At 45.9% G+C, this 144,179-nt stretch overlaps 1 protein-coding gene across 1 annotated transcript; it reads left to right on the top strand.

Moving 5' to 3' along the window:
* The first annotated feature begins 68,586 nt into the window (after nt 1-68,586).
* Nucleotides 68,587-138,693, top strand: LOC140686654 (serine/threonine-protein kinase Nek10-like). The gene is given in 16 exon segments (XM_072940857.1): nt 68,587-68,627; nt 70,383-70,510; nt 71,029-71,101; nt 79,804-80,017; nt 88,544-88,727; nt 88,820-88,906; nt 90,378-90,432; nt 106,492-106,529; nt 106,629-106,769; nt 114,470-114,499; nt 116,376-116,476; nt 124,044-124,154; nt 131,399-131,507; nt 134,372-134,424; nt 134,507-134,562; nt 138,645-138,693. Coding segments are annotated over 16 exon segments (1,470 nt in total).
* Nucleotides 138,694-144,179: the final 5,486 nt, after the last annotated feature.

The raw sequence follows: 144,179 nt of genomic DNA, 5'->3' as shown, positions 1-144,179 counted from the left end.
TGTGGAGGGTTCTCAACTCCCTGCCAAGCCGGGGTGGGCTGGAGCACCAGGATCATGAGTGGCTGGCCCACCCAGCCACCAGGGGGCGCACAAGGCACAAAGAAGCTGGGGGACAGAGGAGGGGCTGCCGCGGCAAGGGACCGGAAGCTGTCCAGTGGATCAGTTGGAGGCAAGTGATGAGCGCCGTGGTGGATGTTGGGCGGGGGCCGTTGGTCCGATGGGACAGTCGGGGCTGGTCTGGCATCGGGGTCTTCTGCCCGGGCCTTGGCAGGCGCCCCACTGCTCTGCTCCGGGTGCCGAGCTCTCCGGTTCTGAAACCATATCTAGGCAAGATGAGAGAAAGGGAGACAGGTTCATGAGAAGCAAGATCTTCCAAGTCGCCTTGCAACCGCCATGCCAGCACCCCTGGTCTAACAGGCTCCGGGCAAAAACACTGCCTTCGGCTAGGTTTTGACCCAGGGTCATGTGACCTTTGCCGGTCTCCAGGTCCTTGCAAAATGAGGGGCAAAGTCAGGGCCACACTGGAAGCCTGGCTTCCATGAGAGATCCCTCGCCGACTGGCTAGAATGTCGGGACCCCTCCCAGGCTGTCTGGCACCTCCTCTGACCCGCCCCCTTCAGGAAATGGATGCCTTCAGGTCAGGCACCTGAGTGAATGCCTATGGGGAAACTTACCCACCCCATCCCTCTCCCCAACCCCCCAATGACCCACCCACACATCCAAAACCATCTCAAGTGCCTACGGATATCCAGCACCAGCGCGGGAGGAAAACGGCCCTCCCACCTTGGGACAAACCGTCTTCCACCTGCTGAGACCTTACCTGGATCCGAGGTTCGGGAAGTCCCGTTTGACGAGCCAATTCTTCCCTGGTTGCAATGCCAGGAAAGCGGTCCCTCTCAAAGGCTTGCACGAGGATCCTTGTTTGAGAGGGTGAGATGAATGTGCGCTTTCTCCCGGCCTCTTTTGGGCGGCGATCTAAAGGAGCGCAAACAAAGAAGAGAGGACAATGAAGCCCACTTCACATTCAGTGCACACAAAATCTGCCGTATGTAGGAAATGGCACATCAGATAGATACGTAGGTAGATAGAGAGATAGAGGGATAGATAGATAGATAGATAGATAGATAGATTGATAGATAGATAGAAAGATAGAGAGATAGATAGATAGATCGATCGATCGATGATAGGTACAGAGAGAGACAGATAGATTGAGAGATAGGTAGGTATTGATTTTCATAGGTTGATAGATCGATAGATAGATTATAAATAGAGGGTTAGCTAGATTATCTATACACATATATATTTATATACATATAACTATCTCGATGTCTATAGTGTATTATCATGTGTATGTATAAGTATACACAGGCACAATGCATTCCCCCACCCACACAGACACATCCACACAGACACACCCACAGAGACACACCCATACACACACACACACACACACACACACACTCACGGTTTCCATTTTTCATTTTAATTATTCACTTTTAAAACTTTATTTATTGCTTGAATGTTTGTTTGCTTGTTTCTCTAGTTTGCTGTTTGGTTGTTTTCCCAGCATGTTTTCTGGAGTGCTCTGAAGCCCTGATGGGACAATGCTGGAACAAAGCTTGCTTAAGGACCAAAGGAGCCCGAGGGCAATCTTTGTGAGTTGATAAGAGAAGGGAATTCTGCACTTCGGACAGTTTCAGGACCAGAGGATTTAAAGCCTTCCTGGCCATGCAAGACCCCACCCTCCACACAGGGCCACGATGCTCATGGTCTGAGCACCAGCAGTGCAAGGGCCAGGAAGGCTCGTTTCCTCTCCTAAGGCTTCTCTGCTGACTCCTTGTCACCCACGTTCAGAGATGAATCTGTCTCCAGGAACCCTTCTGGGAAAATGCCTTTGGAAAGCCAGGGACTCACCTTGAGTCAGAGCCTGAGGCTCGTGCATTGGATGCGATTGCCCGTCTGGTAAGATGTTCTCCGATGGCGGACGGCTCTGCCTTAGGCTTCTTCTTCGTTGGTTTTGGAACCAAACCTAAGTAGAAGGAGAAAAACCCTTGTCACTCAAATGCTTAGGGATAGATCTCAAGAGCTATCACAGTGATTCACCACAGAACAAACAGACAAGCCAAGAATGGACAAACTGTAGACTCCATGTGCCCCCAGGGGAAGGATTTAGCCCCCAAAGGGACTGAACTTGCCACAGATTATGGCTTTCACCTCGGAAGAACTGCACAGGATTCCAGAAAACACAATCCGCACGGAAGAAAATCAGCATTTCCCCTGCCATCCTCCCTCTGGAATCCAGAGACGAAAACCCGTGAGGCAGGAGGCAATGTTTCCCTTCCCAAAGTCAGTCTGAAGGAGCTTGCTAATATTCTCTCTCTCTCTCCTCCTCTCACTTTCCCTCATTTCCTCCCCCGACCCACTCTCCCTGATCATCTCTCTCTCTCTCTCCGTTTCTTTCTCCCTCTGGTTAGCTCTCTGTCTCTCTTGACATTTTCCATTCTTGTCAAACCTGCCACGGTCCCTGTTGGCCTGGTAGCCTCACTCTCCGCTCCTATCAGTCTACCTGTTTATGCCTGTTTGTCTTTTCCTTTCTCTCAGTCCCTGTCTCTGACCCTGTGTCCATTTCTCTCTCTTGTTTCTCTCACTTGCTCCCTCTGAGTCTTTGTGCCTCCTTTTTGGCCATGCTCAGTGCCCGGGGAATGTTCCTCTGTTCTCCCTTCTAGCCCCATGGACAGCACCCTTTCCTAACACACCACGCATAGGTGAGTGCTCTTGTCCAAAATTCACTGAATGCGGGCGACCCCCTGAAAAGCCCATGCTGCCTGGAAATGACTCCTTGCCAGGGAGCTCTTAGGAGCACAAGGTCCTGCCACTTCCAGGTCTGGAGGCTCTTAGGTACCCGATCCCCACCTTTGAAATCTGTGTCACTGTCTTCAACTGTGAAGCCACTTGTTGCCTTCCTCGTTCCCCAAGAAACAAGTGCAGAGTTAGGTGTGGATGGAGTGGAGTGGAGTGGAGTGGCGTGGAGAAGGGTAGGGTGCAGCGGAGTGAGGTCGAGTGAGGTCGGGTGAGGCTTAGGGGAGGGCAGGGTGGCGGGGGTTGGGGTTGGGGTTGGTGAAGTTGTGGCCATTGGGGTGGGTATGGGTGTCGGTGAGGGTGTGGGCGTGTTTGTTTGCATTTTTAGGCATCTCTGATGGGGCTGGGTGGGCAGTTTGTTGAACCTGCCAGTCAGTTCAGTAAGGGAAGCCTGCGCGTGTTAGTGCCCCTTGAAATGTCGCAGGCACTGTGCTCCTGCTCCTGCGGTTCTCCCCTTTCAGGACTCCTCTCCCAGCTGACCAGACAGGACGCCTTGAGCAGCGGTAGTGCCTCGGGGGTGAGCCACAAAGGACCGAACTCCCTGGCACGAGCAGCCTCACGCACCCTCGTTCCCTGGGCTTGGATTCCTGCCCACCCGTTGGCATAGGACCCAGGGCCACTCAGCTCCCCCTGGCCCTGTTCTCCCAAGGGACAGCCATTCCTTCTCGGGAGCGGAGTCCAGGCTTGCCTCAAGCACCCAGACCAGGAGCACCAAGGGGAGGAGACGGGTCCTCTCCCTAGCGTGCCCTCCACCACCAAGTGTCTGTAGCCAATTGCATATTGGGCTCGGAAGCCACGTACAAACCCTGCAGCACAGACGCTCATTAGAGGACCCCCCTTTCCCTGATGCTGGCTGGCTTATCTTCGGGTCCCTCCCAACGCACGAGAGACAAAGCCAGGCTAAGCCTCGGCAGCCAGCTTCCCGACCTGGAAGTGGGACTCCACACGGCTTGGGCCGGGGTGGGGGGCGTCCGGACACGGACCCCGAGAGAGGAGGAATTCAGAGACTGAGATTTACCTGAATTCTGCTTTCGGGAATGCCCAGGTCTCGGGCCAGGCTTTCTCGGGCCTTGATGCCAGGGTAGGGGTTCTGTTGAAAGAGGGCTTGCAGAGCGTCCTTTTGACTGAGCTTCAGAACCAGCCTCCTTCTCCGCTGTCCACTTGGGCGTGGGCCTGCCAAAGACAAGAGGAGGAAACGTCTGAGAGGGAATCCGTTCAGCCGCACCAACGGTGGTGCCGGGTGGTTACGGGTGGGGCCACGCCAGCCTGCCTTTTGTGTCCGGGAGGCCGGGGGGAGTAGACCCAAGTGTACAGATGAACATCCCTTTCTATCTAACGGAAGCACACGCAAAGCCCTGCTGAAGGGGAGACCCTGGGCCTTCCATCTTTGCCAAGTAGCAAAGATGAGAAGGTGCATGCTCTTGGGATCTACCCCCACCCAGCGGCAGCCCACAGAGCTACAGAGCATGCAGCTGGGAAGGCCTAGGACAACAGGCTCACGTTCCAAATGCCGGCCGTGGAATGTGTGGATGGCCCCTGGCAGGATGGACCTCGAACTTTAGGCCAGCTAGAAGAGCCCGCCTTGCGGCTCCTCACACATCCATGGCACACCTGCTTGAACTACCTGAAAATCAAGCCAAGCACGGCCACATGTGGGTAGGTTGTGTCGGATACCCACATTGCGGCCCTCGTGCCCCGACCCTGATTCTGACGGTGCCCACGCTGGGACACCACAGAGGAGGAGCACCCCATCCTGGACGTCAACGTGTCATGTGGACTGGCTGCGTACATGCAATTCTTTCTCTGTGGAAAGCTTGGTGTGATGGAGCCCTGTCCTAGTGGACACTTGTTTTTGTGATGCAGAGGAATAGGACTGTGCTTGTTTCACACGTTCTGTGGAAAGCCCGACGTGGTATCGGGCACGTCCCGGGCTTCGGGACGACTTGGATTTCCTGAAGTGTATTCAAACTCTAGAACATCAGCCCTCCTGAGAAAGGAATTCCCTGCTAGCCGCTGTCAGATGCCAAACTAGGGTGTCAAGGTGTCTGCCTGGAAGGACGCAAGGCATGGCTTGCGCACCGCAAGCGACGCTTCCTTCACAAGCACCCTTTCTGCTTGCCTGCTCCAGTGAGATTTCTTCGGACAGAAGTCATGGAGCACACGGTAGCCTGGCCTTGGGGGCTTCCCCTTCAGAAAGCCCCACCCCCACAAGTGCCCCCAGCCGCCCCTGCCCCCAGGCCCCACTCCCTACTTTGGAGTGGAGTGGGAGGCAATTCAAGGGCTTCTGGGATCAGTGCCTCCCGAGCCCTAGTGTGGAGTTTGGTGGCAAGGGAACCTATGCTCCTGCCGTGCTTCTTGGGAATTCTGCGTGTGGACTATTTCCTGGGACAGCAGAGAAACGGACCCTTTCCCATGGAACTCAAGCCGAGAGAGAGCTGCTAAACCACCAAGAGAAAGAACCAGCGACACCAACTCAAATGTCCAAACGTGGTCCACTAGAAATGCGCTTCCTGCAGTCGGAAGCCTTGGACAACGGATGCAGCTTTCTGTGCAGCTGCACGTCAGGACTTGTGAGAGAGGAGCTGTGGGTGGGCCACAGGGCTACCGCTCCCATGTCCATTTCAACGGGGCCACAGAGATTAATGAAAGGAAAAACAAAACTACCTCAGCCACTCTCAATCATTTGGCCCAATGGCTTCCTTAAACACAGCCCAGCCAAAGCCTTCCCTGCAGTCTCAGGGGGCCATTTCTCCCCTCGTCCACACCCCTGAGAGGGCAGGAAAGCATTTCAGATGAGCCAGCAGGAGAGCCCAGGTGCTGATGTCTACTTACCGTTGGACGTGCGTGAGTCATCCATGGCCGGAGAGACACCCGTCCGGCACAGAGGCTGCTGGCCAAATGCTGAGTTCCCGGGAGCACGGGCCTTATCAAGGGATCGGGCACGCCCCGCCCCTATTTATGGAAATCGCTGCCTCGGGATCCCAGCCCCCCCTTCCACCTTGAGAACGTTGAAGTGTTCCCATTGCCCATGTTTCCCATGGACTAAAAGGCCAATCCAGAGGCCAGCAAGGACCTTTATTTGGAAGCCTGGCATCCTCCGTTCCCCGGGCTGAATGGACTCCAGGGCTCTCTGGTTTTCACACGTTTTCCCGTTCCACACAGTGTTTGCTCTCCCTGGCGTTCCCCGGCCCTGGCTTCGTGGTGACAAGGCTTGGCCCCACTCTTCTTTCCAGTGTGGAGGGACTAGCTTCCCGGTGCCTACTTCCCACTTCCCTCGGCATCTCCTGGACCTCATTGCATTCCAGGCCTGAGGCATTTCCTTGACTGGAGGCTGAGGTCCCGCTCATTCCAATAGGAAGGCTGAATGGGATTCGACACACGGGTCATGCTCTTTGGTCACAAACTTGGGAAACTTTTCCAGCTGTCATGTGAAGCCCGCCCCCTTCCTCACGGGCCAGGGAGTGCCAGAAGACAGGGGCAGACCCCACTACCACACAAGCTGGGCCACATGAGGTGGCTTCGACGTGCGAGGCTTGTCCTGGGCGAATCCAACATGGCTAGCTGCCCCTCCTGTCTGCCAGCATCTTCAAAGCCTTTCCAGGGAGGCCTGATGAGGGTCCGGTCCCCTAAAGTCCATCCAGGCCAAAACGTGGCAGCTACACCCGGCTACGTCCAAGCAGTTCTCTTGGCAAGCCTGTCTCCCAGGGAAGCCAGGCCCAGTGCACCTTCCAACAGTGGGTGGGGGAGGGGAGAAGAGGGGGAGCGGTGGGGGAAGAGCGGGAGGGGGAGGGGAGCGGGGAGCAGCCCTCAGTCGCCTGGGGCCATCTCCCAGGGCAACCCAGGTCACAAGCTCTCCAGCAGCCCCAAGGACGCATGCCCAACGGCATCGGGTGCTCCGCCGTCGGGAATCCGGCCCACGCAAACGGACGGAATGCATTCCTAAGCGAACTCCCCAGCCGAAGCCGCCAAAAGGGAAGCAAGGCCAAATCGTTTGATGGTGAAAAGACATGGAACCAGGCTACCTGCAGACCATCATTCCTTCTCTGGACGGCGCGAGTCCGGGAAAGTCAGGCAAGAAACCAGAGCTGAAAAGGAGGGCCCGGCACCAGCACTTGGGAGAAGAGACAGACAACTCAAATCCCTTTGGGGAGTGCAACGGTAGCCCCGCCTCAGCCAAGATGGACCCAGTAGGATAGAGATGGGAAGCGAGGGTGTGTTTTCAAAAATCGAATACCTGGGCAGGAGGAGAGGGAAGGGAGGGGAGGGCGAGGGGTGGTTGTGGGGGAGGGGAGCGGGAAGGGGGAGGGGAGGGGGAGTCGAGGACAAGCAGGAGGAGGAGGAGGAGGAGAAGGAGAAGGGGAATTCCAAAGCTTCCTTGAGAATGGTGGCAGAGCTGTGCTAGGAAGAAATATTTGGCTGCAACATACAAACCCATCTGACATTTGAGCTGAGCCTAGGCCCTAGATCCTTGAAACATGGAAACCCAAAACACATAATGGGCCATCTTTAGTGTACTGTTTTGCCACCCTTGTTCATGAGACTCATCCATGTGCACTGAGATGGAGACTGCAAGCTTCTTCAGCAACAATTGGGGATGAGTCGAATTCTACCAGCACTTGGTTCAAACGATGCTTGTGTGTTTGTGTGTGTGTGTGTGTGTGCGCGCTGTAAGTATTTGTGGCCAAGAGACCATAAGAAAGGGGGAGAGAGAGAGAGAGAGAGAGAGTGAGAACCAGAGAGAGGCAGAAGGAGACACGCAATTGAGGGAGGTAGGGTTGGAGGGCGTGAGCGAGAGAGAGAGATTGATTGCCTGCCTGATATCCCCAGCACCTTGGTTAATTGGAGCCCTGCTGAGAATAATCTGGCTATAATCTGGGAACCAAGAGAAGTGCTAGGAGTGTTGAGTAACGGTGCTCCCCTGTACTGGCCCTAATGGAAGCTCTCTTGCTCCCAGAATCCCAGTGACGGTGGTTCATTGTTGTAGGAATTCCAAGAGAATCTAGTTTGCAAGTAGAAGCTGGATTCTTATCAAGGGCCCCCGACCCCCTTCCCATTCATTCCCAGGCAACGGGGGACATGGTGAATCTCTGAGGAGTGGCATGGATGCTGGGGCCCAGACTACAAAGGGACCAAAACAGAGCCAAAGACTTTGCGTTGAGTTCAAAGCCAGGTTTATTGGATCAAGGAAATGTCAGAGAGAACCCGCAAATCAACCTCTAAGGCAAGAGGACTTGGGCCATCCTCTTGCTGGTTGGCATGCTAGCATCCCTTCCGACATCAGGGAGGATGCCCCTGCTAGTGCCCGTGCGTCCTGAGAGCGCCCGGGGAGCACGGCAGGGCTGAGGGAGGCCACGCAGTGGCGCCGGCAGTCTGGGCGCCTTGCCCTTGCTGCCGAGCCCTAGGAGTGTGGCTGGCTCCTCGTCCTTTGTTCTCAGCCGTGGCTCGGCATCCCAGGGAAAGAGGCCTGAATTGGGCTCGACCAAAGGCATTCCTGAGGCCCTGGTGAGCCTGGCAGCATGTCCAGGAGGGCCTGGAATTCGTCATCACTGAGGGGTTCTTCCACGGTTGGCCAGAGTCCCTCTTCCGGGGTGCCGTCGCTCAGGAAAGGTTGTGCCTTTTCCAGAAGGCTGGCGTCTGACAAGAGTTCATCTAAGAGGCTCCCTGAGCCTGTGGCGCCTGAGGGCTGGGGCTGCGGGTGGAGCGGAGGAGACGTGAGTTGATCCGATGGGGCCTGCTGCTGCCACAGGTGTGTCTCGGCCTGTTCGGGCTGCAGAATTGCCGCGTGGGGGCTGCGCGGCTGAGCCGGATGCTGCCCGGTCTGTGGAGGACCGCTGCGGGGGACAGGCTGAGGGGGTGCTGCCGCGCCAGGGTGCAGGCTGTGGTGCGGGCAGGGCCCTCCGTGGGCAGAGGGCGTGAGTGCCGCGTGCACGGGTGCGAGACCCCCTCCTGGACTCGGCCCTGCTGTGGTGCCGCTTGGGTCTGTTCCCGGATGTGGAGGGTTCTCAACTCCCTGCCAAGCCGGGGTGGGCTGGAGCACCAGGAGCATGAGTGGCTGGCCCACCCAGCCACCAGGGGGCGCACAAGGCACAAAGAAGCTGGGGGACAGAGGAGGGGCTGCCGCGGCAAGGGACCGGAAGCTGTCCAGTGGATCAGTTGGAGGCAAGTGATGAGCGCCGTGGTGGATGTTGGGCGGGGGCCGTTGGTCCGATGGGACAGTCGGGGCTGGTCTGGCATCGGGGTCTTCTGCCCGGGCCTTGGCAGGCGCCCCACTGCTCTGCTCCGGGTGCCGAGCTCTCCGGTTCTGAAACCATATCTAGGCAAGATGAGAGAAAGGGAGACAGGTTCATGAGAAGCAAGATCTTCCAAGTCGCCTTGCAACCGCCATGCCAGCACCCCTGGTCTAACAGGCTCCGGGCAAAAACACTGCCTTCGGCTAGGTTTTGACCCAGGGTCATGTGACCTTTGCCGGTCTCCAGGTCCTTGCAAAATGAGGGGCAAAGTCAGGGCCACACTGGAAGCCTGGCTTCCATGAGAGATCCCTCGCCGACTGGCTAGAATGTCGGGACCCCTCCCAGGCTGTCTGGCACCTCCTCTGACCCGCCCCCTTCAGGAAATGGATGCCTTCAGGTCAGGCACCTGAGTGAATGCCTATGGGGAAACTTACCCACCCCATCCCTCTCCCCAACCCCCCAATGACCCACCCACACATCCAAAACCATCTCAAGTGCCTACGGATATCCAGCACCAGCGCGGGAGGAAAACGGCCCTCCCACCTTGGGACAAACCGTCTTCCACCTGCTGAGACCTTACCTGGATCCGAGGTTCGGGAAGTCCCGTTTGACGAGCCAATTCTTCCCTGGTTGCAATGCCAGGAAAGCGGTCCCTCTCAAAGGCTTGCACGAGGATCCTTGTTTGAGAGGGTGAGATGAATGTGCGCTTTCTCCCGGCCTCTTTTGGGCGGCGATCTAAAGGAGAGCAAACAAAGAAGAGAGGACAATGAAGCCCACTTCACATTCAGTGCACACAAAATCTGCCGTATGTAGGAAATGGCACATCAGATAGATACGTAGGTAGATAGAGAGATAGAGGGATTGATAGATAGATAGATAGATAGATTGATAGATAGATAGAAAGATAGAGAGATAGATAGATAGATCGATCGATCGATGATAGGTACAGAGAGAGACAGATAGATTGAGAGATAGGTAGGTATTGATTTTCATAGGTTGATAGATCGATAGATAGATTATAAATAGAGGGTTAGCTAGATTATCTATACACATATATATTTATATACATATAACTATCTCGATGTCTATAGTGTATTATCATGTGTATGTATAAGTATACACAGGCACAATGCATTCCCCCACCCACACAGACACATCCACACAGACACACCCACAGAGACACACCCATACACACACATACACACACACACACACACACTCACGGTTTCCATTTTTCATTTTAATTATTCACTTTTAAAACTTTATTTATTGCTTGAATGTTTGTTTGCTTGTTTCTCTAGTTTGCTGTTTGGTTGTTTTCCCAGCATGTTTTCTGGAGTGCTCTGAAGCCCTGATGGGACAATGCTGGAACAAAGCTTGCTTAAGGACCAAAGGAGCCCGAGGGCAATCTTTGTGAGTTGATAAGAGAAGGGAATTCTGCACGTCGGACAGTTTCAGGACCAGAGGATTTAAAGCCTTCCTGGCCATGCAAGACCCCACCCTCCACACAGGGCCACGATGCTCATGGTCTGAGCACCAGCAGTGCAAGGGCCAGGAAGGCTCGTTTCCTCTCCTAAGGCTTCTCTGCTGACTCCTTGTCACCCACGTTCAGAGATGAATCTGTCTCCAGGAACCCTTCTGGGAAAATGCCTTTGGAAAGCCAGGGACTCACCTTGAGTCAGAGCCTGAGGCTCGTGCATTGGATGCGATTGCCCGTCTGGTAAGATGTTCTCCGATGGCGGACGGCTCTGCCTTAGGCTTCTTCTTCGTTGGTTTTGGAACCAAACCTAAGTAGAAGGAGAAAAACCCTTGTCACTCAAATGCTTAGGGATAGATCTCAAGAGCTATCACAGTGATTCACCACAGAACAAACAGACAAGCCAAGAATGGACAAACTGTAGACTCCATGTGCCCCCAGGGGAAGGATTTAGCCCCCAAAGGGACTGAACTTGCCACAGATTATGGCTTTCACCTCGGAAGAACTGCACAGGATTCCAGAAAACACAATCCGCACGGAAGAAAATCAGCATTTCCCCTGCCATCCTCCCTCTGGAATCCAGAGACGAAAACCCGTGAGGCAGGAGGCAATGTTTCCCTTCCCAAAGTCAGTCTGAAGGAGCTTGCTAATATTCTCTCTCTCTCTCCTCCTCTCACTTTCCCTCATTTCCTCCCCCGACCCACTCTCCCTGATCATCTCTCTCTCTCTCTCCGTTTCTTTCTCCCTCTGGTTAGCTCTCTGTCTCTCTTGACATTTTCCATTCTTGTCAAACCTGCCACGGTCCCTGTTGGCCTGGTAGCCTCACTCTCCGCTCCTATCAGTCTACCTGTTTATGCCTGTTTGTCTTTTCCTTTCTCTCAGTCCCTGTCTCTGACCCTGTGTCCATTTCTCTCTCTTGTTTCTCTCACTTGCTCCCTCTGAGTCTTTGTGCCTCCTTTTTGGCCATGCTCAGTGCCCGGGGAATGTTCCTCTGTTCTCCCTTCTAGCCCCATGGACAGCACCCTTTCCTAACACACCACGCATAGGTGAGTGCTCTTGTCCAAAATTCACTGAATGCGGGCGACCCCCTGAAAAGCCCATGCTGCCTGGAAATGACTCCTTGCCAGGGAGCTCTTAGGAGCACAAGGTCCTGCCACTTCCAGGTCTGGAGGCTCTTAGGTACCCGATCCCCACCTTTGAAATCTGTGTCACTGTCTTCAACTGTGAAGCCACTTGTTGCCTTCCTCGTTCCCCAAGAAACAAGTGCAGAGTTAGGTGTGGATGGAGTGGAGTGGAGTGGAGTGGCGTGGAGAAGGGTAGGGTGCAGCGGAGTGAGGTCGAGTGAGGTCGGGTGAGGCTTAGGGGAGGGCAGGGTGGCGGGGGTTGGGGTTGGGGTTGGTGAAGTTGTGGCCATTGGGGTGGGTATGGGTGTCGGTGAGGGTGTGGGCGTGTTTGTTTGCATTTTTAGGCATCTCTGATGGGGCTGGGTGGGCAGTTTGTTGAACCTGCCAGTCAGTTCAGTAAGGGAAGCCTGCGCGTGTTAGTGCCCCTTGAAATGTCGCAGGCACTGTGCTCCTGCTCCTGCGGTTCTCCCCTTTCAGGACTCCTCTCCCAGCTGACCAGACAGGACGCCTTGAGCAGCGGTAGTGCCTCGGGGGTGAGCCACAAAGGACCGAACTCCCTGGCACGAGCAGCCTCACGCACCCTCGTTCCCTGGGCTTGGATTCCTGCCCACCCGTTGGCATAGGACCCAGGGCCACTCAGCTCCCCCTGGCCCTGTTCTCCCAAGGGACAGCCATTCCTTCTCGGGAGCGGAGTCCAGGCTTGCCTCAAGCACCCAGACCAGGAGCACCAAGGGGAGGAGACGGGTCCTCTCCCTAGCGTGCCCTCCACCACCAAGTGTCTGTAGCCAATTGCATATTGGGCTCGGAAGCCACGTACAAACCCTGCAGCACAGACGCTCATTAGAGGACCCCCCTTTCCCTGATGCTGGCTGGCTTATCTTCGGGTCCCTCCCAACGCACGAGAGACAAAGCCAGGCTAAGCCTCGGCAGCCAGCTTCCCGACCTGGAAGTGGGACTCCACACGGCTTGGGCCGGGGTGGGGGGCGTCCGGACACGGACCCCGAGAGAGGAGGAATTCAGAGACTGAGATTTACCTGAATTCTGCTTTCGGGAATGCCCAGGTCTCGGGCCAGGCTTTCTCGGGCCTTGATGCCAGGGTAGGGGTTCTGTTGAAAGAGGGCTTGCAGAGCGTCCTTTTGACTGAGCTTCAGAACCAGCCTCCTTCTCCGCTGTCCACTTGGGCGTGGGCCTGCCAAAGACAAGAGGAGGAAACGTCTGAGAGGGAATCCGTTCAGCCGCACCAACGGTGGTGCCGGGTGGTTACGGGTGGGGCCACGCCAGCCTGCCTTTTGTGTCCGGGAGGCCGGGGGGAGTAGACCCAAGTGTACAGATGAACATCCCTTTCTATCTAACGGAAGCACACGCAAAGCCCTGCTGAAGGGGAGACCCTGGGCCTTCCATCTTTGCCAAGTAGCAAAGATGAGAAGGTGCATGCTCTTGGGATCTACCCCCACCCAGCGGCAGCCCACAGAGCTACAGAGCATGCAGCTGGGAAGGCCTAGGACAACAGGCTCACGTTCCAAATGCCGGCCGTGGAATGTGTGGATGGCCCCTGGCAGGATGGACCTCGAACTTTAGGCCAGCTAGAAGAGCCCGCCTTGCGGCTCCTCACACATCCATGGCACACCTGCTTGAACTACCTGAAAATCAAGCCAAGCACGGCCACATGTGGGTAGGTTGTGTCGGATACCCACATTGCGGCCCTCGTGCCCCGACCCTGATTCTGACGGTGCCCGCGCTGGGACACCACAGAGGAGGAGCACCCCATCCTGGACGTCAACGTGTCATGTGGACTGGCTGCGTACATGCAATTCTTTCTCTGTGGAAAGCTTGGTGTGATGGAGCCCTGTCCTAGTGGACACTTGTTTTTGTGATGCAGAGGAATAGGACTGTGCTTGTTTCACACGTTCTGTGGAAAGCCCGACGTGGTATCGGGCACGTCCCGGGCTTCGGGACGACTTGGATTTCCTGAAGTGTATTCAAACTCTAGAACATCAGCCCTCCTGAGAAAGGAATTCCCTGCTAGCCGCTGTCAGATGCCAAACTAGGGTGTCAAGGTGTCTGCCTGGAAGGACGCAAGGCATGGCTTGCGCACCGCAAGCGACGCTTCCTTCACAAGCACCCTTTCTGCTTGCCTGCTCCAGTGAGATTTCTTCGGACAGAAGTCATGGAGCACACGGTAGCCTGGCCTTGGGGGCTTCCCCTTCAGAAAGCCCCACCCCCACAAGTGCCCCCAGCCGCCCCTGCCCCCAGGCCCCACTCCCTACTTTGGAGTGGAGTGGGAGGCAATTCAAGGGCTTCTGGGATCAGTGCCTCCCGAGCCCTAGTGTGGAGTTTGGTGGCAAGGGAACCTATGCTCCTGCCGTGCTTCTTGGGAATTCTGCGTGTGGACTATTTCCTGGGACAGCAGAGAAACGGACCCTTTCCCATGGAACTCAAGCCGAGAGAGAGCTGCTAAACCACCAAGAGAAAGAACCAGCGACACCAACTCAAATGTCCAAACGTGGTCCACTAGAAATGCGCTTCCTGCAGTCGGAAGCCTTGGACAACGGATGCAGCTTTCTGTGCAGCTGCACGTCAGGACTTGTGAGAGAGGAGCTGTGGGTGGGCCACAGGGCTACCGCTCCCATGTCCATTTCAACGGGGCCACAGAGATTAATGAAAGGAAAAACAAAACTACCTCAGCCACTCTCAATCATTTGGCCCAATGGCTTCCTTAAACACAGCCCAGCCAAAGCCTTCCCTGCAGTCTCAGGGGGCCATTTCTCCCCTCGTCCACACCCCTGAGAGGGCAGGAAAGCATTTCAGATGAGCCAGCAGGAGAGCCCAGGTGCTGATGTCTACTTACCGTTGGACGTGCGTGAGTCATCCATGGCCGGAGAGACACCCGTCCGGCACAGAGGCTGCTGGCCAAATGCTGAGTTCCCGGGAGCACGGGCCTTATCAAGGGATCGGGCACGCCCCGCCCCTATTTATGGAAATCGCTGCCTCGGGATCCCAGCCCCCCCTTCCACCTTGAGAACGTTGAAGTGTTCCCATTGCCCATGTTTCCCATGGACTAAAAGGCCAATCCAGAGGCCAGCAAGGACCTTTATTTGGAAGCCTGGCATCCTCCGTTCCCCGGGCTGAATGGACTCCAGGGCTCTCTGGTTTTCACACGTTTTCCCGTTCCACACAGTGTTTGCTCTCCCTGGCGTTCCCCGGCCCTGGCTTCGTGGTGACAAGGCTTGGCCCCACTCTTCTTTCCAGTGTGGAGGGACTAGCTTCCCGGTGCCTACTTCCCACTTCCCTCGGCATCTCCTGGACCTCATTGCATTCCAGGCCTGAGGCATTTCCTTGACTGGAGGCTGAGGTCCCGCTCATTCCAATAGGAAGGCTGAATGGGATTCGACACACGGGTCATGCTCTTTGGTCACAAACTTGGGAAACTTTTCCAGCTGTCATGTGAAGCCCGCCCCCTTCCTCACGGGCCAGGGAGTGCCAGAAGACAGGGGCAGACCCCACTACCACACAAGCTGGGCCACATGAGGTGGCTTCGACGTGCGAGGCTTGTCCTGGGCGAATCCAACATGGCTAGCTGCCCCTCCTGTCTGCCAGCATCTTCAAAGCCTTTCCAGGGAGGCCTGATGAGGGTCCGGTCCCCTAAAGTCCATCCAGGCCAAAACGTGGCAGCTACACCCGGCTACGTCCAAGCAGTTCTCTTGGCAAGCCTGTCTCCCAGGGAAGCCAGGCCCAGTGCACCTTCCAACAGTGGGTGGGGGAGGGGAGAAGAGGGGGAGCGGTGGGGGAAGAGCGGGAGGGGGAGGGGAGCGGGGAGCAGCCCTCAGTCGCCTGGGGCCATCTCCCAGGGCAACCCAGGTCACAAGCTCTCCAGCAGCCCCAAGGACGCATGCCCAACGGCATCGGGTGCTCCGCCGTCGGGAATCCGGCCCACGCAAACGGACGGAATGCATTCCTAAGCGAACTCCCCAGCCGAAGCCGCCAAAAGGGAAGCAAGGCCAAATCGTTTGATGGTGAAAAGACATGGAACCAGGCTACCTGCAGACCATCATTCCTTCTCTGGACGGCGCGAGTCCGGGAAAGTCAGGCAAGAAACCAGAGCTGAAAAGGAGGGCCCGGCACCAGCACTTGGGAGAAGAGACAGACAACTCAAATCCCTTTGGGGAGTGCAACGGTAGCCCCGCCTCAGCCAAGATGGACCCAGTAGGATAGAGATGGGAAGCGAGGGTGTGTTTTCAAAAATCGAATACCTGGGCAGGAGGAGAGGGAAGGGAGGGGAGGGCGAGGGGTGGTTGTGGGGGAGGGGAGAGGGAAGGGGGAGGGGAGGGGGAGTCGAGGACAAGCAGGAGGAGGAGGAGGAAGAGAAGGAGAAGGGGAATTCCAAAGCTTCCTTGAGAATGGTGGCAGAGCTGTGCTAGGAAGAAATATTTGGCTGCAACATACAAACCCATCTGACATTTGAGCTGAGCCTAGGCCCTAGATCCTTGAAACATGGAAACCCAAAACACATAATGGGCCATCTTTAGTGTACTGTTTTGCCACCCTTGTTCATGAGACTCATCCATGTGCACTGAGATGGAGACTGCAAGCTTCTTCAGCAACAATTGGGGATGAGTCGAATTCTACCAGCACTTGGTTCAAACGATGCTTGTGTGTTTGTGTGTGTGTGTGTGTGTGCGCGCTGTAAGTATTTGTGGCCAAGAGACCATAAGAAAGGGGGAGAGAGAGAGAGAGAGTGAGAACCAGAGAGAGGCAGAAGGAGACACGCAATTGAGGGAGGTAGGGTTGGAGGGCGTGAGCGAGAGAGAGAGATTGATTACCTGCCTGATATCCCCAGCACCTTGGTTAATTGGAGCCCTGCTGAGAATAATCTGGCTCTAATCTGGGAACCAAGAGAAGTGCTAGGAGTGTTGAGTAACGGTGCTCCCCTGTACTGGCCCTAATGGAAGCTCTCTTGCTCCCAGAATCCCAGTGACGGTGGTTCATTGTTGTAGGAATTCCAAGAGAATCTAGTTTGCAAGTAGAAGCTGGATTCTTATCAAGGGCCCCCGACCCCCTTCCCATTCATTCCCAGGCAACGGGGGACATGGTGAATCTCTGAGGAGTGGCATGGATGCTGGGGCCCAGACTACAAAGGGACCAAAACAGAGCCAAAGACTTTGCGTTGAGTTCAAAGCCAGGTTTATTGGATCAAGGAAATGTCAGAGAGAACCCGCAAATCAACCTCTAAGGCAAGAGGACTTGGGCCATCCTCTTGCTGGTTGGCATGCTAGCATCCCTTCCGACATCAGGGAGGATGCCCCTGCTAGTGCCCGTGCGTCCTGAGAGCGCCCGGGGAGCACGGCAGGGCTGAGGGAGGCCACGCAGTGGCGCCCGCAGTCTGGGCGCCTTGCCCTTGCTGCCGAGCCCTAGGAGTGTGGCTGGCCCCTCGTCCTTTGTTCTCAGCCGTGGCTCGGCATCCCAGGGAAAGAGGCCTGAATTGGGCTCGACCAAAGGCATTCCTGAGGCCCTGGTGAGCCTGGCAGCATGTCCAGGAGGGCCTGGAATTCGTCATCACTGAGGGGTTCTTCCAGGGTTGGCCAGAGTCCCTCTTCCGGGGTGCCGTCGCTCAGGAAAGGTTGTGCCTTTTCCAGAAGGCTGGCGTCTGACAAGAGTTCATCTAAGAGGCTCCCTGAGCCTGTGGCGCCTGAGGGCTGGGGCTGCGGGTGGAGCGGAGGAGACGTGAGTTGATCCGATGGGGCCTGCTGCTGCCACAGGTGTGTCTCGGCCTGTTCGGGCTGCAGAATTGCCGCGTGGGGGCTGCGCGGCTGAGCCGGATGCTGCCCGGTCTGTGGAGGACCGCTGCGGGGGACAGGCTGAGGGGGTGCTGCCGCGCCAGGGTGCAGGCTGTGGTGCGGGCAGGGCCCTCCGTGGGCAGAGGGCGTGAGTGCCGCGTGCACGGGTGCGAGACCCCCTCCTGGGCTCGGCCCTGCTGTGGTGCCGCTTGGGTCTGTTCCCGGATGTGGAGGGTTCTCAACTCCCTGCCAAGCCGGGGTGGGCTGGAGCACCAGGAGCATGAGTGGCTGGCCCACCCAGCCACCAGGGGGCGCACAAGGCACAAAGAAGCTGGGGGACAGAGGAGGGGCTGCCGCGGCAAGGGACCGGAAGCTGTCCAGTGGATCAGTTGGAGGCAAGTGATGAGCGCCGTGGTGGATGTTGGGCGGGGGCCGTTGGTCCGATGGGACAGTCGGGGCTGGTCTGGCATCGGGGTCTTCTGCCCGGGCCTTGGCAGGCGCCCCACTGCTCTGCTCCGGGTGCCGAGCTCTCCGGTTCTGAAACCATATCTAGGCAAGATGAGAGAAAGGGAGACAGGTTCATGAGAAGCAAGATCTTCCAAGTCGCCTTGCAACCGCCATGCCAGCACCCCTGGTCTAACAGGCTCCGGGCAAAAACACTGCCTTCGGCTAGGTTTTGACCCAGGGTCATGTGACCTTTGCCGGTCTCCAGGTCCTTGCAAAATGAGGGGCAAAGTCAGGGCCACACTGGAAGCCTGGCTTCCATGAGAGATCCCTCGCCGACTGGCTAGAATGTCGGGACCCCTCCCAGGCTGTCTGGCACCTCCTCTGACCCGCCCCCTTCAGGAAATGGATGCCTTCAGGTCAGGCACCTGAGTGAATGCCTATGGGGAAACTTACCCACCCCATCCCTCTCCCCAACCCCCCAATGACCCACCCACACATCCAAAACCATCTCAAGTGCCTACGGATATCCAGCACCAGCGCGGGAGGAAAACGGCCCTCCCACCTTGGGACAAACCGTCTTCCACCTGCTGAGACCTTACCTGGATCCGAGGTTCGGGAAGTCCCGTTTGACGAGCCAATTCTTCCCTGGTTGCAATGCCAGGAAAGCGGTCCCTCTCAAAGGCTTGCACGAGGATCCTTGTTTGAGAGGGTGAGATGAATGTGCGCTTTCTCCCGGCCTCTTTTGGGCGGCGATCTAAAGGAGCGCAAACAAAGAAGAGAGGACAATGAAGCCCACTTCACATTCAGTGCACACAAAATCTGCCGTATGTAGGAAATGGCACATCAGATAGATACGTAGGTAGATAGAGAGATAGAGGGATTGATAGATAGATAGATAGATAGATTGATAGATAGATAGAAAGATAGAGAGATAGATAGATAGATCGATCGATCGATGATAGGTACAGAGAGAGACAGATAGATTGAGAGATAGGTAGGTATTGATTTTCATAGGTTGATAGATCGATAGATAGATTATAAATAGAGGGTTAGCTAGATTATCTATACACATATATATTTATATACATATAACTATCTCGATGTCTATAGTGTATTATCATGTGTATGTATAAGTATACACAGGCACAATGCATTCCCCCACCCACACAGACACATCCACACAGACACACCCACAGAGACACACCCATACACACACACACACACACACACACACACACACACACACACTCACGGTTTCCATTTTTCATTTTAATTATTCACTTTTAAAACTTTATTTATTGCTTGAATGTTTGTTTGCTTGTTTCTCTAGTTTGCTGTTTGGTTGTTTTCCCAGCATGTTTTCTGGAGTGCTCTGAAGCCCTGATGGGACAATGCTGGAACAAAGCTTGCTTAAGGACCAAAGGAGCCCGAGGGCAATCTTTGTGAGTTGATAAGAGAAGGGAATTCTGCACGTCGGACAGTTTCAGGACCAGAGGATTTAAAGCCTTCCTGGCCATGCAAGACCCCACCCTCCACACAGGGCCACGATGCTCATGGTCTGAGCACCAGCAGTGCAAGGGCCAGGAAGGCTCGTTTCCTCTCCTAAGGCTTCTCTGCTGACTCCTTGTCACCCACGTTCAGAGATGAATCTGTCTCCAGGAACCCTTCTGGGAAAATGCCTTTGGAAAGCCAGGGACTCACCTTGAGTCAGAGCCTGAGGCTCGTGCATTGGATGCGATTGCCCGTCTGGTAAGATGTTCTCCGATGGCGGACGGCTCTGCCTTAGGCTTCTTCTTCGTTGGTTTTGGAACCAAACCTAAGTAGAAGGAGAAAAACCCTTGTCACTCAAATGCTTAGGGATAGATCTCAAGAGCTATCACAGTGATTCACCACAGAACAAACAGACAAGCCAAGAATGGACAAACTGTAGACTCCATGTGCCCCCAGGGGAAGGATTTAGCCCCCAAAGGGACTGAACTTGCCACAGATTATGGCTTTCACCTCGGAAGAACTGCACAGGATTCCAGAAAACACAATCCGCACGGAAGAAAATCAGCATTTCCCCTGCCATCCTCCCTCTGGAATCCAGAGACGAAAACCCGTGAGGCAGGAGGCAATGTTTCCCTTCCCAAAGTCAGTCTGAAGGAGCTTGCTAATATTCTCTCTCTCTCTCCTCCTCTCACTTTCCCTCATTTCCTCCCCCGACCCACTCTCCCTGATCATCTCTCTCTCTCTCTCCGTTTCTTTCTCCCTCTGGTTAGCTCTCTGTCTCTCTTGGCATTTTCCATTCTTGTCAAACCTGCCACGGTCCCTGTTGGCCTGGTAGCCTCACTCTCCGCTCCTATCAGTCTACCTGTTTATGCCTGTTTGTCTTTTCCTTTCTCTCAGTCCCTGTCTCTGACCCTGTGTCCATTTCTCTCTCTTGTTTCTCTCACTTGCTCCCTCTGAGTCTTTGTGCCTCCTTTTTGGCCATGCTCAGTGCCCGAGGAATGTTCCTCTGTTCTCCCTTCTAGCCCCATGGACAGCACCCTTTCCTAACACACCACGCATAGGTGAGTGCTCTTGTCCAAAATTCACTGAATGCGGGCGACCCCCTGAAAAGCCCATGCTGCCTGGAAATGACTCCTTGCCAGGGAGCTCTTAGGAGCACAAGGTCCTGCCACTTCCAGGTCTGGAGGCTCTTAGGTCCCCGATCCCCACCTTTGAAATCTGTGTCACTGTCTTCAACTGTGAAGCCACATGTTGCATTCCTCGTTCCCCAAGAAACAAGTGCAGAGTTAGGTGTGGATGGAGTGGAGTGGAGTGGAGTGGCGTGGAGAAGGGTAGGGTGCAGCGGAGTGAGGGCGAGTGAGGTCGGGTGAGGCTTAGGGGAGGGCAGGGTGGCGGGGGTTGGGGTTGGGGTTGGTGAAGGTGTGGCCATTGGGGTGTGTATGGGTGTCGGTGAGGGTGTGGGTGTGTTTGTTTGCATTTTTAGGCATCTCTGATGGGGCTGGGTGGGCAGTTTGTTGAACCTGCCAGTCAGTTCAGTAAGGGAAGCCTGCGCGTGTTAGTGCCCCTTGAAATGTCGCAGGCACTGTGCTCCTGCTCCTGCGGTTCTCCCCTTTCAGGACTCCTCTCCCAGCTGACCAGACAGGACGCCTTGAGCAGCGGTAGTGCCTCGGGGGTGAGCCACAAAGGACCGAACTCCCTGGCACGAGCAGCCTCACGCACCCTCGTTCCCTGGGCTTGGATTCCTGCCCACCCGTTGGCATAGGAGCCAGGGCCACTCAGCTCCCCCTGGCCCTATTCTCCCAAGGGACAGCCATTCCTTCTCGGGAGCGGAGTCCAGGCTTGCCTCAAGCACCCAGACCAGGAGCACCAAGGGGAGGAGACGGGTCCTCTCCCTAGCGTGCCCTCCACCACCAAGTGTCTGTAGCCAATTGCATATTGGGCTCGGAAGCCACGTACAAACCCTGCAGCACAGACGCTCATTAGAGGACCCCCCTTTTCCTGATGCTGGCTGGCTTATCTTCGGGTCCCTCCCAACGCACGAGAGACAAAGCCAGGCTAAGCCTCGGCAGCCAGCTTCCCGACCTGGAAGTGGGACTCCACACGGCTCGGGCCGGGGTGGGGGGCGTCCGGACACGGACCCCGAGAGAGGAGGAATTCAGAGACTGAGATTTACCTGAATTCTGCTTTCGGGAATGCCCAGGTCTCGGGCCACGCTTTCTCGGGCCTTGATGCCAGTGTAGGTGTTCTGTTGAAAGAGGGCTTGCAGAGCGTCCTTTTGACTGAGCTTCAGAACCAGCCTCCTTCTCCGCTGTCCACTTGGGCGTGGGCCTGCCAAAGACAAGAGGAGGAAACGTCTGAGAGGGAATCCGTTCAGCCGCACCAACGGTGGTGCCGGGTGGTTACGGGTGGGGCCACGCCAGCCTGCCTTTTGTGTCCGGGAGGCCGGGGGGAGTAGACCCAAGTGTACAGATGAACATCCCTTTCTATCTAACGGAAGCACACGCAAAGCCCTGCTGAAGGGGAGACCCTGGGCCTTCCATCTTTGCCAAGTAGCAAAGATGAGAAGGTGCATGCTCTTGGGATCTACCCCCACCCAGCGGCAGCCCACAGAGCTACAAAGCATGCAGCTGGGAAGGCCTAGGACAACAGGCTCACGTTCCAAATGGGTGGAAGATATTCCCACCCAGGGGACGCGGCCGCCGTCTGCCGGCCGTGGAATGTGTGGATGGCCCCTGGCAGGATGGACCTCGAACTTTAGGCCAGCTAGAAGAGCCCGCCTTGCGGCTCCTCACACATCCATGGCACACCTGCTTGAACTACCTGAAAATCAAGCCAAGCACGGCCACATGTGGGTAGGTTGTGTCGGATACCCACATTGCGGCCCTCGTGCCCCGACCCTGATTCTGACGGTGCCCGCGCTGGGACACCACAGAGGAGGAGCACCCCATCCTGGACGTCAACGTGTCATGTGGACTGGCTGCGTACATGCAATTCTTTCTCTGTGGAAAGCTTGGTGTGATGGAGCCCTGTCCTAGTGGACACTTGTTTTTGTGATGCAGAGGAATAGGACTGTGCTTGTTTCACACGTTCTGTGGAAAGCCCGACGTGGTATCGGGCACGTCCCGGGCTTCGGGACGACTTGGATTTCCTGAAGTGTATTCAAACTCTAGAACATCAGCCCTCCTGAGAAAGGAATTCCCTGCTAGCCGCTGTCAGATGCCAAACTAGGGTGTCAAGGTGTCTGCCTGGAAGGACGCAAGGCATGGCTTGCGCACCGCAAGCGACGCTTCCTTCACAAGCACCCTTTCTGCTTGCCTGCTCCAGTGAGATTTCTTCGGACAGAAGTCATGGAGCACACGGTAGCCTGGCCTTGGGGGCTTCCCCTTCAGAAAGCCCCACCCCCACAAGTGCCCCCAGCCGCCCCTGCCCCCAGGCCCCACTCCCTACTTTGGAGTGGAGTGGGAGGCAATTCAAGGGCTTCTGGGATCAGTGCCTCCCGGCCCTAGTGTGGAGTTTGGTGGCAAGGGAACCTATGCTCCTGCCGTGCTTCTTGGGAATTCTGCGTGTGGACTATTTCCTGGGACAGCAGAGAAACGGACCCTTTCCCATGGAACTCAAGCCGAGAGAGAGCTGCTAAACCACCAAGAGAAAGAACCAGCGACACCAACTCAAATGTCCAAACGTGGTCCACTAGAAATGCGCTTCCTGCAGTCGGAAGCCTTGGACAACGGATGCAGCTTTCTGTGCAGCTGCACGTCAGGACTTGTGAGAGAGGAGCTGTGGGTGGGCCACAGGGCTACCGCTCCCATGTCCATTTCAACGGGGCCACAGAGATTAATGAAAGGAAAAACAAAACTACCTCAGCCACTCTCAATCATTTGGCCCAATGGCTTCCTTAAACACAGCCCAGCCAAAGCCTTCCCTGCAGTCTCAGGGGGCCATTTCTCCCCTCGTCCACACCCCTGAGAGGGCAGGAAAGCATTTCAGATGAGCCAGCAGGACAGCCCAGGTGCTGATGTCTACTTACCGTTGGACGTGCGTGACTCATCCATGGCCGGAGAGACACCCGTCCGGCACAGAGGCTGCTGGCCAAATGCTGAGTTCCCGGGAGCACGGGCCTTATCAAGGGATCGGGCACGCCCCGCCCCTATTTATGGAAATCGCTGCCTCGGGATCCCAGCCCCCCCTTCCACCTTGAGAACGTTGAAGTGTTCCCATTGCCCATGTTTCCCATGGACTAAAAGGCCAATCCAGAGGCCAGCAAGGACCTTTATTTGGAAGCCTGGCATCCTCCGTTCCCCGGGCTGAATGGACTCCAGGGCTCTCTGGTTTTCACACGTTTTCCCGTTCCACACAGTGTTTGCTCTCCCTGGCGTTCCCCGGCCCTGGCTTCGTGGTGACAAGGCTTGGCCCCACTCTTCTTTCCAGTGTGGAGGGACTAGCTTCCCGGTGCCTACTTCCCACTTCCCTCGGCATCTCCTGGACCTCATTGCATTCCAGGCCTGAGGCATTTCCTTGACTGGAGGCTGAGGTCCCGCTCATTCCAATAGGAAGGCTGAATGGGATTCGACACACGGGTCATGCTCTTTGGTCACAAACTTGGGAAACTTTTCCAGCTGTCATGTGAAGCCCGCCCCCTTCCTCACGGGCCAGGGAGTGCCAGAAGACAGGGGCAGACCCCACTACCACACAAGCTGGGCCACATGAGGTGGCTTCGACGTGCGAGGCTTGTCCTGGGCGAATCCAACATGGCTAGCTGCCCCTCCTGTCTGCCAGCATCTTCAAAGCCTTTCCAGGGAGGCCTGATGAGGGTCCGGTCCCCTAAAGTCCATCCAGGCCAAAACGTGGCAGCTACACCCGGCTACGTCCAAGCAGTTCTCTTGGCAAGCCTGTCTCCCAGGGAAGCCAGGCCCAGTGCATCTTCCAACAGTGGGTGGGGGAGGGGAGAAGAGGGGGAGCGGTGGGGGAAGAGCGGGAGGGGGAGGGGAGCGGGGAGCAGCCCTCAGTCGCCTGGGGCCATCTCCCAGGGCAACCCAGGTCACAAGCTCTCCAGCAGCCCCAAGGACGCATGCCCAACGGCATCGGGTGCTCCGCCGTCGGGAATCCGGCCCACGCAAACGGACGGAATGCATTCCTAAGCGAACTCCCCAGCCGAAGCCGCCAAAAGGGAAGCAAGGCCAAATCGTTTGATGGTGAAAAGACATGGAACCAGGCTACCTGCAGACCATCATTCCTTCTCTGGACGGCGCGAGTCCGGGAAAGTCAGGCAAGAAACCAGAGCTGAAAAGGAGGGCCCGGCACCAGCACTTGGGAGAAGAGACAGACAACTCAAATCCCTTTGGGGAGTGCAACGGTAGCCCCGCCTCAGCCAAGATGGACCCAGTAGGATAGAGATGGGAAGCGAGGGTGTGTTTTCAAAACTCGAATACCTGGGCAGGAGGAGAGGGAAGGGAGGGGAGGGCGAGGGTTGGTTGTGGGGGAGGGGAGCGGGAAGGGGGAGGGGAGGGGGAGTCGAGGACAAGCAGGAGGAGGAGGAGGAGGAAGAGAAGGAGAAGGGGAATTCCAAAGCTTCCTTGAGAATGGTGGCAGAGCTGTGCTAGGAAGAAATATTTGGCTGCAACATACAAACCCATCTGACATTTGAGCTGAGCCTAGGCCCTAGATCCTTGAAACATGGAAACCCAAAACACACAATGGGCCACCTTTAGTGTACTGTTTTGCCACCCTTGTTCATGAGACTCATCCATGTGCACTGAGATGGAGACTGCAAGCTTCTTCAGCAACAATTGGGGATGAGTCGAATTCTACCAGCACTTGGTTCAAACGATGCTTGTGTGTTTGTGTGTGTGTGTGTGTGTGTGCGCGCTGTAAGTATTTGTGGCCAAGAGACCATAAGAAAGGGGGAGAGAGAGAGAGAGAGAGAGAGAGTGAGAACCAGAGAGAGGCAGAAGGAGACACGCAATTGAGGGAGGTAGGGTTGGAGGGCGTGAGCGAGAGAGAGAGATTGATTGCCTGCCTGATATCCCCAGCACCTTGGTTAATTGGAGCCCTGCTGAGAATAATCTGGCTATAATCTGGGAACCAAGAGAAGTGCTAGGAGTGTTGAGTAACGGTGCTCCCCTGTACTGGCCCTAATGGAAGCTCTCTTGCTCCCAGAATCCCAGTGACGGTGGTTCATTGTTGTAGGAATTCCAAGAGAATCTAGTTTGCAAGTAGAAGCTGGATTCTTATCAAGGGCCCCCGACCCCCTTCCCATTCATTCCCAGGCAACGGGGGACATGGTGAATCTCTGAGGAGTGGCATGGATGCTGGGGCCCAGACTACAAAGGGACCAAAACAGAGCCAAAGACTTTGCGTTGAGTTCAAAGCCAGGTTTATTGGATCAAGGAAATGTCAGAGAGAACCCGCAAATCAACCTCTAAGGCAAGAGGACTTGGGCCATCCTCTTGCTGGTTGGCATGCTAGTATCCCTTCCGACATCAGGGAGGATGCCCCTGCTAGTGCCCGTGCGTCCTGAGAGCGCCCGGGGAGCACGGCAGGGCTGAGGGAGGCCACGCAGTGGCGCCCGCAGTCTGGGCGCCTTGCCCTTGCTGCCGAGCCCTAGGAGTGTGGCTGGCTCCTCGTCCTTTGTTCTCAGCCGTGGCTCGGCATCCCAGGGAAAGAGGCCTGAATTGGGCTCGACCAAAGGCATTCCTGAGGCCCTGGTGAGCCTGGCAGCATGTCCAGGAGGGCCTGGAATTCGTCATCACTGAGGGGTTCTTCCAGGGTTGGCCAGAGTCCCTCTTCCGGGGTGCCGTCGCTCAGGAAAGGTTGTGCCTTTTCCAGAAGGCTGGCGTCTGACAAGAGTTCATCTAAGAGGCTCCCTGAGCCTGTGGCGCCTGAGGGCTGGGGCTGCGGGTGGAGCGGAGGAGACGTGAGTTGATCCGATGGGGCCTGCTGCTGCCACAGGTGTGTCTCGGCCTGTTCGGGCTGCAGAATTGCCGCGTGGGGGCTGCGCGGCTGAGCCGGATGCTGCCCGGTCTGTGGAGGACCGCTGCGGGGGACAGGCTGAGGGGGTGCTGCCGCGCCAGGGTGCAGGCTGTGGTGCGGGCAGGGCCCTCCGTGGGCAGAGGGCGTGAGTGCCGCGTGCTCGGGTGCGAGACCCCCTCCTGGACTCGGCCCTGCTGTGGTGCCGCTTGGGTCTGTTCCCGGATGTGGAGGGTTCTCAACTCCCTGCCAAGCCGGGGTGGGCTGGAGCACCAGGAGCATGAGTGGCTGGCCCACCCAGCCACCAGGGGGCGCACAAGGCACAAAGAAGCTGGGGGACAGAGGAGGGGCTGCCGCGGCAAGGGACCGGAAGCTGTCCAGTGGATCAGTTGGAGGCAAGTGATGAGCGCCGTGGTGGATGTTGGGCGGGGGCCGTTGGTCCGATGGGACAGTCGGGGCTGGTCTGGCATCGGGGTCTTCTGCCCGGGCCTTGGCAGGCGCCCCACTGCTCTGCTCCGGGTGCCGAGCTCTCCGGTTCTGAAACCATATCTAGGCAAGATGAGAGAAAGGGAGACAGGTTCATGAGAAGCAAGATCTTCCAAGTCGCCTTGCAACCGCCATGCCAGCACCCCTGGTCTAACAGGCTCCGGGCAAAAACACTGCCTTCGGCTAGGTTTTGACCCAGGGTCATGTGACCTTTGCCGGTCTCCAGGTCCTTGCAAAATGAGGGGCAAAGTCAGGGCCACACTGGAAGCCTGGCTTCCATGAGAGATCCCTCGCCGACTGGCTAGAATGTCGGGACCCCTCCCAGGCTGTCTGGCACCTCCTCTGACCCGCCCCCTTCAGGAAATGGATGCCTTCAGGTCAGGCACCTGAGTGAATGCCTATGGGGAAACTTACCCACCCCATCCCTCTCCCCAACCCCCCAATGACCCACCCACACATCCAAAACCATCTCAAGTGCCTACGGATATCCAGCACCAGCGCGGGAGGGAAACGGCCCTCCCACCTTGGGACAAACCGTCTTCCACCTGCTGAGACCTTACCTGGATCCGAGGTTCGGGAAGTCCCGTTTGACGAGCCAATTCTTCCCTGGTTGCAATGCCAGGAAAGCGGTCCCTCTCAAAGGCTTGCACGAGGATCCTTGTTTGAGAGGGTGAGATGAATGTGCGCTTTCTCCCGGCCTCTTTTGGGCGGCGATCTAAAGGAGCGCAAACAAAGAAGAGAGGACAATGAAGCCCACTTCACATTCAGTGCACACAAAATCTGCCGTATGTAGGAAATGGCACATCAGATAGATACGTAGGTAGATAGAGAGATAGAGGGATTGATAGATAGATAGATAGATAGATTGATAGATAGATAGAAAGAGAGATAGATCGATCGATCGATCGATCGATGATAGGTACAGAGAGAGACAGATAGATTGAGAGATAGGTAGGTATTGATTTTCATAGGTTGATAGATCGATAGATAGATTATAAATAGAGGGTTAGATAGATTATCTATACACATATATATTTATATACATATAACTATCTCGATGTCTATAGTGTATTATCATGTGTATGTATAAGTATACACAGGCACAATGCATTCCCCCACCCACACAGACACATCCACACAGACACACCCACAGGGACACACCCACACACACACACACACACACACACACAATCACGGTTTCCATTTTTCATTTTAATTATTCACTTTTAAAACTTTATTTATTGCTTGAATGTTTGTTTGCTTGTTTCTCTAGTTTGCTGTTTGGTTGTTTTCCCAGCATGTTTTCTGGAGTGCTCTGAAGCCCTGATGGGACAATGCTGGAACAAAGCTTGCTTAAGGACCAAAGGAGCCCGAGGGCAATCTTTGTGAGTTGATAAGAGAAGGGAATTCTGCACTTCGGACAGTTTCAGGACCAGAGGATTTAAAGCCTTCCTGGCCATGCAAGACCCCACCCTCCACACAGGGCCACGATGCTCATGGTCTGAGCACCAGCAGTGCAAGGGCCAGGAAGGCTCGTTTCCTCTCCTAAGGCTTCTCTGCTGACTCCTTGTCACCCACGTTCAGAGATGAATCTGTCTCCAGGAACCCTTCTGGGAAAATGCCTTTGGAAAGCCAGGGACTCACCTTGAGTCAGAGCCTGAGGCTCGTGCATTGGATGCGATTGCCCGTCTGGTAAGATGTTCTCCGATGGCGGACGGCTCTGCCTTAGGCTTCTTCTTCGTTGGTTTTGGAACCAAACCTAAGTAGAAGGAGAAAAACCCTTGTCACTCAAATGCTTAGGGATAGATCTCAAGAGCTATAACAGTGATTCACAACAGAACAAACAGACAAGCCAAGAATGGACAAACTGTAGACTCCATGTGCCCCCAGGGGAAGGATTTAGCCCCCAAAGGGACTGAACTTGCCACAGATTATGGCTTTCACCTCGGAAGAACTGCACAGGATTCCAGAAAACACAATCCGCACGGAAGAAAATCAGCATTTCCCCTGCCATCCTCCCTCTGGAATCCAGAGACGAAAACCCGTGAGGCAGGAGGCAATGTTTCCCTTCCCAAAGTCAGTCTGAAGGAGCTTGCTAATATTCTCTCTCTCTCTCCTCCTCTCACTTTCCCTCATTTCCTCCCCCGACCCACTCTCCCTGATCATCTCTCTCTCTCTCTCCGTTTCTTTCTCCCTCTGGTTAGCTCTCTGTCTCTCTTGACATTTTCCATTCTTGTCAAACCTGCCACGGTCCCTGTTGGCCTGGTAGCCTCACTCTCCGCTCCTATCAGTCTACCTGTTTATGCCTGTTTGTCTTTTCCTTTCTCTCAGTCCCTGTCTCTGACCCTGTGTCCATTTCTCTCTCTTGTTTCTCTCACTTGCTCCCTCTGAGTCTTTGTGCCTCCTTTTTGGCCATGCTCAGTGCCCAGGGAATGTTCCTCTGTTCTCCCTTCTAGCCCCATGGACAGCACCCTTTCCTAACACACCACGCATAGGTGAGTGCTCTTGTCCAAAATTCACTGAATGCGGGCGACCCCCTGAAAAGCCCATGCTGCCTGGAAATGACTCCTTGCCAGGGAGCTCTTAGGAGCACAAGGTCCTGCCACTTCCAGGTCTGGAGGCTCTTAGGTACCCGATCCCCACCTTTGAAATCTGTGTCACTGGCTTCAACTGTGAAGCCACATGTTACCTTCCTCGTTCCCCAAGAAACAAGTGCAGAGTTAGGTGTGGATGGAGTGGAGTGGAGTGGAGTGGCGTGGAGAAGGGTAGGGTGCAGCGGAGTGAGGGCGAGTGAGGTCGGGTGAGGCTTAGGGGAGGGCAGGGTGGCGGGGGTTGGGGTTGGGGTTGGTGAAGGTGTGGCCATTGGGGTGGGTATGGGTGTCGGTGAGGGTGTGGGCGTGTTTGTTTGCATTTTTAGGCATCTCTGATGGGGCTGGGTGGGCAGTTTGTTGAACCTGCCAGTCAGTTCAGTAAGGGAAGCCTGCGCGTGTTAGTGCCCCTTGAAATGTCGCAGGCACTGTGCTCCTGCTCCTGCGGTTCTCCCCTTTCAGGACTCCTCTCCCAGCTGACCAGACAGGACGCCTTGAGCAGCGGTAGTGCCTCGGGGGTGAGCCACAAAGGACCGAACTCCCTGGCACGAGCAGCCTCACGCACCCTCGTTCCCTGGGCTTGGATTCCTGCCCACCCGTTGGCATAGGACCCAGGGCCACTCAGCTCCCCCTGGCCCTGTTCTCCCAAGGGACAGCCATTCCTTCTCGGGAGCGGAGTCCAGGCTTGCCTCAAGCACCCAGACCAGGAGCACCAAGGGGAGGAGACGGGTCCTCTCCCTAGCGTGCCCTCCACCACCAAGTGTCTGTAGCCAATTGCATATTGGGCTCGGAAGCCACGTACAAACCCTGCAGCACAGACGCTCATTAGAGGACCCCCCTTTTCCTGATGCTGGCTGGCTTATCTTCGGGTCCCTCCCAACGCACGAGAGACAAAGCCAGGCTAAGCCTCGGCAGCCAGCTTCCCGACCTGGAAGTGGGACTCCACACGGCTCGGGCCGGGGTGGGGGGCGTCCGGACACGGACCCCGAGAGAGGAGGAATTCAGAGACTGAGATTTACCTGAATTCTGCTTTCGGGAATGCCCAGGTCTCGGGCCAGGCTTTCTCGGGCCTTGATGCCAGGGTAGGGGTTCTGTTGAAAGAGGGCTTGCAGAGCGTCCTTTTGACTGAGCTTCAGAACCAGCCTCCTTCTCCGCTGTCCACTTGGGCGTGGGCCTGCCAAAGACAAGAGGAGGAAACGTCTGAGAGGGAATCCGTTCAGCCGCACCAACGGTGGTGCCGGGTGGTTACGGGTGGGGCCACGCCAGCCTGCCTTTTGTGTCCGGGAGGCCGGGGGGAGTAGACCCAAGTGTACAGATGAACATCCCTTTCTATCTAACGGAAGCACACGCAAAGCCCTGCTGAAGGGGAGACCCTGGGCCTTCCATCTTTGCCAAGTAGCAAAGATGAGAAGGTGCATGCTCTTGGGATCTACCCCCACCCAGCGGCAGCCCACAGAGCTACAAAGCATGCAGCTGGGAAGGCCTAGGACAACAGGCTCACGTTCCAAATGGGTGGAAGATATTCCCACCCAGGGGACGCGGCCGCCGTCTGCCGGCCGTGGAATGTGTGGATGGCCCCTGGCAGGATGGACCTCGAACTTTAGGCCAGCTAGAAGAGCCCGCCTTGCGGCTCCTCACACATCCATGGCACACCTGCTTGAACTACCTGAAAATCAAGCCAAGCACGGCCACATGTGGGTAGGTTGTGTCGGATACCCACATTGCGGCCCTCGTGCCCCGACCCTGATTCTGACGGTGCCCGCGCTGGGACACCACAGAGGAGGAGCACCCCATCCTGGACGTCAACGTGTCATGTGGACTGGCTGCGTACATGCAATTCCTTCTCTGTGGAAAGCTTGGTGTGATGGAGCCCTGTCCTAGTGGACACTTGTTTTTGTGATGCAGAGGAATAGGACTGTGCTTGTTTCACACGTTCTGTGGAAAGCCCGACGTGGTATCGGGCACGTCCCGGGCTTCGGGACGACTTGGATTTCCTGAAGTGTATTCAAACTCTAGAACATCAGCCCTCCTGAGAAAGGAATTCCCTGCTAGCCGCTGTCAGATGCCAAACTAGGGTGTCAAGGTGTCTGCCTGGAAGGACGCAAGGCATGGCTTGCGCACCGCAAGCGACGCTTCCTTCACAAGCACCCTTTCTGCTTGCCTGCTCCAGTGAGATTTCTTCGGACAGAAGTCATGGAGCACACGGTAGCCTGGCCTTGGGGGCTTCCCCTTCAGAAAGCCCCACCCCCACAAGTGCCCCCAGCCGCCCCTGCCCCCAGGCCCCACTCCCTACTTTGGAGTGGAGTGGGAGGCAATTCAAGGGCTTCTGGGATCAGTGCCTCCCGAGCCCTAGTGTGGAGTTTGGTGGCAAGGGAACCTATGCTCCTGCCGTGCTTCTTGGGAATTCTGCGTGTGGACTATTTCCTGGGACAGCAGAGAAACGGACCCTTTCCCATGGAACTCAAGCCGAGAGAGAGCTGCTAAACCACCATGAGAAAGAACCAGCCACACCAACTCAAATGTCCAAACGTGGTCCACTAGAAATGCGCTTCCTGCAGTCGGAAGCCTTGGACAACGGATGCAGCTTTCTGTGCAGCTGCACGTCAGGACTTGTGAGAGAGGAGCTGTGGGTGGGCCACAGGGCTACCGCACCCCTGTCCATTTCAACGGGGCCACAGAGATTAATGAAAGGAAAAACAAAACTACCTCAGCCACTCTCAATCATTTGGCCCAATGGCTTCCTTAAACACAGCCCAGCCAAAGCCTTCCCTGCAGTCTCAGGGGGCCATTTCTCCCCTCGTCCACACCCCTGAGAGGGCAGGAAAGCATTTCAGATGAGCCAGCAGGACAGCCCAGGTGCTGATGTCTACTTACCGTTGGACGTGCGTGACTCATCCATGGCCGGAGAGACACCCGTCCGGCACAGAGGCTGCTGGCCAAATGCTGAGTTCCCGGGAGCACGGGCCTTATCAAGGGATCGGGCACGCCCCGCCCCTATTTATGGAAATCGCTGCCTCGGGATCCCAGCCCCCCCTTCCACCTTGAGAACGTTGAAGTGTTCCCATTGCCCATGTTTCCCATGGACTAAAAGGCCAATCCAGAGGCCAGCAAGGACCTTTATTTGGAAGCCTGGCATCCTCCGTTCCCCGGGCTGAATGGACTCCAGGGCTCTCTGGTTTTCACACGTTTTCCCGTTCCACACAGTGTTTGCTCTCCCTGGCGTTCCCCGGCCCTGGCTTCGTGGTGACAAGGCTTGGCCCCACTCTTCTTTCCAGTGTGGAGGGACTAGCTTCCCGGTGCCTACTTCCCACTTCCCTCGGCATCTCCTGGACCTCATTGCATTCCAGGCCTGAGGCATTTCCTTGACTGGAGGCTGAGGTCCCGCTCATTCCAATAGGAAGGCTGAATGGGATTCGACACACGGGTCATGCTCTTTGGTCACAAACTTGGGAAACTTTTCCAGCTGTCATGTGAAGCCCGCCCCCTTCCTCACGGGCCAGGGAGTGCCAGAAGACAGGGGCAGACCCCACTACCACACAAGCTGGGCCACATGAGGTGGCTTCGACGTGCGAGGCTTGTCCTGGGCGAATCCAACATGGCTAGCTGCCCCTCCTGTCTGCCAGCATCTTCAAAGCCTTTCCAGGGAGGCCTGATGAGGGTCCGGTCCCCTAAAGTCCATCCAGGCCAAAACGTGGCAGCTACACCCGGCTACGTCCAAGCAGTTCTCTTGGCAAGCCTGTCTCCCAGGGAAGCCAGGCCCAGTGCACCTTCCAACAGTGGGTGGGGGAGGGGAGAAGAGGGGGAGCGGTGGGGGAAGAGCGGGAGGGGGAGGGGAGCGGGGAGCAGCCCTCAGTCGCCTGGGGCCATCTCCCAGGGCAACCCAGGTCACAAGCTCTCCAGCAGCCCCAAGGACGCATGCCCAACGGCATCGGGTGCTCCGCCGTCGGGAATCCGGCCCACGCAAACGGACGGAATGCATTCCTAAGCGAACTCCCCAGCCGAAGCCGCCAAAAGGGAAGCAAGGCCAAATCGTTTGATGGTGAAAAGACATGGAACCAGGCTACCTGCAGACCATCATTCCTTCTCTGGACGGCGCGAGTCCGGGAAAGTCAGGCAAGAAACCAGAGCTGAAAAGGAGGGCCCGGCACCAGCACTTGGGAGAAGAGACAGACAACTCAAATCCCTTTGGGGAGTGCAACGGTAGCCCCGCCTCAGCCAAGATGGACCCAGTAGGATAGAGATGGGAAGCGAGGGTGTGTTTTCAAAAATCGAATACCTGGGCAGGAGGAGAGGGAAGGGAGGGGAGGGCGAGGGGTGGTTGTGGGGGAGGGGAGAGGGAAGGGGGAGGGGAGGGGGAGTCGAGGACAAGCAGGAGGAGGAGGAGGAGGAGAAGGAGAAGGGGAATTCCAAAGCTTCCTTGAGAATGGTGGCAGAGCTGTGCTAGGAAGAAATATTTGGCTGCAACATACAAACCCATCTGACATTTGAGCTGAGCCTAGGCCCTAGATCCTTGAAACATGGAAACCCAAAACACACAATGGGCCATCTTTAGTGTACTGTTTTGCCACCCTTGTTCATGAGACTCATCCATGTGCACTGAGATGGAGACTGCAAGCTTCTTCAGCAACAATTGGGGATGAGTCGAATTCTACCAGCACTTGGTTCAAACGATGCTTGTGTTGTGTGTGTGTGTGTGTGTGTGCGCGCTGAAAGTATTTGTGGCCAAGAGACCATAAGAAAGGGGGAGAGAGAGAGAGAGAGAGAGAGTGAGAACCAGAGAGAGGCAGAAGGAGACACGCAATTGAGGGAGGTAGGGTTGGAGGGCGTGAGCGAGAGAGAGAGATTGATTGCCTGCCTGATATCCCCAGCACCTTGGTTAATTGGAGCCCTGCTGAGAATAATCTGGCTATAATCTGGGAACCAAGAGAAGTGCTAGGAGTGTTGAGTAACGGTGCTCCCCTGTACTGGCCCTAATGGAAGCTCTCTTGCTCCCAGAATCCCAGTGACGGTGGTTCATTGTTGTAGGAATTCCAAGAGAATCTAGTTTGCAAGTAGAAGCTGGATTCTTATCAAGGGCCCCCGACCCCCTTCCCATTCATTCCCAGGCAACGGGGGACATGGTGAATCTCTGAGGAGTGGCATGGATGCTGGGGCCCAGACTACAAAGGGACCGAAACAGAGCCAAAGACTTTGCGTTGAGTTCAAAGCCAGGTTTATTGGATCAAGGAAATGTCAGAGAGAACCCGCAAATCAACCTCTAAGGCAAGAGGACTTGGGCCATCCTCTTGCTGGTTGGCATGCTAGCATCCCTTCCGACATCAGGGAGGATGCCCCTGCTAGTGCCCGTGCGTCCTGAGAGCGCCCGGGGAGCACGGCAGGGCTGAGGGAGGCCACGCAGTGGCGCCCGCAGTCTGGGCGCCTTGCCCTTGCTGCCGAGCCCTAGGAGTGTGGCTGGCTCCTCGTCCTTTGTTCTCAGCCGTGGCTCGGCATCCCAGGGAAAGAGGCCTGAATTGGGCTCGACCAAAGGCATTCCTGAGGCCCTGGTGAGCCTGGCAGCATGTCCAGGAGGGCCTGGAATTCGTCATCACTGAGGGGTTCTTCCACGGTTGGCCAGAGTCCCTCTTCCGGGGTGCCGTCGCTCAGGAAAGGTTGTGCCTTTTCCAGAAGGCTGGCGTCTGACAAGAGTTCATCTAAGAGGCTCCCTGAGCCTGTGGCGCCTGAGGGCTGGGGCTGCGGGTGGAGCGGAGGAGACGTGAGTTGATCCGATGGGGCCTGCTGCTGCCACAGGTGTGTCTCGGCCTGTTCGGGCTGCAGAATTGCCGCGTGGGGGCTGCGCGGCTGAGCCGGATGCTGCCCGGTCTGTGGAGGACCGCTGCGGGGGACAGGCTGAGGGGGTGCTGCCGCGCCAGGGTGCAGGCTGTGGTGCGGGCAGGGCCCTCCGTGGGCAGAGGGCGTGAGTGCCGCGTGCTCGGGTGCGAGACCCCCTCCTGGACTCGGCCCTGCTGTGGTGCCGCTTGGGTCTGTTCCCGGATGTGGAGGGTTCTCAACTCCCTGCCAAGCCGGGGTGGGCTGGAGCACCAGGAGCATGAGTGGCTGGCCCACCCAGCCACCAGGGGGCGCACAAGGCACAAAGAAGCTGGGGGACAGAGGAGGGGCTGCCGCGGCAAGGGACCGGAAGCTGTCCAGTGGATCAGTTGGAGGCAAGTGATGAGCGCCGTGGTGGATGTTGGGCGGGGGCCGTTGGTCCGATGGGACAGTCGGGGCTGGTCTGGCATCGGGGTCTTCTGCCCGGGCCTTGGCAGGCGCCCCACTGCTCTGCTCCGGGTGCCGAGCTCTCCGGTTCTGAAACCATATCTAGGCAAGATGAGAGAAAGGGAGACAGGTTCATGAGAAGCAAGATCTTCCAAGTCGCCTTGCAACCGCCATGCCAGCACCCCTGGTCTAACAGGCTCCGGGCAAAAACACTGCCTTCGGCTAGGTTTTGACCCAGGGTCATGTGACCTTTGCCGGTCTCCAGGTCCTTGCAAAATGAGGGGCAAAGTCAGGGCCACACTGGAAGCCTGGCTTCCATGAGAGATCCCTCGCCGACTGGCTAGAATGTCGGGACCCCTCCCAGGCTGTCTGGCACCTCCTCTGACCCGCCCCCTTCAGGAAATGGATGCCTTCAGGTCAGGCACCTGAGTGAATGCCTATGGGGAAACTTACCCACCCCATCCCTCTCCCCAACCCCCCAATGACCCACCCACACATCCAAAACCATCTCAAGTGCCTACGGATATCCAGCACCAGCGCGGGAGGGAAACGGCCCTCCCACCTTGGGACAAACCGTCTTCCACCTGCTGAGACCTTACCTGGATCCGAGGTTCGGGAAGTCCCGTTTGACGAGCCAATTCTTCCCTGGTTGCAATGCCAGGAAAGCGGTCCCTCTCAAAGGCTTGCACGAGGATCCTTGTTTGAGAGGGTGAGATGAATGTGCGCTTTCTCCCGGCCTCTTTTGGGCGGCGATCTAAAGGAGCGCAAACAAAGAAGAGAGGACAATGAAGCCCACTTCACATTCAGTGCACACAAAATCTGCCGTATGTAGGAAATGGCACATCAGATAGATACGTAGGTAGATAGAGAGATAGAGGGATTGATAGATAGATAGATAGATAGATTGATAGATAGATAGAAAGAGAGATAGATCGATCGATCGATCGATCGATGATAGGTACAGAGAGAGACAGATAGATTGAGAGATAGGTAGGTATTGATTTTCATAGGTTGATAGATCGATAGATAGATTATAAATAGAGGGTTAGATAGATTATCTATACACATATATATTTATATACATATAACTATCTCGATGTCTATAGTGTATTATCATGTGTATGTATAAGTATACACAGGCACAATGCATTCCCCCACCCACACAGACACATCCACACAGACACACCCACAGGGACACACCCACACACACACACACACACACACACACAATCACGGTTTCCATTTTTCATTTTAATTATTCACTTTTAAAACTTTATTTATTGCTTGAATGTTTGTTTGCTTGTTTCTCTAGTTTGCTGTTTGGTTGTTTTCCCAGCATGTTTTCTGGAGTGCTCTGAAGCCCTGATGGGACAATGCTGGAACAAAGCTTGCTTAAGGACCAAAGGAGCCCGAGGGCAATCTTTGTGAGTTGATAAGAGAAGGGAATTCTGCACTTCGGACAGTTTCAGGACCAGAGGATTTAAAGCCTTCCTGGCCATGCAAGACCCCACCCTCCACACAGGGCCACGATGCTCATGGTCTGAGCACCAGCAGTGCAAGGGCCAGGAAGGCTCGTTTCCTCTCCTAAGGCTTCTCTGCTGACTCCTTGTCACCCACGTTCAGAGATGAATCTGTCTCCAGGAACCCTTCTGGGAAAATGCCTTTGGAAAGCCAGGGACTCACCTTGAGTCAGAGCCTGAGGCTCGTGCATTGGATGCGATTGCCCGTCTGGTAAGATGTTCTCCGATGGCGGACGGCTCTGCCTTAGGCTTCTTCTTCGTTGGTTTTGGAACCAAACCTAAGTAGAAGGAGAAAAACCCTTGTCACTCAAATGCTTAGGGATAGATCTCAAGAGCTATCACAGTGATTCACCACAGAACAAACAGACAAGCCAAGAATGGACAAACTGTAGACTCCATGTGCCCCCAGGGGAAGGATTTAGCCCCCAAAGGGACTGAACTTGCCACAGATTATGGCTTTCACCTCGGAAGAACTGCACAGGATTCCAGAAAACACAATCCGCACGGAAGAAAATCAGCATTTCCCCTGCCATCCTCCCTCTGGAATCCAGAGACGAAAACCCGTGAGGCAGGAGGCAATGTTTCCCTTCCCAAAGTCAGTCTGAAGGAGCTTGCTAATATTCTCTCTCTCTCTCCTCCTCTCACTTTCCCTCATTTCCTCCCCCGACCCACTCTCCCTGATCATCTCTCTCTCTCTCTCCGTTTCTTTCTCCCTCTGGTTAGCTCTCTGTCTCTCTTGACATTTTCCATTCTTGCCAAACCTGCCACGGTCCCTGTTGGCCTGGTAGCCTCACTCTCCGCTCCTATCAGTCTACCTGTTTATGCCTGTTTGTCTTTTCCTTTCTCTCAGTCCCTGTCTCTGACCCTGTGTCCATTTCTCTCTCTTGTTTCTCTCACTTGCTCCCTCTGAGTCTTTGTGCCTCCTTTTTGGCCATGCTCAGTGCCCGAGGAATGTTCCTCTGTTCTCCCTTCTAGCCCCATGGACAGCACCCTTTCCTAACACACCACGCATAGGTGAGTGCTCTTGTCCAAAATTCACTGAATGCGGGCGACCCCCTGAAAAGCCCATGCTGCCTGGAAATGACTCCTTGCCAGGGAGCTCTTAGGAGCACAAGGTCCTGCCACTTCCAGGTCTGGAGGCTCTTAGGTACCCGATCCCCACCTTTGAAATCTGTGTCACTGGCTTCAACTGTGAAGCCACATGTTGCCTTCCTCGTTCCCCAAGAAACAAGTGCAGAGTTAGGTGTGGATGGAGTGGAGTGGAGTGGAGTGGCGTGGAGAAGGGTAGGGTGCAGCGGAGTGAGGGCGAGTGAGGTCGGGTGAGGCTTAGGGGAGGGCAGGGTGGCGGGGGTTGGGGTTGGGGTTGGTGAAGGTGTGGCCATTGGGGTGTGTATGGGTGTCGGTGAGGGTGTGGGTGTGTTTGTTTGCATTTTTAGGCATCTCTGATGGGGCTGGGTGGGCAGTTTGTTGAACCTGCCAGTCAGTTCAGTAAGGGAAGCCTGCGCGTGTTAGTGCCCCTTGAAATGTCGCAGGCACTGTGCTCCTGCTCCTGCGGTTCTCCCCTTTCAGGACTCCTCTCCCAGCTGACCAGACAGGACGCCTTGAGCAGCGGTAGTGCCTCGGGGGTGAGCCACAAAGGACCGAACTCCCTGGCACGAGCAGCCTCACGCACCCTCGTTCCCTGGGCTTGGATTCCTGCCCACCCGTTGGCATAGGACCCAGGGCCACTCAGCTCCCCCTGGCCCTGTTCTCCCAAGGGACAGCCATTCCTTCTCGGGAGCGGAGTCCAGGCTTGCCTCAAGCACCCAGACCAGGAGCACCAAGGGGAGGAGACGGGTCCTCTCCCTAGCGTTCCCTCCACCACCAAGTGTCTGTAGCCAATTGCATATTGGGCTCGGAAGCCACGTACAAACCCTGCAGCACAGACGCTCATTAGAGGACCCCCCTTTTCCTGATGCTGGCTGGCTTATCTTCGGGTCCCTCCCAACGCACGAGAGACAAAGCCAGGCTAAGCCTCGGCAGCCAGCTTCCCGACCTGGAAGTGGGACTCCACACGGCTCGGGCCGGGGTGGGGGGCGTCCGGACACGGACCCCGAGAGAGGAGGAATTCAGAGACTGAGATTTACCTGAATTCTGCTTTCGGGAATGCCCAGGTCTCGGGCCAGGCTTTCTCGGGCCTTGATGCCAGGGTAGGGGTTCTGTTGAAAGAGGGCTTGCAGAGCGTCCTTTTGACTGAGCTTCAGAACCAGCCTCCTTCTCCGCTGTCCACTTGGGCGTGGGCCTGCCAAAGACAAGAGGAGGAAACGTCTGAGAGGGAATCCGTTCAGCCGCACCAACGGTGGTGCCGGGTGGTGCCGGGTGGGGCCACGCCAGCCTGCCTTTTGTGTCCGGGAGGCCGGGGGGAGTAGACCCAAGTGTACAGATGAACATCCCTTTCTATCTAACGGAAGCACACGCAAAGCCCTGCTGAAGGGGAGACCCTGGGCCTTCCATCTTTGCCAAGTAGCAAAGATGAGAAGGTGCATGCTCTTGGGATCTACCCCCACCCAGCGGCAGCCCACAGAGCTACAGAGCATGCAGCTGGGAAGGCCTAGGACAACAGGCTCACGTTCCAAATGCCGGCCGTGGAATGTGTGGATGGCCCCTGGCAGGATGGACCTCGAACTTTAGGCCAGCTAGAAGAGCCCGCCTTGCGGCTCCTCACACATCCATGGCACACCTGCTTGAACTACCTGAAAATCAAGCCAAGCACGGCCACATGTGGGTAGGTTGTGTCGGATAGCCACATTGCGGCCCTCGTGCCCCGACCCTGATTCTGACGGTGCCCGCGCTGGGACACCACAGAGGAGGAGCACCCCATCCTGGACGTCAACGTGTCATGTGGACTGGCTGCGTACATGCAATTCTTTCTCTGTGGAAAGCTTGGTGTGATGGAGCCCTGTCCTAGTGGACACTTGTTTTTGTGATGCAGAGGAATAGGACTGTGCTTGTTTCACACGTTCTGTGGAAAGCCCGACGTGGTATCGGGCACGTCCCGGGCTTCGGGACGACTTGGATTTCCTGAAGTGTATTCAAACTCTAGAACATCAGCCCTCCTGAGAAAGGAATTCCCTGCTAGCCGCTGTCAGATGCCAAACTAGGGTGTCAAGGTGTCTGCCTGGAAGGACGCAAGGCATGGCTTGCGCACCGCAAGCGACGCTTCCTTCACAAGCACCCTTTCTGCTTGCCTGCTCCAGTGAGATTTCTTCGGACAGAAGTCATGGAGCACACGGTAGCCTGGCCTTGGGGGCTTCCCCTTCAGAAAGCCCCACCCCCACAAGTGCCCCCAGCCGCCCCTGCCCCCAGGCCCCACTCCCTACTTTGGAGTGGAGTGGGAGGCAATTCAAGGGCTTCTGGGATCAGTGCCTCCCGAGCCCTAGTGTGGAGTTTGGTGGCAAGGGAACCTATGCTCCTGCCGTGCTTCTTGGGAATTCTGCGTGTGGACTATTTCCTGGGACAGCAGAGAAACGGACCCTTTCCCATGGAACTCAAGCCGAGAGAGAGCTGCTAAACCACCAAGAGAAAGAACCAGCGACACCAACTCAAATGTCCAAACGTGGTCCACTAGAAATGCGCTTCCTGCAGTCGGAAGCCTTGGACAACGGATGCAGCTTTCTGTGCAGCTGCACGTCAGGACTTGTGAGAGAGGAGCTGTGGGTGGGCCACAGGGCTACCGCTCCCATGTCCATTTCAACGGGGCCACAGAGATTAATGAAAGGAAAAACAAAACTACCTCAGCCACTCTCAATCATTTGGCCCAATGGCTTCCTTAAACACAGCCCAGCCAAAGCCTTCCCTGCAGTCTCAGGGGGCCATTTCTCCCCTCGTCCACACCCCTGAGAGGGCAGGAAAGCATTTCAGATGAGCCAGCAGGAGAGCCCAGGTGCTGATGTCTACTTACCGTTGGACGTGCGTGAGTCATCCATGGCCGGAGAGACACCCGTCCGGCACAGAGGCTGCTGGCCAAATGCTGAGTTCCCGGGAGCACGGGCCTTATCAAGGGATCGGGCACGCCCCGCCCCTATTTATGGAAATCGCTGCCTCGGGATTCCAGCCCCCCCTTCCACCTTGAGAACGTTGAAGTGTTCCCATTTCCCATGTTTCCACGTTAGGGGACTTGGACTAAAAGGCCAATCCAGAGGCCAGCAAGGACCTTTATTTGGAAGCCTGGCATCCTCCGTTCCCCGGGCTGAATGGACTCCAGGGCTCTCTGGTTTTCACACGTTTTCCCGTTCCACACAGTGTTTGCTCTCCCTGGCGTTCCCCGGCTCTGGCTTCGTGGTGACAAGGCTTGGCCCCACTCTTCTTTCCAGTGTGGAGGGACTAGCTTCCCGGTGCCTACTTCCCACTTCCCTCGGCATCTCCTGGACCTCATTGCATTCCAGGCCTGAGGCATTTCCTTGACTGGAGGCTGAGGTCCCGCTCATTCCAATAGGAAGGCTGAATGGGATTCGACACACGGGTCATGCTCTTTGGTCACAAACTTGGGAAACTTTTCCAGCTGTCATGTGAAGCCCGCCCCCTTCCTCACGGGCCAGGGAGTGCCAGAAGACAGGGGCAGACCCCACTACCACACAAGCTGGGCCACATGAGGTGGCTTCATCGTGCGAGGCTTGTCCTGGGTGAATCCAACATGGCTAGTTGCCCCTCCTGTCTGCCAGCATCTTCAAAGCATTCCCAGGGAGGCCTGATGAGGGTCCGGTCCCCTAAAGTCCATCCAGGCCAAAACGTGGCAGCTACACCCGGCTACGTCCAAGCAGTTCTCTTGGCAAGCCTGTCTCCCAGGGAAGCCAGGCCCAGTGCACCTTCCAACAGTGGGTGGGGGAGGGGAGAAGAGGGGGAGCCGTGGGGGAAGAGCGGGAGGGGGAGGGGAGCGGGGAGCAGCCCTCAGTCGCCTGGGGCCATCTCCCAGGTCAACCCAGGTCACAAGCTCTCCAGCAGCCCCAAGGACGCATGCCCAACGGCATCGGGTGCTCCGCCGTCGGGAATCCGGCCCACGCAAACGGACGGAATGCATTCCTAAGCGAACTCCCCAGCCGAAGCCGCCAAAAGGGAAGCAAGGCCAAATCGTTTGATGGTGAAAAGACATGGAACCAGGCTACCTGCAGACCATCATTCCTTCTCTGGACGGCGCGAGTCCGGGAAAGTCAGGCAAGAAACCAGAGCTGAAAAGGAGGGCCCGGCACCAGCACTTGGAAGAAGAGACAGACAACTCAAATCACGTTGGGGAGTGCAACGGTGGCCCCGCCTCAGCCAAGATGGACCCAGTAGGATAGAGATGGGAAGCGAGGGTGTGTTTTCAAAAATCGAATACCTGGGCAGGAGGAGAGGGAAGGGAGGGGAGGGCGAGGGGTGGTTGTGGGGGAGGGGAGCGGGAAGGGGGAGGGGAGGGGGAGTCGAGGACAAGCAGGAGGAGGAGGAGGAAGAGAAGGAGAAGGGGAATTCCAAAGCTTCCTTGAGAATGGTGGCAGAGCTGTGCTAGGAAGAAATATTTGGCTGCAACATACAAACCCATCTGACATTTTAGCTGAGCCTAGGCCCTAGATCCTTGAAACATGGAAACCCAAAACACATAATGGGCCATCTTTAGTGTACTGTTTTGCCACCCTTGTTCATGAGACTCATCCATGTGCACTGAGATGGAGACTGCAAGCTTCTTCAGCAACAATTGGGGATGAGTCGAATTCTACCAGCACTTGGTTCAAATGATGCTTGTGTGTTTGTGTGTGTGTGTGTGTGTGTGCGCTGCAAGTATTTGTGGCCAAGAGACCATAAGAAAGGGGGAGAGAGAGAGAGAGAGAACAAGAGAGAGGCAGAAGGAGACACGGAATTGAGGGAGGTAGGGATGGAGGGCGTGAGCGAGAGAGAGAGATTGATTGCCTGCCTGATATCCCCAGCACCTTGGTTAATTGGAGCCCTGCTGAGAATAATCTGGCTCTAATCTGGGAACCAAGAGAAGTGCTAGGAGTGTTGAGTAACGGTGCTCCCCTGTACTGGCCCTAATGGAAGCTCTCTTGCTCCCAGAATCCCAGTGACGGTGGTTCATTGTTGTAGGAATTCCAAGAGAATCTAGTTTGCAAGTAGAAGCTGGATTCTTATCAAGGGCCCCCGACCCCCTTCCCATTCATTCCCAGGCAACGGGGGACATGGTGAATCTCTGAGGAGTGGCATGGATGCTGGGGCCCAGACTACAAAGGGACCGAAACAGAGCCAAAGACTTTGCGTTGAGTTCAAAGCCAGGTTTATTGGATCAAGGAAATGTCAGAGAGAACCCGCAAATCAACCTCTAAGGCAAGAGGACTTGGGCCATCCTCTTGCTGGTTGGCATGCTAGCATCCCTTCCGACATCAGGGAGGATGCCCCTGCTAGTGCCCGTGCGTCCTGAGAGCGCCCGGGGAGCACGGCAGGGCTGAGGGAGGCCACGCAGTGGCGCCCGCAGTCTGGGCGCCTTGCCCTTGCTGCCGAGCCCTAGGAGTGTGGCTGGCTCCTCGTCCTTTGTTCTCAGCCGTGGCTCGGCATCCCAGGGAAAGAGGCCTGAATTGGGCTCGACCAAAGGCATTCCTGAGGCCCTGGTGAGCCTGGCAGCATGTCCAGGAGGGCCTGGAATTCGTCATCACTGAGGGGTTCTTCCAGGGTTGGCCAGAGTCCCTCTTCCGGGGTGCCGTCGCTCAGGAAAGGTTGTGCCTTTTCCAGAAGGCTGGCGTCTGACAAGAGTTCATCTAAGAGGCTCCCTGAGCCTGTGGCGCCTGAGGGCTGGGGCTGCGGGTGGAGCGGAGGAGACGTGAGTTGATCCGATGGGGCCTGCTGCTGCCACAGGTGTGTCTCGGCCTGTTCGGGCTGCAGAATTGCCGCGTGGGGGCTGCGCGGCTGAGCCGGATGCTGCCCGGTCTGTGGAGGACCGCTGCGGGGGACAGGCTGAGGGGGTGCTGCCGCGCCAGGGTGCAGGCTGTGGTGCGGGCAGGGCCCTCCGTGGGCAGAGGGCGTGAGTGCCGCGTGCACGGGTGCGAGACCCCCTCCTGGACTTGGCCCTGCTGTGGTGCCGCTTGGGTCTGTTCCCGGATGTGGAGGGTTCTCAACTCCCTGCCAAGCCGGGGTGGGCTGGAGCACCAGGAGCATGAGTGGCTGGCCCACCCAGCCACCAGGGGGCGCACAAGGCACAAAGAAGCTGGGGGACAGAGGAGGGGCTGCCGCGGCAAGGGACCGGAAGCTGTCCAGTGGATCAGTTGGAGGCAAGTGATGAGCGCCGTGGTGGATGTTGGGCGGGGGCCGTTGGTCCGATGGGACAGTCGGGGCTGGTCTGGCATCGGGGTCTTCTGCCCGGGCCTTGGCAGGCGCCCCACTGCTCTGCTCCGGGTGCCGAGCTCTCCGGTTCTGAAACCATATCTAGGCAAGATGAGAGAAAGGGAGACAGGTTCATGAGAAGCAAGATCTTCCAAGTCGCCTTGCAACCGCCATGCCAGCACCCCTGGTCTAACAGGCTCCGGGCAAAAACACTGCCTTCGGCTAGGTTTTGACCCAGGGTCATGTGACCTCTGCCGATCCCCATGTCCCTGCAAAATGAGGGGCATATTCAGGGCCACACTGGAAGCCTGGCTTCCATGAGAGATCCCTTGCTGTCTCACTAGTCTGTCGGGGCCCCTCCCAGGCTGTCCCGCATCTCCTCTGCCCCTTCCCCTTCAGGAAATGGATTCCTTCATGTCAGGCACCTGAGTGAAATCTTATATTGAAACTTAAAATCCCACATTCCTCATCCCGTACTCCTCAATGACCCACTCACCGAACCAAATCCTGTATTATTGCTTCGGATTCTGAACTCCGAGACTGGGAAATGCACAATGTCCCGAAGTGAAATATGGATAACAGCCAAGCAATGTCTCAGATAGATCAGAGTATGTCATTTTGGGTGAGATGGAAAGGCTGGAGAGGTGGGACAGCACACGCAATGATGAATGTTATGCAGATGGTGGGGAAGGGTGGTTCTGGGACACAGCAGTGGTCTGCTTCCCTGCTGGGCTCCTGTCCCTCATTGATGGATCATCTGAACTTTATGAGGTCATCAGTTCCCCTGCTCTGACACCATGGGCTCTTGGCCAGCCCCCAAGGAGGGAGACTGAAGCATCCACACTCCTCAGCCTGGACACCTTCTCCTACCCATTCCAGGGGAACACAGACATCTCATCCATTGCTGTCGCTTCAGAGCGAGCTGTTCTTGTGAAAACTGCTCAAGTTTGTCAGGAAGAAATCTTAGGGGAGAATGCAAATCAGAGGGGATACCAGTTCCCAAAGGTGTCTTGGCCCTGAGTGTGCAGCCCCGCCCCCTGGCCGAAGGAGCCACTCCCCGTGTACGCAGCCCGGCCCCGCCTCCGTGCCCCCCTCGGCCACGCCCCTGCCCCGGCCGCCGACCCGCCCCTTGATCAGGCCAGCAGTCAGGCAAGAGGCAGTTTTTCCCAGCTTCCCCGGGCTCTTCTGAGAGGCGCTGTCCCTCCTCAGCCTGCCAGCGGCGGCGGCTGTACAGGCAGCGGCGAGGTCCCTTTGACAGTCGCAGCTTGAGCCGAGCGGCGGCGGAGGGGCCAGCCCAGCGCTTTGGCGGCGCCGGTGGCGTCCGCGTCGGTTTCCATGGAGGCGGCATTGGTGGTTGCGGTGGTGGCGGCGGCGGCGGCGGCGAAGGCGACGGTGATGGAGGCGGAGGGGGACAGGGTCTCCGACATGGTCCGCGGGCAGGCGTGCGACGTGGGGCCGCCCTAGAGCAACCTCATGTACATCGGGGAAGGATCCTGAGGCATGATGTCGTGATTGTCCGCACCCCGTGTGCCGGCCGTGCACCCCCGCGTAGCTTCCCACCCGACCTAGGTGTTCGCAGCCGCGGCCTTGGCCTAGGACCCTCGACCCTGATTCCAGCGCAGACCCCGTCCCCGCCAAGCTGACCCGTCTTCTGCGCACCAGGAGTCTGGGGCAGGGCCTGGCCGCTCTTGCTGGGGCTTTGCTCCCGCAGCTTCCAGGTCGGCCCTCGCTCTGCGCGGGGAGTCGGGGAGGGGCTCAGGTCGTGGGAGCCGCGCCCCCGTGGGGCCCTTCGTGACCCCCAGGAAGGGAACTTGAGCCACCGCCCCAGGGTGCACCCCTCGCGGCCTTCCCTAGACCACCCCGAGTGAAGCCGCCAATTCCTTCAGATGTTCAAGGCAGTTGCGGCCATCGTAAGGAAATTGGTTGTCAGAGGCATGTGTGTAGAAACCCGGGATCATCGTCTCGTTTCGGCCCCTCGCTTGTGTTTCCCGCTGACGGCTTAGCTTCAGCATCTTCTGAGGTGTCAGTGGTGCACTCCTGAGTAAGCTTCCTTGAAAGCATGAAGTGGCAGCAGTGTTGGTGTGGAAAGATTCAAACCTGAAGTTCCTAAATGGATTCTGCTATGGTACTGTTCGCAGTTCAGGAAGGGTAAGTCAGCAACCCTGTCTTGATTTCTTCAAGAGGCATTTGGTTTTCGACCTCAGTTGACGCTCCCCCCGCCACCGCCCCGCTTTGAGCCAGACTCAGCATTCCTAGTAGCAGATAGGTATGCAGATGTCTTTGCACAATGACTGCGGGCTTTTCCTTCTAAGGCTTTTGTGCTCACTGTGTATGCAGCCCAGATGGAGTTTTTGGAGAAGTAAGTACAGGATCCCAGGTCTGGCTTGAGATACCTCAGTAGAGTCCATGGAATGGGGGTGACGGTGTTGTTATTGATTTGTTGTTTTAAGTAGAACCAAGCACCTGTCGTCTTATGTGCTGACGGAGACTTGTGGATTTGGAGGCTCCCTTCCACAACAGCCTTCATGGGAGTCTGTGTCTTGTGTTGAATGAAGGAAGCAAACCATTTGTGAACACTGTATGTTAGATACTGTGCTTGGTAAGTTATCTCATGTTACCTGAACTTCCACCTGCAGAGAAGAAAGGGCAGAGACAGCTGTCTTTCAGAGAAGAAGCTTTTGCAAGGTGAAGCCAGTATTTATCGTCATCCAAATACTCAGACTTGAGATTGGAGGTTGAGATCCTCTTTTGGTTGCTGTAGCCCTTTTGATTGCTCCCTGTTTTCCTTAATTAGTGTTGGCAATAATTTTGGAATTGTAGCCTATTTTACCCTTACAAGCAAATTGATTTCAGAAATGTATTCAAATTTGAATGTTCAAAATTTTAGGAATGCATAGTGGTAATGTTTTACCATGTTTGCTAGATAAGTACGAAGAGAATATATAATGTGTAAGAAAAACTTTTTAATATGTCCTTCCAGTTTGTGTAACCTTTTGTTAATGAATATCTGGACTTGAAAACCATTCTAAGTGAAAGAAGACAAGCATTGGTAATCACATTCTCTATGAATCCATTGAATTGGAAGTCAAGAATATGCAAAACTCAATTTCATAGACATGAAATCCATCCCAGTTCACAGGTTAGTGGCTGTCCATTTTCTCTCAGTCCTATTTTTGCTTACAACATCTTTATATGAATATGACCTTCATACTGGTCATATTCCTTAATATGTCATGCATTCATTCTTTATGTATGGCATGTAAGAGTGTATCAGAAACTATTTATCCCTTCTTATAATAATAGACATTTGGTTTAGTACATTTTCCTTTAGTATGAATTCACATTTTGAACATTTATGCATGCATCTTTTTTGTAATAATCTGTTGTTTTAACATGTATGAAGAATATTTGCTAGCAGTTATACTGGGTCGTTGTGTCTTAAATACACCTTAACTGCCTTTTGAGTATTTCCTTTTTTATTACCTTGGTTTCTCTTTGGTTTTTGTGAGTCCATTGTGTGCTTTTGGTCTGTGGTCACCCTCATTCTCAAATACATTAACCCATTTCTCTCTCTGTTGTCTTTAAACAGATGATTATATAATTTCAAACACTTCCTGAAAAGAATGGAAACAAATTCCTATATCCTGGCTTCTCTCTCCCATCCTTAATGATTTTGATGCTGTGTTTTACAACTTTATGTTTATTCTTTTGCAAATTCTTGCCGTTATTGCCTTTCCAATGATGGTTTTCTCATTTCTAGATCATCCTGCTTCTTTTCTCATCAGGGTCTAAAATTCTCAATCTTTCTTACAGGGTAAGTTTCTTCTTGCAAGATTCTTTCCGTGTTTGCATGTCTGTGAAACTTTTGATCTCTCCGGTTATTCTAACTTATTGTCTTGTGGCATAGGTTATGCTAGATTGCACGTTCTTCTCATTCATGGATTTGTCTCTCTCTGTGAAGTCCCTTCTTGGCCTGCAAGGTTTGTGTTGAGAAATCTGCTGAAAGCCTGATGGAGATTCTCTTGTGATTGACTTGTTTTAATTTTGGTGCAATTACAATCGTTTCTTTATCATGAAATTAGGTCCTTTTCATGACAACATGTCTTGTTTTAGGTCTCTTTGTGTTTATCTTGTTTGGATCCCACTGTGTTTCCTATATTGGTAGAGCTGATTCTTTCTTCAGTTTGGGAAATTTTAGTCAGATTCCTTCAGTTCCCTTTTCCAAACCCTTTTCTCTCTCTTTTTTTTTATCTGGGGCCCCTTTGATTCATAGAATGTCATACTTCTTATTATCTCAGGATTGAAATACATGGCTTCCATTGGTTTTCACTTGCTTTTGTAAGTCATGTTCAGATTGTGTGATTTCCCTTATCCTGTCTTTGTTTTTTTAGCCTTTTTTATTGATTCATAATCATTTTCCAATATCCTGTCAAATTCGAGTGTAGAGCATAATTTTTCAGTTATACGTGAACATGCATATATTCATTGTCACATTTGTTTTCTCTGTGAGCTAAGACCTTCTATATATTTCCCTGTGCTATACAGTATACAATCTTGTTTATCTATTCTACAATTCTGAAATCCCAGTCTATGTTTTCCCATCCCCCACCCCCTTGGGAACCACAAGTTTATATTCTATGTCTGTGAATGTATTTCGATTTTGTATTTATGCTTTGTTTGTTTGTTTGTTTGTTTGTTTAGATTCCACATATGAGCGATCTCATATGGTATTTTTATTTGTCTTTCTGGCTTACTTCACTTAGAATGACATTCTCCAGGAGCATCCATGTTGCTGGAAATGGCATTATGTTGTCGGTTTTTCAGGCTGAGTAGTATTCCATTGTATAAAAATACCAGTTCTTCATCCAGTCATCTATTGATGGACATTTAAGCTGTTTCCATGTCTTGGCTATTGTAAATAATACTGCTACGGACATTGGGGTGCAGGTGTCCTCCTGAAGTAGGTTTCCTTCTGGATATATGCCCAGGAGCGGGGTTCCTGGGTCATATGGTAAGTCTATTCCTTGTCTTTTGAGGATTCTCCATACTGTTTTCCACAGTGGCTGCACCAAACTGCAATCCCACAACCACTGTAGGAGGGTTCCCTTTTCTCCACAGCCTCTCCAGCATTTGTCATTTGTGGACGTTTGAATGATGGCCATTCTGCCTGATGTGAGGTGATACCTGATTGTAATTTTGATTCACATTTCTCTGATAATTAGTGATACTGAGCATTTTTTCATGATCATTGATCATTTGTATGTCTTCTTCGGAGAATTGCTTGCTTAGGTCTTTTGCCCACTTTTGGATTGGATTGCTTCTTTTTTTCTTATTAATTCATATGAGTTGCTTCTATATTCTGGAGATCAAGCCTTTGTCAGTTTCACTTGTAAAAATTTTCTCCCATTATGTATGTTGCCGTTTCGTTCTCCTTATGATTTCCTTTGCTGTGCAGAAGCTTGTAAGTTTCATTAGGTCCCATTTGTTTATTCTTGCTTTTATTTGTTTTGCTTGAGTCGAGTGCCATAGGAGAACAGTTTTGAGATGTATGTCAGATAAACTTTTGCCTATATTTTCTTCTAGGGGTTTTATTGTGTCTTGTCTTTTGTTTAAGTCTTTGATCCATTTGGAATTTGTTTCTGTGTATAGTGTGATGGACTGTTTTAGCTTCATTGATTTACAGGCTGCTGTCTAGTATTCCCAACACCATTTGCTGAAGAGACTGTCTTTATTCCATTGTCTTTTCTTGCCTCCTTTGTTGAAGATTTGTTGACCAAAACTTTGTGGGATCATTTCTGAGCTCTTTATTTTTTCCATTGGTCCATATGTGTGATTTTGAACGAATACCATGCTCTTTTGATGCCAGTAACTCTATAGGATTGTCTGAAGTCTGAGAGGATTTTTCCTCCATCCTCTTACTTTTTCTTAAGTAATGCTTTGGAAATTCTAGGTCTTCTATGGTTCCATATAAATTTGATTATGATTTGTTCTACTTCTATGAACTATGTCCTAGGTAATTTGATAGGGATTGCATTAAGTCTGTAGATTGCCCTCTGTAGTACAGGTCTGGGGGTGGGGCTCAGCACCCCATGGCAAGGGCATGGAGCAGGGGCCAGCCAGCTTCCACACTGGTACAAGGCTGTCAGTGTCCGAGGGCCACAGGAGGATGGGGAGCGAGTCCGGGCACTGCAGAAGCGGGAGGCCTCCAGATGTGCAGTCTGTGCAGGGGCTCTGGTTTCTGGGAGGAGGCGGGGTTGAGGGCGCGCTGGTGGATGGCACTGCAGACAGGTGATCGCCAGCTGAGGCTGCTGAGTGGCTTAGGCACAGCGTTCTGGGCCTGTGGCTGGGACAGGCGCCACAGGCTAGTCTCACGAATCCTATACTGCCTCCCTGTGGCCTATGGCCAAAATTGCAGGATAACTCTTCCTCCCGCCGTGTTCCCCCAGGACTCTCTCAGCTTAACATGGTACTCACTTTAGAAGAGAAATACTTAAAGAAATTGTGTTGTTTGTTGAATGGTCCCTGGGGAGCTAGGAGGCGTTAAATTGCTAAGTGACAGAGTTTGGCTTAGCAGCTCAAGAACGATGCTTTGGCAAAACAGCCACTCCACTGCGGTCAGGCGGCCAGTGCCCTCATTTCCTCCACTCAGTGTTTTATTTCTCTGCCCACACATTGGTACATCTTCAGAGTGCCCTTCTGAACTGTGAGAATGTAATCTTCCCTCAGTTCAGTTCTGAGTAGACTCAGCATGCTTAAGGGAGAGCAGGAGCTGTAGTTTGGCTGCGTGGGGATTTACACTGGGATCGTGGGAGACCTGGAGTTTTCCCCTCAGTACTACCGAGCCCTGGGTATCCCTCAGCCTGGCAGTCACTGAATGGAAGTGCTGTTTTTCAGAAATCTGCAGAATGAAGCCAGGGAAAGGGAAGGGAAGAGAGACATACGTGCTCACCCGTTTACCTGTCCCTGGCTTAGATGTCCCAGCACCTACCTGTCAGGTGGCTAAGGTGACTTGGTCCTTTTCCATGAGGATAATTCAGCTGAATTTGGGGAGACACAGACAGCAATCAAGGGTAGAAGGATCAAGGGTTGGAAAACCTTGTGATAACTTATAAGAGCCTCCACCAGGAGCATATAGACAGGGCCTGCCTGTGCTGCTGAACTCGAGGGAGATGCCCACGGGGGTGGGCTGGCACGGCACCTGTCCACATAGTCGTTGTGCCACGCCCTGTGGACCGTGTAAACCATACGGAGTGGCATCTATTTCTCCCATCAGACATTATGACGGTACTTGCTTGGAAGTGCATCTGGCTGACTGACGGTCAGAAGGGAAGAAGAGATGACAGTGATGAGGATAGACAGAGAAAGGAAAGAGTAGGGGAATTCAGAGCATTGATTCTTTTATTTTAAATTAATTTTTTTTTGTTTTTATTTATTTGTTTTGTTTTGGGGGATAGGTAATGAGGTTTATTTATTTATTTTTCGATGGAGGGACTGGGGATTGAACCCAGGACCTCGTGCATGCTAAGCATGTGCTGTACCCCTGAGCTGTACCCTGCCCCCTTGATCATTTAAACAGCTGGGAAATATGAAGGCCGAGTTACTCTATCAGAAGTGGAGGAATTAAGGAAGCATTTTGTTATTCAGCTTAACCCTTAGGAATGTTACCTAGTGACCCTACCAATCTCACATCCTTTGCATCAATTTATTTCATAACTCCTTCAGCTGATATTAACACTCTACACTATTTTTCGTTTTTTAAACTTAATTTTAATTATTCATTTTTTAATCTGGTGTTTTGGAATATACGTAGCAGTCCTAGGAGAGACAGTGGCATGATGCCAATAAAAGAAAACCTTTCCTGAGATACTGTTTTCTCTATAATAGTAACATAAGAGTTACGAGTCCTATACTCTGAAATTCAAGCTGCCCTTTGGGGGAAGATTTCCTAAAAATGCACGTAAAAACAGAACTTCATAATAAAGCTGTGGCAATATTGTGATCTGTAATAAACTGCCAAAATAATGATTTGAAAATGTGACTTTGATACACATTGTATCGTATGTAACTTTGTAGGTAACTTTGAGACACATTGGCAACAGTCAACTGGTACAAAACCTTCATTTTCACAGAAAGGGATACTAACCACGTTTGGTGGTTAAATTCTGCAGATTTTGTATATAGTACCTCACCTCCTCTTAGTGCCTTAGGGATTCAAGAGGGCTTTGCTCCTCAAAATGTACGTGCCTCTTGGCCTAACCAGCTCCCCTCACCTCCTTCCTCTGAATCTGTCTCCAGTTTTTATGACAGCCTGCTTCATCCCTAAGCTTAGCAAGCAGTGCCCCAAACATTAGCAGTGAGGGAAGTTTTGAAATGTCACTGGGTTTGCCAGCAGGGCTGTCCCTTAGGTTCCCATATGACACAGTGCAGACTCGAGAACTGGACAGCCTGGGTTTGTTCCTGGCTCTCCACGTAACTGTCTGAATTTGGGCAAGTACCTTAGTCTTTATGAGTTTCTATTTTCTTATCTGAAATGTGGGAGCTGATGGTAATAATGGTACAGTTCTTGCCTCATAGGGTTGTTATGAGGATTAGAAAGATAGATGGATAGATGTAGATGGAAGGATGGATGGATGGATGGATAGATGATAGATTAGATAGATGGGTGGATGATAGATTGATTAGATAGACAGACAGACTGACAGATGATGGATGATAGAGATAGACAGACAGACAGACAGGTAGATGGATGATCCACTATAGCAATTGCACCTGGAGTATAGCAGGGATTCAATAAAGATTAATTGCTATTATGGAGGGAGCAATGGCCTCATTCCTTAGGAAAATCCCTCTTCCCCTCCTCTGCTCCGTGTGAGTCCCATGCTTGAGAGACCTTGTCTCCCGGGTCATGTTTGCTCTGGCCAGAGTTGGCGCTTGTCCCCAGACTGGCCAGTCCTAGCATTCCTGCTCCAGTTGGCAGAAGTGATTGGAGCATTTCCTTCATTCAAGCTGCTCTAATTAGAATTCTTCCCTGGGGATGCGGACTCAGTGGGGACTCAGTAAACATATGAAGCTGGGAGGTGAAAGGCCCAGGGCGCTGGGTGGTCATGCTTGTAGCCAGGAAGAGGTCGGTCTGAGAGGATGAGTCTGGCCCCCAGAGGGAATGTGACAGGGAGTCTGGCCACGTGCAGCCCTCGATTCCATTCTCCCGGAGACCCCGCTGCAGCTTGCTGCTTCCCACGGACAGATTCCTCTCTTTGCCTGACCTTGCTGGGTTCCTTCTACTTGTCTCTTAGTTCGGGTTGCTCCTAAAAGCACACACTGAGACAAAGATTCAGGAGCAAGTGCTTTATTTTGGAGGAGATCCTAGGGAACAAGGGTAGGGGAGTGGGAACGTGAGACAGGGAAGGGAAGGTAGCGGGCAAAGATCTCTCCGGGTGAGCTGCACTGGAGTGCCAACCTGCAGCCAGTTTTAATGCATCACTCAGTGAACCCACCTATTAGGAGAAAGTGGGGTGATTATACGACAGCTCATAGCCCCTCCCTGGTGAAGGGCTGTTCCTGGGGTACATGAATTTACTGATACCTCAGGCCAGTCGCACTGCAGGCAGAGAAGGTCCAAGGGGTCAAAGAAAATCCTCAGGCAAAAATGCAAATGGCTGGAATTCAGGCCAGAGTGCTCTGAAGAAGTAAGGGTAGGGGATGTGGGCAGGACACCTGCAGCATCTGCATCGACTGACAGGGTAAAAAGCTCTGATCGGGTGCAGTACAGTCACCCTGACAGCGTGGCCTGATCCTCTTCTGTTCTCTGAATTTTTTTTTTCTTTTTCTGGAGATGCTGGGGATTGAACCTGGGATGTTGTACATGTTAGGCGTGTGCTCTACCACTGAGCTGTACCCACCCCTACAGAATACACAGTTTTGTGTGACTATACTCAGAGAAAGGCACTTGTATAATGATGTAATTGAGGTATTGTATTCCATGAAAGCACCATAATTGTATATTTATGTGCTTGAATTTTAAAAGCTGGTGATATTTGGCTAGAATACAAATACAAAATGTGTAATGTCAACTATAGGCCAGCTATTTTTTTAAACATCAGTAGAGAAAAAGCAAATAGCAGTTAATGAACCATGAGAAATTTCAAGGCTGTTCTATGTGAATTTGTCTTTGTGATTCAAAGTAGGCAGTGCTTAATAATCCTTTGATGGCTATAGCATCATAACTGGGTGAGCTTTATCCATTTCTTTTTTTTAAATTGAAGTGTAGTTAATTTATAATGATATATTAGTTTCAGGTGTACAACATAGTGATTAAATATTTTTATAGATTACACTCCATTGAAACTTACTATAAGGTATTTGCTATATTCCCTGTGTGGTGTATTGCATATTTATATATTTATTTGTTTTATACTTAGCAGTTTGTACCGATTAATCACCTCACCGAATCTTTCCCCTTCACTGACCCCTCTCACCACTGGTGAAAACTAGTTTGTTCTGTGTCTGTGAAACTGTCTCTGCTTTGTTATATTCATTTTTAAAATTTTTTCTAGATTTCACATATAAGTGAAGACATACAGTATCTATGTTTCTCTGTCTCACTTGTTTGACTAAGCATAATACCCTCCAGGTGAATCACGTTGTTACAAATGGCAGATTTTCATTTTTATGGCCAAGTAATATTCCATTATATATATATATATATATATATATATATATATATATATATATATGTGTGTGTGTGTGTGTGTGTATATATACACACACACACACACACACACATATATACTTACACCATATGTTTATCCATTCATCTGTTGATGGACACTTATGTTCCTTTTATATCTTGTCTTTGGAAATAATGCTGCTGTGAACACTGGGGTGCATGTAGTTCTTCAAATTCAAATTTTCATTTTCTTCTGGTATAAACTGAAGTGGGCTTGTGCTGGATCATATTGTAGTTGTATTTTTAACTTTTTGAGGAACCTCCATCATAGTTTCCATAGTGGTCGTAACAACTTACCTTCCCACCATGTACATGGGCTCCCTTTTCTCCACATCTTTGCCAACATGTATTATTTTTTTGTCTTGTTGACAATAGCCATTCTAACAGGTTTGAGGGGATTTCTCATTGTGGACTTGGTGTGCATTTCCCTAATGATTAGAGATGTTGAGCATCCGTTTTCATATGCCTGTTGGCCATCTGTGTGCCTTGTTTTGAAAACTGCCTGTTCTGATCTTCTGCCCATGTTTTGATTTGGTTGTTTGTTTTGTTGATACTGCTATATGAGCTCTTTATGCATTTTGATATCAAGCCCTTATCAGACATGTCATTTGCAAACATATTCTCTCATTCAGTAGGTTGTCTTTTCAATTTGTTGAGTATTTCCTTCACTGTGTGAAAGCTTTAAGGTTTAATTAGGTCTGATTTGTTTATTTTTTTCTTACTGTTTCTGTCTCCTGAGGTGACAAATTTAAAAAATATTGCTAAGACTTACGTCAAAGAGGATACTGCCTATGTTTTCTTCTAGGAATATTATGGTTTCTGGTCTTACATTTAGGTCTTTAATCTATTTTTTGTTTATTTTTGTATATAGTGTAAGAAAATATTCTAATTTTATTCTTTCACACCTAACCAGTTTTCCCAGCACCACTTATTGAAAAGACTTTCCCCCATTGTGTGTTCTTGCCTCCTTTGTCATAGATTAATTGCCCATACATACATAGGTTTATTTCTGGGCTCTCTGCTCTGTTCCATTGATCTGTGTGTCTATTTTTGTGCCAGTACCATACTGTTTTGATTACTGTAGCTTTGTAGTATAGTGTGAAGTTAGCACGTGTCATACCTCCAGCTTTGTTCTTTTTTCACAAGATTGTTTTGGCTTTCTGGGGTCTTTTGTGGTTACATGCAAATTTTAGGATTATTTGTTCTAGTTCTATGAAAAATGTCATTGGTATTTTGATGGGTATTACACTTAATCTGTAGATTGCTTTGGATAGAATGAACATTTAAAACATGCTAATACTTCCAATCCATGAACATGTGATCTCTTTCCATTTATTTGGTTCAGATTCCTTCATCAGTTTCTTTTAGTTTTCAGAGTGTGAATCTTTCATCTCCTTGGTTAAGTTTATTCCTGGTATTTTATTCTTTTTGATGCAATTGTAAATGGCATTATTTGTTTATTTTCTCTTTATACTAGTTCCTTATTAGTTAGTGTTATTAATAGTTCTGTGTATACAAAAGCAACAGATTTCTGTCTATTAATCTTTTATCCTGCAATTTCATTGAATTCATTTATTAGCTCTAATAGTTTTCTGCTGGAGACTTCATGGTTTGCTAGGTATAATACCATGTTATCTGAAAATAGTGACAGTTTTCCTTCTTCCCTTCCAACTGGGATGCCTTTTATTTCTTTTTCTTTTCTATTTGCTGTAGCTAGGACATCCAATATTATGCTAAATAGAAATGGTGAGAGTGGGCATACTTGTTTCAGTTTTTCACCATTATGCTTGATGTTAGCTGTGGGTTCTTCATAAATGGATTTCTTATGTTGTGGTATGTTCTCTTTATCTCAATTTTGTTCAGAGTTTTTATCATAAATAGGTGTTAAATTTTTTTCAGATACTTTTTCTGCATCTGGTGACATGATTATGTGATTTTTACTCCTTCAGTTTGTTAATATGGTGTGCAACACTGATTAATTTGTAGATGTTGAACCATCCTTGCATCCCTGCTCTAAATCATGTCGGATCATGGTGAATGGCCTTCTTTTTGTTGTGTTGAATTCTATTTGCTAATAATTTGTTTAGGATCATTGCATCTTTATTAATCAGAGATATTGGTTGTAATTTTTTTTTTGGTAGTGTCTGTATGGTTTTTGTATCAGGCTAATGGTGGCCTTGAAGAATGAATTTGGGAATGTTCCCTCCTCTTAAAATTTTTTGAATAGTTTGAGAGGATACATGTTAACTCTTCTTTATATGTTTGTAGAATAACCCTGTGAAGCTTCTGGTCCTGGACTTTTGTTTGGTGGGAGTTTTTTTAAATTACAAATTTAATTTCACTACTACTGATTGATCTTGTTCAGATTGTCTGTTTTCCCCTGATTCAATCTTGGAAGGCTGTATGTTCCTAGAAATTTTTCCATTTATTCTAGTTGTCCAGTTTGTTGGCATATAACTGACCATAATATTCTTTTATAATTTCTTTTTAATCTCTGTGGTATTGGCTGCCATTTCTCCTCTTTCATTTCTTATTTTCTTTATTTGGGTCCTTGCTCTTTTGTTCTTAATGAACATGGCTAATGGCTTATGAATTTTGTTTGTCTTTTAAAACAATTAGCCCTTTGTTTCTTATATGGATTTTTTTTGTCTCAATTTTGTTTCCATTTTGATCTTTTTAAGTCCTTTCTTTTGCTGACTTTGGACTTAGTTTGTTCTTCTTTTGCTAAGATTAGGCTGTTAATACTTGAAATTTTTCTTATTTCTTGATGTAGGCCTGTATTATTATAGACTTCCCTCTGAGAACTGCTTTTGTTGCTTCCCAGAGATGTTGGAAAGTTTTGTTTTTATTTTCATTTGTTTCATTTGTTTTCTTATTTTCTATTTGAATTCTTCATTGACCCATTTTATTTTGGTTTTTGGTTTTTTTCAGAAGCACGTTGTTTAGTCACCACATGCTTGTTTTTCCTACATTCCTCCTGTAATTGATTTCTAGTTTCATATCACTGTGTTTAGAAAAATGCTTGACATGAATTCCAAACACTTAAATTTGTTGAGGCTTGTTTTGCAGGCTAGCATGTTATCTATCCTGGAGCACATTCGGTGTGCACTTGAAAAGAATGTGTATTCTGCCTTTTTTGGGTGCAGTGTCCTGTGGATATGTATTAAGTCCAGCTGATCTAATGTGCCCTGTAAGGCCAGTGTTTCCTTACTGACTTTCTGTCTGGATGATCTGTCCCTTGATGTAAGTGGGGTGTTAAAGTCCCCCGCTGTTAATGTATTAGTGTTGTTTTCTCCTTTAATTTCCGTTAGCACTTGCTTAATACATTTAGGTGCTCCTGTACTAGGTGCATACATCTTATGCATGTTCTGTTCTCTTCTTGTGTTGATCCTTTCTCATTATGTAATGCCCTTCTTTGTCCTTTATTACAGACTTTAAAAAAAGTTTTAAAGTCTCCTTTGTCTGATATGAGTATTGCTGCACAGCTTTCTTTTTGTTCCCATTTGCATGGAATATCTTCTTTCATCCTCTCTCTTTCACTCTGCATGTGTCTTTAGCTCTGAAGTGAGTTTCTTGTAGGCATCATATAAAGGTCTTGTTTTTTATCCAATCAGCCATCCTATGTACTTGGATTGGATCATTTAGTCCAGGTGATTATTGATAATTATGTACTTATTTCCATTTTGTTAATCGTCTTCTGATGTTTCTGTAGTTCTTCTCTTTTTTCATCATCTCTTAGTCTCTTATGTTGTATTTTGATAATTTTCATTAGTTTTAAGTTTCTATTCTTTCCTCTCTGTTTGTGTTACTATTGTAGGTTTTGATTTGTGGTTACCATGGAGTTCATTTTTATTGATCTGTAAACTATATCTACTTATTTTAAACTGATGGTCATTTAAAATCAAACACAGTCTAAAAGCTCTACATTTCGTACTCCCCCTCACAAAATTTGTGTTTTTCATGTCATATTTAAAATCATCGTGTCTATCACTTAATTATTTATTGTAGTTATATTTCGATTTTACACTTTTTGTCTTTTAATATTTTAACCTATGTATTAGGTTATTTAATAGTTGATCCACAGCCTTTACCAGTGGGATTTTTCCCTTCTTATACTATATTCATTCTTACTGTAGCCTTTTCTTTTTCACTTAAAGAATATCCATTAATATTTCTTATAAGCTCTGTTTAGTAGTCATGAACTCTTTTAGCTTTGGTCTGACAACCTCTATCTCTCCATCAGTTGTGCATAATAGCCTTGCTGTGTAGAGTATTCAACTTTGCAGGGCTTTTCCCCACTTTCAGCATTTTAAACATATCATGCCGCCCTCTTCTGGCCTGCGATGTTTCTGCAGAAAAATCAGCTGACAGTCTTATGGGGATTCCCTTTAACTGACTCTTTGTTTTCCTCTTTCTGCCTTTAGAAGTCTCTCTTTATCTTTAACTTCTGCCGTTTCACTTATGGGACGTCCGGTTGTGAGTCTCTTTGTATTCGCTTGTTTGGAACCCTCTGTGCTTCCTGGATGTCTGTTTCCTTCTTCAGCATCAGGGAGTTTTCAGTCATCATTTCATCAAATATGTTTTGACCCTTTTCTCTCTCTCCTCTTCTTCTGGGGTCCCTATAATTTGAATGTTGGTATGCACGATGTCCTAGAGGTCCCTTAAACTATTCTTCTATTTAAAAATTTGTTGGTTGTTTTGTTTTGTTTTTGCTGTTCTGATAGGGTGGTTTCCATTACTGTACCACCCACATCACTGATACATTCTCCCGTGTCACCAAATCTGCTATTATTTCCGTCCACCGTATTTTTCATTTCAGTTATTTTATTCTTTAGCTCTGTTGGGTCCTTTTTACTATTTCCCAGTTCCTTCTTAAAGTTCTCACTGTGTTCATTTATTCTTTTACCAAGTTCAGTTAGCATTCTCTTACCATTGCTTTCAACTCTTTATCAGGTAAATGATTTATCTGGGTCATTAGGATTTTTTTCAGGGTGTATCCTTGTTATTTCTTTTGAAACATATTCTCCTCTTCTCATTTTGTTTACCTTTCTCTGTCTCTCTGAATATAGGACTAACAGTTACCTGCTCTGGTCTTGCATGCGCGCCTTGTGTGGGAACATCCCTGTGCAACTGCTTGTGCTCAGGGGCCTTGGTGGGAGCTGGATCTGACAGCAGCACCGGCCGTATCTTCTCCCACGTGTGCTGGTGGCCGCCACCCTGGTGGGAGGTAGGGGTGGAGCTGGAGGGGCCAGAGCCAGGACCAGGGCCAAGCTGGGGCTTCTCTGCTCAGTGGCTGTCACTGCCCTGTCAAAGGAGGGATCAGGGCCACAGGGGCTGGAGCAGGAGCCCTGAGGGAAGTAGGTTTCTCCCAGGGGTGCTGGCAGTCTCCGCCTTGGTGGGGGTGTGGGCTCAGGGCCTGAGGCCCGGGGGCTGCACTTCTGTGCTGGTGTCACTGTGTCCCCGGTGTGCTCGCGCGGCTAGAGGCTGGGCGTGACGGGAGGGGCAGTGCCGCGCCGCAGAGCTGACTTTGCTCCCTCCCACGGGTGAGCAGTGACACGTGCTGGCGGTGGTGCCTGCGCCCTGGTCCGAGGCAGGGCTGGGGTCCAAGCCGGCTCCGTCCCCTCCAGGCGTGCACGCTGTTGTGGGCAGTGGCCGCCTCTGCCTCAGTGGGGAGCAGCGCCGGATCCGGGGTTGCTGGGGCAGGAGCCCGGTGGGGGCCGGGGCCGGGGATGCAGCAGTCCCGGCGGGCCAGCCGGAGCCCCTGGCAGTTCTCAGCCTGCTGCCTCCACACTGCGGCTGGGAGAGAGCCAGTCTGGGCCCTTCAGGAGCAGAGTCTCAGTTTCTTACAGCCCCCTGGTGAGCCTCACTGGTTTTCACACCGGCTGAGGGGTCTCTCTTCCCGGTGTCGGCCCCCAGGGCTGGGGTGCCCAGTGCGGAGCCTGGACACCTCGCTCCCCAAGGAGACGCTGAGCCTGTGATGTCCCCTCCTCTTCAGCGTGTGGGTCCCGACCAGGTCCCTTCCCCCTTCCTGCCAGACTCCGTGTGGACCTTTCTTCACAGCCCCGGCTGCAGGGGAGCTGTTCTGCGGGTCCCCAGGCTGATGTCAGTGAGAGTCCCTCTGTGTAGTTGTAGTTTCGATGTGTTCATGAGGGGAGGGGAGCCAGTGTCCTCTGAATATTTCGTCTCGATCCCACCTCCCATTATCCATTTGTTTAATTACCCAGGCTCCTCAGTGTGTTTATATTTAATGGGTCCCCATTATTGGCTGCTTAATAGAATCCAGAAAGAATTAGAATTAGAGAAACCTGAAATAGACCATGTAATGTGTGCCCTTTCTTGAAGCCAAGAACTGTAAGTGCTTATCTCTTTTATTTTTCACCATCTTCATGACAGGTTAAGGGGAAAACAGCCTTTGAGGATGGTGGTTTATAATTTCTTTTCTTTTTGTTACTGGAAATTTCTATACCCAGAAAGACAAAAGCCAAGGTGCTCTTATGCCAAGTTGAAGTTCTTTTCTTATGACTTGAAATTCTTTTCGGGTTTTAGTGGCCATGCGACACACCTCGCCAGTACTTACCATTTAATAATTTAATAATTCTTCATATAGTGAAAGATTCTTTTCAGTCTTTTCTTCTAAATTTGTTTCCTATTTATTCATACTTATAACCCTTTTAATCAGACATACAGATGTTCCACGAAAGAATCTGTTCATTCAAAACTTCCATGTCTAGGAAGGTTGTATGAGTTAATCTGATAAGGAGGAATCTCAGTTCTTTTTTTAAAGTGCAGTCTCAGTGTAGCATTTTTCACTCAAATATATATTTTTTCTTCAAGACTGATGAAGCATGTAAAATTCTCGACGCCCTTCCAAGGATTTTCCTGTCTTCCTTCTTTTCTCTTCCTCCTTCCTGTGACTCCCCTGCCCTCAAACCCTGGGGTTCCCTACATCACTTGGGCTTCAGGCAATGTAGAAAGAATTTGGTTGAAAGTAAATTGGCTGTGGTGATAATATGATCAAAATAAAGGAATTACTATAAATGAAACTTTTTCTTCACTGATTTTTAAAAAATTTACTGGTAATTTTCAGGAATTTTTACATTGGTTTTTGTTTGTACAAGCATTTTAACATATTTAAAATTTTTTCCTTTTGTTCCCCTGTTTATTTGATATTTTATTTAATTCATTCTCAGCTATTGTAGCTATTTTACAGTAAAATGGGGCTGGTTAGGTTGTTTAGGTAAATAATAGTAAGTGGTGGTACAGTAATTGTTGACCTAGAAGCATATCTCCAGTATGGTAAATAAAAAGTTAATTACTATATATATATATATATATATATATATATATATACACACACACACACACACATACACACATACACACACATATATATAATGATCCTATTCGAAATAGAATATCTGAAAAAATTGTCAAATCGGGCAAGCTTCGTGGACTAAAAATTAACTAGAGATTCAAGGATGGTGAAGAGAGATAAACAAAAAAACCACAACAAAACCCCTTATCTTGGAAGATTTCAAAACTTGTGTGTAGTTTTGCTTTTTTTTTTATTGTAGTATAGTCTATTTACAATGTGTTAGTATCTGGTGTACAATGTAGTGATTCCGTTATACATATATATGTATATGTATATATTCTTTTCATATTCTTTTTAAAAAGCTTACTGATTAAAGTTTTCTTCTATTTTTTCTTTATTACAAAAGCAGTGTGTTCTGTTGACCTGAAATAGACTGCCAGATATTAAAGTTTTCTTCTATTGTTTCTTTATTACAAAAGCAGTGTGTTCTGTTGACCTGAAATAGACTGCCAGATATTTCTGCATCAAAGATGTGTTTATTCTGGATCAGCAGAGAATTGCACTTTTGGGTCCACAAGCATGGTGGGTCACGTGCTAGTCCCAGCATACCAAGGGAAGGAGAAGGCTTTTACAGAGTGGAAAGGGAGGTGGGAGGGCTGTGGTATACAGAGCCCAGGACTTTTCATGGGCTGAGTCCTTGCCTGGAAGGAGAAGTCTTTCTTCCTCCTGTTGGGCTCTGCTGTCCTCACAGGGTGTGAGAGCTCCCCCTTGTGATCGCTCAGCTCTATTTAATTATGGTTTCTGTATATTAATTTTTACATTTTTCCCTTTTGATCAAAGTACCATTGTGGTCCTGAAAGTACCACTAATTGAGTCAGGTTTTCTAGTTTCACTTTTTTTTTTGGACCTCAAAGTCAGGAAGGACTTTTCTTGGTGTGATTTCTCATGTCAGAGGGAAAGTACACAGATCGGAAACTCATTAAGGTCACGTTCGAGTAACAAGGAGGGGCAGGAAGGAGAATTTGCAGCCACCTTTTAGTCTAAAGCCCGTATGTCATCAAGACCACGGACACTGGAGATAATCTGATACATGGTGATTTTCAGTATCCTCTGTGTATGCTTTTGTTATATGAGTAAAATTACTGTATTTCATTAGCTATGGTATCACTTAGTGATGTATATTTTCAAGTTTTGTACTGTCGACTAAAAAAAGACGCACTTCCTGAAAGTTGACAATTATGTTTTATTCGGCAGACAAAAACTGAGGACTTTAACCCAAGAGACAGCCTCTAAGACAGCTCTGAGGAACTGCTCCAAAGATTTAAGGGGGAGTCAGGGTCTGTGGGGTTTTTTGTGGCAAAGAGCAGGTAGTGGGGACATCAAAAGATGACTGTTAATTAAAGCAAACCAGACACCTCAAATTAAGGAATTCAGCACTTTTCTAGGTATGGGAGGATGAAAGAGTCTGGGCTCATTGAAATCATTCCTTTGACATGCACCGTAGCTGTCTAGGGCCAGTGTCCTGTTCTTTCCCATCCTGCCTCCCCTCGGGGGACACTGTTGGGGGTGGTGCAGTGGCTGAGGGCTTGGCAGTGGCAACCTGTTTGCCTCCATCCCTCAGGGCTCCCGTGGGGTGGGAGGGCAAGGATAGTGGCTGATGACTTGATGACCACAGCATCCTTTGTTTGCTGATGTGGCTGCAACATCTTTCATTCATAATTAACATATTTTGGTGGAATTCAGTGTTTATCATGACTCCCTCTGCTGCCCCTCGGTGGGGTACAGCAGGGCAAGCCCGGTGAAGGACACAGGTCGTTGAAGGGGTGTCAAGAGATTAGTGAAGTGGGGGATCAGTGTCTGCGGAGGCTTGTGTAGAGGAGGTGTTTGAGTAAGGTTTGGGTTAATAGCAAGAGTTTGATCTCCATCTTCTACACCAGCGACTCTGCTGCCTGCTTCCCTGAGAAACTAGGAGCCATCGTGGAGGCACTTCCACAAGCTTTGCTTCCATGTCTTCCCAGCTCCCTGTGCTCCAGGAGAAGGGGGTGCAAGAGGATGGTCATGCCCCAAGTCTTGGACGAGTCCCTGGGACAGGCCGTCGAGTCAGGGTCCTTGGCTATGTCCAGGAAAGAATTCAAGAGCGGGCCACAGGAGAGCGAAAGTAGCTTTATTCAGGGAGAGGCACACTCCGTACACAGAGTGTGGGCCATTTCAGAAGGTCAGAGAGGCTGCCCCCGGTTATGGGGTGGTTAGTTTTCATGGGCTGGGTAATTTCATGGGCTGACACGTGGGAGGATTAGTCCAACTATTTGGGGGAAAGGGTGGGTGGATTTCCAGGAATTGGACCACCGCCCATCTTTTGGCCTTCGGGCACCCTCGGAACTGTCATGGCACCTGTGGGAGTGTCATTTAGCATGTTAATGTACTACAGTGAGTGTCTAATGAGGCTCAAGGTCACTCAGAGTCAAATCTTCCACCATCTTGGGCCCGGTTGGTTCTGGCCAGTGTTCGTCGTGTCCTCAATGGCTGTGTCGTTCCTTTAGTCATCATGCCCTGCCCCCTTCCCCCGTCCCACCTGCACCCATGACCCTGCATGACGTGCGCTCCTGCAGTCCTCATGGAGGCCAGTCCCCTGCTGTGTCTCCATGTCGTGCAGGCCAGCCCTCTTCATGCTGCATCACTAGTTTCTCCACCTCCACTGACTCATGCCTGTGCATCAGCCAGCATACTGCCATTTGTCCCTATCTTAAAAAACAAGCACACTCAACATTCTTCTCTTTCTTTTCCAGCTACTAACCCACTTTTCTCTGTTCTTTCATAGCAAAACTGTCTGGAAGATAGGACTTGGCACATAGTAGGTGCTCAGGAAATAGTTGCTCAGTAACTGAACATGTGAAGGCACTTAAGAGAAGAAGGCTTCTGTGATAATCCGGGGGTGGGCTGATACGAGCCTTGCATTAACGAGAATAAAAGAGAAAGGGGCTGTGGAGGGGAAGGGGGTATATGGAAAATCTCCGTAATTTCCTCAGTGTTGCTGTAAACTTAAAGGGCTCTAAAAAACGAATAAGTCTTCAAAATGTGAGAGGTAGTCTATAAACTTCAAAGGAAAACTTAAATTCTTGGTGACTTCGTTCACATACAGCTGACCCTTGAACAACACGTGTTTGAGCTGTGTGAGTCCACTTACAGTCCGGTTTTATTCACTCCATGCATACCCCAGTACTGCCCACCTGGTAGGCTGAGCCCCAGTGTGCGGACCTGCGGGTACTGAGGACTGACTATAAATTAAATACAGATTTTGGACTGTGCAGAGGGCTGTACTCCTAAGCCCTGTGTTGTTCAAGGGACACCAGTATGAGTAACATAAGAGAGGAAGTAGCCTGTAATTGTAATTGATGGGACAATGGATGGATATACTTAATAGAAGTGATTCATTGTCTTGCTTCAAATATTTTAATTTTCAATCTATCACGTATCTTTTCTTCTAAGAAAAAGAGACTCTGTCATCTGAGTATTACATCTCCTTGTTGACGGGGTAATTGTCTAAGATTTCCTCCTGAGGGTTGATGAGTAATACTAGGCTTGAGTAGAACTTGTTCATGTTCACTTTGAGTTCTAATTACAACGGCAAGTTGTCTGAGGGCTAGAAAGAGGCGACCCCGAGTATAAGCTTGTGTAGAAGAGAACCCCAGTGCTATGGTGGCCCCAGCAGCAGCTCACAAAACAGCGTGAGCTCCCCCCAGGCCCTAAGCATCACAGATGACCTGGACACGAGGCACACTTTTCAGGAATCCCCTCAGTAGGTAGGTTGTTTTTCCAGCCCTCCCTTCTTATTCTTTCTTTTTAATTTGGAACCGTATTTTATTTGATTTGGGTTGATTCCTCAAACAGCTGTGGAGTGGGCATTTGTCATATTTTTGGCTGTCCTGAAGAACTTTGAATGCCTTTTCTGTATTTGGGGAGCTTCCTACTTTTTGAATGTCCTCTCGTTAAAGAAGGCACCAGAAAGAAAAGTGCTCTTTTAGCTGCCCTTGCAGCTGTACCAGGTGGCTACCATGTGGCCTCAGCAAGACTTGGAACTGCAGGTGGTGAATGGGAGACAGCATGCACTGGGCAGAGTCCAGTTTGGAGGCAGGGCAAGGGTGGTTGTGGAAGACGGTGGTATTGGCGTCCTGGTGTCTGCTGTCCAGTGTCAGTGGTGAAGGCTGTGCTGGGGAGACGTTCTCACTGAAAAGCCCCCAAGGCTGGCTCTTGGGTCCTCCCAGAAACCCTGTGAGTCTCCTAATGGCATTTAGTAAGTGCCTTTTCTGCATAAATGAGCTTCCATGCCTCTGTGGGATAAGGTGCAGTAGTAATAGCTTTTAATTACAAAAAGAACAAAAGAAAAGAAGATGCATCAGGAATACACACAGTCTCTGACTCCCTCCTCCCCAACCCCAGTGGGAGGGAAATGCAGAAATGCTGGTGGCTCTCTCTGTATTTATTGCTAATTTTAACAAGTAGTGTTTTCTGAGCACGAGACCTCCTCTGACATAATACTTTCAGTAGTCATATGAGAAGGACTGTCGTTGTCCCATCTGTTAGATGGGACAGAAGGAAGTTAAATACCTAGTCTTATCCTGAGTTCCACAGAAAATGGAGCATAAATGCTAGCCCTTTTGTGGGAGGTGGTGGTCCCAGGGCATTGAGAGTGAGATGAATTGAGAAACACGGAAGGGAAGGGAGGTCAAAATACAGTGTGGTGTGATGCCAAGCTGGCCACAGCTTCAGTAGAAACCACCAGTTACTTGGTCAAGGGGCATGTCTCTGGGTGGATCTTAAGGCACCTGTGTGCATTAGAAGAGTCCATTGGGGGAAATAAGGAGGGAGAATTCATCTCTGTTTCTCATTGGTCAGAGTTTGTCCGTAGGCCCTAACTTCTCCATACTTCCGGGTTGTGTTCCCCACCCCTCCTGGCAGTGTTGTGGGGCAGGGTCACCTATGGCCAGAGTCACCCTGTAGAGCAGGTGGCCTCCACCTGGGTGCAGAAGCTGCTGGAGCTTTCATCAGGGCTAGCAAGAGGAAATCCAGAATTCACCCCGGGGAGTCAGACAGCTGTCCTTGTTAGGAAACGGGGCTCTCTACTGGATAAGCTGGGGGGCATCCAGGAGGCAGGTGGACCAGGACAGATCAGGAATGGACATGCAGGTACATCCCTCTCATCTCTGTCTCCATCACCATACGGTATTTTCCCCGCTTGTCTATGGCTGTGACTCTGTTTCCTCTTCTCATTAAGACACTAGTCATCTGGATTAGGGCCCACCTCAATCAAGTATGAACTCATCTTAACCCGATTACATCTGCAAAGACCCTATCTCCAAATGAGGTCACATTCATAGGTATCAGGATTAAGGACTTCAACATATATTATGGGTCCCAGTTCACCCCACAGCAGCATCTCCATAACGTTCGGGTTGTTTTTGAGGCAATAAGGCTGTCATGCCCAATAAGCAACCCAAATATGTTGTGGGAGCCCTGGGGTAGGGAGGCTCGTGGGCGTCTAGGTGGGACTGGCTGTGAAGCAGACAAGTACTGAGCTAGACCTTGAGGGGTCACAGCGCTTCAGGGGCAGACTCAGAGGGAGCAAGCCCTGCGGAGGTTTGGGAGGAGCAGGCAAGGAGGAGGGAGAAGAAAGAGAGCCAAGAGAAACTAGAGTCAAACAAGACATGAGAAAGTGTCCGAGGAGGAGCACAGTGCTTTTCCTAGGTCACAGCATCCTGTATGCAGAAGGGCCAAGCATTGAGAATTGTCGCTTCCATGGGATGATTTCATGACTCAATGGAAAGGACCAAAGGACACCCCTTAGATCTGCAGATAGTCAGTGATTACTAGGAGTGGTTTTGGGGGAATGGTAAGGGCTTTGGGGTGGGGGGGAGGTGACAAGCAGTCACAGGTAGAACCAGCAACAGCTCGTGGAGAAGTGTGCTGTGAACTGTGAGAATGAGGGTGGTGGTGAGAGGCCAGCAGAGCTGAGGATGCTGGTGTCCAGAGCAGAAGAAGCCACTGATGGGGAGAGGTAAAGAGGGGAGAGAGAGCATGTATCTGTGGAGCAAGGGAGAAATCAAGACCCCTGCTTCATCAAAGTGCCTTCGTTCTGATGTCGTCTGAACAGTGAGAGGGCTTTTACACATTATTTAATATGAAGAGAGTTTTAGAATGTTTTTGAAAACTATTGAATTAGATATTCCAGCTCTTTTAAAAAATCTGTTATTAGCTGTAGCTCTACACAGAGTTATTTTTAGGAAAAGATTGAATAAACATATTCAGAGAATCCAGATTTATTTAGAGTCATGTTTTCAAAAGGACATCGACAGGAATAATAATTATAGCTGTAATTTATTTGCATTTCAGTTCCTAAGTATCCCTTAAAATTTGGATACATCTAAATTTCGTCTTTAAATATTGACTTGCATTAGAAAAAGTTTCTCAGCACTGGCCTAGTAAAAACACTTGTTTAGGGTTTTTACACCAAAATGAGATTTTTAATACTGGTTAGTTTTTTCAAGCTCTCTGCATAAGTAAATTTACTGATCATGATAGATTTTTGAAAAAATACATGTGCTGTTTATCATTATGAAATAAATTCATGACGGTTGGAAGAATTTGAAAAATATATAAATGTATCACGAATTTAGAATCATATTATTCTGCCATCTATCCCTAACCATTATTTTGGTTTTTTTAATTGTTTTTTGTTGTGAAATATTTCATTAGTTAATAAACATCCATTTATACACACTGGTTTCAATATATTCTAGCTATATTATATCTACTTAGGAAAAATGTTTTGAAGAAGTTATGCTATGTATTCATTCAATTGAAGACCCCTCCCCATTCTATTTCCTCTTCCTCCCCAGAGGTGATCACTACCCTGAAGTTGACGTATACCATTTCTGTCTGGGTTTTCATGCTTCTTTAATGTGCGTAACCATTCATTAACAGCACGCAGAAGTGTCACCAGCAGTTGAACGGTCTGCCTCAGGCAGACCCTCACAAGTTGGTCTCAGCCCAGGCTGTGGCGGGTGGCCCTGCCAAGGCCTCCGGGCACCGATCGGAGGTGCCTGGTCTGGGAGCGCAGCTGTGACTGTGCACGTGGCTGACTGGGGTTGACAGGGAAGCCGAGTTCGTTACTGCAACTCCCTCTGGGACCTGTGGGACACTGGCAGAGTGCCATGTCTGGTGTGGAGAGGGCAGGTCCCTCCCGGGAGATCTGCCAGGCAAAGCCTGTGGTTGGACCCGAAAGATCACACACAGGATTTGGCCCGGAGCTGTATCCCTTAATATGGCAACTCTGTGTTCAACTTTTTAAGAACTGCCTAACTGTTTTCCAATAGGCTGCACCATTTTACATTCCCATCAGCAGTGTATGAGGATTCCAATCTCTCATCTTTTTTTTTAAACAACTTTATTCTGGTATGATTCCTGTACAGTAAACTACACATATTTCAGATGTACAGCTTGATGAATTTTGATAGATGTCTACACCTATGAAACCATCGCCACAATCAAGATAGTTAACATTTCCATCACTCCTCGAGAGGTGTTTATGCAGTTCATTTTTATTTGTGGCTTAAAATAAAATTGCTTAGTTGTGCTGCTCAACTCACCTAGTCTGAGAGTATTCAAAGACACTTTTTAGTATGTTATTTGAATTAGTGACCCAGAGTTGTTTTTTTTTTTTGCGTCTCCAACTATAGCTTGAAAGTGGAACTTTTTCCCATGCTGACTTCTTCCTTTTTCACTGTTCATGACCATCGTCATTTTCCTGCAGCCCCAAGGTGCTGAAGAGTGAGCTGTATGGGGAGAAGGCGGACATCTGGGCAGCAGGCTGCATCCTTTATCAGATGGCGACTCTGAGCCCTCCCTTCTACAGCACCAACATGCTCTCCCTGGCTACAAAGATAAGCAACATTGGGAGGCAGGCAGGATCTCATGTTGCCAAAACTACCATTCCTTTTCTTCTCAGATAGAACCTTTGTGATTTGAATGCAACTGTCGATGAAAAGAGGCATTGTTTTATTAGCTGCTTGACCCAGTTTATTTTTTGTTTCTTCCAAATCTGCATCTTGTGCTGTGGCCCACATTCCTCTATAATTGTCTCCAATTTATCCTAGAAAATTATCAAAATAAATATACCACTTTGCTTTTATTCTTAATTGTGTTTTGGACTACCCTCAACCCAGCATATTATATTATCCTGCACATCATTATGAACGTGAATTTAACTTTAAGTCAGCTTGAAAAATCCAATTTTTTGCTCAGAAACTTTCAATTTATATGAATTTTTCTGTTTTGTTTCTGATGAAAATGTGTGCATGAGTTTATGATGCTTGTTGAGTAACTCTAGTTTTGTGGCCAAGGACCACCCCCTAGAGGCACCGTGGGTCCTTTACGTACATCACTCTCCTCTGTTTGGCAGATCGTGGAGGCGGTGTATGAACCAGTGCCGGAAGGCATCTACTCTGAAAAGGTGACCACCACCATCAGCAGGTAATTTTGTCTCACAACTGCGAACCTGTCGGGATTACCAAGAAATACCTCACAAAGTCACTATGTAAATATTTACAAAGAGGAAGGGATCCCAAAGAACCCAAGCCTAGAAAAACGTTTGTGCATCACCAGTCACGGGGACCAATTGGAAGTCACCCAAGTGTCCAAGAAGACGTAGGACATTGACTTGACATACTGCGACCATTAGATTGATGATTCAGAAGACTTTGTATCAGCCTGTGAAACAAGTGTGATCTGAAGCTTAGGAAAACAAACAAAGACAAAAATACGTGTAGATGTGAAAAAAGGCTGGGCAAGAACACTGGAAACTAAAAAAGGCCACGTCAGATGATAAAATTACAAGCATTTTTTTATTCCTTTTTTTAAGTTGGTAATATTCTATTTTGAAGTTGATAATGTTATATAATAATTTCTCAAAGAAAGTCAGAAAGAAGTGCTCCAGCTAGCCAGGTAGGAGGAGTGTAATGAAAGTCCTTATCCCTTTGGAATCTCAAAGTTCTGTCCCCACAGGGCTTGTCTCAGCTGACCTCTCCCGTGCTCTCTGCCCCCTCCGCCCCATCCACAGGGAGCCCCTGTGCGTCTCAGTAAGCACCCTCCATTTGGCCCGTCTCTCCTCCCCTTCCCCTCCACCCCATTCTCTTCCCTCTGATACACGTGTGGTAGAGGCCCTCCCTTCCTCTGGGTCGCTGCTGAGATTGGAGCTCTGTGTTACCGGGGCACCCTGAGGCCCCCCAGCCTCCCAGCACTTGCCCGCTTTGCAGAGTTCATGGACCCCACCACCACTAACCTAATGCATGTGCCTGCGGCCTTGTTTCTTTGTTGTCTCTCTTCCCCACCAAAAGGAAAACTCCACAAAAGTAGGGGCTTTTTAAGCTTACTTTACAGCTGTTCAGTGCCCAGAGCGATGCCCAGTGCAAAGCAGACGCTTAACAATTGTCTGGTTGTATGCATAAGTGACCTTTACCTGCCTGACTGTTACTTCTGGACCATCTTCTGTTCTAAAGTTGGCCCCAGAGTATTACTCTGCCCCATCAAGCAGAGTCAGATCCTTATTATTGTAATAGAAATCCGAGGGTCACCTCAGATAGAATCTTCATCGTCCCTCTGGCCAGTTCCCTTCAGACTCAGTTCTGTGTCTGTCCTCGCTCAGCGCCGTCTCTGACGTAATGGAATAGACACACTGCCATGGCTGCGCCCCTTCCCTCTGGCTTCCCCTCCCAGCCCATTGTTCAGGCATAATGGATACTCCTCATGTGTTTGTAGGATTGTATCTTGAATCCTTCCTCGCTCAGCACGACGCTGCCCTACGTCCTAAGCACCTCAGGCCCAGCAGTGGCTGAGTTTCACTAACTGTGGACTCTGAGCAAACAGTCTGACTATTTTCTCTGCACCTGTTTCCTCATCTGATAAAGTGGGGATCACAGCAGTACCAGCCTCATCAGGCTGGTGTGGTGATTATACAAAGTAACACGTGCAAATCACTTAGCACAGAGCGTGGCTGCGGATAATCTGGAGCCATGCTGGCAGTTCTCATTGTTAATGTCCCGGCCAGTGAGCTCACATCCCTTTCTAAATCATCTGAATTCCATGTTTACCAGATCTGCCCTCTTGCTGATGAATCCAGACAAACGTATTTAAAATGCTCGTCTGCTGTTCTCTGCTATTTGCTTTCTGGGAAATGCCTTAAAAATTCAGGAAGTCTCCAGAGATGTCAAGACACGAGAACCAAACTGACTCATTGAAGCTCTCCTTTTCTTAGGTATTTGATTGCCACAAAGTCTGGGGGACGTAGTGTGGAGAAAAAGTACAGAGACCTTGTTCTGACCTTGTGGCACTGGGCAGACAGGGACTTCACTTGCTCCTGATCGTCCCCTTGGCTGTTGGTATCCACACCTCTTAGTAGCAGAGTCAGCGTTAGATCCCAGCATTATCATGAAAAGCTTAAGAACCTTAGTAGGTTCTAGAATCAAGTGGATTCTAATCCCCTCGTCCACTCACCTTAACCTTCCCGAGCCCCACTCTTCCCGTCTGTCATGTATGGGTAGCAGTAGTAACCACTCACAGGCTTGCTTTGAAGCTGGAATAAGATCGGGCTTCTGATGCTCTTAGCACGGTACCCAGCACATAGTAAGTCCTCCATAAAATTAGGTATTGGCATTATTAATAATATTATTTATGGAATGAAGCATATAAAAATTAAGATGTATTTGATGAAGGATGGTAAAGGGGGAAATGAGATTACAGAAGGACTTGGTCTAGTCTGGGGATCGGGGAAAGTTTCTCTGAAGAAAGGACATATAATCTGAGACCCAGACATTCAGTAACTTTCAGTGAGCAGAGCGGAGAAAGCACTTCACAGACCCGCGTCTCTGAAGGCTTCCCTCAGCGGGACAGCTTGTTGGTCTGAAGAACTGGAAGAAACTGGAGATGCAGCACAGCAAGCAAAGAAGAAAACAGACAGTGAGTGGGTCTGGGAAGCTGCCAGGGGCCAGGGTTGACTAGCTGCTGTAGGCCACATCGAGGGCTTGAATTTTTATCTCCAGCACTGAGGAGTGGACTGAAGGGCTATTAATGGGTTGAGACATAGTGAGGATTTCTTCTTCAGCAAGGACCATTCCTCTAGGGAAAAGATCAGGGGGTGTGAGAAGGGAGGGAAAAGCAGGTCCACCTGTGCTGAGTGGTGATGGTGGCTTTGACTGGACTGGTGGTGGTGTTGATGGAGAGAAGTGGGGTTGTTTCGCTGTGTGTTGAAAGTTGAGTCAACAAATGTTGGAGTTCAGTTATACGAGGATGAAAAAATACTTAAGTTAACTGGGAAAATGGAATGACACTGAGAATATTAAAACAAGTGGATTTGTGATGTGGAACTTCAGCAAATGGAACCAAGCCCATGGAGTAGAAGTTCTGGGGAGGCCAGGGTTAGCTCACCATTAGGAAGTGTGTGTCAGAATTAGAGTTTCCACAGTGGAGCAGGCTGCTGGGTGGGTGGTGAGTCCCCTGTCAACCAGGTTGTTTAAGAGGATGGACGATCACCAGTAGGGGACAATGCAGTAAATGTTTTGAGTACACTTCTAATTCAAAATATTAGGGTGCCCATAATTAGTAGGAACTGAGCCTGAAATTTTATGACTGACTACAAATTCAGATTGCAGCATGCAGCCTGTAACAGATACAGTGTTCACTGAAAGTTGTTCAAGACTCAGTGCCTGGGTTCATATCCCAAATTTTATCTTTAGAAAATTTGACATACAACCAAAACCCATTGTGAGTTGCATGCAGTTACATATTCCAATTGCTTTGGATTTGTAGTCTTTAAAAATTAAATTTAAAAAGAACTAGGGAACAAATTCAATATCCTGTTTTCTTAGTTTCTAAGCAGGCTTTTAAATTGGGAGAATAGCTTGGTAGCCCAGAAGAGTCTGGGGCAGAAAATACGATTTTTGTTGCTCTACCCAACACCAGCATTGCTGTTTTTGCCTCCCAGTCCACTGTTAAGAGAGTGTTTACTTTTTAAAAAGGAAGAACATTTCCTTTTATGCACAAAATATCCCAGTTGCCTAAGTTTTCTATTTCTACGCCTGGTTGCATAAGCCGTCTGGTGCTTTGTGTCAAAGGCAATCATAATGACAAGGCAGTGAATGCCTTCAGCTTGTTCTAAGGACACGTGGATCTTTACATTTTCACCCTCCCCTCAACTCTTTGTTTCTTAGAACATGAAATGTTTACAGTTGAACGTTATTTCCACCTGGTCTCTCACCATAGAGCAGAGACAAAGTGGGTAGGATGAGTGCAACATCCCAGATTTTTTTTTAGAACATGACATTTTATTTGATTAGAGCGTCATTAAAGCATTCGGTTGCTCCTCAGAATTCCTCTGAAGTATCCAAGCAGGGAGGCATTTCAGAACAATGAGGCTGAACTGGACCTTCCGGTAGGAGATGCCCTGAGATTCCAAAACGCTGTGCCCAAATATTTTAGATTAGGGACAGGTAAATTCTTAGATGCTCACTCATCGGTTCGTTCATTTGTTCATTCATTCATTCACTTGCTGAATACCCATCAGGACCCAGACTCCATTTTACATGCTGGGGGGTCCACGGTGAAGGAGATAGGCCCCTCCTCTCCAGAAGTTTCCAGTTTCTGGTGGTGAAACAGACCAAACTATACAATGATTGTAGTAGTTTTAAGGACTTAAATATACACAGACAATGAGAACGTGAAAGGGGGAGAGTAAGTCTGTCTGAAGATGGTCCAAGAAGCCTTCCTGATGAGGTTTGGAAGAGAGGGATGAGCAGATATGGCATGTCTTTTGTGAAATAATAGATACAGTCAGCAAAACACAAATTAAAGCAGAGGCGGGCACACAGGGCGGTGCTAGGCTGGTCGGCAAAGGACGCGGAGGAGCTTTCGGTGTGTTGCTGGTAGGGGGAAGCGCTGCTCAGGCTGTGAAAGGAGGTCAGGCTAGCTGAAGAGGGGCTGAGATGGCATGCCAGGAATTTTCTTTTTGTCCTCTTGGGCCCTGAGGGGCTGCTGAGGAGTTCTGAGTTGAGGAGTATGGTGGTCAGTTTTGGAGTATTCAATTTACAGTATGAGTCAGAGGTGGACAAGAGACGTGTCTGTCATCTAGCAGATGGTGTCAGTGTTCCAAACAGGTGATGATGAAATGGGCCTTAGCTGTGAGATCAGAGGGAAGGACCCGGATCCCAGAAACACTGAGGAGGCAGAAGTGACCGAAGCTGGTGTGGGTTCAGTGAGGGAGGTGATGGAAGAGAAAGGAAGTTATGTATTTTCTTTTTAACTTATTGAGTGTTTACAGCGTGCCAGCACTTTACAGAGATGGCTTGATGTTGTAGATACTACGATTATCCCATTTTGCTGATAGGCTCTCTGAGACACAGAAGCTAAAGCTTCCCCAAGATCAGAGTGAATAAAGGGGAACTGAGATTTAACCCCCAGCTCTCTGACTCAGAGCCTGCAGGCCTAACTGTGAGCTAACCTGTATCTCTTGGGTGGCGCCTTTTCCAACGCCAGTGACTGCAAACACAGGAAGGGAGTGACTTTGGGAGGGGAGATGACTGAATGCCAGAACAGAGGTCATTCTGGTTCCCATTTACCATAATATGTAACTGCATAATGTGTAACACTAGCTTACATTTCCTTTTTTATTAACAAAATAAAGCTCAGATGATAATTCAACTGATATGTCCACGAATCAGTTTAAATACTCACGGACTAATACTTGAGAATATCTGCACTGATGAAGGCTTACATGCTGGGCTTTTTGCTCACATGGTATTCATGTGCAACACTTGGGCAGCCAGGCATTTTTTTTTATCAGTTTTCTTCTTCTTTTTTTTTATCAGCTTTAATCTCTTTTGCCCATAAGTGAAGGTATGAGGAACCTGATTTAATTCGAAAGTGAAGTTCAACACTTAGCTTATCTTGAGATTATGAGCAAAAAAGTAAGAAGCTTGAATACTCGAAATTCTTAGTAGGATTGTCTTTGAATGTGTGAATATGTGGGAAGTGAAGTCTGATGGGGGAGGAACTTACAAGTTGGGGGCTTGGACCCTAGCTCATGTATGGTCTGGCCAGATCCCTGCACTCAGCTTAGACTCAGCAATCTGCCCACAGCCCTCCGGGCCTCTGCCTGGCCTCCAGTTCCATCTCCCTCTCCCTGTCCCATCGCTGCTGCCCTCTGCCCAGGGTGGGCATTGGATGTGTCAGCACGGGAGGACTGTGCCATTTGCTTCCTGTTGGCATGGAGGTTGCAATCTCGTCGGGGTCTCTTGTCTACCAGCAGTTCGGATGCTGGACTGTGAGAAGGGTGATTGGCCTCTCCACTCCAGAAGTTAAAGATAAAGAGAGACTTCTAAAGGCAGCAAGAGGAAAACAAAGAGTCAGTTATAGGGAATCCCCATAAGATTGTCAGCTGATTTTTCTGCAGAAACATCGCAGGCCAGAAGAGGGCGGCATGATATGTTTAAAATGCTGAAAGGGGGAAAAAACCCTACAAAGTTGAATACTCTACCCAGCAAGGCTGTTATGCACAACTGAAGGAGAGATAGAGGTTCTCAGACAAAAGCTAAAAGAGTTTGTGTCTACTAAACAGACTTTACAAAAAGTATTAAAGGATCTTCTTTAAGTGGAAAGAAAAGGCTACAATAAGAAGGAAGAAATTATAAGAAGGGGAAAATCCCACTGGTAAAGGCTGTAGATCAAATGCAGAAAAGCTTTTGAAAAATTCAGCACCCATTCATATTAAATAATCTAAAGAAGAATGATTTATAGAGGGTGCGTATCTCAACCTAATACAGGAGATTTATAATAAACCCACAGCTAACATCATATACAATGGTGGAAAACTGAAAACTTTTCCTCTAAAATCAGGTACAAGGATCTGAACCTTCTACATTTCTACTTAACATAGCATTGGAAGTCCTAGCCACAGCATTCAGACAAGAAAAAGAAATAAAAGGAATCTATATCAGAAGGGAAAAAGTAAAATTGTCACTATTTGCAGATGACATGACACTGTACTTAGAAAACCCTGAAATCTCCACCAAAAGACTGTTAGAACCAATAGCTTGCTATTGAGTTGCTAATAGTTGCTTTCAGTTATAGTTGCTATTTGCATCTTGGCTTCAGGTCAGATCAAATTACATATACATATATACATAACTATATATAATCAAGCACACATAATTGTATCCAATGAAAACCAATGCAGAGCATCTGTTAGGAAACCATAATGGAGCCACATAGATTATGCAGCGCCTGCCCACGGCTCTGTTACCATGGAGACACGTGCACATTCGCACCTGATTTGCAGAGCAAGAGGACCGCGCGCTTCTCGTTATGTGGGCTGTAGTGATGTGTAGCTCCAGAGATCCGTCCGCGTTTGCATTTCTGGATTCCTGAAGTAAGCACTTTGTGGTGGTTGTTTCAGAAAAACACGCCACGCCTAGAATTTGAAATTAAATCAGCGAGAACCAACTGTTTGCATTCTCCATCTTTCCTTTGCTCTACCCTCTTTAAATTGTTAACCCGAATAATTTCAAAGTGCATCCAGTGAAGAAATGAACATTAAAATACTCTGAAATCTCCAAAAAGATGAATACACAGGAATCTGTTGCTTTTCTATACACAGCAAATACTAATGAACTATCAGAAAGAGAATGTAAGAAAACGATGCTCTTTACAATTGCATCAGAAAGAGTCAAATAGCTAGGAATAATCTCAGCCATCGAAAAGAATGAAATTTTGCCATTAGCACGCACGTGGATGGACCTGGACCTGTAATGCTTAGTGAAATAAGTCAGAGAAAGACAAATACTGTATGTTACCACTTACAGGTAGAATTTAAAAAGTAAAACGAAGGAATATAATAAAATAGGACAGACTCACAGATACAGTGAACAAACTAGTGGTTACCAGTGGGTAGAGGGGTGAAGAGGTACGGACTGTAAATATGTGTATACAAATATACAAGAATGTATTGTACAGCACGTGGACTATAGCTGATACTTTGTAATAACTTTACATGGAATATAATCTATAAAAAAATCACTATGTTGTATACCTGAAGCTATTTTAACATCGTAAATCATCTATCACTTAAATTAAAAGAAAAAAGAAAACTAAAAAAACCCTCAAATAAATAAATAAAAGAAGGAATAATAAGGAAAATTATAAATTAGAGTGTTATTTTTACTTCTGTTACTGATAGTAATTTTGTGTAGTAATTCCTGTGCATTGCCTGGAGACATCGTTATAGGTGAAAGTTGTGTTATCTATGGGTTGCTAAATCAAATAGAAGGTGTGAAAATTAGATCTTTTTCTCCAAGTCCAAATAAGTTAAAATTTATTGAGAAGTACACATGATTCAGTGAAATTAGAGCTTTTGATTTTTTAAATATAGACTAAATAGTACAGTGAGTGCCAGAAGGATTTAAATTATGCTAAGCAGTGATCTTGATAACTGGCTCCCCGGGCATCTGGAGTAGCCTTCTGCTGGGGGTTGGCTGTGACGGGAGCAGTCCTCACTTTAGTGGGCTGATTGGTGTTTCCTACCTCCAAAATCTGAGAAAGTTTCGGCATGCAGTGTGTCAGATTAGCTGCTTTAAAAAGAGCACTCCACACACCTTAAACCACCAAGTAACTGGGTTGAATTTTGCTTTTATGAAGTCGTGTTTTGTAAGACTCACTCATCAAGACATGTTGACATTACCCCCCGCACAGCTGGGAAAGTCACTAAACTGTGACGCCCCACCCCACCCCACCAACAGAATCCTTCCTTCCTTGTGGTGCATCACGTGTGATGTTATTGGGACCCCTGTTTGTTTCACTGGCCAGCGAGGCTGTGTGGTTTTGGAAAAGAGCCACTTACCCAGGAAAAGCAGACCCCGCCCACCCCTCCTGAGACCGAGGAGCAGCTTCCTGTGTGTCCTCTGACCCTTGCCCACCAGCCCCCCTGCAAGGAGAACAGTGCTGTCCCCTTCTCCTTCCCAGACTTTCCAGATGTCTTCTGAGAAGTCTCAGACTGAACGCTGTGCTCGAGGTCTGTCTCACCCCAGGTTCTCTTGGGTGCAGACGCCGTGGTGGACACACAGCGGCATTTACCCTTGACCCTCCACACCCCGCGGCCTGGTCCTTACTGTGATTAGCTTATGTTCTCTTAGATGCCTCACGCCGGATGCAGAAGCCCGCCCAGATATTGTAGAAGTCAGCTCCATGATAGCCGATGTCATGATGAAATATTTCGACAGTTTATCCACATCCCAGCTGGCCCTGGAGAAGAAGCTGGAACGGGAACGGAGGCGCACACAGCGGTATTTTATGGAAGCCAACCGGAACGCCGTCACCTGTCAGCGTGAGCCTGCCCTGCTGTCTCACGTAAGTGACAACATTTCAGTCTCTTCAGGATGCATTCTGCTACACTCTCTGAGGCCTATCATGCTTGTGCTAAGGAAGATTCGTCTTAAGTTAGAAAAATATTAATTGCTACATATAATATTTCACTATTATATGGTTATATATTTGCATATATTTTGATATCTTAAAATAAGTCACTATAATTGATGTTCCAAAGGTGTAATGCATAATTTGTTGTGTATTATAAAACCAGAGGTATCAAAAAGATCTCTTAGAAATTCTTCGTTTATAATCTTTGTATAAATAGCAGAGACTGCTTATAATTAACTTCTTCAACAATCTGGAAATACGGATGAAAATGCTGTATGTTGATTTAGAGAAGGAAATCGTATTTGTCTTAAAATGTTTTTTATTAGTCTATGTAATTGCTTTCATTAGTCTTGGTGATGGTAATAATTTTGCCATGGTATAAATCAGAATGTGCGCTGTTATTTTTCTTGCCAGTAACCTTTAAATTATTTAGATACATAAGTTGATTTCTGAGTGTTGTTTGAAAAGGGATGCCAGAGCTACAAATACCCAGAAGGGCAAGTGGTGGTGCCGGTGACCCCCTTGTTGGTGTCCCTTATCTTCCTTCCTCTGTGCCTTTGTTCTGTCATGACCCGTAATCCATCCTTCGCTCATGCTCTGGGGTCCCCAAAAGTAGGGGTTTAGTAAGGGACCCTCCAACCTGTAAGTGTTCTTTAATACCCTCCTGGAGGTGGGCCCAGTGCAGTAGGGTCATAAGGCATCCTTGATCAGGATACCTGGTCATCCATTTCTTTTCCAGAATCCAAAGGACCTGCTGTGGCTCAGCTGGGAAAATGAAGTGACAAATCGGTCTCAAGGAAGAGTCAGTTTTGGTTTCTCAAGTAACAGCATTTCCAGCAAACTCTTCTGTTTTTTTTCCCACAAGAAGGAAAGCACTACTGTTTGATGGGTTTCTCTTTCCATACTTGGTATCCAGAAATTAAACTTCCATTGTTGGTTTCTTTTTTATGGATTTTATTTTATTTTAAATTTTTCTTAGTACAACCATGCCTTTCATTTTCACTTTTCATGTTTTTATATAATTGAGGTATAGTTGATTTACAATATTATATTGGTTTCAGGTGTACAACTTAGTGATTTGGTATTTTTATAGATTGTGGTCCATTTAAAGTTGTTATAAAATCCTGGCTGTAGTCTCTGTGCTTTACATTACATTCTTGTGTCTTACTCAAATTATACCTAGTAGTTTGTGCCTTCTAATTCCCCACCCTATCTTGCCCCTCCTCCTTCTGTCTCCCCATTGGAAACCACTGGTTTGTTCTCTATATTTGTGAGTCTGTTTCTATTTATTATATTCATTTTTTTGTTTAATTTTTTGAGATTCCACATGTAAGTGATAACATACAATACTTGTCTTTCTCTGTCTGAGTCATTTCACTAGGCATAATACCCCCGGGTCCATCCATGTGGTTGCAAATGGCAGGATTTCATTCTTTGTTTATGGCTGAGTAGTATTTCATTGTGTATATATACCACCTCTTCTTTACAATTCTGCTTATGTTATCCTCTAGGAGTTTTAAGGATTCCAGTGTTAGATTTAGATCTTTCATCCATTTTGATTTTATTTTTGTATATGATGTGGGAAAATATTCTAGTCTCATTGTTTTTTGACATGGAGCTGTCCTGTATTTCCAGCACCACTTATTGAAGACAGTATCTTTTTCCCTTTGTTGTAGAGTAATTGACAATAAGTGCATGGGTTTATTTCCTTGCTCGATTCTGTTCCATTAAAGTATGTGTCTGTTTTTGTGGCAAAACATAATGTTTTGGTGACTGTAGTTTTTCATTATAGCCTGAAGGAAACATGAGTGCTCTGACCTTCTTTCTCAAGGTTGCGTTAGCTATTTGAGGTCTTTTGTGTTTCCATACAAACTTCAGAATTATCTCTTCTGCCTCTGTGACAAATGCCGTTGGTATTTTGATAGGGATTGCATTGCATGTGTAGACTGCCTTAGTTGGTATGGTCATTTTCACAATATTAATTCTTCCAATCCATGAATGCCATATATTTGTCCATTGTTTTGTGTCCTCTTCAATTTTTGTTTATTATTTTGTTATTTTATTTTAGTGAAGAGAGGAGGTAATTAGGTTTATTTATTTTTATAAGAGGGGCTGAGAACTGAACCCAAGACGGCATCCATGCTAAGCATGTCCTCTACCACTGAGTTACACCCTCCCCTCTCTTCAATTCTTTTCATCAGTATCTTATAGTTTTCCAAGTACAGGTTTTTTGCCCTCTTAATTAGATTTATTCCTAGGTATTCTATTGTTTTTGATGGGTGGTAAATGGATTTGATTTCTTAATTTCTCCTTCTGATAGTTTGTTCTTAATGTACAGAAATGTAACAGATTTTTGAATATTAATTTTGCATCCTGAAACTTTACTGAATTCATTGATGAGTTATAGTAGTCTTTTGGTGGCATCTTTATGATTTTCTATTTTTAATATCATCTGCAAATTGTGAGTTTTACTTCTTTCTTTCTAATTTGGATTTCTTATATTTCTTTTTGTGATCAGTGTGGGTAGGACTTCCAACATTATGTTGGATAAAAAGGATAAGATTGGGCATTCTTCTCTTGTTCCTGATCCAAGAGGAGATGCTTTTAGCTTTTCACTGTTCAGTAGGATGTGAACTGTGGGTTTATCATATATGGCCTTTATTTTGATGAAGTATGTTCCCTCTTATACCCACTTTCTGAAGGTTTTTTTTATTATAAATATATGTTTTTAATATACGTTTATTGAAGTATAGTCAGTTTGCAATGTTGTGTCAATTTCTGGTGTACAACACAATCCTTCAGTCATACAGGAACATACATATATTCCTTTTCATATTCTTTTTAATCTTAAGTTACTACAAGATATTGAATATAGTTCCCTATGCTATATGGTATAAACTTGTTGTTTATCTATTTTGTATAATACTAGATAGTATTTGCAAATCTCAAACTCCCAATTTACCCCTTTCTACCCCCTTTACTCCCTGGTAACAATGTTTATTTTTTGTCAGTGGGTCTGTTTCTCTTTTATAAATAGGTTTGTTTGTCTTTTTTTTTTTTATATTCCACATATAAGTGATATCATATGATATTTTCTGTTCTCTTTCTGGCTTACTTCACTTAGAATGACATTCTTCAGGAACATCCATGTTGCTGCAAATAGCATATTCATTATTTTTTATGGCCGATTAATATTCCATTGTATAAATATACCACATCTTCTTTATCCATTCCTCTTTCAATGGACATTTAGATTGTTTCCATGTCTTGACTATTGTAAATAGTGCTTCTACGAACATTGGAGTCCATGAATCTTTTTGAATTAAGGTTCCCTCTGAATACAAGCCCATGAGTGGGATTCCTGGGTCATATGGTAAGTCTATTCCTAGTATTTTGAGGAATCTCCATACTGCTTTCCACAGTGGTTGCAGCAAACTGCGTTCCCACCAGCAGTGTAGGAGGGTTCCCCTTTCTCCACAGCCTCTCCAGCATTTATCATTTGTGGACTTTTGAATGATGGTCATTCTGACTGGTGTGAGGTGATACCTCATTGTAGTTTTGTTCTGCATTTCTCTGATAATTAGCAATATTGAGCATTTTTCATCTGCCTATTGGCCATTTGTATGTCTTCATTGGAGAATTGTTTGTTTAGGTCTTCTGCCCATTTTTGGACTGGGTTGTTTACTTTTTTATTATTAAGATGCGTGAGCTATTTATATATTCTGGAAATTAAGCCCTTGTCAGTCTCACTTTTTGCAAATATTTTCTCCCATTCCATAGGTTGTCTTTTTGTTTCACTTATGATTTCCTTTGCTGTGCAAAAGCTTATACATTTAATTAGGTCCCATTTGTTTATATTTGCCTTTATTTCTATTGCTTGAGTTGACGGCCCTAGGAGAACATTGCTGAGATTTGTGTCCAATAATGTTTTGCCTGTATTTTCTTCTAAGAGGTTTATAGTATCTTGTCTTATATTTAGGTCTTTAAGCCATTTTGAGTTTATTTTTGTGTATGGTGTGAGGGAGTATTCTAATTTCTTGATGTGCATGCTGCTGTCCAGTTTTCCCAACACCATTTGCTGAAGAGACTGTCTTTATTCCATTGTATGTTCTTGCCTCCTTTGTCAAAGATTAGTTGACCAAAAGTTTGTGGGCTCATTTCTGGGCTCTCTATTCTTTTCTATTGGTCTATATGTCTGTTTTTGTACCAATACCATGCTGTCTTGATGACTGTAGCTCTGTAGTATTGTCTGAAGTCTGGGAGAGTTATTCCTCCAGCCTCTTTCTTTCTCTTCAGGAATGCTTTGGCAATTCTAGGTCTTTGATTGTTCCATATAAATTTTATTAAGATTTGTTCTAGTTCTGTGAAATATGCCCTGGGTAACTTGATAGGGATTGCATTAAATCTGTAGATTGTCTTGGGCAGTGTGACCATTTTAACAATATTGATTCTTCCAATCCAAGAGCATGGGATATCTTTCCATTTCTTTAAGTCATCTTTAATTTTCTTAGTCAGTGTTTTGTAGTTCTCCACGTATAAATCTTTCACTTCCTTGGCCAGGTTTATTCCTAAGTATTTATTTTTGGGGATGTAATTTTAAAAGGGATTGTTTCTTTACTTTCTGCTCCTGCTATTTCTTTGTTAGTGTAAAGAGATATAGCCGATTTCTGTATGTTGATGTTGCATCCTTCTACCTTGCTGAATCCTTTATCAGCTCTAGTAGTTTCTGTGTGGAGCCTTTAGAGTTTTTATATATATAGTATCATGTCATCTGCATGTAATGACAGTTTTACCTCTTCTCTTCTAATTTGGATCCCTTTTATTTTTTTTTCTTGTCTAATTGCTATGGCTAGGACTTCTAGTACTATATTGAATAGAAGTGATGAGAATGGGCATCCTTGTCCCTTTCCAGATTTTAGTGGGAAGTCTTTCAGCTTTTCACCTTTGAATATTATGCTTGCTATAGGTTTTTAATAGGTTTTATTATGTTGAGATATGTTCCCTCTATACCCACTTTGATAAGAGTTTTTATCATAAATAGGTTTTGAATTTTATCAAATGCTTTTTCTGCGTCTATTGAGATGATCATGTGATTTTGTCCTTTCTCTTGTTGATGTGGTGTATCACTTTGATTCATTTGCATATGTTGAACCATCCTTGTGTCCCTGAGATGAACCCAACTTGATAATGTTGTATAATTTTTTTATGTGTTTTTGGATTCTGTTTGCTAATATTTTGTTGAGGATTTTCCCCTTTCATTTCTTAATTTGTTTTTTGATTTCTCTTTCTCTTTTCTTCTTGATGAACATGGCCAGAGGTTTTTTATTTTGTTTAGTCTTTAAAAAAAACCAGCTCTTGATTTGATTGTTTTTTTTTTATTTTCTATTTTATTTATTTCCTCTCTGATCTTTATTATTTCTTTCCTTTTACTAGCTTTAGGTTTTATTTGTTCTCCTTTTTGTAATTCTTTTAGGTGGTAGGTTATGTTGGTTATTTGAGTTTTTTCTTGTTTTTTGAGGAAGGCCTGTATCACTGATAACTTCCCTCTTAGGACTGCTTTTGCTGCATCTCATAGATCTTATGTGGTTGTGTTTTCGTTGTCATTTGTTTTAAGGGATTTTTAAACTTCCTCTTTGATTTTATTGTTGACCCATTTGTTTTTTAGTAGCATGTTGTTTAGTCTCCAGGCAACTGTTTTTCTTCTCACTCTAGTTGTTTTCTAATCTCATGTAGTTGTGATCAGAAAAGATACTTGATGTAATTTCTGTCCTCTTAAATTTGTTGAGGCTTGTTTTGTGACCTAGTGTTTGTTCTAGTCTAAAGAATGTTCCATGTGCACTTGAAAAGAATGTGTGTTCTGGCTTTTCTTTTTCAAATGTAATATCCTGAAAATTTAAATTAGTCTAAATGATCTGTTGTGTCATTTAGTATTCCATTGTGTTACTGGTTTTCTGTCTGGAGGATCTGTCCAGTGATGTTGGTGGGGTATTAAAGTCTCCTACTATTACTGTATTCACATCAGTTTCTCCCTTTATGTCAGTTAGTATTTTCTTTATATATTTAGCTGCTCCTATATTGGGTGCATATATGTTAATGAGTGTAATATCCTCATCTTCTTGTTCCTTTATCATTAGCTAGTGTCCATCCTTATCTTTCTTTACGCCCTTTGTTTTAAAGTCTGTTTTGTCTGATACGAGTATTGCTACCCCTGCTTTCTTTTCATTTCTGTTTACATGACATATCTTTTTCCATCCTCTCATTTTCAATCTGTGTGACCTTTACCCTAAAGTGAGTGTCTAGTAAGCAGTGTATTTTATATATTTTTTGTATTGAAGTCTAAGAGCAGCATATTGTAGGCTCTTATTTTATTATCCATCTCCTACCCTTTGCCTATTGATTGGAACATTTAGTTCATTGACATTTAAAGTGGTTATTGATAGATACGTATTTATTGCCATTTTAAACCATGTTTTCCTGTTGGTTTTATATTTCTTCCTTGTTTCTTTTTCTTTTGTGGTTTGATGTTTTTCATATTATACTTGAGTTCTCTTCTTTTGGGTTTTTGTGACTCTATTATATGGTTTTGGTTTGTGGTTACCATGTTTTTCATATATGTTAACCCATTATTATATATACTTGGTTTAGACTGGTCATCATGGTAGCTCAAATACGTTATTAAAAAAAAATAAAAATCGGCATTTTATTATTCACCTCGTCCACATTTTGTGATTTGATGTTCTCTTTTACATCTTCATGTTTATCTTTCTGCTGTTCATGGTAGTTATCATTTGCTTTTCTAGTTACAGTTTTCTTTTCTATAGATTCTTGCTTCTTTTCTACTCAGAGAAGACCTTCCAATATTTATTTTAGGATAGGTTTAGTATTGTTCTATTTTAATTTTTAGTTGTCTGAGAAATTATCTGTCTCCCCTAATCTAAATATTAACGTTTCTGGGCATGGTATCCTAGGTTGCAGGTTTTTCTCTGCCAGGACTTTGGATGTACCTTGCCACTCCCTTCTGGCCTGCAACATTTCTGTAGAGAAATCAGCTGATAGCCTTATAGGAGGGGACCCCTTGAAGCTAACTCTTTGTTTTCCTCTTGCTGCCTTTGAATCCTCTCTTTAGCTTTGAATTTTGCCATTTAAATTTTAATATGCCTTAGTTCTCTTTGGGTTCATCTTGCTTGAGACCTTCTCCACTTCCTGTACCTAGATATTTGTTTCCTTCTACAGTGTTAGAAAGTTTTCAGTCATAATTGTTTCAAATATGTTTTGACCCCCTTTTCTCTTCTCCTTCTCGGGCCTCTATCATGCATAGATTGGCATGCTTTATATTTTCCCATGGGTCTCTTATATTGCCTTCATCTTTTTTCATTCTTTCTGCTGCAGTCAGTGTCCTGCCCCTCCCTTTGTGTGTGCTTGTTAACTGTGGGGCTCTTTATGGCAGATGCAGGCTCCCTTTCACACTCTCTCAGTTGTGGCCTGTACCACACTCCAGCCCCTTCAGGCTGTCTCCACCCAGCCAACCCCACTTCTCTCCCTGGAGTCTTTCCTCTGAAGCCCAGGTCAGCACCTAGCCACCACACACTAGTGGACATGTGTCTTAGGCTGGAGAATGAGCAAGATGGCACACATCCTCTGTGCTGGGCCCCCTGTTCTGTCTGCTGCATATCGAGGACTGCTCTCTCCTCTGAGCCTCTGAAGTTCCCTTCTGTCCCAGCTAGTCTCCCGACTGGTGAATAGGCTTCCAAAGGTGAGGGAACTTTCCCTCTTCCATAGCTCCCTCCCAGGGGCACAGGTGCCATCCCGATTCTTTTTTTTTGTCCCACCCAGTTACATGGTGATCTGTCTCATATGAGAAGTTTTGATTGTATGAGATATTCTGTCAGAGTTAAGCATTCTGTGAGCACTATATTCCAAAAGTAGAAGTGTTTTTGATGTATTTATGTGAGGAGATGAGTTCCACATCCTTCTAGTCTGTCACCCTGATCCAACTGCCCCTTCTTTATACCTTTAGTTGTAGAACATATTTTCTTCTGGATTCTAGTTTTTCTCACCACCAGTTGCTCTGTAAGTGCTTGGCATTGTGGTATGCCTGAGGGAGGAGGTGAGCCCAGCACATTTCTACTCTTGCATCTTGGCCACCTACGTCCAGAATTGTTCTGCACATCTATTCCTTAGTGCTAACTTTTCTTTCACCAGACAGCACAGACCTTTGCTACTAAACACTTTGCCACACCCATTCTTTTTTGTCCAGTGGTAGCTTGCAGACCCACTTTTTTTTGTCATCATGGACTCCATGAACTTTATAGCATATGTGTCAGTGGACCCACTGATGTGACTTCTGCACCAATATTTGTAATGATACTTTAGCCCTTTTAAGATATATTCTAATGAGGTTTAGGTCCCACAGAAGAAAGAAAGAAGTGGGTATTAAAAACAGAATTTCTCTTTCAGGATACCTTTGAGAAGGCAAGCTTGAGTAGCAGCAGCAGTGGAGCAGGCAGCCTGAAAAGTGAGCTTTCAGAAAGCTCAGACCTGCTCCCTGAGGGCTTCCAGGCCCCCTGTGGGAAGGACGAAGATAGGGCCTGTGATGGAATCTTGTCAGATGATACTTTCAACCTGGAAAATATTGACAAAGGTATTTCTAGTGAAAAGGTTATAGCATGAATGAACCCTTGACTCCCTTCTGTTTCAAGGTTCATTTACTTTTTATTTTTTATTAATGTGCAGATATATATTCAGAGCTCGATGATGAATTGGACATTTTGGATAACTCCAGCATCTCCAGTTCAAGCCCTTTGAAGGAATCTACATTCAGTAAGGCTTCTTTTTCTGTTTGTAGGGTTCCAGAAGGTAGTGGTTTGGGACTGGTACCCAGGAGTCAGGTAGTTGTCACCACACATATAACTGAGTGGTTTGCTTCCTAGGTGCAGTGCACATTTATTAGGACATGTGTGTCTGTCACTCTGACAAAGCCCAGAGGCCAACAGCACTGTGGTCTTCCACTGCCTCCTGTCAAATGAATTGTTTCATTATTTCTTGCAGCAAATGCAGGTTCTAACTGGGGAGTGGAGATAACTTATTTGGAAACAGACTTAACAACCCAAGGAATAATGGAGGTGACCTTCTATGAGTCTGTTGATTGGAGGTTAGAAACCTGGAGAAGAAATTCGTCTTGGTGTAGACTGTTTCATACAACTTTATTTAAAGTAATGCAAAGGGATGTATTATACTTAAAACTCTAAAGTAAAATAAATGTTTTAATTGTGTAGAATTACAGGAAAATGCTAGGTAAATTCAGTAAAATTGAATCTTTACTCTTAAATTGAAACAGTAAAGAAAATAGTCAAGATACATTTAAATAGAGTGTAAAGAATGTTCCTTAGAGAAAGATAGGATTCAGTTGACTCAACAAATCTCACCCAACAAATCTGAAACTGAAAGAAAAGACCAGCTAAAATAGTTAATGGAGAGATAAGAATGATTCTTTTAAAGAGTAAGTTGATGGAATATTAAAGAGGATAAGTAGAAATACTCTGAAATTGATTAAGTGTAAATAATCCCGTCTCGTCAGTGACTACACTGCGAACATTTCGTAAAAGAAGGTTTAGGATGTTCTCTCTGAGCATCAGAATAAAAGCCTAAGGATTTTGTTTCATTCTTCATCCCTTTCCAAAATTAATTGGTTCATCAAAATGGAGAATAGATGTTCTGGTTTTTCTGGGACAGTCACGATTTCCAACACCCTGTTCTGTTTTCCCTATAAATTCCAGGCTGCTAAATAAAATATCTTGATTTCCAACTGGGAAAACATAAATATTTTGCAATAAGAATACTCATGCATTTAAACATATGTAGCAAGACCTGGAAGCAATTAATCACTGACTGTTTTGAGATGAACTCAGGGTGGTCCATCCCCAGTAACAAGGACAAGGGGTCGGTGGGGAAGTGAGGAAGGGAAAGCTGGACCCTTAATTTGCATGTGGTTACTTATCGCTGCTTGGCAAGGGATTTAGGATGATTCTGACATAAATACTTTATTGTACTTTGTTAGCTGATAATAATGGAGTTTCTTTGTTTAGCACCTTTTCTTTAGGGATAGACCCTTAAAAAACCTGTCAAGTAAATAGTAATTTGCAACATGATATTTCAGCTGATGCTTTCCTAAGGGAGGACAGTCTTCACAGTAGGTACAGTTGCTTAGAGATTATTTAAACAAATGAATGAGGAAATAAATAAAACATTTGCAGCAGGAAAATGTGAAGATATTTTTATTTTCTTGTTTCAGGCACTTTAAAGATAAGTTTCAGTGCTTCAGGAGGAGAAGGACAATCCCAAACAAAGTAAGTATGTACACACTGAGCTCCTGGAAATATTTTTATTTTTATTTTTTAAATTTTTGTTAAAATTTTATGTTATTGAGTTACAGTCAGTTTACAACATTGTGTGAATTTCCAGTGTAGCGCACAATTTTCAGTTATACATGAACATACATATATTCATTGTTGCATACTTTTTCACCATGAGCTACCCCAAGATCTTGTATATATTTCCCTGTGCTGTACAGTATAATCTTCTCTTGTTTATCTATTCTATATATACCTGTCAGTTTCTGCTTCTAGACTCTGCCGAGCTGAGGTTTTGGTGGCTAGACTGATACCCGATAGCAGAGGCTACCATGGGCGTGCGGTCCTGGAGGCTGTTGAAGCCTACCCTGCCAGAGCTGACTCTACCATGGAGCATACTGGGAGGGGTACTAAGCTGGGGCTTGGGGCTTGAACTGGCCCTGTTAACCTCAGCCCCTCAGTCAGTCTCGCTGAGCTCAGGGAGGTAGGGCAGTTGTGCTTCCTGAGATCACTGGGGCCCTGGCTCCTTACGTCTTGTTTTTCCACATCCCCAGGGTGTAGGTCTCACGTTCATGGCAGATGTGTCAGAGGTGGACTGTGTCACAGCCACAACCCAGGTGGCAGGCAGTGGGATGTGGAAGTCGGGAAATGCCATTCCTTTTAAGGATGTGACCCAGATGTCATTCCCTTCCCTTCTGGTCACTGACCAGGACTTAGTCACGTGAACACATTTAGCTGCAAGGTAGAATGAGGACAGTTGGGGCATTTGGTTCTAAAAGATTTTTATTTTGCAGCAACTTAGCACTATCTGCCACAGTTGTCTCTTGGGCTAAGGACTAAAATGAAACTCTCTGATCTGGCTTTTTGCAAGTCCCTGGTGACCTTCACAAGAGCAATTCAGTGGCCTTAGGTGAGGTTGGTGGGAGCAGAACCCTGACTGGTGGTTTTTGTGAATTGCAGAGGCAGGGGTGAGGAGCAAGTTGGAGAAGGTGAGGTGTGAGCTGGGCCGTGAACTGGTGGGGAATGTTTGATGGGAAAGGCCTTCTAGAATCAGGATGACTGTGGGTGAGTGGCCTGAGGGGAGACTGAAGACAGAGGAGAACTGAGCAGCTGGAGCCAGAGAGCAGGCCTGGGAAGGCAGGAGGGACAACACTTCATCTGTGTCTGAAGAAAGGGAGGCAAAGATAACACTCAGCTCAGGAGGCAAAGAAGAGGATGATTACGCTTGGTGGTTTCTATTTATTACGTGAAGTTCCAGGTCTGCTGCCGAGAGGATGATCTAGACTCAGGAGTATGGTCAACTATGAAGAGCCGGTACTGAGGTGGCAGGAGACTAAGCAGGGAGAGGTGGAAGGGCTGCCCGCAGCTCCGGGTCTGCGGCACAAGTGCAGGCTGGGTCCGTGTCAGTGGTGGTGACAGCCCGCAGGCGTGGAGCCGCGGGTGATGCTGGCCGAGGCAGTGGCTGAGGGCTGGTGATAAAAGGCTGAGGCTGTGGATCTGCTTTACCAGTCTGGCTTTGTGGGTGCAGCAGGAGATCCTGACTCGGGCTGACCTGTGTAACGGGCTTCATTAGAAGGCCATGGGGGCTCACAGAATTAGGAACCCACAGAATCAACCTACCAATGGGCAGGAGCCAGGTCAGCCCAGGAAGCCTGTGGAGGAGGCACTCCTGGAAGAATTGTGAAGGCTGTGACGCTGGGCCAAACGAGCTCCCAGCTCATTTGTTCCTTCTCTCTGTCACCTCTCTTAGGATCCAATGCGAGAGAGTCCGGTCGGCCTGGCTTGGATCAGGCCCTGTCACTGCTGTGGGGAGGGCCGAGTCCCTTCAGGTCCCTCCAGGGGCTGTGTGCATGCCGAGCAGTCCAGATGGGGCCACAATCAGTGCTGGGTTCGAGGGTGCTGGGAAAAGCATCGTGGAAATGAACTTCAGGATGGAGAACCTGCCTGGCAAAGTCCCGAGGCCTTCAGTTAGGCGGCAAAGGAAGGCGCACATGGAAAATCAATTCTGTTGGGTCAAAGATACCACCTCACTGATAACTTTATCTTTTCCAAGTGAAAGTCAGGAAGGGTTAGGGTACAGCCTTTTTATTTCCTAAATCTTTTCCAGTGTTGCTAGTAGCAAAATCCAAAAAATGTATCAGAGTGTGAAATATACCAGTTACGTCAGCAAGGAATCCCGTAGGAGCCCACAGTGTTCTTCAGTGGGCCAAGGTGCGGAGAAGCAGTGGTTAGAAGACAGAGAGCAGTGGGGAGAGAGACAGTCCAGCCCCTCAAGGGAACCAGAATAAGTGATGATGGGGACTGGGCCTGAGTTAGAAGATCCCCCATCTCTGGGTCCCCATCCCTGACCCAGCAGCTCTGCTTCCAGTTGCTGCAGACAAGGACGCCACACGCAGGAGCCTGGAACATGGGAGCTGCTGCTGGCTCAGCCCAGCAAGTAAGGGGACAGGAGTGGGAGATGTGAGCTTGGCCATGGAGCTGGGGGTCTGATTGGCACCATGGAGTAGCTGTGTCCTCAACTCCGGCACCAGAGTTTCTGTACCTCGACCACATTGTGAGTTCAGTAGACTTCTGTGAGCTGGTCTGTCTGCACGTGAGAGAGGGTTCCATGTCCTCCCCTAAAAGAATTAACAAGTGCACTTTGGAATCTAAATATTCCCTTTTAAGTTTTGTGATTATTTATATTTTTTAGAACATCTTCAAAAGACTTTTTTCTGTATTATTGGATACTTTACTCAGTAATACAAAGTTGCTTAAGTACATAGAAGAGATAGAAAACAAGTATTTTAGTACAAAAATAAATTATGACATATGAGTGCATTCCCCAGTTAAGAGAAATTTTTATTAAGCTGGAAATTTTCAGTCAGGTGAATTTAGGAATCTTAGCATTGCCAAATAATTCTAGTCCTTTTTACCTGAAAGGATGCATGGAAAGTTGTCTTATTTGCAAGAGTTCAGTTGAAATCCAACCCTTCAAAAACAAAAGAAACATATATAGTATGCATGTCAGAGCTTGAAATAGACTTTAAAAGGTCATCATTGTCTAAACATTTCTAGCAAATTGAATAAACTAGAATTAACAGAAAGCGGAAGTGTAATCTGAAGCTCACAGAAACAGGGACACTACAGAGTGGGCTTTAACTTGGGTTAATGACCAAGTCAACAGGGGGAAATGGCCCCAGTGTTGAGGCTGAAGAGTCAGAAGGCATGTGCATATGTGAACTGGTGAATAGAATCTGAGCTAAAGCTGCGCCGTTTGTGGGCCAGTGTGACACCCATCACGGAGCACAGGCTGGTTTAAGGCATGCTATCACCTCTCAGGGAACTCACAGTGTAGGGGAGACACAGGCAGAATGACAAGAAAATACATGGCAAGAGATAGCCTACAATTCATACCAAATAAGAGGAGAGAATGTGAGTAACTTTTTGACTTCCTTCCAGGTTACCCCTAGAGCTTCTATGAATTAAAAGGAGACCACTCCAACATACATTTATAATTCTTTAAAAGGCATTAAATAAGGCTGAAGTTATTTGCAACCTAATTTATTTAGAATTATCCTGGGTTTCTTGGTTTATTGGTATAAAACATAAACCCCTCCCGCACTGTATTTAAAAGCTAAATGTAAAGTTAGAATCCGAAAGAAGATGGCAGAGCTACAAAATATAATAAAGATAAATGGAAAATAAAGCCTGTGGATACTTTTGGCTATTTTGTGCCACGCATTCAGTGGGAAATCAGTTATGACGAGACCCAGGAGGAGCCTCATTGGCCCCTAGGACAAGGGAGTTGGTCCCAATGAGAAGAAGCCACAGAGAGGAGCACACTTGATCTGAGCACAACTTCCAGGATTTAGAATTCAGTCTTGATTCAGGCTGAACAGTGTAGAGAGAAAATGTAAGCATATACACTCAGCTTCGGTCATCTCAGATACCAGGAGCTAGCTTTAAGCCAATTGCCTGCTAAAGAACCAAGACACCTCCCTAGCCACTTGAGATAGACTCTCTTGAGCAAATGGACCAGGCAAATGGATACAACATTAGCAAATGGAACTAGGAAGGGGAACTCCTGCCTCCTCCGGGAAGTACTGGATTCTCAAGGCTGATGAAAGAAAAATTGATATTGAACTGGAAGGCACCCTGGTGATGCGATCAAAGACATTGTCAGTTGGTAAAATTTTTTCAGGAATATAATTAATGGCAAGGCCTGGAAAGAGGCTCCAGCTCTTAGAAGTCCATATTCCTTCTATGAACTATTTAGCAGAAGTCACTTGAAACCAGAAAATGATTTGTTTGGGCTCCTTTTCTTGCCAACCTCCTCCCAGATCTCAACTCTTCGTCCCTAAATCTCCAAAAGTACTGGAAGCCATACGCAAAGCTGAGGTATCGAATCAGTGGCAAGTGCTGCATTCCTTGGCTCTGGAATTGCAGCCTTTCACTCATTCAAAGCAGAGTCTCCAATCTCCATTCCCAGGGTTTCAGGTACTAAGTCTCCTGTATCAGGATGTTATGTAGCAGCCATTCCCAGAAGACCTGGAGGTGTCAGTGTAGCTTTTCTAATAGTATATGAGTAGCCCGTGGAGAATTTCCAGGTCACCCACGTTTCCTGACAATAAACAGGTCATTCAGTATTCACTCAGGATAATTTGCTTTTAGTTATGCCTTTGGTTTGCAAGAACAGAGATTTGATTTTACATCTTTATTCTTCACATGTGATTGCAGAGTTGTAAATAGTGTCCCTTGGGATACTCCTACAAATTTTTATCAATTTGAGTTGTCACCAAGTAGCTGATTTAACTACAGTCACTCATACTCTCTCGAGGGCTAACTGGTTAGCACTCCTAAAGATACAGGACTGTAAGATAACTTCATCTCCCTTACTTTTAAGTTCCATCCATTAAGTAACAAAAGGCAGATGAAAATTAACTTAATGGTATGCTTCTTATAATATTGCTTTTAATGAATGCACGCAGATCTTTTGATGGTCTTTTTGAATAAATTTTTTGAATGAGAATGGGAGAAATTACTTGGTTTCAACAGCTTCAAAGAGGTAAAATTCACACAGAATAAACTGCGCTTATTTAAAGTGTGAAAATAGATGTTCTGAGTATGCACATCCTGTGAAATCACGATTAAGATAGTGAACATATCCATCCAACAGTGTCCTGGCGCCCATTTGTCCCCTTTGCTCCTGCTGCTCACCCCCACCCCAGGCAATCACTGGTCTGCTTGCTGCACTGTGGATTGGTTTGTGTTTTATAATTTAATATACATGGAATTATATAGTACATACTGTCATTTGTCTGGACTTCTTGCAGTCAGGATGATTATTTCAAAATCTGTCTGTGTTGTTTTGTGTATCAACAGTTCATTCCTTTTCACTGTTAAGTATTAGTCCATTGTGTGGCTATACCATGGGTTGTTTATCCGTTCATCTGTTAATGGACATTTGAGTTCCAGTATTTGGCTATTACACATAAAGCTGCTATGAACGCTTGTGTTTGTATGGACATACACTTTTTTCCTTTGGGGTAAATACCTATTAGTGAAATGGCTGGGTCATATGTAGGTGTATGCTTAACTTTTTAAGACACTCTCAAAGTATTTTCTAAAGCGGTTGTAGCATTTTTACATTCCCAGTTTGAGAGATTTGAACTCACATGTTGAAGTTAATTATAGTATTTATGGAAATCGTCTCTTATTTTGATATGTACATCTCCAAAATTAGAAGAAGTTAAGAAGGAAAATGGAATTGACTTTTCATGGTCAAAGTCTTAATGAGCACAAAATATTATCTATTTTACAATAATTATGTGGAATAAATATCCTTATTGTTAATGTTTACTTGATTTTTTATTTGCATATAGACAGAGTTAACCAAAAGCTGAGTTGATGTCTGTGTCATGAAAAAAGTTCTTAAAAGTTCAACAATTAGGATGGTCTTTGAAATTTACAACTTTAATCATTTTCAATGATCTAAATGATGTAAAATTTCCTGCCTCAGTTTGCTAGGGGAAAATTACAAATGGGCTTTGTCTTTATCAGTTTCTGTCTGGGTTTTATAGTCTCACTTAGTTGATATATGTGTTGATAGTTCTAATTCAGTGTATCATAGCACTTTATTTCAATTTACAAGAAATTATTCTACAGAGTAAAATTTGGTAATACACACAGAGGCTGCAGCCTCTTTAATACATGCACTCAAGTCCCAGTAAGCTTTGGTCACTGTATTATGATCCTCTTAAGAACATCAGTTGATTCATCAATTAGTGTTTATTACCATGTGCTGGCAGAAAGCAGACTATGGCTGGCCCATCTTTGCATTCCCCAGGTCACAAATACTTGTCATTTAATGGATAAATGACTGTTATCTTAGTGTAAATTCTGTGTCTCTCTCTGTAATATGACTAAAACATTACCTACTGGCTTAAACCTACAGCCTTTGCCATAGTCACAGATTAAGACCTTTTTAAAGATCCTGTTGCTCAGGCAATAAGATTTTTCCATGCATGTTTGCATCCTGTTGCCAAGGCAACAGTGTAGCACAGGCAGGCTGGTTTTAGACATGGGATATTTGGGGTATCAGAGATGCCTGCGGTTCACAGCTTCTTTGATAAATCAGGGTATGCATAACTGTATTCAAAGATGTGACCCTGACTCCAGGCTTCGTGTATAAAAATGATTGTGAACGTTTGTGACCATCCAGTATCATACATGTGACTCGAAAGACCTTGTGTAACCTCAGGACCTTGGGATCTGGCCTCTCGGTAGCAGAATCGTGCTTATTTTGACTTGATGCTGTTCTCTCCCCTCAACTCCCTTTTCAAAGCCCAGATCTAGTTTCATTTAAGTTGAATAAATACTTGCCAGAATTGACCTGGCCTATCCACCAATGTCACAATCAAGCAGTTTTACAACAACAATTTACTGTCAGTAAGACCGTTGTATTCCTTTTCTGTGACAGTTCTAAAATTCCCTGGCTTATTGCTTATTAGTTTCTAGCTGTCAGTGGAGGACAGGTGGAGAGCCACAGGAGTGCCATACCCCTTCCTGTAGTGGTACCAGCTCCATTAACGTTATAGGTGGATAAGAGGCCCTTACTGAGCCGGAGAAGTCAACTCTCCATAGTGTCACTTCTTCACACGGGATGTGTTTATGAGCATCACCACCTGAAAGAGACTCTCCTGCTCTAAAACCCTAGTTAGCTCAGATGGTGTGGTTGCATCATCTTAATGTGTAAGCCACGACTCTCATTTCATAAGGTTAAATGTCTCTTCTTTTTATCAGCGTTAGTGTGTTGACTGCTTTACAAAATTGAATTAAATGATGTGCTGCACTCACAATGCATGTGAAAATATTTCCTTTTTTCGGAGAGATATTTGAAAGAATTTATGAGGTATCAAGTTCTAGATTCCATCTCCTTCATGACCAAGACTCCCCTGACAAGATAATTATCCAGATAATCTACCTCCCATTGAAACAATCATTGCAAACTTGGTTATAAACATTACAAAGCTAGTACCTCCAATTGCCACCTTACATGGAGTGGTCTGGGGTGGGAGTCGTAGGCTAACACTCATAGTCAGGGCTTCAGTTTCTGGTGTGGCTTATGAATTCTGCATAAAGTCGCACCACGGCTGAAGAGAGTTGGAAGTGATGACCTTTCAGAATTTTTTTAACCTTCCATTTCTCTGAAATTCTGTTTTATCAGTCTGAAGTGCTGTTGGTCAATGCCCATTTCAAAACTTTCAGAGGACACAAGCTTCATTATGATAAGCTTTTTCACCATAAAACGTTTCTGGAATGTCTTCTTTGTGTTAAACCATTTCTATCTTTTCTAGCTTGCGTTGTCATGGAAACTACTCTCTGCAGCCATAATGTTTTATTGGACATAAACATTCAATCTGGTCCAGTCTAGAGGCAGACTGTCCTCAGGCTCTGCATAATAATTTCCATCTTTTGTCCACCCTTGTGGACTAAACAACTTTATCGTTAAAAGTTGTCCTTTCTGATTAAGAGTTTGATCTATTTTGAAATTACAGATTACTGTTTTCCTGTGATCTGTGATATAATTCCCAGAGATATGAACAGTTTTTCTGCTCGACCTGTGCAATCTTGTAACTTCCAAGATTATAGAAACTATTTCTTTTCAGCACCCCATCTCCAGTGTCTAGCACACTGCCTACACACAGTGGGCGCTTACTAAATATTTTTGAATGAATGAATAAATGAATATGTGATAGTTATTTTTAAAGATTCCCTGAAGTTTCTTAAAGAGTAACTTAGAATTCTATGAAGGGGCAGCAAAGTTGAAAGCAACTCAGCCTAGCCAGAGAGGTCTATTTCACACATACCCAGTAGCACATTTTTTCTTAAACAAAGTATCTTTTTAAGTGAAGTACACTTGATTTACAATATTGTGTTAGTTTCAGCTGTACGGCATAGTGATTCAGTATTTTTGTAGGTTGTACTACTTCTCAAGTTATTGCAAGATAATATCTGTAATTCCCTGTGCTATACAATATGTCCTTATTGTTTATTTTATACATAGAGGTTTGTATCTCTTAATTCCATTCCCTTAATTTACCCCTCCCCTTTCCTTTTCCCCTTTGGTAACCACTAGTATGTTTTCCATATGTGTGAGTCTGTTTCTGTTTTACATAAATGTTTATATTATATTTTAGATCCCACGTAAAAGGATAGCATACAGTATTTGTCCCTCTGTATCTGACTTATTTCATTAAGCATAATATTTTCCACATCCATGCATGTTACTGCAAGTGGCACAATTTCATTCTTTTTTATGGCTGAATAATATTCATATATGTGAATATACACCCCCCACACACACCCCCCCCATATGTTCTTAATCCATTCATCTGTTGATGGATTGCTTGGCTATTGCAAATACTGTTCCTTTCAACATTGGGATGCATGTATTTTTTCAATGTTTTTTTTTCTGGATACATACCCAAGAATGGAACTGTTGTATCACATGGTATTTCTATTTTTAGCTTTTTGAGGAACCTCCATACTGTTTCCCATAGGGGCTGCACCAATTTACATTCCTAAAATCATTTATGAAGTTTCCCTTTTCTCCACATCCTGTCCAACATTTGTTATTTGTAGACTTTTTGATAATGGCCATTCTGATAGGTGCGAGGTGATATCTCATGGTGGTTTTGATTTGCATTTGTTTGATGATTAACGGTGTTGAGCATCTGTTCATGTGCCTGTTGGCCATCTGAATATCTCCTTAGGAAAAATGTCTATTCTGGTCTCTTCCTGTTTTTAATTGGGTTGTTTGTGCTTTTTAAAAAATGCTGAGTATTACGAGCTTTTTGTATATTTTGGATATTAACCCATTGTTGGTCATATCATTTGCAAATATTTTCTCCCATTTCATAGGCTGTCTTTTCATTTTGTCTGTCTGTGGTTTCCTTTGCTGGACAAAAGCGTTTAAGTTTGATCATGTTCCTTGTTTATTTTTACTTTTCTTTGTTTTGCCTTAGGAGACAGATCCAAAAAGATATTGCTACAATTTATGTCAAAGAGTATTCTGCCTATGTTCTCTTCTAGGAATTTTTTTGGTATCATGTCTTATATTTATGTCTTTAAGTCACTTTGAGTTTATTTTTATGCATGGTCTGGGGGATTGTTCTGATTTCATTCTTTTACATGTAGCTGTCCAGTTTTCCCAGCACCACTCTTTTCTCAATTGTGGATTTATTTATGGGCTCTCTATTCTGTTCCATTGAGCTATATGTCTGTTCTTGTGCTAATTCCAGGCTGTTTTGATTACTGAAGTTTTGTAGTATTGTCTGGAGTCTAGAAGGATTATGCCTCCAGCTTTCTTCTTTTTCCTCAGGATTGCGTTGATAATTCTGGGTCTTTTGTGATTCCACACAAATTTTAGGTTTGTTTGTTCTAGTTCCGTGAAATACGTTCTGAGTATTTCAGTAGGGATCACAGTAAATATGTAGAATGCTTTGGGTAGTACAGCCCTTAGACAATATTAATTTTTCCAATCTAAGAACATAGGATATCTTTCCATTTCTTTGTATCATCTTGCATTTCCTTTATCAGTGCTTTATGGTTTTTAGCATATAGGTCTTTCACATCCTTGGTTAAGTTTATACCTAGCTATATTTTATTCTATTTTATAATCTGGTGTGATTTTATTTTATTTTCATTGAAGTACAATCAATTAAAATGTGAATCTTTGGTGTACAGGACAATGTCCCAGTCATGCATATATGTACATATATTCATTTTAATTTTTTTCCATTAAGCATTATTACAAGATATTGAACATAGTTCCCTGTGCTGTACAAAAGAAACTTTTTTAAAGTCTATTTTTATATACAGTGGCTAGCATTTGTAAATCTCAAACCCTCAAATTTATTCCTTCCCACCCCCTTTCCCCAGTAACCAGAAGATTGTTTACTAAGTCTGCAAGTCTGTTTCTGTTTTGTAGATGAGTTCGTAGTGTCCTTTTTCCTCTTTTTTTGTTTAGATTCCACATATAAGTAATATCATACTGTATTTTTCTTTTCTCTTTCTGGCTTACTTCACTTAGAATGATGATCTCTAGGTCCATCCATGTTGCTGGCAAATGGCATTATTTTATTCTTTTTTATTTCAGAGTAATTTCATTGCATAAATATACTACAACTTCTTTATCTGGTCATCTGTTGATGGACATTTAGGTTGCTTCCATGTCTTGACTGTTGTATACAGTGCTGCTATGAACATTGGTGGGCATGTATCTTTTTGCATTAGAGTTCCCTCCAGATATATACTCTGGTGTGATTTTAAACGGTATTGTTTTTTCACTTTCTCTTTCTGCTATTGTATTGTTAGTGTAAGGATGTGCAACAGATTTCCGTATATTAATCTTGTACCTTACTACATTGCTGAATCCATTTGTTCTAATGATTTCTGTGTGGAGTCTTCAGGTTTCTCTATATAGAGTACCATGTCACCCACAAATAGTGAGTTTTACCCCCTCCCTTCCAATTTGGATACATTTGTTTCTTTTTCTTGTCTGACTGGCGTGGCAAGGACTTTATATGCTATATTGAGTAGAAGTGGTGAGAATGGGCATCCTCATCTTGTTTCTTGAATTTAGTGATAGGCTTTCAACTTTTCACTGTTGAGTGTAGTGTTGGCTCTGGGTTTGTTGTAAATGGCTTTTTATTATGTTGAGATTTGTTCCCTCTATACCTGCTTTGGTGAGAGTTGTCATCAGCGAATGTTGAATTTTATCAAATGCTTTTTCTGCATCTATTGAGATGATCATGTAGTTTTTGTCTTTTGTTAATGTGCTGTATCACATTGATTGATTTGTGTATGTTGAACCATCCTGGGAATGAATCCAACTTGATCATGGTGTATGATCCTCTTTCTGTTGGATTCAGTTTGCTAATATTTTGTTGAGGATTTTTGTATCTATATTCATAAAAAAATACTGGCCTATAATTTTCTTTATTTTTGTAGTCTTTGTCTGGTTTTAGTATCAGAATGATGGTGGCTTCATGGCATGACTTTGGGAGTGTTCCCTCCTCTTCAATCTTTTGGAAAAGTTTCAGAAGGATAAATATAAGTTCTTCTTTGTTTATTTGGTAGAATTTCCCAGTGAAGCTGTTCAGCCCTGGATTTTGCTTTCAGGGAGTTTTGTTTTTATTACAGATTGTATTTCACTTCTACTGATTGGTCTATTCAAATTAATCTGTTTCTCTTTGACTCAGTTTTGGCAGGCTGTTTCTAAAAACTTACCCACTTCTTCTAGGTTGTCTAATTTGTTGGCATGTAACTATTGTAGTATTTTCTTACAGTTTTTTTTCCTATTTCTGTGGTATCAGTTGTTGTTTCTCCTCTTTCATTTCTTATTTTATTTGGGTCCTCTCCCTTTTCTTCTAGGTGAGCTGGTCTAGAGGCTTGTTCATTTGGTTTGGCTTTTCAAAAACCTAGCTCTTGGTTTTATTGATCCTTTGTATTTTTTTATCTCTATTTTGTTTATTTCCTCTCTGATCTTTACTCTTTCCTTCCTTATACTGACTTTGGGTTTTGTTTGTTCTTCTTTTTCTAATTCTTTTACGTGGTATATTAGGTTGTTTGAGATTTTTCCTTTTTTTTTGTGGAAATCCTACATTACAATGAACTTCCATCTTAGAACTGCTTTTGCTGCATCCCAGAGATTTTGTGAGGTTGTGTTTCGTTGTCATTTGTCTCGAGGTATTTTCTGATTTCTTCTTTGATTTCATCATTGACCCATTGGTTTTGTAGTAGAATGCTATCTAGTGTATATGTGTTCATTTTTTCCCGTTGTCTTTCTTTCTGTGGTTGATTTCTAGTTTCATACTGTTGTGGTCAGAAAAGATGCTTGCAATTTCTATCCTCTTAAATTTGTTGGGGCTTATTTTGTGACCTAGTATATTTGGTCTATTCTAGAGAATGTTCCATGCAGTCTTGAAAAGAATGTGTATTCTGGGCTTTTTTGGACATAGTGCCCTGAAGATATCAGTTAAGTCCAACTGGCTTATTTTGTCCTTTAGGCCCTCTGTTGCCTTATTGATTTTATGTCTGGAAGGTCTGTCTATTGATGTCAGTGGGGTGTTAAAGTCTTCTGTTATTGTTTTCTTGTCCGTTTCTCCCTTTATGTCTGTTAGTATTTGTTTTTAGTATTTGTATTTGGATGTTCTTAAATTGGGTCTATATATCATAACAAGTATAATATCCTCTTCTTTTATTGACCCCTTACCATTGTGCAATATCCTTCTTTGCCTTTCTTTATGAACTTTGTTTTAAAGCCTGTTTTGTCTGATATAAGTATCGCTACCTTCACTGTCTTGTAGTTTCTGTTTGCATGAAATACCTTCTTCCATCCCCTCACTTTCAGTCTGTATGGTTTTCACCCTGAAGTGAGTCCCTTGTAGGCAGCATATTGTTGGTCCTTTTTTAAGAATCTAATCTGCCACTGTATATTTTTTGATTGAAGCATTTAATCGATTGCCATTATAGTAATTGTTGATAGGTATGTGCTTTTTTCATGTTAAACCCTGTTATCTGTTTGACTTTGTAATTCTTCTTTCATCATTTCTTCATTTTGTTTTTCCTTTTATGGTTTGATGGTTTCATTTTGTATTATGCTTGAGTTCCTTTCTTTTTGGTTTTTGTGAATCTTCTGTATGTTTTCATTTAGTGGTTACCCTGGTTTTCAAGTTTGTTGACCCATAACTGTATCTACTTTTTTTAAACTGATGGTCATGTGAATTCAAACACATTCTAAAAGATCTACATTTTTACCACCCTATCCCCAAATTATGTATTTTGGTGTCCTAGTTTACATATTCGTGTTTATCCTTTTGCTGTTAATTGTAGTTATAATTGCTTTCACAAAAATAATTTATTTTTTTTTGAATCTGTGTTGTATTCTCTTATTTAAGTATCATCAATCCTTTTATTTATTTGCCTTCCCTATTGTGATTTTCCTTTTCTGGTGGATTCTTGCATCTTTTCCATTTAGAAATGACCCTTCAACATTTTTTTTAGGGTAGGTTTAGTATTACTGAATTCTTACAGTTTTTGCTTGTCTGAGAAGTTTTTTTATTTCTCCTTCTATTCTAAATGATAATCTTGCTGGGCAGAGTACCCTAGGTTGCAGGTTTTTCCCTTTCAGTACATTAGATATATCATGCCACTCTCTTCTGACCTGCAAAATTTCTGCAGAGAATTAGCTGATAGCCTTATGGGTATTCCCTTGTATACGACTGTTTTTCTCTTGCTACCTTTAGAAAACTCTATTTTTAACTTTTGCCATTTTAGTTATGCTATGTTTTGGTGTTTCGTTTCATCTCGTTTGAGACTCTGTGTGCTCCTGTACCTAAATATCTGTTCACTTTTTTAGTTTTCAGCTATAAGTTCCTCAAGTATTTTTTGATCCCCCCCTTCCTTCTGGAACCCGTATAATGTGAAAGTTGGAATCCTTAATTTTATACTAGAGATCTGTTAAATTACACTCTTCTTTAAAATGTGTTTTTCTTCCTGCTGTCTGATACAGTGATTTCCATTATTCTGTCTTCCAGATCATTTATGTGTCTTCTGTATCACTAAGTCTGTTGTTTATTTCTTCTGGTGTGTTTTTTTATTTAAGCTATTGAGTCATTCATTTCTGGTTGAGTCTTTTTTTTATATTTCTAATTTCTTGTTAAAATGTTCAGTGTTGAATTCAATTATTTTCCTTTATTCAGTTAACTTTTTTATTACCTACATATGAATTCTATATCTGATTTAGTGTTTATTTCTGTTTCATTATTTATTTTCACAGGGTTCCTTTTGCTTTTTAATCGAGAGTAGTTCCTCTGACTTTTTAGTTTGCTTAACTTTCTCTCTGCCTCAACAAACTGAGATGAGACAGTTATCCACTGCAGTCTTGAGATGGGTGTTCTTGTGTGGGACCATCTCCATGCAAACTGCATGTGCCCAGGGCCTCTTATGGGAGAGCTGGAATTGATGTTGTTGCAACTCACCCCTTTCCTCAGGGTGTACTGGTAGCTATCACCTTGGTAGGAGGTGGGGCTGGAGATGGAAGAGCTAGAGCTGGCACCAGATCTGAGGCAGGACTTCCTCTTGGCTCAGTGGCCATCACTGCCCTGTTAGGGGTGGGGTCCGCTCCCAAGTTGCCATAGCAGAAGTCCTGAGGGTCAAGCTTAGGCTGGCTCTCTTCCTGTAAGTGCATTTTTTTCCCTCCTCCCTGCACAGGCCCTTTGCCCCAGAGGAGTGGAGAGCTGAAGCAGATGTGGTCCATATATGGACAGAGGTTCAGTGCACTGCTTGTGTAGGCATCTGCCACTCCACTCAGATATTTGATGCACCTTTGTTGCATTGCATTAAGTTGAAATATGTTTCTCATAACTTGTCAGGGCATAGGTGATTCTTCTCTCACTAAAAAAAAAAAAAAACTGATAAGAAATTGGCTCTACCAGTCTGAAAAGGCTACAAACTGTATGATTCCAACCAAATCATATCCTGGAAAAGGCACAGCTACAGAAACGATAAAAAGATCCTGGTTTCCAGGGGTTTGGGGAGAGGGAGGGAGGGAGGAATGAATAGATGGAGCACAAGGGATTTTAGGGCAATGAAATTATTCTGTATGATACTATAGTGGTGGCTACATGTGATTATGCATTTGTCAAAGCCCATAGAATATACAACATCAAGAGTGAACCCTGATGTAAACTATGGACTTTGGTTGAAAATAATGTACCCATGTTCATTCATCGACTGTACCAAATATGCCTCACTGATGAGGGATATTGAGGGAAGGGGAGTATATACGTGTGGGTGGGGAGGGCAATGTGTGAGCTCTGTATTTTGTTCAATTCTGCTGTGAACCTGAAACTGCTCTAAAAAAATAAAGTCTATTAAAAATTTTAAAAAGAAAAATAAATTGACTTGATTACAGTAGAGAAAAAAACAAGGTTGAAGTTTATTCATGGCTCCCCTTTGTAGGGTCTAATGCCTCTTCCACTAGGTGGAATGCGCTGACACCAAGTTGCAAAATGATCAGGAAATCGAGAATTTTAGGGTAGGGCAAATGAATGATGTTAATAACACTGGAGAATTAAGGAAAAATATAGTCATCTTAAATGCAAAACTCATCTCATTTTATAGGAATAGTGATAATTTCTTCTTCAAGACAGCAGAACTAAAGCATGGAAAATATTACATGTAAAATTTTAAATGTCATTTCTTTCTAATACAAAATGAGTTGTTTTGATTTTAAATGTGACAAGAAAATCACTCAAGGTAGTAAGATTTAGGCTTGGAATCATTCTTAGAGCTTATGAACAACTGTGGCAGGAAGAGGCCTTGGTCATAGAGTGTCTGCTCTGCTCTGGTTTCAAATATGTTTATTTTCACTCTTTATTGAACTCTTGAGAGCATCCTCAGAGAAAAGTACCTTTATGTTCACACGTGAACCATAGTGGGGTATAGGTTTTCAGTAAATGTTAGTCACAATCCAAGTCGAATAAATCCTTCTAATTCTGTTTTCAGAGACTTCACTGGTGGAATAGGATCAAGACCAAGACCAGGTAATTTAGTGTTGGTGGCAGTAAAATCATCCATACCTCCCTGAAATTCAATGTATTGTATGTTAAAGTCTCATATCTTTCCCCCTTTTATTTCTTCAGCTTTGCTGCCTCTTGACCTGCTTCTGAAAGTGCCACCCCTCAAGCTCAGGGCCCACGTTAAGGAGCTAGAGGCCAAGGTAGTGACAGGGTGGCAGGCCCACAGCCTCCCTGCTGTGATTCTTCACAGTCTCAGACACCATGGTAGTACCCGTTAGGTCAAGTTGATGTCAGATGCACGTGGGTGGAGAAGGTTGATGGTTGGGCCTGAAATGTCTGAATGATGCTTGGGAGGTAATTTTCCTACAAAGAGCAGGAGAGTTGTGTTTCATTTTCCACCATTATTAGTTTGGCAAGTTAACAGAGTCTAAATGCTTTCTGTGTTCACTTATTTAATGAGCTAGTGTAGGTTGTTTTTCTAAAAGCTGCATTTTTGCCTTGTAGGAATGTTAGCCAGTTGAATTTTGAGGCTGACAGTGCATACCTACTAACAAAAAGTAGTAATTGTGTTTTACATACATACTTATGTGAGCCCTACACCTAATGATACAAGAGAGTAAAGCGTATCTTTTTCTTATCTCCTTTACTCTGACACAGATACTTCTTTACAGTTAGTAAATTTGATTAAAACAATATTATATATTGTTTCTCAAGGAATGTAAAATTTATGGATTCTTAAGATATAAAATTTTACAGTAATGGTTTGAGAAAAAAATTATGTGAATTAATATTTCTAATTTCTGTTAAAGAGGACCAAAGTTCAACAGTAATAGTAAGTTTTTAGCTAAACCTGGACAATTCAGGGAAAAAAATTAGTGATTGTGCTTTAAACATATGTATGAGTGTATGACTCTAGAGTATAATGTTCTATTTTACTACTTTGGTTAATTCAGAATTATTTCTGGGTACTGTTTTCACTTTGGCTTCCTTAATTCACATTTTTTTGTAGAGTTAACAGGTATAGTGAACATAGGAGATGTGAATTGATTTACTGTAATATTAGTCCATGTCTCCACATTTATTAAATGTGCTTTGGAAGAGTTACTGACAGTTTGGGGCCATTTACACCATCAGCATAGATGCGAAAAAAAGATGGCTTTGTTATTAAGATGTTCAAAACTGTCTGTTGACCATGCTCTACGCCTGCTATTTTGGCATAAGGTAAGTTCATAACATAATCATGAAGCTAAAATGATTGTTGATTGGCTTTATAATAGTGAGAACAGAACACATACATAGATAAGCAATTTCAAGTTCTATTGTGACTCCTAATAGAAATTGCTTTTAATGAAGGGAGTGTTGGGTTTGAGACTTGGCTTGATGTCAGCGATCTCTGGATATTTAAACAAACCATTTAGCACTGTTCACATGTAATATATCTCTTAGACCTACAGTTTGTAATATTGTCTAATTTTTAAAAATTTACTGATTCATGTATTTTTATTTAAAATAATACATAAATATATAAAATATATATTATATATTATATATATATAGCATCTTAATTGTTGTCAGTGAATGCTGAAGTTTCCCTATAAAGAATGATTAGTTTCTACTAATACTAGAGAATACACTGTGATGCATATGGGAAAATTTGGGTTACTATCTATGAATTATCTCACTTTCAAATAAAAAAGCCAAAGTTTTTGTTTTCTTTCATCTTAATACAAAATGGTTTTTCTCCATATTATAGAAGTCATACATTTTTAAATGCTGCAGGTAAACTTGGACTATTGGTTGCTTTATCAAGTCATAAAAAACTGGTACCAGCCCCTTCCACTTCGATGTCCTCATCTGCAAACCAGACTTCATTCCATTATGCATAACCAACAGCTAGGGTCGTGTATTGCCTGAATGTTCTGAGGGGAAAAAAAAGTGTTGGGGAAGAGAGAATTTTGTCAAAACCTGGACATGCTCCCAAGACTGTATCTAGTGCATGAGCATCATTTTCTGTGTGAACAAAGGTGGGAACTGTTATCTTAGAGGGCCAGGTGGCTGTGTTGGAACGTGATCTTGCCTGTGTTGACCTGTAAATGCGCACTTCTGGCTCATGCTGTGGTGATACAGCAGTACTTTGTGCACTGCCAAACTCCCGTAGCTTGGTTAGCTTTTGCATCTGTAGTGCTGAATGTAGTATTTTCCCACCACAGTATTTTCTCCTGGAGAATTCTGAGCTTCTTCAAGAGAACTGACTTTCAGAGAAAAACGTTCCCTCTAGTAGGAATAACGGGAGCCAGTACGACTCTGTTAGTGATGGTAGCATATCCCAGGAAAAACTAGGCCTGGCAGGGGCCAGGCGATATGAACTAAACCAAATGCATATGTTCTTTTTTGATCACAAATTCGGGGGGGAAAAATAAACCTGTCTGTAAAACATTTCCCCAAAACTGAGCTTAATTTTTCTATTGAGACCCTATTTCACACATCAGAAAACATAATCAGTTAGCCTACAGGCAAATCACAGCCCACGTTTCCATTCGGGCCTGTGTCCCCTTTACATGAAGGCAGGACCTCTGTAGCACTTACTCTGTCCATTCACCTCCCCAGGGTCTAGGAGGTCTGGCCTGTTCTTCCCCACCTCTCCAGACGTGGAGATGTGGGAGCTGAGCAGAGCCCTGCTGCTCTGACACCCCAGGAAGCCATCTTTACTGCCCTGTTCCATCCTGTGTCATATGACACAGGGCACTTCTGCATGGCTGACCCCCCAGAATTCCCTGTGGGGACCAGGCCCCAGACTTACCACTCTTGAACCCCCAGACATAGAGAGAATCCCATCAGCCACTCTGCCCATCTCACAGCCCCCACCCCAGGCTTGGCCCAAAGTGAGCTGGAACTTGAATCTTTTCTGACACTCTCTTTTCTTCTCCTTGTTCCTTCATCCTCCCTCCTCGGAGAAGCTTTCTCTTACCCAGAAGGGGCAGGAAGAAGAGTTTGTTCAGCTGTAGGTCTGTTGACTCTCTCTGCCTTTTGCTTAGACATTGCTTTTTAAAGCCCAGGAATGTACCCTCTCTGTTCCCTGGCTCCTCTCTCCTCCCCGTCTTGGGGAGGTGCTAGCCTCACGCTCTGCTTCTTGATGATGGGAGTCTCCTGAGGTCAAAAGTGAGTGTGAGAAATAATACAGCAGTGAATGTTCCACATAGCATCTTGCCATGTGTACTAGGTAGTCATTTTAAGGGACTTAGCAACTTTAAAAATGCTCAGATGATATATTTTGGAAAAAAAATAACGAAAGACACAGAGTTTGGAACTGGAGGAAACCCTAATCCGTACACACGCACAGATTCAGCCCATTGTATAAAGATGATTCTGCCAGAATTCAAGATTGAAGGGCCTCAAAGCAGCCTTGCTTCTTTGGCCTTTAAACAGCTAGTTCCTGAGGCTGGAATGAAAGGAGGTGTTACTCCCAAAGGGGCAGGGAAAAGACCCCAGTTCTTGTATTACTCGAAAGCTAAGAATACAGACGGTAGATGGTGGTTTGTGCAGAAAAGATTGTAAAGGATTTATTTAGGGAAGGGAAAGTACACCCCTAAGAACAGGAGGCAGGCTGATCCAAGGGCAGATAGCAATGGTCTTTGTCCCTCCTCTTTTACCCTCACTTAGAGGTGATCTTTTGATTGACAGCTCTTGCCCCTGGAATGCCCAGTCATGTTTATCCCCTTTGCACATGTCCTTACCCATGATACACACAGAGAAACCCATGGGGGGGCCTAAGCTGCAGTGCCAATTATATTACAGTGAGCACCGGGTCATGTCAGGTTAGGTCCTTGTCACTGCCATGCAGTTACACCATTGGGTTCTAACCGGTTCCTTGCTGGCACTCACATAGAGGAAGTAAAACCCCTTTATGCTGGAGGTGGGCATAACACCATCTTCTGGACCATCCTCCCCCTCCCCACCCATCTGCCCAGTGCCCCCACTTGTCTAGATACCAAACAGAAGGGCTGAGGCTTTGATGCAGCTTCCTGCCATCCCATGGGAAGTTCTGCCAGGGAGCACGCGGTGGGGGCACTGGGCCCAGACTGTCGAGTCTCTTGCTTATCATTTCTCCTTACTGTGGATCTACTGGTGGTCTGTGTTGGGAAGGATTCCATGCCGCCCCCACCTCCACTCCCGCCATCATCTCTCTCACTTCCTCCCCACTCTCCTCCAAGAGAGTCGTTCTCTCAGTGACTCAGGTCGGAGCTTCAGCCCCTCCTGGGCTCCTGCTCCCCACAGTCACCATGTGCTGCTCCACACGGGCCTGGCTTCGGCTCCAGCCTCTTCTCATGAGATCATCTTGCCTGAGGTCACCGTCTCATATGGCCCCTGACTACCCCTTCAGCTTACCCAGGACTGTACCTCTCCATGGTCCTGAACGCAGGACAGACTGGGCACTTGGCTGACTCCTGTCCTTTGCTGGAACTTCCTCTCACTCAGAAGCTGCCACTAAAATAGACCTTCCCTCACACCAAACCCCAGTCATACACCTATTAAAATTGTACTCATTCTTCATGGTCTTCTCAAATGGGACTTTGGCATCAACTCTCTGTCCCTCATCCAGTGGTTCTCCAGGTGGACCTCCCGAGAACCCCTTGTGAGTTCAGTGTTCTTGGCCCAACTTCTGGTGCCTTCCACACTGTTGTGCAGAGATTGACTGCTGAGCATTTGTAGATTTAAACTACAGTTGAGTTCCTTTATTGCATTTTACAAAAGGAAAGGAAAGAGGCCAGAGCAAATCTGTTCACCGTCCTTAAGTTTACAAGGTTGTACGGTCTTTCAGCAGGGTGGTTCGTCCCATATTGAGAAACCCATGTATGTTTTGGCCCCATTCACAAAGGGAAAATATTTTTTACTTTTTCAAGGAGCTCCTGCTTGAAACTCTCTTCCCTAGTTGTTCAAAAATTCCCAACGCTTAGCAGAGAGAATTCAGAAATAGGCTGGTACTACACTTTGGTCAACTGGGGGGATGTATGTAATCCATCTTTTATTCAACTTATAGTACTTAACAGCTCTGGGCTTGTGTTGTGAATTGTAGTTTCAGGAGATGGGATATATAATATAAATCATGCCTCAAAGCACCAGGAATGGGCAACTAACTTGGCCACCGTAATGTGCCATGAGACGATAAGGCAGACTGGTGTGCACTGCACAGCTGCAGAGACCCCACACTTCCAGTTTATTACATGTACCTGTTTTCCAAAAAGATTTGACCATTAAATGTTCAAAGGTACAGGTAAAACATGTTAAACACAGCAACTCCTTTTAAGAAGAGGAATAGTATTTCAGGCCTGGGAAGGAGCATAAATATTATTTCATATTTGAAGTAACCTGAGGAAATGTCCATGATTTCACAGTCTCCCAGTGCTGAGTCAGGAGGCTGAGTCAGGGTAGTGTTAAGGGGCCGCCTCGTTTCATATCCCAGCTCTGCAGTCTTGGTTGGACAGTTCTCTTAATCTCAGTCATCTATAAAATGAGGATAAAAATGACTACCCTTCAGAACGGTTCTTAGGATGACATGAGATGAAATGTGTAAAACCCTCCCCCGCACCTTGCCCAAGTCCATGCTAGCAAAGCACTGGTCTTCCTCCGGGTCCTCCTGCCACCCCAGAGGGAAATGCTGGCTGTCTAATGTCATGCTTATGCTAGTAAATACAATTTTTGACACTTTAAGTAAATTGCCTCTTACAGTGAATTTCGTACTTTCCTTCTAAGTTTTAAAAACCTAATAAGGTTCACTATTTTAACAAAACTATAAAAGGAACATGGAGTATTCCAATTTTAAACTTGGATCTCATTTAAATTTTAATGAGACCAAATACTGTCTATCTTTTGCAATAGGAACCACATAGATATGAATCATGGACATACTCTGTAGATCTGACATTGCAATATGGTCAGCTTCTATGATGTCTTTTTAAGGGAAGTTTGTTTTAATAAAAATAGAATAATATTGTCTATGTAAACACGGGTTGCAATGTTTTTGAGTATTTAGGATGCATAGTATTTTCAGTGTGCTAAACTGAAAGACTGAGAGAATGCTTTAAAACTCAAAATGATGTGGCTAACGTTTGCTGCAATCTTGGTAGTTACTAATATTTAACTAAAGAACACAAATTTTAAAAGATATCTATGTGAATTTTTATAATTTTTGCTTTCCTAAAATTATTAAGACCTAAATAAATACACATTTTGGGATTGGGTATAAAAAAAAGAGCAATGATTTAATAAGATAGAAAAGGAGGAATAATAATTCTCCTCCCCAGTATTAGCTGAAGTTGTTCAGGAAATCAAGAGGACTTGCAAACGTTACAGCCAGACTCCCATCACTACCAGTCTCAGATTTAACTCTTTCTCCCCAACTCTAACCCCTGTGATCACTCACATCTCAGTAATCCTGCCAGAGCAGCCCAGAGTGCTGAAGTAGTCATGACATCCTGTCTTGTCACGATACGGCAGCAGCAGGGACCTGAGACACTGTTTTGGTGGCGAGATTACAAATTGCCTGTAGTCTAGGTAATGGGGTTGGGAACTGCCCTTTAAGTTGAAAAGAAATAGCAGATTAGGTAAAAACACAGGTAAAGTGTAAAATACAATAAAGGGAGTAGTAATCAGACAATGTAAAGTGTTTTTACAAATCAATAAGAAAAAAGAAGCTTGGGACCCAAACAGAAAATTCACCAAAGTGCAGTAAACCTCATCAGCATTCAGATAAATGCAAAATAAAACAAAATCAGATTTGCAGAATCGAAGCATTTGATAATAGTGTTGATCAAGGTGTAGAAAATGGATTGTCTTCTGGTCAGAGTGCAAATTGATTTATCCACTTTAGAGTGTATTTGTTAAAATAGGAAATATCTATACTCAGCTATTTAATTTCTCCTCATTTACTCTAAAAGACTTCTTGTGCTTATGCACAATGTGGCATGTGCATGTATACTCACTGTAGCATCACTTAGAACAAAATTTAAAGCAAGCTAAGTTCCCAGAAGTGGCTGAGAAACTATGATGCATTCAGAACACGTCATACTGCTCAGTAGCAGTTATAAATAATGAGCTGTAACTGCGTGTTGACAAGAAGAATCTTTGTGACATACTGAAGATAAAAACTGTAATGGGGGAGGGTATAGCTCTGTGGTAGAGTGCATGCCTCGCCTGCATTAGTCTTGGGTTCAATCCCCAGTACCTCTAGTAAGAAAATAAGTAAATAAATTAGCCTAATTACCCCCCCCAAATATTTTTTTAAAAAATTGTAAAACGGTCTTATGATGTGTCACCATTTATTGCAAAAGAGGAAAGGAAAACACGAGGTAATACTATAGATTTTCTACAGCAGTGGCTTTCAAAGTCGTTTTGGAAATGACCCTCAGTAAGATACACAGTTTATATGACTGAGTGGGCCCTTACTACATGCAGTGCACTCTGAATTTTTTTTATCCTGTTCTATTTCTTTCCATCCCATTCCATTCCCCCCCCCTTTTTTTTTTCCAAAATGCTGGTCATGACTCATTAAACTGATTTTAAGACTCAACCACAGACTGAAAAATACTGTTCTGAAGATACACACTTAAGTATGTCAATGGACAGAAGAGCAACTGGAAGGCAATGCACCACGCTAACAGCAGAGATTTCTTCCGGGGGAGGTGGCTGGTGGGTGGTGGCTGCAGGGAGCCTCGAGGTGCTTCTGTGACACTTAACGTTGTTTCACATTTGTTTGGTCATTTTACAGTGGGCATGTGTAATTACATATTTTTCAGTTATTTTTTTAGAGACTAAGCAATCAAAACTGTTTTCAAAAGTCAAAGACTTACTGGGATTGATAGCGTAGTGGTCAAGGGCCTTAAGAAACATGATTTTAAGTTACATTGCATAACTGAGCAGTTCAGAAGGCAGGCGTTCCAGCTAACAATCTCTGTTTTTGCATGTAGGGCCACAGATGAGCACATTCCTGTGGCAAGGTAGAGTCAAAACCATGTGACACCCCACTCAAAGTGTCATCACAAATCTGAGAACTCTCTGCCATGCTGTCAGATTTTAACTCATTACCTATGAACATTAAGTCCACATGCCAGGAACATAAACTAGTCAGCATAAAACTGATCAAAAACCAAGCCCTCTGGTTTCTGAAAATGCAGAGCTAATGTTCCTGTAGCAGCGTCAACTTGGCCACATTAGTTTTGGGTATCAGTCTAGACAATTACATTTTAAGAATTATTTCTGCGAAGGAGCACAACTGTGGGAAATACAATGTATGTACACTTTGTCATCTCTGCAGGCCAGAGCAGATACCTCCAGCTCTCTGCTTTCTATTTTTGAGCTACCTTAATCCTCTCTGGTTTACCATCACATTTTTACCCTAAGGGTAATTTATTAAACCTCATCTTTTAAACGATCAAGTGGTTGATACTTAAAAGGAGTTAGATACAGTGCCTAGCAGAGGTAGATCCTTTAAATTTCAAACATTTAAACAGGGTATTAAATGTACACAAACTAGAGCTAGATTATTTCTTGAATGAATTTCTCAACAAACTCAGGAAAGATACCCATGAAGAAAATAACATTTCTTTTAATGTTCCATTTATTTTCTCTTTTGGGGTTTGTCTTCTAAATATAAATTTTCCTATGGTAATAAAAAAAAAGTTGACTCTTTTAATGACTACCTTAAATTTTCTCTTTAAATGTTTTGAAAACTAAAGTTTTTATGCAAGCTTTCCCAGAAAGCATTTCTATAAGAATCATTTTTTCTAAATCCTAGCTGTTGCTGAAGCAATGATTGTATTCACATTTAATTTTATACAGACTGGTTGATTTCAAGGTTGTAATTTCAAGGTTGTGTGGAGGTAAGGAAAGAAAGATCTTGCACCTTTTCTTTGAATGAAGAGAAACTGGCAAGAAAAGCGTTGTTTCAGAAAGTGTGCAACTGGTTCTGGGGAGGAAGGGAAAGAGCATGAAGGTGGGGAGAGGACAGCCTACATCAATGTATCTGAAGTGTCTTCCACTTTCTCCAGTGTGGATCTGAGGGCAAGGGGAGGCAGAGGTGGCCTTGTGGCTGATCTAGGGGGCTAGGTCATTCCTTTAAATAGCTTTACATTCCTCAAAGTTAAAAACAGGCCACGTGTGACTCTGACATTTGAATCTGGGAAAGCAGCTTATATGCAATTGGACACCAGGCTAGTCTTGAACTGTGAACGTGATGTGGTGCTCTGATGAGAATTCAGGAAAAATTATATGTGTCTTATTTAGACCTGAAGAGAAATGAAGGTGAAAAGTATACTTTGTGATAATCACAGGTTTGAAAGTAACATGATTTTCAAACCCTTGATTATTATAAATCAGAATTTTTGGGGTTTTTGTTTGCTAAGATTGCCTATTCAATATTTTCATTGGGTAGTTTCAATAAATTAGTTTTTTATGTTATTGAGGGCATAATGAATTTAAAAATTTTAAGTATGATAGTCTCTTAACTGCATATATGTGAAACCTAGCTTTTCAATGACCACAGTAGCCAAGACACCACTGACTCCTGGTGGCAGCATAATGTAATTGCAGGCAAAATTCCCAAGTGATAAAACAGTCTTTCAGATGTTATAAATGATGACATCATTATGTTACTTAGAAGTCTGAGAAATAGAGGGAAGGTATTACACCTCCAGTGTTGTAAGATATTGAAGTGTTACAAGGTCTCTACATACTGTCTCACTGGTAGGATGAAAGTTTTTACTTTAAAACTTTTATTTATTTATTTTTTTCAGAATTTGACCCCATTTCCCACAAATGCCACTTTTGAAGGGGAAAACCAGGGTCTTAACTAACTGGAGAATTTGTCATCCACAGCATCTGCAGGAATTGCCGTGTCCCAGAGGAAAGTACGTCAGATCAGTGACCCCATCCAGCAGATCTTAATCTAGCTGCACAAAATCATCTACATCACTCAGGTCAGTGTCCTAACTTCTTCCTTCCTTTTCATTTTAAGTACAAGTTCGGGGCACAACTGCTGTGTGGAACTTTCAGTTAGAGCCATGCTTGTTCTTACTCCCTCCAACTGCATATGACTGGGAACATTTTGGCTTAGCAAAACTGTTCCTAAAGCTCAGTGACCCTTAGGCCTTGGGAAAGCAAGCACTGGCTACACATTATTTACATAAATCTGTGTCTTGATAAGCAACTTGAGTGGTCATTTACCAATGGTAATGTCCTGTTAATATGAAAATAAATTTTTAGAGACAAATAAGTGTAGACATTTGGACAAGAAAATGACTATTATTTTGAAGTTTAAGATTATACATCTTCTTTCATTCATTTTTTTTAATTTTGACATACAATTATTAGGTGCCTGCTATGTACCAGCCACTGTTCTAGGCACTTGAGACATATCGATGAGCAAAACATACAAACGTTGCCTCACGCTAAGTTTCAGAGAACCAGTCTGGTGATTCGGTCTGTTGCCAATTGTGGCGACTCCAACTAAACATTCAAGTAGTAGAGAGAAATCCCGCCCGGCAAGTGGAATGCTGGGCCCATTGTAAGTCTAACTTGGGCTAATAAACCTACTGCCCCCCAAAAGCAAACATAACAAACAAACAAGAAACTATTTGGATTAGTGTATTGCAGTGACATTATAAGACCATAGGACTTAGAGTCACTTGATTGCTGGTGTCTGAGCTTCCCTAAAACCCTGTGAATTTCCTTCTTCTCAGCGAACAGTCACTCTGGTAAGCATCTGGGCGTCTCTTTGGAGAAGGCTTGGAGGAAAATTTATATTGCATACTTACAGCAGTGCTCAGGGCCCTTCCACAAGGGGCCGCAGCTTTCCCGCCAATAGAGGGGCTCTAGGTCTTGGAACTGACTGAGGTCTGGAAACGGCGTGAGAGGCTGTGACTCTCCACTGAGGCAGCAGCCACTGGCATCACATTTTTGTCTGGCAGATCTAGAGTTCCTTTTCTGTCATATGGATTAAGAATGCTCTAGTAGGCGGACCACTGTTTCCTTCACAAGAACACCCCAACCAGTTAAGTGCCATCAGAGATCTCTATGGGCCAGACATTCTTGTTAACAGGATACATCCCTGCCACCCTTTCTGGCAAATGACCCAACTTGTTACTGTTGGTCAGGTGCCGCCTCTTGGTCCCTGCTTCTCTGGGGTCACATCATCCCTGCTGGGATCACGTACTGACCGTGTCTTACCCAGCCTACAAAGGAGACCAGCCACAGAGGTGTTCAGGGATGCTGGTGCTTCCCTCCCGGATGTGTTTCTCAGTGCCTTCATGCAGGGAGCAGCTTCTGAGTGTTCTTGCTGAATATTGAGGGAGTGAGTTTGCAGGTCATACGTGGTAAATCCCCACCAACATTCCTGTCTCTCCACGCCTTTGAATCCCCCTCCTCTACAAGCCAGGGAAACTGGCATTTTATCCTCATTAAACACAGACCATGACTGAGTCCAAGTCTTTGTGCCCCAGCCAATCAAGTTACCACCTCCGGCTTCACAAACTAACAGATTAAATCTGGACTCTCTAGTAAGTGCACATGTATGAATGAATTCGGCCTGATCGAGTCCTATATTTTGTCCTTCTCAGCCTAACACCCTTAGAATCCACTCCTGCACGTGGTCTCTGGGATGCTTCTGATACATAATAGCCAGGTCTTGCAATTTCCTTGATGTGCTAGCTGTTTCCTCCTGGGTCTTACTGTGCACCAGTTCCCCTGGATCGTACTGAGCTGTGACCCTAGTTACTGACTGGATGCTCCCTGTTGTGCGTCTAAGAGGGATAAGCACCCCTTTTAAAGGCAGTACCCCTCATCTGTCCCAGGGGAGGTTAGTATAGAGTTTTCAAGCAAAAAGAAGGCTTGTCTCCTCAGATGCCAAGTTTCAAGCTACTTCCACTGGCAATGATGGCTCCCAGTGACTTGGGTTTTGACTTTGTCCATTTCACCTGGGTCCCACAACATGTCCTTACTTGGAGTTTTAGTATCCTAATCTTTTTTTTCTAACTGGCACATGAGAATCTTGGTGAAGTGTGCATTCAGGTGACACTGTCATTTAGCAACCTGCTTAATTAAATTTTTGTCAGCCTTGTCAGTGCTATGGTAGCAAGAAATACGTTCTGTTAGGGCTGTTGTGGAATCTTTCTTGGTCTTGGTCCATGACCTGAGCTGAGAGTTAAAGGACCCAAGCTGGTCGTTTTCTTTCTGTAAGTGCCCCAGTGCATCTGAAGGATGCACCCCTCCACCCCGAGTCCCCACGGCCTTCACATGTCCTGGTGGCCGTGTGCTGCAGCCTCTCAAGCTTCCAGGGCAGTCGCTTCAGTTGGCTCCTCATCCAGGTGACAGCCTGATTAACCGTGACGCCGTGGATTAACTCTGACGCTGGGGATTACTGGCAGAAACCCCATCACTGGGCTCAGCTCCAAGGGTACAGTCAAACCAGCTTCCACATGCAGCTGAGTGGCTCCTTCTCCTGGACATTCCTGGTACCAGATCTGTTCCAGTGAGGGTCCAGTCGGGGGACAGAAACCACACAGCGATTTCCACAGGGAATGTTTCATATAAAGGACTGTTTAGGAATTAATAATAATAACAGGGTATTATCTCCTAAGGAGAGGAAGAGAAATCTGAAGACTGTAAGAAGAGCAGAAAGGGAAGTCACTACTTACAGGGCTGAGGTCCAGACCTCACTAGAAATGTCAGAGAAATTTCCTGAGGAGCTGCTCTGTGGAACTTGCTGGAAATCAGCATGTGAGGATGATGTGCTGGGGAGAGCACTCTGTGGGGCCAGGGGAGGCTGCCTGTGGGTGGCTGCTGCTCCATGGAACTCTGGGAAGCTGCCTGCAGGGTTCATGCCACTGCATCTGGCTTGGGGTGAGCATGGCTAGGGGTTCCTATTGCTGCTGACCATTCAGTGCTGTTGGACTGAGGCCAGGCAGGAGCATCCCTGGAACCAGAAAGAACCTCCGTCCTCCTCTAGCGCCCTCTGCTGATGGAGTGGAACATCCTGCTGGTTGGCGAGGGAGAGATGTTCCAGTATCACAAGCAGGGCAAGGAAGGGTGGACTTGGAGCCAAGGGGAAACAAATTGACAAGTGGCACCAGTAGCCTGGGGGACCAGGCAAGGGGCTCCCTTCTTGGGGACCTGTGCATCTCTGACTTCTCACTGTTCCCCTTTGATTTCTGCCCAGCCTGGGGAGTAGCCAGGCTCTTATCTGTCATGTCTGGGGCTTTGTGTGTGTGTGTGTTTAGCAAATCTGCTATTCTTTTCATTACTCTGAGGGCCAGCCTTTTTGAGACTCAAGAATCTAAAATTGATTACCTTTTCTGTTTTCTGCTGTCAACTTCTGTCTTAGGCAATCCCACAGAATTGTCTCCCTGATTAAATGAAAGCAGGTGAAGGACATGTGATGGAGCAGAAAATTGGTCAATAAATCAAAATATAATCTGCCATGTCTGTACTGAGTAAAGAGATTATGTTCAAAAATACATTTCCATTTAAATACTGATATAGATGTAGTGAGGAGCATGCTTAACTTCAGTGTTACGGAAATAACTTCAAATAGCTTATTGGTTACCTTAGTGATTAACTACTAAGTTGGGAAAAGATATCTTCTGAAATTTAGATATAGTTTCCATATCCATGTCTTGATCATTTTTACGTAATTAAAAAAAAAACCCTTTTTAATGGAAATGTTTCATTACTTTATTGGATTTTGAAGTATTTTAAAGCCAGAATGAAGCAATCACAGATACTATGTTGTTTTTACAGTGCCAGCATAACACACAATTTCATGTTTTTGGCTAGATGGCATTACTTGTTACAGGTTCAGCTAGAACCATGTTGGTTGTAAGAGTGTATTTCCAGAATACTTGAAAGTTTATGACACTGCACAAAGTAAGAAATGATAGCTCTTCAGGAGAACTCTATATTACAGTGCTAACCAAAGTCAGCGACATTCAAATAAAGGAGATAAGTACAAGTCTAAAGGTCACACATATATTTCCCAAAGGTTGAAGACCATGGTCAGATTTCCCTCTCTGTTAATTGCAAAGGAAACTTCTGAAGTAAAACTGAAATGACAAAACAAAAAGCCCTTCTTGTTCACATGTTTATTTACTATACAAACTCTCCCAAACTTAGGCTGAGGTAGCCATCCTGAATTGCAAGGCCAGATCCCTCCTGACAACCAGCAAGTAATCTGAAACGGGAAACTGCTAAACTTGGGTTGGTGTTGGCCTTTCCTATCCAGTTTCCAGAGATAAGTCTGGAAATCATCTAAAAGCAACTGTAAAAGGATGTTAGAATCCTTACCCAACTTTCACTGATTGGATATCTGTTTTCATTAAAAATAAGACAGTAATCTTTTTTAACATTTTTTATTTTATTGAGTTATAGTTTACAATGTTGTGTCAATTTCCAGTGTAGAGCACAATTTTTCAGTTATAAATGAACATACATATATTCATTGTTGCATTCTTTCTCATTTTGAGCTACCATAAGATCTTGTATATATTTCCCTGAGCTCTACAGTAAAATCTTGTTTATCTATTCTATATACACCTTTCAGTATCTACAAATTTTGAACTCCCAGTCTGTCCCTTCCCAATACCCTCCCCACTGGCAACCACAAGTTTGTATTCTGTGTCTATGAGTCTCTTTCTGTTTTGTATTTATATTCATTTGTCTCTTTCATTTCTTTTTTTAGATTCCACATATGAGTGATATTATATGGTATTTTTCTTTCTCTTCTGGCTTACTTCACTTAGAATGACATTCCCCAGGGACACCCATGTTCCTGCAAATGGCATTATGTTGTAATTTTTATGGCTGAATAGTGTTCCATTGTATAAATATACCACCTTTTCTTTATCCAGTCATCTGTCGATGGACATTTTGGCTGTTTCCATCTCTTGGCTATTGTAAATAGTGCTACTGTGAACATTTGGATGCAGGTTTCTTTTTCAATTTGGGTTCTTTCTTGACATACGCCCAGGAGTGAAATTGCTGGGTCATATGGTAAGTCTATTCCTAGCCTTTTGAGGAATCTCCATACTGTTTTCCACAGTGGCTGCACCAATCTGCATTCCCACCAGCAGTGTAGGAGGGTTCCCCTTTCTCCACAGCCTATCCAGCATTTGTCATTTGTGGATTTTTGAATGATGGCCATTCTGACTGGTGTGAGGGGATACCTCATTGTAGTTTTGATTTGTATTTCCCTGATAATTAGTGATATTGAGCATTTTTTCATGTGCTTTTTGATCATTTGTATGTCTTCCTTGGAGAATTGCTTGTTTAGGCCTTCTGCCCATTTTTGGATTGGGTTGTTTATGTTTTTTCTTATTGAGTCATATGAGCTGCTTATACATTCTGGAGATCAAGCCTTTGTCAGTTTCATTGTTTGCAAAAATTTTCTCCCATTCCATAGGTTGTCGTTTTGTTTTACTTATGGTTTCCTTTGCTGTGCAGAAGCTTGTAAGTTTCATTAGGTCCCATTTGTTTATTCTTACTTTTATTTCTATTGCTTGAGTAGACTGTTCTAGGAGAACATTTTTGAGATGTATGTCAGAGAATGTTTTGCCTATGTTTTCTTCTAGGAGGTTTACTGTATCTAGTCTTATGTTTAAGTCTTTGATCCATTTTGAGTTTAATTTTCTGTATGATGTAAGGGATGTTTTAGCTTTATTGATTTACATGCAGCTGTCCAGGTTTCCCAACACCATGTGCTGAAGAGACTGTCTTTATTCAATTGTAAGTTCTTGCCTCCTTTGTCGAAGATTAGTTGACCAAAGGTTTGTGGGTTCATTTCTGGGCTCTCTGTTCTGTTACATTGGTCTTCATGTCTGTCTTTGTACCAATACCATGCTGTCTTGATGACTGCAGCTCTATAGTATTGTCTGAAGTCTGGGAGGGTTATTCCTGCACCCTCTTTCTTTTTCTTCAGTAATGCTTTGGCAATTCTAGGTCTTTTGTGGTTCCATATAAATTGTATTATGATTTGTTCTAGTTTTGTGAAATATGTCTTGGGCAATTTGTTAGGGATTGCATTAAATCTGCAGATAGCCTTGGAGGTGTGACCATTTTAACAATATTGATTCTTGCAATCCAGGAGCATGGGATATCTTTCCATTTTTTAAAGTCTTTTTTAATTTCCTTAATGAATGTTTTATAGTTCTCTTTGTATAAGTCTTTTACTTCCTTGGTTAGGTTTGTTCCTAGGTATTTTATTAATTTGGGTGCTATTTTAAAGGGGATTGTTTCTTTACTTTGTTTTCCTGTTGATTCATTGTCAGCGTAAAGAAATGCAACTGATTTTTGTATGTTAATCTGTAACCTGCTGCCTTGCTGAATTCTTTGAGTATTTCTAGTAGTTTTTGCGTGGACCTTTTAGAGTTTTCTATACATAGTATCATGTCATCTGTATTTTATGACACTTTTACCTCTTCTTTTCCAGTTTGGATCCCTTTTATTTCCCTGTCTTGCCTGATTGCTGTGGCTTGGACTTCCAGGAATATTTTGAATAGGAGTGGTGATAGTGGGCAGCCTTGTCTTGTCCCAGATTTTAGTAGGAAGCTTTTGAGTTTTTCACCATTGAGTGCTATGCTGGCTGTAGGTTTGTCATATATAGCTTTTAGGTATTGAGATATGTTCCCTCAATACCCACTTTGGTGAGAATTTTTATCATAAATGAGTGTTGAATTTTATCAGAAGCTTTTCTTTATCTATTGAGATGATCATGTGGTTTTTGTTCTTTCTCTTGTTGATGTAGTGTATCACATTGATTGATTTGTGTATGTTGAATCACCCTTTGGTGTTTGATTTAGGGAGGTGGCAACAGTAGGGAATTGTCAGATCGAAAAGGTGTCTTCAGGTACTTTTCCATGCCTTCTCCACTCTAACCTGTGACTTCCTACTACTTACTCCTCAAATCTAACTCATCCTGGCTGGGCCCTAATGTATACGAGTTCATTACTCTTTCTTCCTGATAAGATTGGTCACTGCCATCTGATTTCTCTTTCTGATCAGGTGCATATTCAGACATGCTCACAGGCAGGCTTCTGATGATGTGCTAACACAGATATGGGCTTCCTGGTCCATAGTATCAGGTCCTTCAGGACAAGGACCAAGATTAGCGTGTTTAGCATGGTTCTGGGCATGACACAAGAGCTGGAGCATCACACAGAATGCATCTTTCTTTGTCAAGCCCGTTACTTGCAAACTTAATTCAATTCATATGTGCGACTAATATGTAATTGAGTTGTTTTATGAAAAATAATATCAATAAAATGAAAAAAGAGTAACATAAGTAGAACTAGCCTTTTGAAAGAGAACAGAGTAATATATTTGTTCTGGATTGTAGAATGAACCAGTGGAACATCAAGTCATGCTAGTTAGGGTAAAATTTTACTTCTTATTTAGTCCCATGCATTGAGTACTGTGACTGACCCTCAGTAATGCTTGCTGGGACTCAGCTATGCATTGCTAATGACTTGCTTATAATGATTTTCTTATTTTATGCAGCTTCCTCCAGCTCTGCACCACAATTTGAAAAGAAGGGTTATAGAGAGATTCAAGAAAAACCTCTTCAGCCAGCAGAGTAACCCTTGCAACTTGAAATCTGAAATTAAAAAGGTATGGTGCTCTACATACAGGAATTCTTTTTGGCTACCAAACAAAAACACATCGTAGGAATTAATTTGTCTGCCTCCTGTGCTTTCATCATCTACTTAAGCTCTGCCCACTATGAAAGGGCATTGTCCATGGTTGTCTTAGTCCATTCGGGCTGCTACAGTAAAAATACCATAAGATGATGTGTTTAGAAACAGCAGAAATTTATTGGTCATTGTTCTGGAAGCTGGAAGCCCAAGATCAGGGTGCCAGCATGGTTGGGTCTGGGATGGACCCGCTTCCGGGCTGCAGACTGCTGACTTCTTACATGGGACAGGAGGCAAGGGAGCTTTCCCAGGCCTCCTTTTACGGGCATTTTAAAAAATAAGAACACTTATATAAGGACTTTATCCTTCTGGCCCAATTTACCTCCCAAAGGGCCCACCTCCCAATATCATCACCTCAGGGTTAGGTTTTAATATACAACTCCGTGGGGGACACAGACATTCAGACTGTAGCATCACTTGAGATAGTAAATCAAGGCTATGACTTTGCCTCTAATTTTCTGACCTTCATTTCTGAAGCCATCAGTCTCAGAAGAGTAATAGAAAGTTGTTTCAATATTATTGTATGTTTTCCTAAAAAATGTTATTAAATATATCTAAGTGTGTATCTATATATGCATTTACTATAAAATATATATAATTTAATATCTCATACACACACACACACACATTAGATAGTTCTAGTCCAATCTTTATTAGGATACTCTTCAACAGACCACTGAGTTGAGTTTTGCAACTTGGAACAAGTCAGCTAACATCTGAGGCCATGAATTTTCTCAGCTATGAGGATGGAATGAAGCATTTCTAAGTTTCTTTCCATAATCGACATTCTGCAGTCTCCTAGACTGTGGGTGCTGGTAGATATTTCTATTCTTAAATAAGGAAACCAAATCACCAACAGGTTAAGCCAACCAGGCAGAAGGAGAATTGTTTACCTCTGGTTAGCACAACTTGGTGACAGAAGCCACTTTGTCCTGTTTGACAGCTGTAGGGACACAGGATCATCTTTGCTTTCAACCTGGCTGAGAGGTAGATTCAGTTACCCTCTGTAGGGTGCTCTGCACCCTTGTCTGATATTTTAAGCTCGTGGTGGTTCATGCCCTTACAAAACTGTACAATCAGGGAGGCAGGCCTTGCCTCCTGTGAGCTAAAGAACGCTTCCACTTGGTGTATTAACCAGTTCATCCACTGAAACTTTGTTTCCGCATCAAGAATGAATCTCCCCTTTCTCTACGAGTTTTCACTCTTACTGTTGTTTTAAGTAGCTCATCATTCAAACAGACTCGCATTATTACAGTTTCTCCAAAGGCAGTGAGTGTGTCTTGTTCATCTTTGAATCCCCAGGGTCGTACCCAGTGTCTGGTAGGTGCCTGATGGTTAATATTGTTGAGTATCAAATAAATTCTATGTTGGTGCACCTGCATGCTGTCTAACATGGCCTATGTTGGTTCTATTCTTTATTGCTATGTAAGAATTGATACATTTATATACTTCTGCCTGAGAAGAAAGAACCCACCTTGTCCCTAGTCTGAAAGCTAAATGAGGCATTTGTGACCTGTTTTTCCCCCTTTGTGATGTAATCTTTAGCAGTGGGTTTTGTTCAGAAATGGCTTTTTCATCCACTGTGCCATCACAGAGGAAGGGCTCGTTAGCTTTGACTTCCACAGCCATCACACACCATGGCCATGGAAGCAATGGTAACAATACACGAAGTGCACTCAGTTTCCACCTCCCCCTCTGAAGCTCCCCCTGAAATCCAGTGACTCCGCACCTGCAGTCTGAAGGTATTTTCATGGGATGACTGTGCCTTACTTATGAACCACCTGAGACCTGGGGAATACAGATGAGCCAAAACATGGACGAGCCCTTTTCTGAAAAATGAATCTCTTTATTTTTTGACTCACCTGATGTGTCTTTGGTCCAGCCTGCTCAACCTTGGCTAGAATTGCAGGAGAAATAAAGCATCTGAGTAAATGGATAGGTGTCTCTGAGGACCAGGATTTTCAGCATGGGAGAGATAGCAGCAGAGACAAAATAGAAGGTATTAATTCAAATTAGAATTGGAAAGATCAGTATGAATGTGTATGAATTCATGATAAATCTTATCTTTTAAAAAATGCTCATACTTCCAAAAATTTCACCAAGTTTGTTTAGAAACTAAGCAAGCAGCACTGTGCTCCCTCTGCACCCACAGCTTTGGAAATACAGCCACAGGCAGCTCTAGAGCAGAAACTGAATGAGACTAGGCTAGAATATCTTAACATCATAGGGTGCAGGGCAGGGATTCTGTCCAGGGCTCCCAAGGGTGTGTCAGAGGACTCAGGAGCCCACTGCTCTCTGTTGCATAATTAGAGCATTGAAGAGAATGATATCCACAGTGGATCAAAGGCACCAACTAATGTTTAAATCTAAGGCTTCATGGTAGTGGAAAAAAAAAAAGAAAATCACTTACTGGTTACCTTTGAAAGACAGTGAGTGACCAACACCTTATTTCAAAAATTGTTTACAGAAGGAAAGTATCAAACATTTATTCTGCCTTTCCCTTGTGAATTCTGTCTCAGGGTAAGTAAATTGATGAGAGGGAATTCTCTCATTACAGAACTCCCTCAGCTAATAAGTACCGAAGGTGTAAAAACACTGTCATTTTGCAGCCCCTTTAAAGAAGTGATGGGTCTTGACATGTGCCTTCTTGGCCACTGACATCTCGAAAGAGGGACAGCCGGGCATCCCTTGCTTCCTCATGGGCGTGCGTAGCACCATCTGTGAAGTTTACCATAAAGTAAACTCTTGAACCTGCATCTGATGAGATGCTAAGATTTAATAATTAGATAATAGTGAGTGTAAATACTGACATTTGTGTAACAAAATGGCCTCAAAAGCCTAATAAAACCTAATAGAAAGGAGCTGTAGGTTAGAAGAAATGAAAAAAAAAGGTAATACTTTGTGACTTAACATGTTAACATAATTCAGTGAAAGAGGACAAGGAAAACCTAAAGAAAGAAAGATCAGAGGCCTGGCGAGTGAAGTGTGATGAGTAAAGTGCTGAAACCTTTCTCACTTCTGACACCTAATCTCATTCATTTTGGCTTAATTTCCTTCCAAGTCCTTCCTCATTTGATTAGCTTCGAACTCGTTTATGTAGTTGTCCCACAGCAAAGATAACCTTATTTTATGATATGAAAAGAAGATACAGTTTGGGGAATTTAATGAGGATTACATTTGTAGTTTCTTATTGTTTTCTTCTATTTAGTTTTTTGCCCAGAAAGTAACTGTGTTCTCAGTTGACCAATGAGGCGGTAAAATTGTTCAATATTTGCTCAACATCAGTGAGTTTGGGGAGGGGGAGGGTAGTGACAGTGATAGAGCTTTTTCTCTTTAATAGCGACTTGTTTTGTTCAAAAGTACACACAACCATTTGCCCTTTGGAGCTGTAGGTGTTTGTTCAGAGCAGAAGAGCCCTTTTATATCAGTTCAGAAGGAGGATCGTACACGTTTTTCCAAGCAGAGCATAATGCCAAAGAGAGCAGGTATCCCTCAACTCAATATTCATGAGCCAAGAGAGGGCCCCACGGTGCTGGTCTGGGACTGGTGATCCACCTCGTGACATCAGCCGGCCGGAGAGGCCACTGCTCAGAAAGCTTCTGTCATATCACCCAGATTTCCACCTTCTGGGCGAACATTTAATTGCCATCTGGTATGTCCAGGCTTGAACTCACCATCTTCCTCCTTTGTTTGCATCAAAATCACTGGCCGCATCCTTTTTCCTTCTGCTCGGTCATCAAACCGTGCGGTCACCTCCAGATGTTCCACTTTATCTCTTGCATCTCCTACCTCATTAACACCTGAGGAGTCTTCATTGTGCATGTGGTTTTGCTTGGCCTTTGATATTATAGCCCTGGTCCTGCCAGTTGGAAGCGAATTACTTTACATCTCAGATTCCTCACCTGTAAAATGGGCATAATGCCTAACTTACAGGGTTGTTGTAAGAACCAAATAGAACATCAAATGTATCTAGAATGCAGTAAGCACCAACTAGTGGCTGTAGGTGCTCCTGTTATTAAGTAAGAATATTTGATCTTCAGTAGCCATTCCTTCCTTCTGGTTACCACCTAGTCTGAAGTCTTGGTACCCTTCTGATACTGATCTCCTGTTTTTTTTTTTTAAGCAACTTTTATTGTGATATGGATCCTATAGAGTAAACTACACATATTTCAGATGTACACTTTGATGAATTTTGATAGATGTCTACACCCATGAAACTACTGCCACACTCAAGATAGTTAACATATCCAGCACTCCCCAAGAGGTGCAATTTTCAAAATCCCAATTTATCCCCTCCCACCCCCTTTAATCCCTGGTTACTGTAAGTTTGTTTTCTATGTCTGTGAGTCTGTTTCTCTTTTGTCGATAAGTTCATTGAAGTGCTTTTTTTTTTTAGATTCTACATATAAGTGATATCATGCAGCATTTTTCTTTCTCTTTCTGGCCTCACTTAGAATGACATTCTCCAGGTCCGTCTATGTTGCTGCAAATGGCATTTTTTTATGGCTGCATAGTATTCTGTTGTATAAATATAGCACAGCTTCTTTATCCAGTCATCTGTCGATTGACATTGGTGTTGTTTCCATGTCTTGGCTAGTGTAAATAGTGGTGCTGTGAAAATTGGGGTGCACGTGTCTTTTTGAATTCTATTTTCCTCCAGATATATGCCCAGGAGTGGGATTAATGCATCATATTGTAGGTCTATTCCTAGTCTTTTGAGGAATCTCCATACTGTTTTCCACACTGGCTGCACCAAACCACATTCCCACCAGCAGTGAAGGAGCATTCCCTTTTCTCCACATCCTCTCCAGCATTTGTCATTTGTCAACTTTTGAACGATGGCCATTCTGACCAGTGTGAGGTGATACCTCATCATAGTTTTGATTTGCATTTCTCTAACAATTGGTGATGCTGAGCATGTTTTCATGTGCTTGTCGGCCATCTGGATGTCTTCTCCAGTCGGTTTTGCCAGACGTTGGCAGTGTTCTTAATCACTTGCTTCCAGTTTCCTGCCTACCCATCTGACTCCGGATCCAGCTGCCTTGGCCTCTGCTCTCTGCAGGTGCCTCCTCCTGATCTGTCTGCATTCACCCCATGGCCCCAGCCCCATTCAGACTGTTATGTGTATATTGAATCCAGAGTGATCCTTTTAAAACAGAATGTGGTCATGTCTCTCTCTCTCTCTCTCTCTCTATCTCACACACACACATGCACACACACAGACACACACACACACACACACACACACACTGTTCATGAGTCTGAGTATAAAATGCCAAAATTCTCACCACGATGTTCATGTCCTGTTTGGTCCAAGCCTGGACCCCTCTCCCCACCCTCACCTTTTACCACTCTCGCCTTTTGCTGCCTCCTCACCGGCCACAGGGCCCATCTACCATGCTGCTTCTTCCCCAGCCTGCACATGCTGTTTCTCCTGCCCGTTATGTTCTGCCCACTCCGTCCTTTACTTACTCTTGTCTCTCAGCAGAAGCATTATTTTAGGAAAGCCTTCCCTGTCTCAGGTCTGTCTGTGACCTCCTAGAACCACCGGCCTGGCCTTCAGAGCATTCAGCTCAGTTGCAATTTTACATATATCCAGGCGGGTATTTCACAGACACATTTTTCCCTAATTAGGAAGTCAGCTCCAAGAATACGGTTCTTGGTCACCATTGGTGGTTTTCGTACCTTGGATCTGTGCATGGGAACACAAGGGTTGGTTTAAATTACTCCCTGAATGAATGAACAGTACTTGCTTTCCTCTCTTCAGCCTAAATCCCCATGCCTCCAGAACATTGGGTTAATGTCCTAGCCCTGTATCACTCTGCCGCTAATGTGCAATGCCCAGCCTCTGCCCTCGATGTCCTCCCACCTGGAACGTCCACTTGGCTTCCTTGTGTTCATCCAAATCCAGCCTTTGAAGTTCAGCTCCAGTGGGCCCTCTGCAGAGCTTCTGAAAACCTTGTTGATAAAGGGGGTGAGAAGGGATAAATTGGGATTTGGAAGTTTGCCCCTCTGAGGGAGTTATGGAAATGTTAGGTGGTGATGGTTTCCTCGGTGTATCCATCTATCAAAATTCCTCAAACTGTACATCTGAAATATGTGTAGTTTACTGTACAGAAATTATAGCACAATAAAATTATTTTAAAAAATAATTTAAAAAACCACATTGGTCTTCATACTTTAGCATCCTTCTATGTGCAAGTTTAGATCGCAGCACCTCATTTCAAACTTCCTTATTTAATGAACAGAGAATATGAATCCAAGGTAACTACTGTGGCATAGTCTAAATTGTTCCTTTTGCTTCTGGTTTGTTAATATATTTTGGCATTTTTAAAGTATATTGTATTACACAGGCACAAAACTTGGCCAGCCCAAGTGCTGGTTAAAATGAAAGTTGAAAGGAAGTTGAAAATTTCATTAAAAAAATTCAGCTCTATAAGGGGAATTAAATGATTGGAATTTTAATAAATTCTGGCTTTTAGTGAATTACTCTTTCCTTTGCAATGTTGAGAATTGATTTGTGGAGATTAAAATTAATTAATGGTGACTGAGGAAGATGTATTAAAAAACTTGTTTGCCTTGGTGGGACAAGAAGGCATTTTCAAAGCAGATAAATGACAAAGTATAGATTTGCTCTATACATAATGTTCTGTTGAATAATTGGAGTTTATTCCTCCCACAACTGATAAAAATAACATTTTGGCGTTGCAGACCCCATGCCATTATTTTTCTATCCATTTTAAGTTTGTTCTCATAAGACTGTAAAGTGTAGGATGTGTGTGTGTGTGTGTTTCACCTGACCAGGGAACTGTCTGCTTGCTTTCACTGTAATTTGCCTGCCTCTAATTTATAAGTCCTTTTTTCTGGACGGTGGAGAGGGTGGTTGGGGAAGGTAGTTTCATTTATTTATTTGCTTATTCTTAGAGGAGGTACCAGGGTTTGAACCCAGGACCTCATGCATGCTAAGCATGTGTTTTACCCCTTGAGCTACACCCTCCCCTCTTAAAAGTCCTTTTGAAAGGAAGAAGATGGGTCTTTATCTGTGTCAGAGTGATTGACAGCCGAAGAGCCCCGGTTCCTCTTGCAGAGACACGCACGGAGATCTCATGTCACTTGACTCTGAATGTGAAATAAGATGCAGTTTTACTTTTTCTGTTTCAGTTTTCTCAGGGATTTCCAGAACCAATTGACCCCAGCTTTTTCACAGCAGATTACCATTTATTGCATCATTCATCAAGGGAACACAGCCTGTCCCCAAATAACTCAACAGGTAATGGTCTTCAACACAGGAATATGGCTTTCATGAAGAAACAGATTGGTATTTTTCTTTCTCTTTCTGGCTTACTTCACTTAGAATGACATTCTCTAGGGACATCCATGTTGCTGCAAATGGCATTATGTTTTTTTATGGCTGAGTAGTATTCCATTTTATATAACACAGGGAAATACATTCAAGATCTTGTAGTAGCTTACAGTGAAAAAGAATATGAAAAGGAATAATATATGTATATTCATGTATGACTGAAAAATTGTGCTGCACACCAGAAACTAACACAACATTGTAAACTGAGTATAACTCAATCAAAAAAAATGAAAGAAAATAGTTTGGATCAACAGCTATCCTCAAAAGATTATCTTCAATTTAAAATAAAAATAGATCTTATATTTATTATCTATGATGGTAGTTGAGAGGGACATGCAGTAGGAGTCTGGCAATTCCCTGAGATTTACTTTACCTACTTGGGACAGCTTCCATGATCATTAATTAATACCAGAAGCAAACAGAATCCATGTGGTTAAATTGTATTTCCTTTTATTTCTTCTTAACTGATGATGGGAAATCAAATGCCCAAAAGCATCAGGGAGATAAATAGCAGAAAGGGAAGAGTTTGAATAAAACAGAAAATTTGAAACATACCTGAAGAATCACATCAAACGTATTTAATTTTTTTTCTTTTTTGGAGAAATTTCACATAGGGAGGCAATGTAACTTAGGGATTAAAGGTGCACACTCAGTCACTGAGTAGCTGACCTTGAGCAAACCATTTGACCTCGCTGAACCCCAGTTTCCTTGCCTGTAACATGGGGATAAAAATGTTACGTGCATTTTTGGATTATTTCAAGGATCAGTGTAAATACATAACAAATGCTTAGCCAGTATGTTTACGGGCTGAGCATAGTGTAACTCTCCTTGTTACGTGTGACTCTCAGAAGAATTCTTCAGGCTAATCTGAAGCTGTAGAATTCCTGCATAATTTTTGAATCCCTGTAAACTACAGTTAGGTCCCTCAATGGGGCAGAAACAGATGTGAACCTTTTCGGGTTAAATGAAAACCTGCCATTTCCTCATCCAAGAACATCGCTCATTGCTGGTGTGCTTTTGTTGATGCCTACCTTAGGCAGATCATTTCATATAACAATTATCAGACTTTCCCCAAGACTTGGATTCCTGGGATAAAGCTAACCTGGGCAGGCAGAATTTCATTTAAAATAGCCCCTGAGAAATGTATAAGATCAGATAAACTGTTGTCTAAATTCATTTGCTTTCATATATTTCTTAATTGGAGTACCATTTATTTGCAATATTGTGTTAGTTTCAGGTGTACAGCAAAGTGATTCAGATATATATATCTGAATATATATTATATATTCCTTTTCAGATTCTTTTCCTTTTATAGATTTATAAGATATTGACTATAGTTCCCAATGTTGTATGGTAATTCCTTGTTGTTTATTTTATATACAGTTGTGTTTATCTGTTAATCCCATATTCCTAATTTATCCCTCCCCCCAGCCTTTCCCCTTTGGTAACCATAAGTTTGTTTTCTGTGTCTGTGAGTCTATTCCTCTTTTGTAAATATTTGTATAATTTTTTAGATTCCACATATAAGTGATTTCATACAACATTCGTCTTTCTCTGACTGACTTCACTTAATATAATGTGGCATATATACACAATGGAATACTACTCAGCCATAAAAAAGATTTTAAAATACTGCCATTTGTAGCATCATTGATGGAACTAGAGATTGTCATAATAAGTGAAGTAAGTCAGAGAGAGAAAGACAAATACCACATGACATCAAATGTATGTGGAATCTAAAAACAAAATAAGACAGCTGAACTTATTTATAAAACAGAAAGAGACTCAGAATGAAAAAGTCACTTGCTTTTAAAAGTATCTCCCAGGGCAGGTCAGTCAGTCACAGGCCAGACTTTTCACAGCAGCAGCTCCGTTGAGGGAAGAGCTCTGGTTGAAATCTCTCAGTGTTCAGAGAGGGACTTGACGGGTGTTTCCAGAAGCTGGACAAATCACTGCAGAGCAGACTGGGTGTGTCCCTTGTCACAGCAGGCTGGGCAGAAGGGAAGACAGCAGAACCATGAAGTACTTTGGTCTTTAAGCCAGGCTTAAAAAGCACACTGCCAGGATTCACATCCTCACGCCTCCCCTCAGCCTTCAACCCGTTCTCTTCTCTATCCTGAGTGTGAGGGGAGCTCCTGGCCTCTACGTGTTGATTGATTAGAGTGGAATATGGTCAACACTACTTTGGGTGGCACCAGAGTAGGTTAGGCACTGGCATATCATACTCAGACTAAACAGGAAAAGAAATCTTGTCCTCTAGCTTTAAATGTATTTTATTTCCCTCCTGGCAGCCAAGGGAAGGGGTCAGATCTTTGTTGTCATTCACTGGCTATTACTTCCTCCACTAAGAATTTATCCTTGCTAGTACATTTCCACTCTTTTTGTCTTCTGGATGAGGGAGAGTTTCTTAATCTTTTCTTTGCCTTTCAGGTATTGTGTTTAGAGTCACTACTTTCCTCTTCATAAGACACACACACACCCACACACACATGCACGCACACACACACACACAAGTTAATTGGCCAGTTTATCCGACGCCTTTAAATCTTGAGTATTATTTTTTGATGGCCACCCCAAAAGTGGAAAGCTATTAAAGGAAGAGAAACAAAGCATCTGATTATTCAAAGCCAAGATAATTTGGAATGTGTTTCTAAGTACTCATCTTCATCATTAAGAAATTGACCATTTTCACTGCCCGCTTATAATTGCCAATAAAATCCAACTAAAAAAATGAACCAAGTGACAGACTTGCAATAATTTGTCTATTTCAGGTCTACCCACCAGCTTTGATCTGGAGGAGGGCATCACGTATGCACAGATGCAGGTGAGGTTTCTGCAGCGCCTCTGAATGATTCTATTTTGTTGCTTTAAATTCAGTACTAACCTGATTTCTTTTTCTATTTTAGACTGTGATTGAAGAAGTCCTAGAGGAAAGTGGGTATTACAATTTTATTTCTAACAGGTGAGATCCAGGGTTTGCTTTCAAATATTAAAGTTCAGTTTAGAACTTAGAATTCATCCCCACCGACCTCAAGTGAAAACTGGCAGCCAGTGCTGGGCAGGGGACACATGGACAGAATCCCCAGGATGAACATTTCCAGCAACTGCTGGGACTTTCCTGAGAGCCCCCTTCTGACCAGCTTGCCACAGGCAGCTGGCTGTTCACACTCGACCCTGTGTGTTCCCACCACCAGAAGCTGCAAGAAGGAAGCCCAGAAGACTCTGACCACCGAGAGATTGCAGCTCCACGTTGGGCGTCAAAATCTGTTACCAAACTCAGGTCCAGCAGCTCGCCACTCAAAAATCAGTACTTAGGAGTGACAAATGTTGGTAGAAAGGACAGTTGCCTTTTATTTGAATGCTGGCAGTCTGGGGCGATGGTGGACTTAATGTCTACAAATACAACTCCAAAGAGTCTGCTCAATCATGAATGTTCTCAAGGGAAAAAGAAAGTGACCTCAGTTAAATCATTGAGATGGGGGTCAGAGTCATTTCTCTCCCCTCCCCCCCAATATGCAGGTGTCGACCTCTTGTGATTTTTCCTTAGACGCCATCTTGTTCATAGTTTGTTCATAAGATGACTGAAGGGGAAGCTAGGAAAGAGAACTTGTCATCTTTTGATTACTTAGTCTCCATTTCTATTTCTTTGATCTAGGAAGCAACCAACATGTTAGACAAGGTTTTGTGTGATCAAAAGATTTGAAAGGTGCTCTAGGGCTGGGGTTGAACAGGGCATGGGTGTGCCTGATTTAAGGTTACTGACCAGACAAAGGGACCTCCTACAGAGAGCTCTTTCCTTCCAAAAGCTGCTTTTACATTAATCTGAGAGGGAATCCCAGAAAACTCTGGTAGGTATTGAAAAACTCAATGAAGATTTCATTTTCAACCAAATTGCCATTGTGGTAATTGAACCACAATTGAACTTGTTCCCACTGGGAATCTGGGTGCTCCAGGACTGAGGGAGCTGGGATCCTGATCTCATATTCCCATCAGCCCTTGTTGGAGGCCTCTTTCCCCAGGGGACATTAGTTTCCTGGCATTTCTGGCCTCCTCTAAGAGTGGGCAAAGCAGATTCTAGAGGCCAGTGAAATCCTCAGGAAAAGGAATGCAGATGCTGGTGGTTGGTAGTCAGCCCAGCATATTTTGAAGGGGTTTGAATGAGGGGATATGGGCGCTGCCAGTGTCTACTATAAATGAATTATCTCTGGACATTGTTGAGGAGCCCACTGGTAACTGTATCATCAGATCGACGGTGAGCCACCACTTACACATCTTGTACGGCTAAAGTTTCTTTAGGAGGCCTGTAGATTCTGCTGTCCCAAAGTGGCCTTTTCTGCCTGGAGATACAACCTTTCTGTCCAGCTGATGAAGCTATCTGGTGACCACTATTTAAATTATTCTCGTCTTTCCCAGAGAAAGTGGTCTTAAAAACACCCTGTTATGGTCATTATATGGAAATTAGATCCTTTTTTTGGCATTAATTCAGTCTCCAGCCTTTTTTTCTCTTCTGTTTCAACAAGTTATTCTTATCAATCACACATAAGCGTATTCAACTGCTTGTTCTTTTGGCTTGACAATGTATTTCCAAGATTCTACCTTTGTAAGTTAAGTTTTGCTGTGATTTGTAACTTCAGAGAAATGCAGGCATATTGTTAATAGAAATCACCCTCTCCGTCATCACTCTGCTCCCACCGTCCTGGAGGGATTTGTATCATTCATTTTCTATTCTCGATCTGAATACATTCAGCCTTCCGCGGATGGTGTGAATGTCTCTGTTCTTGACTTTTGGCAACTTCTTATTTCAAGTGCCCTTGCTTGTAGTGGGGCAAAAATCATACTTACCACTGTTGCACCTGCATTTTCTCAGAGACTCGGGATCATGTGCTATGACTGTCTTCAAATTTTTGCAGAGAATCAACTAAGTAACAGTGTAAAGAACTTAGGGAGGCTCTTACAAGAGGGCTTATTTTTCCTTTTTTAGAAATAATAATTTCAGCCTTTCTTTGAAATGTATGGTTATGCTTTTGAATTCTATTATTACTGAGATTTTAAAAAATCAAATACTCCTGTATTAAAAGACATTGCAGATTTTCTTATTATGGTAAATAGACAATAAGATGCTTAATAATGAAGGTGAAATTATTTAGTTATATTCAGAATTGTGAATACAATATGAAGACATGAATTTAATGATCAAGTTAAAGCAATATATGATGGTTATGACATGAAATTTTCTTAAAATGCTCCAAGTTAAAATGAATAATCCATTTAAAGAGCCACATGGCCGTGACATTCCCTCTTCAGTTTCTAATAGCAATGATAGGATATATCACTGGGGGTGAGTTTTCATGGTTTACTAGTAAAAATAACCCATGGTAGTGCTTAAAGCCATTACTTGTTCACTGGTGTTCCCAATTAATTTCCAAGAAGTAAATCGGGCTCTACATATGCACCTAACACTTCCCAAGCTGAAAACACACATAATTCCAAATATGAATCAGATCAGCTGTGACAGTAATGATTTTTCCATAGTCAAAGATAGAGGATGCTAAACATCACAGGACATACAGAAGTATTTATAATTAGTACTTAGCATCAGTAGAGTGTATTTTCCCAAATAGGTTTTGTAAATAGCCAATATCCTCAAAGATGTTAATAGATGCTCCCTGAAAAATAAAGTTCCGTGACCAAATATATTTGGGAAATTCTGAGTGTATGTTTTTCCATTTTTGGAGAATGTTAACATGTATTAATATATTAAGGATTTTGAGGTGCACTGTAGGAAAGAAGTCTGCTGACCTTGTTCACCCCAACGAATCTTCATTATTTACTTGGGACACAAACTGAGAATACCTGCCCTAGAAATATGGTTAGAAATAGGAAGCGTTGTTTTAACTCCTCCACTAGTATTTATCCAGATCTGCTACTGTTCCCATCATCCTCTTAATCATCATTGTCATCATTGCAAAATATTATACAATGATCTTGGTTCATCACCATGGCCAGAGAATTACATGCTAATTCCTGTATAACTCATGTTTACAATTTAAGACTGTCTGTTCAAACTTAGACACATGTGTACAAAGCATCGAGACAACAGCTAAAGCATTAAGCCAAGATATGTTGCATTTTCAGCTTAGATCATGAAGTTTCTGTTTAGTTAGGGATAGATAGATGAGATTCTCAAAATAAGTCTCAGGACAAGGGCATTATCTAGCTATTAGCTGTCTTTAGGGAAGTTACTGTGAACTGTTTAAATAATGGTAAGATGGCTTGAGCAGATATAGGAGAATGTCTCAAGCACAAACTGCTGTATTTGTTAAAGAAAATGGTAGCAGACACAGAAACAGCAGTGAGGGACCCTAGCCAGAATGAGGGCTTTGGGAAGAGGGGGTAGTATGGAGTTGAACTGAAGACAGCTGTGTAAGAAAATGAAGAGTGTTCAAACAAGCTGGGCCATCCCCAGGAGGGCACCACTCCTGATCATTTGCAGGCTTGTTTCATTAATTACATCTGTTACACACATAACTGTACGCTTCCTTACTGGAAGGTTACTGCCTGGCACACCTGAATTGATCAGCGTTGTTTCTGAGAGTAAAAGCATTTTGTAAGTGAAGAGATGACCAGTATATCATCGTCGTATACTTAGGGATATGCGTTAACATTTTATTTTGTGACAATGAAATATGTGTTGACATTTTTTAAAAAGTACATTGAATCAGCTTGCATTGATTTTCCTTCCAGTTAACTGTTGAACGTGTGAAATAGGCATTTAACGTACAGGCTACTTTGGAGAGGTGATTTTTCCACTCTAAATGGTTATTAGGTCCCACTGAGTTTATAGTTTGAGAAAGAAAGTATTAGCAGTGAACTTCAGCAAAAGGCAGCTTTCTGACAATCTCCCCATTCTGTCCTGTTTAGAATCACATTATGATTCCATGTGATTTGTTTACTTATATACCTGAGCTGCTGCTTTTGAAATTGAATGTGTGAACTAAAACATTTGAGGCTGCAGCTAACTCTTTCCACTTCTGACTCTTCCAGGTATCACTCCTATCCCTGGGGCAACAAGAATCACCCAAACAACAGATGAAAATGCTGCATTTTGAAATGGATGTAGTTTTCCCAGTCAAGTTCAAGTTCTGGATGTGAGGCACTGCTGCAAGATGCCTAGGGATGTGGAACTGCTAGAGGAGTGTGGAAGAGAGAAGACCAGCCTGCTTTGGTGCCGGCACGGCCCCTTCCTAGAGGCCCATCCCGGGGGTGCGCTAGATGCAGGATGACGGAGCTGTCAGCGTGTTCCTGGGGGAAGATGCTGCAAAATTCATCTGTGAGAAGGAAACCCACTCCTCGCCGAACTGTTCTCCAAGTTCAAAACAAAACAAAACAAAACTTGTCCTATTTTTCAAAGGAATATTTTATATTTTTAGAATTGCTGAAACTATTTATGTAAAGGCATCTAGCCTTCCATGTACAAAAAATAGTTTTAGATAAAATTATAGGACCCAGAACAGTTAATATATTGGGTGATTCACTGAGCCCTCCATTTTTCTGCTCTTAAAAGAAATTCAAACTATATGACTTCATGGCTTTTTGTTTGCTTGAAACTATTGATTTTCTCTTAACCACTCGGGTGCTAGTGGTCTTGAACTCTAAGACAGCGTAGACAGTATTTGCAACCTTGCACAGCCTCTGAGAACAATTGTCGCATTTAAGTTGGACCGACAGAAGATAGTGACCTATAGTATGTGTATACGTACATACACATGTAAGGGGAGGAGGGAGGTATCCATTAGGCTAATGCTTTGCTGCTAATCAAACTCATAGTGTTTTTAGAGCACTTTCAGGAGTCACAGTCTATGAAAGAGATATTCTTTATTCTGAGTCCGTTGTAACTAACATTGCCTACATTGGTGTTAAGATTTTATTGTTTAAGAACTTGAAATGAAAATATGTTATATAATAAAAATATAAATTTCTTCTTTATTCATTGAGACGTCTCTAGAAAAGGGAACTCATAATGCCAAAACAGTGCCCCATTCCTGTGTAGGGACAATTTATGACGAAAATTCTCTAGATTCTTGTTGGGCTAAAATCTCTCTAATTAGCTTCTTATAACTGGTGTAATATCAAGAAATTATTGTGAAATCGGACTAATTCCAGCTATTTTAAGAACATTTTAATACTATGTAATCATCTGAAAGCTGAAATTATGCTTTTTATTTACTTGTCACTAAATTCTATATTTACACTGATGTACAATGATCAAGTAGTATTTTTTTTTTGTATGATCAAATAGAATTTAGTTCAATATAGTTACAGTGCTTGAAACAGAACATTTTGTATAGGATGGGAAAATCTCAGTGTGAATTCATACTATTTTTACAATGAGTATGTTTAATACCTAAATTATATATCCAAATTCCCTTGGACTAATACCTTTGCAAACTGCCAGTGAATCTTTGTCTTTAAGCCAAATTAATAATTACAAATACACTGTTATTTAAAGTAAAAGATGAGAATACAGAAATGAAAATTTCAGTTTGGGACTTCAACCAAATACATTTGCGTAAAATTTACATGTGAAATTAAAAGGCCGTGATGCTGTTGATTTAAGCCAGGAAAAATTTGGTTTCTGTTCCGGCTTCATTTGAACCTGCAGAGTTATATTTTTATCTCTTTTTCACGTGTGAAATGGCCACGTCTTTACATGTACACAGGCCTAGGGTCACACATTTTCATTGCGACAGAAGCCAATACCTAGGAATAAACCAAGCTTTAGGGTAAAAAGCTTGAACCATCTCAAATGGTGTAGAAAAGAATAGTATTCAGAGGTGACACCTTGGTTAGAAAAGAGAAATTATTTATTTGAAGGTATTTTTAAATGTGTGCCGTTATCCCTATTAACCAAAAATGGAGCAAAAATTTTTTAACCCTTTTAGACAATACAAATGGCATTTATTATGCTAGAAGTTAGTAAGAACTAATAGAAATTAGCAAATGAATGTCTTTTTCAACAGCAACTGTAGTCCCATCAACTCTAAGCTGACAGATGACTTCTTTGACCAAAATAATATTTATTAAACTACCCAATCAGCCAAAATAAAAGTAACCTGCCAGTCAGTGAATCAGCACTCTCCCAGTGTAAGAGCCGGGTTTTAAGAGAAGACTGGGCACTGGGAAGTGAAGCATTATGTGCCTGGAGTCAAGTCCCCACAGGCATCTTAAATTTCCGAAGCGCTCACTTCTGAGCTTCCAGCAGGGAGCCCTCCCCTCACAGTGAAGCCAGAACCATCATTTTGTTCTCACTGTCTGAACTGTCTCAGAGCAAAGAAGTTGTTCCTTACACTCAGTCTTGTTTTGTTTTGTTTTTCGGTGGGTTTTTTTTGGTCTTCATTGCATTTAAATTCTCTTTCTTTTGTATACTTTTTAAATTTTTTGGTGAAACCATATCAAGGCAAGATGAGAGAAAGGGAGACAGGTACATCAGAAGCAAGATCTTCCATGTCGCCTTGCAAACCCCATGCCAGCACCCCTGGTCTGACAGGCTCCGGGCATAAACACTGCCTTCAGCTATTCCTTGACCCGGGGTGACGTGACCTTTGCCGGTCCCCGGGTCCTTGCAAAATGAGGGGCAATGTCAGGGCCCCACTGGAACCCTTGCTTCCATGAGAGATCCCTCGGTGACTTGCTAGACAGTACGGACCCCTCACAGGCTGTCCGACACCTCCTCTGCCCCGTCCCCTTCAGGAAATGGATGCCTTCAGGTCAGGCACCTTAGTGAAATCGTATAGTGAATCTTAAAATCCCACATTCCTCACCCCGTACCCCTCAATGACCCACTCACCCTACCAAAACCTTTATTATTGCCTGGGAATCTGAACTCCGAGACTGGAAAATGCACAATGTCCAGGGGGGAAGCAGGGATAATAGCCAAGCAATGTCCAAGAAAGATCAGAGTATGTGATTTGGGGTGAGATGGAAAGGCTGGAGAGGTGGGACAGCACACGCTGTGATGAAGGTTAGGCAGATTGGGGGGGAGGGGAGTTCTGGGACACAGCAGTGGTCTGCTTCCCTGCTGGGCTCCTGTTCCTCAATGATGGCTCATCTGAACTATATGAGCCGGTCAGTTCCCCTGCTCTGACACCCTGGGCTCTAGGTCAGCCCCCAAGTTGGGAGACTGAAGCATCCACACCCATCAGCCTGGATACCGGCTCCTACCCACTCCAGGGGAACACAGACATCTCATCCAATGCTGTCGCTGCTGGGCGAGCTGTTCTTGTGAATACTGCTCAAGTCTGTCAGGAAGAACTCTTAGGGGAGAATGCAAATCAGAGTGGATACCAGTTCGCACAGGTGTCTTGGCCCTGAGCGCGCAGCCCCGCCCCCTGGCCGAAGGAGCCACTCCCCGTGCACGCAGCCCGGCCCCGCCCCCGTGCCCTCCTCTGCCACGCCCCTGCCCCGGCCGCCGGCCCGCCCCTTGATCAGGCCGGCAGGCAGGAGGCAGTGGTTCCCAGAGACCCGGGGCTCTTCCGAGCCGCGCTGTCCTTCCTCAGCCTGCCAGCGGCGGCGGCTGCACAGGCAGCGGCGCGGTCCCTTTAGGAGGCGCAGCTTGAGCCGAGCGGCGGCCGCGGAGGGGCCAGCCCAGAGCGTTGGCGGCGCCGGTGGCGTCCGCGTCGGTTTCCATGGAGGCGGCATTGGCGGTTGTGGTTGCGGGGGCGGCGGCAGCGAAGGCGACGGTGATGCCGGCGGAGGGGACACGGTCTCTGACATTCTCCGCGGGTAGGACTGCTACTTGGGGCCGCCCTACAGCAAACTCTGGTACATCGGGGAAGGCTCCTGTGGCATGATGTGATTGTCCGCACCCCGTGTGCCGGCCGCGCACCCCCGCGCATCTTCCCAACCGACCTAGGCGTTTACAGCCACGGCCTTGGCCTAAGACCCTCGACCCTGATTCCAGCGCCGACCCCGACCCCCGCCAAGCCGCCCCGTCTTCTGCGTGCCAGGAACTGGGGCAGGGCCTGGCCGCTCTTCCTGGGGCTTTGCTCCCACAACTTCCAGGTCGGTCCTCGCTCAGCGCGGGGAGTCGGAGAGGGGCTTACGGCGTGGGGTCCGCGGCCCGGTGGGGCCCTTCGTGACCCCCAGGATGGGAACTTGAGTCCCCGCCCCAGGGTGCACCCCTCGCGGCCTTCCTTTGATCACCCCGAGTGAAGCCGCCAATTCCTTCAGATCTTCAAGGCGGTTGCGGCCATTGTCAGGAAATTGGTTGGCAGGCGCCTGTGTGCAGAGACCCGGGATCATCGTCTCGTTTTGGCCCCTCACTTGTGTTTCCCGCTGACGGCTTTGATTCAGCACCTTCTGAGGTACCAGTGGTGCTCTGCTGCGTAAGCTTTCTACAAAACGTGAAGTGGCAGCAGTGTTGGTGTGGAAAGTTTCAAACCTGAAGTTCCTAAATGGATTCTGCTGTGGTACTGTTCGCGGTTCAGGAGGGGTAAGTGAGCATCGCTGTCTTGATTTCTTGAAGAGTCATTTGGTTTTTGACGTCAGTTGACGCTCCCCCTACCACCGCCCCACTTTACGCCCAACTGAGCTTCCCTACTAGCAGATTGGCATCTAGATGTCACAGCACAATGACTGTGGGCTTTTCCTTCTAAGGCTTTAGCGCTCAGTGTGTATGCAGCCCAGATGGACTTCTGAAGAAGCAAATGCAGGCTCCCGAGGCTGGCTTCAGATCCCTCAGAAGCATCCGTGGAATCAGGGTGACGGTGTTGTTATTGATTTGTTGTTTTAAGTTGAAACAAGCACCTGTCGTCTTTTGAGCTGACGGAGACTTGTGGACTTGGAGGCTCCCTTCCACCTCAGCCTTCATGGGAGTGTGTCTCTTGTGTTGAATGAAGAAAGTAAACCATTTGTGAACACTGCATGTCAGATACTGTGCTTGGTATGTTATCTCATGTTACCTGAAATGCCACCTGTAGAGAGGGAAGGGCCAGTGACAGCTGTCTTTCAGACGCGAAGCTGTTTGGAGGTGAAGCCAGTACTTATAGCTGCCCAAATACTCAGACTTGAGATTGGAGCTTGAGATCCTCTTTTGGTTGCTGTAGCCATTTTGATTGCTCCCTGTTTTCCTTAATTAGTGTTGACAATAATTTTGGAATTTTAGCCTATTTTACCCTTACAAGCAAATTGATTTCAGAAATGTATTCAAATTTAAATGTTCAAAATTTTAGGAATGCATAGCGGTAATGTTTTACCATGTTTGCTAGATAAGTACGAAGAGAATATATAATGTGTAAGAAAAATTTTTTGAATATTTCCTTCCAGTTCGTGTAACCTTTTGTTAATGAATATCTGGACTTGAAAACCATTCTAAGTGAAAGAAGACAAACATTGATGATCACATATTCTATGAATCCATTGAATTGGAATTCAAAAATATGCAAATCTCAATTTCATAGACAGGAAATCCAACCCAGTTCACAGGTTAGTGGCTGTCCATTTTCTCTCAGTCCTATTTTTGCGGACAACATCTTCTTTATATGAATATGATCTTCATACTGGTCATATTGCTTAATATGA

Source organism: Vicugna pacos, chromosome 17 (genome assembly GCF_048564905.1).
Source record: "Vicugna pacos chromosome 17, VicPac4, whole genome shotgun sequence".
Lineage (NCBI taxonomy): Eukaryota > Metazoa > Chordata > Mammalia > Artiodactyla > Camelidae > Vicugna > Vicugna pacos.
This window is presented reverse-complemented; position numbering and strand designations above follow the sequence as displayed.